This window comes from Lissotriton helveticus, chromosome 7 (assembly GCF_964261635.1).
Source record: "Lissotriton helveticus chromosome 7, aLisHel1.1, whole genome shotgun sequence".
In the NCBI taxonomy this organism is placed as follows: Eukaryota; Metazoa; Chordata; class Amphibia; order Caudata; family Salamandridae; genus Lissotriton; species Lissotriton helveticus.
The window spans coordinates 1195273606-1195417784 of record NC_136068.1 but is presented as its reverse complement, the minus strand read 5'-3'; the positions used below and the strand labels follow the sequence as shown (position 1 = coordinate 1195417784).

Below are 144179 nucleotides of genomic sequence, written 5' to 3'. Positions count from 1 at the left end.
CTTCTGACCATTTATTTTCACCTGAGCTGTGGGGGCAGTATACAAAATCTGGATTTGCTGTATAAATGAAGCACTAAAACCCATTCTAATGAATAATGCAAATAAAAACTTCCACTCGAAAGAGTCGCAGGCCTTTGTGGCATCCAACGGGGCAGCGACCGCTTGTACCCTCGGGTCCAAATAATGGAGTAATCCAAATAGAACTCTAAGGTTATGGGAGGTAGCTCGCCCAGGGACGAATCCAGATTGATCCGATATCGCTATCTGCGGCAGCATGGGCTTCAGTCTGTCTGCCAGTAGTTTTGCATATATTTTTGCATCCAAGTTAATCAACGAGAGGGGCCGATAAGATTCCGGGCTAGTCGGATCTTTATCAGGTTTTAATATGGTTATGATCGTGGCCTCTCTGAGTGTGGGCGGGAACATGCCCATTTCCATGGCTTCCAAATATACCTTATGTAGTCTAGGTGCTACTATATCAACATACTCTTTATAAAAAGCCGCCGTTAAACAGTCTGATCCCGGAGCCTTATCAGCCGGCATTCCGGCTATGACATTCTTCACATACTCCATAGTAATGGGAAGATCCATATATTGTCTTGCCCCATTATTAAACCACGCTAATGCAATGGTGTCTAGGTACTCTGTAATATCCACTTCCTCTGGGTTCGTGCGCGAAGTATAAAGTGACCTATAGAAATCTGTCATTATACGGAGTATATCTTGCGGCGACCTTACTACCTCACCATCCGCCCCTTGCAATTCAGTAATATACTCCGCTCCCCTGGGAGCGCGCAGTAGGGATGCAAGTGTTTTCCCCACTCTATCGCCCTCTCCATAACGCCTGGCCTGCGCATATTTGTTAAGGTATGCTGTTTCCCTCTCCGCCTCCTCTTGGAATGCTGTTAGCTTCGCCCTGAGCTCTGCCTGAGTGGAATTCATAGGATGCTCCCTGCTAACTCTCTACAACACAGCAATGTCTCCCTCAAGTCTTTCCAGTGTGTCTCTTATTGACTTCAACACACCTGTTTTAAGTGCCATACAGTTGCCCCTCGTAACAACCTTAAATGCCTCCCATAACGTGCCCGGAGACTCCACCGATCCCTCATTCAGCTCAAAGTATTCAGTTCGTTTCTCCCTAAGGTCCTCCCTAAACACCTGGTCCAGCAACGCCCGCGAAGGGAAGCTCCAACTGTAGGGCCTCACATATTGCAGTGGGATCAGCAATTGTATCTGCACAGGTGCATGGTCAGAAAATGTCCTCGGTAAATGATCGGCTTTTACCACTTGGGAATGTATATCTGTGGACAATAGCCAATAATCAATCCTTGACCAGGCGTTTCTATGTGTAGTCACACATGTACCCTCCCTGTCCTCCGGATGTAAGGTCCTCCATGTGTCAACCATGCAGTCTTACGTCATTATTTCTCTCAATACCGCTGCCGCTCTAGGGTGATGTTCACGAGCCGCACCTTGCCTATCAGCGGAAGGAGATAGGGCCACATTAAAGTCTTCCCCCCCATAATATCGCCATCTGTCCATACAACTGTATTTTCTGCCATACATGTTGAAAAAAGGAAGGGCTATCCACATTTGGACCATAGACATTCACAATTTACACTGGCGCATTACATAACATTCTCAATAACATTATATATCTACCCTCCGTGTCTGTGTACAAGGCACTTGTCGTCCATTGGCATCCTCTCCGAATCAATATGGCCACTCCTCTAGCATAATTTGAATACGGGGCTTCCACAATCACTCCCCATCTATTGTGTTTGAGCATGTTTGTATTAGCATCATCCCTTGGGGCGCGCAGGGTGGCCTACATCCTCCCCTGTACTTTGACAGGGTGGCCGAGCTGCTTATGGCATGCATGCAGATCTAGGGCCCACCGTCATAGAGTTCGTCTCAAGTAGTTACAGTTCACCCCTCAAGACCCCGGTCAACTTGGGCACTCCAACATAATAATGCTCAAACCATCTTACCATCTGTGAGCCGCTTACTCCCATGTAGTTTCCCGTGCAAATCACCAATGGTCTTACCATACTATACAGGTCCAACATATCATTCAATGTCACTCAGACTCTCCTCCGTCAAGGCCCTCCTCCGATATCTTCTGCTGTCGCTGCTCTTTCGCTAATTGTTTAGTATAGTTGAGCGCCGCCTTTGCATCTACAAAGAAGGTGGGTCTTCCCGGGCCCTGAACCCTCAGCTTTGCCGGGTATATCAGAGCATATTTCGTACCCGTCTGTTGGAAAATCTTCTTCGCAGGGATGAATTCCCTTCGGGCAGCCTGCACTTGCAATGTAAAGTCCGGGTATAGTGCTATATCATTGCCTCGGTATTGTATCGATCCTTTCTCCCTGGCGAGGCGCAGTATCGTATCTCGGTCCCTATAGTTGAGTACTCGGGCCAATATTGGTCTCGCTGGCGCGCCAGGTTTGGTCTGGGCCCTAATGATCTGTGAGCTCTTTCTATGAGGAACATCGGAGAGAGATCAGGTCCGAACAAATCTTTCAGCATATTTCGATATATTTTTCCATGTTCTGAATGTCTGTTGATTCCGCAATGCCTGTTATACGTATGTTGTTGCACCTCGATCTCGCTTCTAAATCCTCATTCTTCTGCTGAATCAATGCCAACACTTTGTCCATCCCTATAACTTTCTTCTCAATGTCAGTTTGGCTTTCCTCCGTTTCAGTCACTCTTGTTTCTAGCACACTGACCCTTCCTTCTTGCTTATCCATCCTTTGCGTGATTCTGTCCATGCGGTCCGCCAAGGTGTCCATTTTGGAGTCGATGCCCTGCAAGCTCGTTTTCAGTTCCTGAAACATGGACCTTATGTCTTCCGCCGGCAGTTGTCCCTGTGCACCATCATTCATCAGTTCACGTTCTGTCGCCTCTGTGTCAGGCACTTTATTTGTTTTCTTTTCGAATGTGATTTTCGGCTGCCGCGTTTCCGGCTTACCCATCATGGCTCAGCGTCTTTTCCTCCCAACCACAGATAGCCCGTGTGGTTCTCCGCAGGACTCTCTCCCGCCGTCTTCCTAGCGCTGTCTTCAATGTTCCGGTGCTGCCACCCACCAGTCCACCAAGCACCTTATGTCGCCGGTAGCCGGATCCTCTCAAGATGCGCCGTTCGCAGTGCAGTCCACAGGATTATTCGCCCTTCAGTGTGCGTCTTTTGCCATCATGTCCCTCGAATCGCCGCTGCTCTATAAATTCTCTAGTTCTCCAAGTCAAGGGGTCAGAGTCTGTATGTCGCCTGGCTGTGCCTTGTCCACTCGCACCCTCGGCCAGCGTCCCCGTGCTTTCCCATGCACGGGGAATCCACCACCTCCAGGCCGGCCTCTCTCCGTGCTGCCAGTTCAAGAAGATCCCCCCATGACCAGCGCAGCACTACTGCTACGAAGGCCGTGTAGGTATGCTCCCCTCTGTCAAGGAGGAGCTAAGTTATCAAATACATCGTGTCTCCGCTCAGGTTCTGCACGTATTACCAGTTTGCTCTATCTCAAGCGATTTCTCAGCCTGTCGGACTTCTGATCTGAATCTCCGCGCTATATTAAAACTCCCTTGACCCGCAGTCGCAGGAGCAGCAATGTCACAGCCCTTCAGTAATCCAGCCCACCGGCCGTATACAGTCTCACCGGGGGATTATGTGTTGGCATCCCGTCGACCACCTACAGCTCTGTCAGCTCAGTACTGCTACGCCACCATCTACGTTATGCCGCCTTAAAGTTCCGCCTGCAGCACCAGTACCATCGTCTGCTTGCTTACCACTGCCACCAGCTTCTATCGAGTTGCCTTGGGTATCCAGTACAGGCGTCTCTCAGCAACACAAAATGGCGGCCTCAAGTTTCAGGCTTGTTGTTTCAGCGTGGTATTTATTCCACTCAGTTGTAGTCTCCCGTGCCCTCCTGCAGGCAAGGCCCCATAGGTACCTCGATCCTACCCGCAGCGCTGCCTTCTGAGCTCGCCTAGTAAGCAGGCAGTGAATATAGATCTCCTGCAGCCACCTGCAGTTCAGTCGGTTAGCTCCCGCACCTCTCAGCCGGCGTCTCGCTATTTCCACCGCCTCAGGTGCTGGCTCGGCCTGATCACCCCCCGCTCTGCAGCCAGGGTAATGTTAAATAGCCCACAAGCCATGCAGCGAATCTCCCGCTGCCGTCTTCGTTCTCGGCAGGCGCGGCGCCGTCTTTGTCCGGGCACTCCTCTCTCCGACCTTCGGCCAGTTCTCCACGCAAGTCCCCGGTCTTAGCTATGCTCGCAGGCCCCACTGCAGTGTCGGGACAGCCCCGATCTCCACTCCTTCCGCTTGTGCACCTCAGCGCCGTGCGTTCTACCAGACAGTACCGGAGTGCCCCCGCATCTCTTTTCGACAGGTGAGCCCGATCTGCAGCACGGCTGAAACAGATTTATTTTGGATTTCTGTGCTCAGCCGGCAGAGCTGCGATTTCAAGCAGCCATTCCGCTATGCGACCAAGCCACGCCCCCCGGGGTGCAGACATTTGTAAGAGAGGTGCAGAAAGAAGGAACAGAGGTGTACAAAGAAGCAAGAGGGGTACAGAAGGAGGGAAGAGAGGTGTAGAAAGAGGCAAGAGAGTTGCACAAAGGGAAGAACGGTGCAGAAAGACGCTAGAGAGTTGCAGAAAGAAGCAACAGAGGTGGAGAAAGAAGCAAATGAAGAGCAGAAAGAAGCAACAGAGGTGCAGAAAGAGGCAAGAGAGGTGCAGAAAGAGGCAAATGAAGTGAAGAAAGAAGCAACAGAGGTGCAGAAGGAGGCAAGAGAACTGCAGAAAGAGGCAAGAGAGGTACAGAAAGAAGCAAGATATGTGCAGAAAGAAGCAAGATAGGTGCAGAAAGAGGGAGGACGAGTGCAGACAGAGACAACAGGGGTGCAGAAAGAAGCAAAAGAGGTCTAAAAAGAGGCAAAAGAAGTACAGAAAGAAGCAACAGAGGTGCAGAAGGAGGCAAGAGAACTACAGAAAGAGGCAAGAAAGTTGCAGAAACAGGCAAAAGAGGTGCAGAGAGAGAGAACAGGGGTGTAGAAAGAAGCAAGAGAAGTCCAGAAAGAGGCAAAAGACGTGCAGAAAGAAGCAACAGAGGTGCGGAAGGATGCAAGAGAACTGCAAAAAGAGGCAAGAATGTTGCAGAAACAGGCAATAGAGGTGCAGAAAGAGAGAACGGGTACAGACAGAGGCAAGAGAGGTACAGGAAGTAGGAAGAGGGGTGCAGAAAGAGGCAAAGAGGGGTGCAGACATTTGTAAGAGAGGTGCAGAAAGAAGGAACAGAGGTGTACAAAGAAGCAAGAGGGGTACAGAAGGAGGGAAGAGAGGTGTAGAAAGAGGCAAGAGAGTTGCACAAAGAGGGAAGAACGGTGCAGAAAGAGGCAAGAGAGGTGCAGAAAGAAGCAACAGAGGTGGAGAAAGAAGCAAGTGAAGTGCAGAAAGAAGCAACAGGAGTGCAGAAAGAGGCAAAAGAGGTGCAGAAAGAGGCAAAAGAAGTGCAGAAATAAGCAACAGAGGTGCAGAAGGAGGCAAGAGAACTGTAGAAAGAGGCAAGAAAGATGCAGAAACAGGGGCAAAAGAGGTGCTGAAAGAGAGAACAGGGGTGCAGACAGAAGCAAGAGCAGTGCAAAAGATGCAATAGAGGTGCACAAAGAGGCAAGACAGGTGCAGAAAGAGGGAAGAGAGGTGTAGAAAGAGGCATGAGAGGTGTGCAAATAGGGAAGAAGGGAGCAGAAAGAAGCAACAGAGGTGGAGAAAGAAACAACAGAAGTGCAGAAAGAAGCAACAGAGGTGCAGAAAGAGGCAAGAGGGGTGCAGAAAGAGGCAACAAGTGCAGAAAGAAGCAACAGAGGTGCGGAAAGAGGCAAGAGAAGTGCAGAAAGAGGCAAGAGAGGTGTAGAAACAGGCAGGAGAGGTGCAGAACGAGTTAACAGGGGCACATAAAGAGGCAAAAGAAGTGCAGAAAAAGGCAAGAGAGGTGCAGAAAGAGGGAAGATGAGTGCAGAAAGAGACAACAGGCGTGCAGAAAGAAGCAAGAGAAGTCCAGAAAGAGGCAAAAGAAGTAGGGAAAGAAGCAAAAGAGGTGCAGAAGGAGGCAAGAGAACTGCAAAAAGAGGCAAGAAAGTTGCAGAAACAGGCAAAAGAGGTGCTGAAAGAGAGAACAGGGGTGCAGACAGAGGCAAGAGAGGTACAGGAAATAGGAAGAGGGGTGCAGAAAGAGGCAAGAGGGGTGCAGACATTTGTAAGAGAGGTGCAGAAAGAAGGAACACGAGGTGTACAAAGAAGCAAGAGTGGAACGGAAAGAGGGGAAAAGGGTGCAGAAAGAGGCAAGAGGGGAGCAGAAAGAAGCAACAGAGGCGGAGAAAGAAGCAAGTAAAGTGCAGAAAGAAGCAACAGAGGTGCAGAAAGAGGCAAGAGAGGTACAGAAAGAAGCAAGAGCCGTGCAGAAAGAAGCAAAATAGGTGCAGAAAGAGGGAAGACGAGTGCAGAAAGAGACAACAGGGGTGCAGAAAGAAGCAGAGAGGTCTAAAAAGAGACAAAAGAAGTACAGAAAGAAGCAACCGAGGTGCAGAAGGAGGCAAGAGAACTTCCGAAAGAGGCAAGGAAGTTGCAGAAACAGGCAAAAGAGGTGCAGAGAGAGAGAACAGGGGTGCAGACAGAAGCAAGAGCAGTGCAAAAGATGCAACAGAGGTGCACAAAGAGGCAAAAGGGGTACAGAAAGAGGGAAGAGAGATGTAGAAAGAGGCAAGAGAGTTGTGCAAATAGGAAAGAAGGGTGCAGAAAGAAGCAACGGAGGTGGAGAAAGAAGCAAGAGAAGTGCGGAAAGAAGCAACAGAGGTGTAAAAGGAGACAAGAGAAGTACAGAAAGAGGCAAGAGAGGTGTAGAAAGAGGCAGGAGAGGTGCAGAAAGAGATAACAGAGGCACAGAAAGAAGCAAGTGATATGCAGAAAGAAACAACAGAGGTGTAGAAAGAAGCAAGAGAAGTGCAGAAAAAGGTAAGTGAGGTGCAGAAAGAGGCAAGAGAGGTACAGAAAATGGCAAGAGAACTGCAGAAAGAGGCAGGATAGATGCATAAAAGGGAAGAAGGGTACAGAAAAATGTGAGAGTGTTGCAGAAAGAAGCAAGAGAAGTACAGGAAGAAGCAAGAGAGGTGTAGAAAGAGGGAAGACGAGTGCAGAAAGAGACAACAGGGTGCAGAAAGAAGCAAGAGAAGTCCAGAAAGAGGCAAAAGACCTGCAGAAAGAAGCAACAGAGGTGCAGAAGGAGGCAAGAGAACTGCAAAAAGAGGCAAGAAAGTTGCAGAAACAGGCAAAAGAGGTGCAGAAAGAGAGAACGGTGCAGACAGAGGCAAGAGAGGTATAGGAAGAAGGGTGCAGAAAGAGGCAAGAGGGGTGCAGACCTGTATTCCTTGTCACACAGAATACACAGCTGTGAGCCTACTACCCGGAGGCCGGCAGCGCTTAATATCCATGTTGCAGATTCATTAACACAGCCTGTTAGCCGACATCCCATAGGACCCGGCGGCGTTTTTGGTAGTATCACAATGATAATCCTTACTTGTGTGAGTCATAACCAACCACAATATGAAGCTCTTCATATATGGTCTTGAAACCTTCTTAACAACCCCCTATCCCAACCCCCTGCCATAGCCCCAACCTGTATTATAAACTAGAATGTCTTCTTGTATTGCCTAATCCAACTGATACATGGCCCATATATTCCGCTTAGCCCCTGAAAAGCCACTATGCACATCCCACCACCACCAGAGCCACCCTCCAGCCCCTTCACTTCCCCATGCACCTCTACAACACTTAGATTACCTCCGCCCTCTGTACATTAAATCAGTGCGCGCACAAATCAGAGCCAGCCTGTCCCAGCCATAATACAAATGGTTCCCAAATATCAGCTGGCCTAGACCTACTTGGCAAAAGGTCCCAGTAATTCGACAGTTGGTCTTTACAGTACACAGCCGATCGTATCCATCCCGCCACCGTGGGCGGGGCTGCCTTCTTCCAGTGCATCGCTATCTAGCGCTTGGCCAACAATAGCAACAGAGCAGCCAGCTTACGTGAAACACTAGGCACCTCCATGACAAACCCCAGCAGTGCCAGGAGTGGATCAACTCTCAAATCCACGGCAATTATTTGCCCTATATGTCCCAGCACTTCTACCCAATATTGCACCACCTGCCCACACTCCCAGGTCAAATGGAAAAAAGTTGCTTCCAGCGCCCCACATCTCCAACAGTTGGCATCTGACTGACGACCCATACGACATAGCTGCTTAGGCGTGCGATAAGTTCTGTGCAAATAGTTAAAGTGTATGAGCCTCAATCTATAGTTAGGTGACACATTTTCAAGCTGTGTCCAGCAAAATATCCATTGCTTGTCAGTTATTGTTATGCCTGCTTCCTGTTCCCACTCAATTTTGGACTTGCACGTTATTACCGTTGATGTGTCCTGTGTTATGCTATAAATACGTGTAATCAATTTACGGGGGGATTATTAGACAGCAAATCCTCCAGCGCTTTCAGCGTGGGTGGTGCTTCTGGAAATTGCGGATAACGTGCTTTACATGCTGCTCTCAATTGATAAAATAATAGCGTGTCAGAATCAGATGGCGCATCTGGCTCGCACATCTGTTGTGGTGTTAGAAATTCATCATCTGGGTAAAGATCTCTAGCCACTTTCAACCCACGTTTACTCGCTCGTTCCGTCACTGCTCTATCTGTTAGTGGTCCCAACAATGGGTTACCACCCAGCTGCATCGATGGTGCATATATCTCCGTGATTCCAGCCCTTTTGGCTAGTTGCGACCAAGCCCATCTTGTAGTTTCGACTGTGTTAATATCCGATGGCGAACGTCTGTATGGAGGGGTATACAGTAACATTCAGCGGGGTTGGCGCAGCTACGTCTATTTCAATGGCCACATGTGGTTGAAATGGAATCGGATGCCGCCAATAATGTAGATATTGCGCTTGAGCGCTATACGCATAGAGCTCAAAGTTTGGCGCTGCTAGTCCACCCTGAGTGAAAGGAAGCGTCAATAATTTCCATGACAGCCTACGCTGGCGTCCCGCCCAAACTAGTTCCAGGATCCCAGTCCGGAGTCTTTTAAAAAAATTACTGTTTAGGGGAAGGGGGATATTCACAAATAAATAAAGCATTTTAGGCAAAATCATCATTTGGTGAGGGCTACACGCCCGTCAGGGAAAGTGGTAGTGTTTTCCATCTCTGTGTCTTAACTTCCATCCATTCCATCACCCTACCATAGTTAGCGAGCCATATTTCCTGTATGGATCTACTAAATCAAATACCTAAATATTTAACCTCGCCGTCCGTCCACTCTATAGGAAACTCCGTATCGCACTGTTTAGTATCATCTGTTAGCGGAAACATCACTGATTATGCCCAGTTTATCTGTATGCCTGTGAGACCTCCATATCGTATAAATTCTCTCATAACCGGGTCGAAGTTTTCTTCAGGCTTCACCACATAAATAGTCATGTCGTCTGCGTACATGGAGACAAGCAGCCCTCTGGATGTGAACCCAATGCTACGATGCGTGTGGTGCTGTCTGAGGCGGGCCGCCAGCGGCTCAGTTGCTATAGCAAATAATAGCGGGTATAGCGGGCAGCCTTGTCTTGTTCCTCTCGTGATAGTGATCGGTTCTGACTTATGAACAATTATTTTCACCTGAGCTGTGGGGGCAGTATACAAAATCTGGATTTGCTGTATAAATGAAGCACTAAAACCCATTCTAATGAATAATGCAAATAAAAACTTCCACTCGAAAGAGTCGCAGGCCTTTGTGGCATCCAACGGGGCAGCGACCGCTTGTACCCTCGGGTCCAAATAATGGAGTAATCCAAATAGAACTCTAAGGTTATGGGAGGTAGCTCGCCCAGGGACGAATCCAGATTGATCCGATATCGCTATCTGCGGCAGCATGGGCTTCAGTCTGTCTGCCAGTAGTTTTGCATATATTTTTGCATCCAAGTTAATCAACGAGAGGGGCCGATAAGATTCCGGGCTAGTCGGATCTTTATCAGGTTTTAATATGGTTATGATCGTGGCCTCTCTGAGTGTGGGCGGGAGCATGCCCATTTCCATGGCTTCCAAATATACCTTATGTAGTCTAGGTGCTACTATATCAACATACTCTTTATAAAAAGCCGCCGTTAAACAGTCTGATCCCGGAGCCTTATCAGCCGGCATTCCGGCTATGACATTCTTCACATACTCCATAATAATGGGAAGATCCATATATTGTCTTGCCCCATTATTAAACCACGCTAATGCAATGGTGTCTAGGTACTCTGTAATATCCACTTCCTCTGGGTTCGTGCGCGAAGTATAAAGTGACCTATAGAAATCTGTCATTATACGGAGTATATCTTGCGGCGACCTTACTACCTCACCATCCGCCCCTTGCAATTCAGTAATATACTCCGCTCCCCTGGGAGCGCGCAGTAGGGATGCAAGTGTTTTCCCCACTCTATCGCCCTCTCCATAACGCCTGGCCTGCGCATATTTGTTAAGGTATGCTGTTTCCCTCTCCGCCTCCTCTTGGAATGCTGTTAGCTTCGCCCTGAGCTCTGCCTGAGTGGAATTCATAGGATGCTCCCTGCTAACTCTCTACAACACAGCAATGTCTCCCTCAAGTCTTTCCAGTGTGTCTCTTATTGACTTCCACACACCTGTTTTAAGTGCCATACAGTTGCCCCTCGTAACAACCTTAAATGCCTCCCATAACGTGCCCGGAGACTCCACTGATCCCTCATTCAGCTCAAAGTATTCAGTTTGTTTCTCCCTAAGGTCCTCCCTAAACACCTGGTCCAGCAACGCCCGCGAAGGGAAGCTCCAACTGTAGGGCCTCACATATTGCAGTGGGATCAGCAATTGTATCTGCACAGGTGCATGGTCAGAAAATGTCCTCGGTAAATGATCGGCTTTTACCACTTGGGAATGTATATCTGTGGACAATAGCCAATAATCAATCCTTGACCAGGCGTTTCTATGTGTAGTCACACATGTACCCTCCCTGTCCTCCGGATGTAAGGTCCTCCATGTGTCAACCATGCAGTCTTACGTCATTATTTCTCTCAATACCGCTGCCGCTCTAGGGTGATGTTCACGAGCCGCACCTTGCCTATCAGCGGAAGGAGATAGGGCCACATTAAAGTCTTCCCCCCCATAATATCGCCATCTGTCCATACAACTGTATTTTCTGCCATACATGTTGAAAAAAGGAAGGGCTGTCCACATTTGGACCATAGACATTCACAATTTACACTGGCGCATTACATAACATTCTCAATAACATTATATATCTACCCTCCGTGTCTGTGTACAAGGCACTTGTCGTCCATTGGTATCCTCTCCGAATCAATATGGCCACTCCTCTAGCATAATTTGAATACGGGGCTTCCACAATCACTCCCCATCTATTGTGTTTGAGCATGTTTGTATTAGCATCATCCCTTGGGGCGCGCAGGGTGGCCTACATCCTCCCCTGTACTTTGACAGGGTGGCCGAGCTGCTTATGGCATGCATGCAGATCTAGGGCCCACCGTCATAGAGTTCGTCTCAAGTAGTTACAGTTCACCCCTCAAGACCCCGGTCAACTTGGGCACTCCAACATAATAATGCTCAAACCATCTTACCATCTGTGAGCCGCTTACTCCCATGTAGTTTCCCGTGCAAATCACCAATGGTCTTACCATACTATACAGGTCCAACATATCATTCAATGTCACTCAGACTCTCCTCCGTCAAGGCCCTCCTCCGATATCTTCTGCTGTCGCTGCTCTTTCGCTAGTTGTTTAGTATAGTTGAGCGCCGCCTTTGCATCTACAAAGAAGGTGGGTCTTCCCGGGCCCTGAACCCTCAGCTTTGCCGGGTATATCAGAGCATATTTCGTACCCGTCTGTTGGAAAATCTTCTTCGCAGGGATGAATTCCCTTCGGGCAGCCTGCACTTGCAATGTAAAGTCCGGGTATAGTGCTATATCATTGCCTCGGTATTGTATCGATCATTTCTCCCTGGCGAGGCGCAGTATCGTATCTCGGTCCCTATAGTTGAGTACTCGGGCCAATATTGGTCTCGCTGGCGCGCCAGGTTTGGTCTGGGCCCTAATGATCTGTGAGCTCTTTATATGAGGAACATCGGAGAGAGATCAGGTCCGAACAAATCTTTCAGCATATTTCGATATATTTTTCCATGTTCTGAATGTCTGTTGATTCCGCAATGCCTGTTATACGTATGTTGTTGCACCTCGATCTCGCTTCTAAATCCTCATTCTTTTGCTGAATCAATGCCAACACTTTGTCCATCCCTATAACTTTCTTCTCAATGTCAGTTTGGCTTTCCTCCGTTTCAGTCACTCTTGTTTCTAGCACACTGACCCTTCCTTCTTGCTTATCCATCCTTTGCGTGATTCTGTCCATGCGGTCCGCCAAGGTGTCCATTTTGGAGTCGATGCCCTGCAAGCTCGTTTTCAGTTCCTGAAACATGGACCTTATGTCTTCCGCCGGCAGTTGTCCCTGTGCACCGTCATTCATCAGTTCACGTTCTGTCGCCTCTGTGTCAGGCACTTTATTTGTTTTCTTTTCGAATGTGATTTTCGGCTGCCGCGTTTCCGGCTTACCCATCATGGCTCAGCGTCTTTTCCTCCCAACCACAGATAGCCCGTGTGGTTCTCCGCAGGACTCTCTCCCGCCGTCTTCCTAGCGCTGTCTTCAATGTTCCGGTGCTGCCACCCACCAGTCCACCAAGCACCTTATGTCGCCGGTAGCCGGATCCTCTCAAGATGCGCCGTTCGCAGTGCAGTCCACAGGATTATTCGCCCTTCAGTGTGCGTCTTTTGCCATCATGTCCCTCGAATCGCCGCTGCTCTATAAATTCTCTAGTTCTCCAAGTCAAGGGGTCAGAGTCTGTATGTCGCCTGGCTGTGCCTTGTCCACTCGCACCCTCGGCCAGCGTCCCCGTGCTTTCCCATGCACCGGAATCCACCACCTCCAGGCCGGCCTCTCTGTGTGCTGCCAGTTCAAGAAGATCCCCCCATGACCAGCGCAGCACTACTGCTACGAAGGCCGTGTAGGTATGCTCCCCTCTGTCAAGGAGGAGCTAAGTTATCAAATACATCGTGTCTCCGCTCCGGTTCTGCACGTATTACCAGTTCGCTCTATCTCAAGCGATTTCCCAGCCTGTCGTGCTTCTGATCTGAATCTCCGCGCTATTTTAAAACTCCCTTGACCCGCAGTCGCAGGAGCAGCAATGTCACAGCCCTTCAGTAATCCAGCCCACCGGCCGTATACAGTCTCACCGGGGGATTATGTGTTGGCATCCCGTCGACCACCTACAGCTCTGTCAGCTCAGTACTGCTACGCCACCATCTACGTTATGCCGCCTTAAAGTTCCGCCTGCAGCACCAGTACCATCGTCTGCTTGCTTACCACTGCCACCAGCTTCTATCGAGTTGCCTTGGGTATCCAGTACAGGCGTCTCTCAGCAACACAAAATGGCGGCCTCAAGTTTCAGGCTTGTTGTTTCAGCGTGGTATTTATTCCACTCAGTTGTAGTCTCCCGTGCCCTCCTGCAGGCAAGGCCCCATAGGTACCTCGATCCTACCCGCAGCGCTGCCTTCTGAGCTCGCCTAGTAAGCAGGCAGTGAATATAGATCTCCTGCAGCCACCTGCAGTTCAGTCGGTTAGCTCCCGCACCTCTCAGCCGGCGTCTCGCTATTTCCACCGCCTCAGGTGCTGGCTCGGCCTGATCACCCCCCCGCTCTGCAGCCAGGGTAATGTTAAATAGCCCACGAGCCATGCAGCGAATCTCCCGCTGCCGTCTTCGTTCTCGGCAGGCGCGGCGCCGTCTTTGTCCGGGCACTCCTCTCTCCGACCTTCGGCCAGTTCTCCACGCAAGTCCCCGGTCTTAGCTATGCTCGCAGGCCCCACTGCAGTGTCGGGACAGCCCCGATCTCCACTCCTTCCGCTTGTGCACCTCAGCGCCGTGCGTTCTACCAGACAGTACCGGAGTGCCCCCGCATCTCTTTTCGACAGGTGAGCCCGATCTGCAGCACGGCTGAAACAGATTTATTTTGGATTTCTGTGCTCGGCCGGCGGAGCTGCGATTTCAAGCAGCCATTCCGCTATGCGGCCAAGCCACGCCCCCCGGGGTGCAGACATTTGTAAGAGAGGTGCAGAAAGAAGGAACAGAGGTGTACAAAGAAGCTAGAGGGGTACAGAAGGAGGGAAGAGAGGTGTAGAAAGAGGCAAGAGAGTTGCACAAAGGGAAGAACGGTGCAGAAAGACGCTAGAGAGGTGCAGAAAGAAGCAACAGAGGTGGAGAAAGAAGCAAATGAAGAGCAGAAAGAAGCAACAGAGGTGCAGAAAGAGGCAAGAGAGGTGCAGAAAGAGGCAAATGAAGTGCAGAAAGAAGCAACAGAGGTGCAGAAGGAGGCAAGAGAACTGCAGAAAGAGGCAAGAGAGGTACAGAAAGAAGCAAGAGATGTGCAGAAAGAAGCAAGATAGGTGCAGAAAGAGGGAGGACGAGTGCAGACAGAGACAACATGGGTACAGAAAGAAGCAAAAGAGGTCTAAAAAGAGGCAAAAGAAGTACAGAAAGAAGCAACAGAGGTGCAGAAGGAGGCAAGAGAACTACAGAAAGAGGCAAGAAAGTTGCAGAAACAGGCAAAAGAGGTGCAGAGAGAGAGAACAGGGGTGTAGAAAGAAGCAAGAGAAGTCCAGAAAGAGGCAAAAGACGTGCAGAAAGAGGCAACAGAGGTGCGGAAGGAGGCAAGAGAACTGCAAAAAGAGGCAAGAATGTTGCAGAAACAGGCAATAGAGGTGCAGAAAGAGAGAACGGGTGCAGACAGAGGCAAGAGAGGTACAGGAAGTAGGAAGAGGGGTGCAGAAAGAGGCAAAGAGGGGTGCAGACATTTGTAAGAGAGGTGCAGAAAGAAGGAACAGATGTGTACAAAGAAGCAAGAGGGGTACAGAAGGAGGGAAGAGAGGTGTAGAAAGAGGCAAGAGAGTTGCACAAAGAGGGAAGAACGGTGCAGAAAGAGGCAAGAGAGGTGCAGAAAGAAGCAACAGAGGTGGAGAAAGAAGCAAGTGAAGTGCAGAAAGAAGCAACAGGAGTGCAGAAAGAGGCAAGAGAGGTGCAGAAAGAGGCAAAAGAAGTGCAGAAATAAGCAACAGAGGTGCAGAAGGAGGCAAGAGAACTCTAGAAAGAGGCGAGAAAGATGCAGAAACAGGGGCAAACGAGGTGCTGAAAGAGAGAACAGGGGTGCAGACAGAAGCAAGAGCAGTGCAAAAGATGCAATAGAGGTGCACAAAGAGGCAAGACAGGTGCAGAAAGAGGGAAGATAGGTGTAGAAAGAGGCAAGAGAGGTGTGCAAATAGGGAAGAAGGGAGCAGAAAGAAGCAACAGAGGTGGAGAAAGAAACAACAGAAGTGCAGAAAGAAGCAACAGAGGTGCAGAAAGAGGCAGGAGGGGTGCAGAAAGAGGCAACAAGTGCAGAAAGAAGCAACAGAGGTGCGGAAAGAGGCAAGAGAAGTGCAGAAAGAGGCAAGAGAGGTATAGAAACAGGCAGGAGAGGTGCAGAACGAGTTAACAGGGGCACATAAAGAGGCAAAAAGAGTGCAGAAAAAGGCAAGAGAGGTGCAGAAAGAGGGAAGATGAGTGCAGAAGGAGACAACAGGCGTGCAGAAAGAAGCAAGAGAAGTCCAGAAAGAGGCAAAAGAAGTAGGGAAAGAAGCAAAAGAGGTGCAGAAGGAGGCAAGAGAACTGCAAAAAGAGGCAAGTAAGTTGCAGAAACAGGCAAAAGAGGTGCTGAAAGAGAGAACAGGGGTACAGACAGAGGCAAGAGAGGTACAGGAAATAGGAAGAGGGGTGCAGAAAGAGGCAAGAGGGGTGCAGACATTTGTAAGAGAGGTGCAGAAAGAAGGAACACAAGGTGTACAAAGAAGCAAGAGTGGTACGGAAAGAGGGGAAAAGGGTGCAGAAAGAGGCAAGAGGGGAGCAGAAAGAAGCAACAGAGGCGGAGAAAGAAGCAAGTAAAGTCCAGAAAGAAGCAACAGAGGTGCAGAAAGAGGCAAGAGAGGTACAGAAAGAAGCAAGAGTCGTGCAGAAAGAAGCAAAATAGGTGCAGAAAGAGGGAAGACGAGTGCAGAAAGAGACAACAGGGGTGCAGAAAGAAGCAGAGAGGTCTAAAAAGAGGCAAAAGAAGTACAGAAAGAAGCAACCGAGGTGCAGAAGGAGGCAAGAGAACTTCCGAAAGAGGCAAGGAAGTTGCAGAAACAGGCAAAAGAGGTGCAGAGAGAGAGAACATGGGTGCAGACAGAAGCAAGAGCAGTGCAAAAGATGCAACAGAGGTGCACAAAGAGGCAAAAGGGGTACAGAAAGAGGGAAGAGAGATGTAGAAAGAGGCAAGAGAGTTGTGCAAATAGGAAAGAAGGGTGCAGAAAGAAGCAACGGAGGTGGAGAAAGAAGCAAGAGAAGTGCGGAAAGAAGCAACAGAGGTGTAGAAGGAGACAAGAGAAGTACAGAAAGAGGCAAGAGAGGTGTAGAAAGAGGCAGCTCCTGAAACGAGATCTATGCGACAGTCGTAGGGTCTATGAGGTGGTAACTGGGTGGCTTTTTGTTTGTCAAAGACTTCCTGATAGTTGCTATACATCTCAGGTAGTATAGTAGAACAGCAGTACCTAACTTCTCCACATCCTGTGGCTAACAGTTCAGCCTGGGTTTTGATTAAATCTTCCCGAATCAGGAACTGCCTGGTACAATGTTCTCTGCAAAAAGCGGACGTCAAGGATACGATGCGTTCCGTCCAGCGTATAACAGGACCATGCAGGGTTAACCATGGCATACCTAGGATAAGGCGGAAGTGGGGGGCATCGATGATATCAAACTGTATGGTCTCGTAATGGTCCTCACCAAATCACATGGAGAGGAACTGTATGTTATCTGATAGGTCCAGAAGTCAGAGCCTTCCCATCTACTGCCTTCACTATTTCAGGGGTCTTCTTTCTTTCATATAGAACTCCAATGTTCCAGGCATACTGCTGGTTGATGAAGTTCCCGGTGGATCCGGAGTCCAACATAGCAGAAACGCTAAGAGGATTGCAGACGGTGATCCATAAGGTGACGTTTACATTCATATGGGCCACTGATGGTTGAATGGTATTGGTGAGAATTGAAGGGACCGTAACTGATCCTGAACCCAAGGCGGAGATCCCGTCCGTTCTTGGGCTCCTTCGTTTTCCGTCCCATGTTGTATGGCTGTTTGCATTCTTGAAGCAACGCCTCTGTCTGGACCCTTAGCCCAGGCTAGGCACTCTCTGATGAAGTGCCCGCCTTTCCCGCAATACAGGCAGAGCATTTGCTGTCTCCTCTTTTCTCGCTCCTCCATGGTAAGCGGGCCACGTATTCCACTGATTTGCATGGGCTCAGACCCGTCCGGTGTCTTGGTGGGTTCTTCGTGGGTTGGTCGTGGTCTGGGGAAGAAGAGACGGGGTTCTCCTCAACTTCTGTCCCCTTTTCTTTCTTGTACTCGATGATCTAACTGTACAGTGAGTTCGATCAACTCCTCACAGGTTTGAGGCAGTTGAACCACTTGGGAAAGGACATCCTTCAATTCGCTGCGTAGCCCTTGATAGAAGAGGGTCGTCCGTTTCTCTTGTGGCCAATCCGTTTCCACCAAGAGACGGTTGAAGGTAGTGATGTAGGTGAGCAAGTCCTGTGAACCCTGTCGGAGGGTGATCAGTTCCCGGTCCAGAGACATCATGTGGGTTTTCCTATCAAATAACTTTCGCGTCTCTACACAGAAGTTCTTGAAGTCATGAAGTACTGGATCATTTTGCTCCATCAGCGGTATTGTCCAGTTAGCAGCGTTACCCCCATGTAGGACATCATGAAGGACGTTTTTGCAGCATCGTCTTGAAAGATTGCTGGTTTACACAGAAAATGGAGTCTGCTTTGATTGAGGAAGGTTTCAAACTTCTTCGTGTTCCCAAAGAAGCGTTCTGGAGGTGCTAAAGAAATACCAGGATTCTGTATAATGTGGACTGTGGGAGTGGCCCCTTGGGAAGGAGGGTGTGCGGTTGGTGTAGAAAAAAAATCTGTGCTCTGTGAACTAACCCCTGGGGATGATGCAGGGGGAGGGAGAGTCCAATCTCTAATATATGAGCCCTTTCCAGAAGAGGAGATTTTTCCACTTCTTGAAATGCCCGCTACCTCTCTGCGTAAGGTCCCCATCTCATTTCGTAATTCTTGGGTTTCCTGACGTGAGGTATGTACTTCCTGCTGTAGAGCAGAAAGGCTCTCCAACAGCGAGGCCAACACTGCGTTAGTATCCATCGCTCGGGCCGACAACAGTCGTGGGCTTGACAATCTGTCGCAGTGTAGTAGCATCTAAAATAGATGTAGTCATTAACCTCTGAAGATCGTCAGCGGGAACGATGGTAAGTAGCTGCCCCCCCCTACTCCCCTGGGCGCAACCAAACACAGAGTGAAACCTCACACTACTATGTACAAATGCGCCCCGGGGAAAAGGGAAGTGGAGAAAATAATAAACACTGTGGACCAAACGGTTCTTGCTAGTCCTGTTTCTGTAGTCTGACATGCAACCCTCAGAGAAGGAGCGTGGGGGTCCTGTGGAGGCAACTCTCTAAGGAAATGAGACAAGAAACCAAAGTTAGGGCAAGAACATGACAAGGATCAATCGTACCACACTCAGTGAGAGGATATGTACTCACTCGCTCCACAATGCAGTACTCCTCAGATATGGCATATAAGGTGGTTCAGCATAAAGGATTCATATAGCTGAGTTCGCAATCCTTTAAATGAACAAAAGGCAAGACTATCCAAACGTACAGGAAGACTAAAATCCTGTTAATATGAAACAACAAACAAGTAGTTCCTTCACTACGAGTTTGTAGAAAGTAAATCAGCAAGGATATGCAAAGTCCCAAAATTCCTTCTATTCGGGCACAGGATACGTAAAAAGCGCACCTGTGCAATTGTTCCTCAAAATAAATCTAAATACCTGAAAGCTACTTGCGCTGAGGATGATCCTCTGTATTGTTCGGTATAACGCGCTGCTCCAGTTCCTTCACTGGATCAGCGCAGAAAGAGACAGGCAAGGCGCAGGCAGCAGAAATCACGGCTCCGTCAGAGACAGCGACGCCAGCCAGTATTGAGATGAGTCTGAGTCTCGGCAATCCAGCGGGGAAGTACCTTCCGAGGCCGGAGCTCAGAACTCGATCCTTCCAAATGGTAACGGGAAGCGGGGACTCTGGAACACAGAAGCAGGCTTGGAATTACGGGAACCAAGCTAGCGCGGCACACCGGTGGAGGGCTTCATCACGGCAGGAACTCGGGAAGCCAAGAATAAGTTTGTCAAGCCCCGATCCTCGGATGAGGAGGGGCTTTGTAGCCTCGATGTGTGCCAAAGCGCCGGATCTTGCTACCGGCATTCTGAGCATAGGGTTTTGGGACTTGTAGTGCCCAGTATGTCGTCCGACCCCTAGTGGTTCTTCATGCATTGCGCTCACAGACTCACACATTCTTTTGGTGATAGAAGAGGAAGGAAGCATGCTGAATACCTTGTGCCTTCGAAAATGGCACGTGGTCGCTACAGAAAGAGAGAACAGGGGTGTAGACAGAAGCAAGAGCAGTGCAAAAGATAGAACAGAGGTGCACAAAGAGGCAAGAGGGGTACAGAAAGAGGGAAGAGAGGTGTAGAAAGAGGCAACAGAGTTGTGCAGATAGGGAAGAAGGGTGCAGAAAGAAGCAACAGAGGTGGAGAAAGAAGCAAGAGAAGTGCAGAAAGAAGCAAAAGATGTGCAGAAACAGGCAACAAGTGCAGGAAAAAGCAATAGAGGTGCAGAAAGAGGCAAGAGGAGTACAGTAAGAGGCAAGAGAGGTGTAGAAACAGGCAGGAGAGGTGCAGAAAGAGTTAACAGGGGCACATAAAGAAGCATAAAAAGTGCAGAAAAAGGCAAGAGAGGTGCAGAAAGAGGGAAGATGAGTGCAGAAGGATACAACAGGCGTGCAGAAAGAAGCAAGAGAAGTCCAGAAAGAGGCAAAAGAAGTAGGGAAAGAAGCAAAAGAGGTGCAGAAGGAGGCAAGAGAACTGCAAAAAGAGGCAAGAAAGTTGCAGAAACAGGCAAAAGAGGTGCTGAAAGAGAGAACAGGGGTGCAGACAGAGGCAAGAGAGATACAGGAAATAGGAAGAGGGGTGCAGAAAGAGGCAAGAGGGGTGCAGACATTTGTAAGAGAGGTGCAGAAAGAAGGACCACGAGGTGTACAAAGAAGCAAGAGTGGTACGGAAAGAGGGGGATAGGGTGCAGAAAGAGGCAAGAGGGGAGCAGAAAGAAGCAACAGAGGCGGAGAAAGAAGCAAGTAAAGTGCAGAAAGAAGCAACAAAGGTGCAGAAAGAGGCAAGAGAGGTACAGAAAGAAGCAAGAGTCGTGCAGAAAGAAGCAAGATAGGTGCAGAAAGAGGGAAGACGAGTGCAGAAAGAGACAACAGGGGTGCAGAAATAAGCAAAGAGGTCTAAAAAGAGGCAAAAGAAGTACAGAAAGAAGCAACCGAGGTGCAGAAGGAGGCAAGAGAACTTCCGAAAGAGGCAAGGAAGTTGCAGAAACAGGCAAAAGAGGTGCAGAGAGAGAAAACAGGGGTGCAGACAGAAGCAAGAGCAGTGCAAAAGATGCAACAGAGGTGCACAAAGAGGCAAAAGGGGTACAGAAAGAGGGAAGAGAGATGTAGAATGAGGCAAGAGAGTTGTGCAAATAGGAAAGAAGGGTGCAGAAAGAAGCAACGGAGGTGGAGAAAGAAAGAAAGAAAGAAGAGAAAGAAGCAAGAGAAGTGCGGAAAGAAGCAACAGAGGTGTAGAAGGAGACAAGAGAAGTACAGAAAGAGGCAAGAGAGGTGTAGAAAGAGGCAGGAGAGGTGCAGAAAGAGATAACAGAGGCACAGAAAGAAGCAAGTGAGATGCAGAAAGAAACAACAGAGGTGTAGAAAGAAGCAAGAGAAGTGCAGAAAAAGGTAAGTGAGGTGCAGAAAGAGGCAAGAGAGATACAGAAAATGGCAAGAGAAAGAGGCAGGATAGATGCATAAAAGGGAAGAAGGGTACAGAAAAATGTGAGAGTGTTGCAGAAAGAAGCAAGAGAAGTACAGGAAGAAGCAAGAGAGGTGTAGAAAGAGGGAAGACGAGTGCAGAAAGAGACAACAGGGGTGCAGAAAGAAGCAAGAGAAGTCCAGAAAGAGGCAAAAGACGTGCAGAAAGAAGCAACAGAGGTGCAAAAGGAGGCAAGAGAACTGCAAAAAGAGGCCTGAAAGTTGCAGAAACAGGCAACAAAGGTGCAGAAAGAGAGACCGGTGCAGACAGAGGCAAGAGAGGTATAGGAAGAAGAGTGCAGAAAGAGGCAAGAGGGGTGCAGACCTTTATTCCTTGTCACACAGAATACACAGCTGTGAGCCTACAACCCGGAGGCCGGCAGCGCTTAATATACATGTTGCAGATTCATCAACACAGCCTGTTAGCCGACATCCCATAGGGCCCGGCGGCGTTTTTGGTAGTATCACAATGATAATCCTTACTTGTGTGAGTCATAACCAACCACAATATGAAGCTCTTCATATATGGTCTTGAAACCTTGTTAACAACCCCCTATCCCAACCCCCTGCCATAGCCCCAACCTGTATTATAAACTAGAATGTCTTCTTGTATTGCCTAATCCAACTGATACATGGCCCATATATTCCGCCTAGCCCCTGAAAAGCCACTATGCACATCCCACCACCACCAGAGCCACCCTCCAGCCCCTTCACTTCCCCATGCACCTCTACAACACTTAGATTACCTCCGCCCTCTGTACATTAAATCAGTGGGCGCACAAATCAGAGCCAGCCTGTCCCAGCCATAATACAAATGGTTCCCAAATATCAGCTGGCCTAGACCTACTTGGCAAAAGGTCCCAGTAATTCGACGGTTGGTCTTTACAGTACACAGCCGATCGTATCCATCCCGCCACCGTGGGCGGGGCTGCCTTCTTCCAGTGCATCGCTATCTAGCGCTTGGCCAACAATAGCAACAGAGCAGCCAGCTTACGTGAAACACTAGGCACCTCCATGACAAACCCCAGCAGTGCCAGGAGTGGATCAACTCTCAAATCCACGGCAATTATTTGCCCTATATGTCCCAGCACTTCTACCCAATATTGCGCCACCTGCCCACACTCCCAGGTCAAATGGAAAAAAGTTGCTTCCAGCGCCCCACATCTCCAACAGTTGGCATCTGACTGACGACCCATACGACATAGCTGCTTAGGCGTGCGATAAGTTCTGTGCAAATAGTTAAAGTGTATGAGCCTCAATCTATAGTTAGGTGACACATTTTCAAGCTGTGTCCAGCAAAATATCCATTGCTTGTCAGTTATTGTTATGCCTGCTTCCTGTTCCCACTCAATTTTGGACTTGCACGTTATTACCGTTGATGTGTCCTGTGTTATGCTATAAATACGTGTAATCAATTTACGGGGGGATTATTAGACAGAAAATCCTCCAGCGCTTTCAGCGTGGGTGGTGCTTCTGGAAATTGCGGATAACGTGCTTTACATGCTGCTCTCAAATGATAATAGCGTGTCAGAATCAGATGGCGCATCTGGCTCGCACATCTGTTGTAGTGTTAGAAATTCATCCTCTGGGTAAAGATCTCTAGCCACTTTCAACCCGCGTTTACTCGCTCGTTCCGTCACTGCTCTATCTGTTAGTGGTCCCAACAATGGGTTACCACCCAGCTGCATCGATGGTGCATATATCTCCGTGATTCCAGCCCTTTTGGCTAGTTGCGACCAAGCCCATCTTGTAGTTTCGACTGTGTTAATATCCGATGGCGAACGTCTGTATGGAGGGGTATACAGTAACATTCAGCGGGGTTGGCGCAGCTACGTCTATTTCAATGGCCACATGTGGTTGAAATGGAATCGGATGCCGCCAATAATGTAGATATTGCGCTTGAGGGCTATACGCATAGAGCTCAAAGTCTGGCGCTGCTAGTCCACCCTGAGTGAAAGGAAGCGTCAATAATTTCCATGACATCCTAGGCTGGCGTCCCGCCCAAACTAGTTCCAGGATCCCAGTCCGGAGTCTTTTAAAAAAATTACTGTTTAGGGGAAGGGGGATATTCACAAATAAATAAAGCATTTTAGGCAAAATCACCATTTGGTGAGGGCTACACGCCCCGTCAGGGAAAGTGGTAGTGTTTTCCATCTCTGTGTCTTAACTTCCATCCATTCCATCACCCTACTATAGTTAGCGAGCCATATTTCCTGTATGGATCTACTAAATCAAATACCTAAATATTTAACCTCGCCGTCCGTCCACTCTATAGGAAACTCTGTATCGCACTGTTTAGTATCATCTGTTAGCGGAAACATCACTGATTTTGCCCAGTTTATCTGTATGCCTGTGAGACCTCCATATCGTATAAATTCTCTCATAACCGGGTCGAAGTTTTCTTCAGGCTTCACCACATAAATAGTCATGTCGTCTGCGTACATGGAGACAAGCAGCCCTCTGGATGTGAACCCAATGCTACGATGCGTGTGGTGCTGTCTGAGGCGGGCCGCCAGCGGCTCAGTTGCTATAGCAAATAATAGCGGGTATAGCGGGCAGCCTTGTCTTGTTCCTCTCGTGATAGTGATCGGTTCTGACTTCTGACCATTTATTTTCACCTGAGCTGTGGGGGCAGTATACAAAATCTGGATTTGCTGTATAAATGAAGCACTAAAACCCATTCTAATGAATAATGCAAATAAAAACTTCCACTCGAAAGAGTCGCAGGCCTTTGTGGCATCCAACGGGGCAGCGACCGCTTGTACCCTCGGGTCCAAATAATGGAGTAATCCAAATAGAACTCTAAGGTTATGGGAGGTAGCTCGCCCAGGGACGAATCCAGATTGATCCGATATCGCTATCTGCGGCAGCATGGGCTTCAGTCTGTCTGCCAGTAGTTTTGCATATATTTTTGCATCCAAGTTAATCAACGAGAGGGGCCGATAAGATTCCGGGCTAGTCGGATCTTTATCAGGTTTTAATATGGTTATGATCGTGGCCTCTCTGAGTGTGGGCGGGAACATGCCCATTTCCATGGCTTCCAAATATACCTTATGTAGTCTAGGTGCTACTATATCAACATACTCTTTATAAAAAGCCGCCGTTAAACAGTCTGATCCCGGAGCCTTATCAGCCGGCATTCCGGCTATGACATTCTTCACATACTCCATAGTAATGGGAAGATCCATATATTGTCTTGCCCCATTATTAAACCACGCTAATGCAATGGTGTCTAGGTACTCTGTAATATCCACTTCCTCTGGGTTCGTGCGCGAAGTATAAAGTGACCTATAGAAATCTGTCATTATACGGAGTATATCTTGCGGCGACCTTACTACCTCACCATCCGCCCCTTGCAATTCAGTAATATACTCCGCTCCCCTGGGAGCGCGCAGTAGGGATGCAAGTGTTTTCCCCACTCTATCGCCCTCTCCATAACGCCTGGCCTGCGCATATTTGTTAAGGTATGCTGTTTCCCTCTCCGCCTCCTCTTGGAATGCTGTTAGCTTCGCCCTGAGCTCTGCCTGAGTGGAATTCATAGGATGCTCCCTGCTAACTCTCTACAACACAGCAATGTCTCCCTCAAGTCTTTCCAGTGTGTCTCTTATTGACTTCAACACACCTGTTTTAAGTGCCATACAGTTGCCCCTCGTAACAACCTTAAATGCCTCCCATAACGTGCCCGGAGACTCCACCGATCCCTCATTCAGCTCAAAGTATTCAGTTCGTTTCTCCCTAAGGTCCTCCCTAAACACCTGGTCCAGCAACGCCCGCGAAGGGAAGCTCCAACTGTAGGGCCTCACATATTGCAGTGGGATCAGCAATTGTATCTGCACAGGTGCATGGTCAGAAAATGTCCTCGGTAAATGATCGGCTTTTACCACTTGGGAATGTATATCTGTGGACAATAGCCAATAATCAATCCTTGACCAGGCGTTTCTATGTGTAGTCACACATGTACCCTCCCTGTCCTCCGGATGTAAGGTCCTCCATGTGTCAACCATGCAGTCTTACGTCATTATTTCTCTCAATACCGCTGCCGCTCTAGGGTGATGTTCACGAGCCGCACCTTGCCTATCAGCGGAAGGAGATAGGGCCACATTAAAGTCTTCCCCCCCATAATATCGCCATCTGTCCATACAACTGTATTTTCTGCCATACATGTTGAAAAAAGGAAGGGCTATCCACATTTGGACCATAGACATTCACAATTTACACTGGCGCATTACATAACATTCTCAATAACATTATATATCTACCCTCCGTGTCTGTGTACAAGGCACTTGTCGTCCATTGGCATCCTCTCCGAATCAATATGGCCACTCCTCTAGCATAATTTGAATACGGGGCTTCCACAATCACTCCCCATCTATTGTGTTTGAGCATGTTTGTATTAGCATCATCCCTTGGGGCGCGCAGGGTGGCCTACATCCTCCCCTGTACTTTGACAGGGTGGCCGAGCTGCTTATGGCATGCATGCAGATCTAGGGCCCACCGTCATAGAGTTCGTCTCAAGTAGTTACAGTTCACCCCTCAAGACCCCGGTCAACTTGGGCACTCCAACATAATAATGCTCAAACCATCTTACCATCTGTGAGCCGCTTACTCCCATGTAGTTTCCCGTGCAAATCACCAATGGTCTTACCATACTATACAGGTCCAACATATCATTCAATGTCACTCAGACTCTCCTCCGTCAAGGCCCTCCTCCGATATCTTCTGCTGTCGCTGCTCTTTCGCTAATTGTTTAGTATAGTTGAGCGCCGCCTTTGCATCTACAAAGAAGGTGGGTCTTCCCGGGCCCTGAACCCTCAGCTTTGCCGGGTATATCAGAGCATATTTCGTACCCGTCTGTTGGAAAATCTTCTTCGCAGGGATGAATTCCCTTCGGGCAGCCTGCACTTGCAATGTAAAGTCCGGGTATAGTGCTATATCATTGCCTCGGTATTGTATCGATCCTTTCTCCCTGGCGAGGCGCAGTATCGTATCTCGGTCCCTATAGTTGAGTACTCGGGCCAATATTGGTCTCGCTGGCGCGCCAGGTTTGGTCTGGGCCCTAATGATCTGTGAGCTCTTTCTATGAGGAACATCGGAGAGAGATCAGGTCCGAACAAATCTTTCAGCATATTTCGATATATTTTTCCATGTTCTGAATGTCTGTTGATTCCGCAATGCCTGTTATACGTATGTTGTTGCACCTCGATCTCGCTTCTAAATCCTCATTCTTCTGCTGAATCAATGCCAACACTTTGTCCATCCCTATAACTTTCTTCTCAATGTCAGTTTGGCTTTCCTCCGTTTCAGTCACTCTTGTTTCTAGCACACTGACCCTTCCTTCTTGCTTATCCATCCTTTGCGTGATTCTGTCCATGCGGTCCGCCAAGGTGTCCATTTTGGAGTCGATGCCCTGCAAGCTCGTTTTCAGTTCCTGAAACATGGACCTTATGTCTTCCGCCGGCAGTTGTCCCTGTGCACCGTCATTCATCAGTTCACGTTCTGTCGCCTCTGTGTCAGGCACTTTATTTGTTTTCTTTTCGAATGTGATTTTCGGCTGCCGCGTTTCCGGCTTACCCATCATGGCTCAGCGTCTTTTCCTCCCAACCACAGATAGCCCGTGTGGTTCTCCGCAGGACTCTCTCCCGCCGTCTTCCTAGCGCTGTCTTCAATGTTCCAGTGCTGCCACCCACCAGTCCACCAAGCACCTTATGTCGCCGGTAGCCGGATCCTCTCAAGATGCGCCGTTCGCAGTGCAGTCCACAGGATTATTCGCCCTTCAGTGTGCGTCTTTTGCCATCATGTCCCTCGAATCGCCGCTGCTCTATAAATTCTCTAGTTCTCCAAGTCAAGGGGTCAGAGTCTGTATGTCGCCTGGCTGTGCCTTGTCCACTCGCACCCTCGGCCAGCGTCCCCGTGCTTTCCCATGCACGGGGAATCCACCACCTCCAGGCCGGCCTCTCTCCGTGCTGCCAGTTCAAGAAGATCCCCCCATGACCAGCGCAGCACTACTGCTACGAAGGCCGTGTAGGTATGCTCCCCTCTGTCAAGGAGGAGCTAAGTTATCAAATACATCGTGTCTCCGCTCAGGTTCTGCACGTATTACCAGTTTGCTCTATCTCAAGCGATTTCTCAGCCTGTCGGACTTCTGATCTGAATCTCCGCGCTATATTAAAACTCCCTTGACCCGCAGTCGCAGGAGCAGCAATGTCACAGCCCTTCAGTAATCCAGCCCACCGGCCGTATACAGTCTCACCGGGGGATTATGTGTTGGCATCCCGTCGACCACCTACAGCTCTGTCAGCTCAGTACTGCTACGCCACCATCTACGTTATGCCGCCTTAAAGTTCCGCCTGCAGCACCAGTACCATCGTCTGCTTGCTTACCACTGCCACCAGCTTCTATCGAGTTGCCTTGGGTATCCAGTACAGGCGTCTCTCAGCAACACAAAATGGCGGCCTCAAGTTTCAGGCTTGTTGTTTCAGCGTGGTATTTATTCCACTCAGTTGTAGTCTCCCGTGCCCTCCTGCAGGCAAGGCCCCATAGGTACCTCGATCCTACCCGCAGCGCTGCCTTCTGAGCTCGCCTAGTAAGCAGGCAGTGAATATAGATCTCCTGCAGCCACCTGCAGTTCAGTCGGTTAGCTCCCGCACCTCTCAGCCGGCGTCTCGCTATTTCCACCGCCTCAGGTGCTGGCTCGGCCTGATCACCCCCCGCTCTGCAGCCAGGGTAATGTTAAATAGCCCACGAGCCATGCAGCGAATCTCCCGCTGCCGTCTTCGTTCTCGGCAGGCGCGGCGCCGTCTTTGTCCGGGCACTCCTCTCTCCGACCTTCGGCCAGTTCTCCACGCAAGTCCCCGGTCTTAGCTATGCTCGCAGGCCCCACTGCAGTGTCGGGACAGCCCCGATCTCCACTCCTTCCGCTTGTGCACCTCAGCGCCGTGCGTTCTACCAGACAGTACCGGAGTGCCCCCGCATCTCTTTTCGACAGGTGAGCCCGATCTGCAGCACGGCTGAAACAGATTTATTTTGGATTTCTGTGCTCAGCCGGCAGAGCTGCGATTTCAAGCAGCCATTCCGCTATGCGACCAAGCCACGCCCCCCGGGGTGCAGACATTTGTAAGAGAGGTGCAGAAAGAAGGAACAGAGGTGTACAAAGAAGCAAGAGGGGTACAGAAGGAGGGAAGAGAGGTGTAGAAAGAGGCAAGAGAGTTGCACAAAGGGAAGAACGGTGCAGAAAGACGCTAGAGAGTTGCAGAAAGAAGCAACAGAGGTGGAGAAAGAAGCAAATGAAGAGCAGAAAGAAGCAACAGAGGTGCAGAAAGAGGCAAGAGAGGTGCAGAAAGAGGCAAATGAAGTGAAGAAAGAAGCAACAGAGGTGCAGAAGGAGGCAAGAGAACTGCAGAAAGAGGCAAGAGAGGTACAGAAAGAAGCAAGATATGTGCAGAAAGAAGCAAGATAAGTGCAGAAAGAGGGAGGACGAGTGCAGACAGAGACAACAGGGGTGCAGAAAGAAGCAAAAGAGGTCTAAAAAGAGGCAAAAGAAGTACAGAAAGAAGCAACAGAGGTGCAGAAGGAGGCAAGAGAACTACAGAAAGAGGCAAGAAAGTTGCAGAAACAGGCAAAAGAGGTGCAGAGAGAGAGAACAGGGGTGTAGAAAGAAGCAAGAGAAGTCCAGAAAGAGGCAAAAGACGTGCAGAAAGAAGCAACAGAGGTGCGGAAGGATGCAAGAGAACTGCAAAAAGAGGCAAGAATGTTGCAGAAACAGGCAATAGAGGTGCAGAAAGAGAGAACGGGTACAGACAGAGGCAAGAGAGGTACAGGAAGTAGGAAGAGGGGTGCAGAAAGAGGCAAAGAGGGGTGCAGACATTTGTAAGAGAGGTGCAGAAAGAAGGAACAGAGGTGTACAAAGAAGCAAGAGGGGTACAGAAGGAGGGAAGAGAGGTGTAGAAAGAGGCAAGAGAGTTGCACAAAGAGGGAAGAACGGTGCAGAAAGAGGCAAGAGAGGTGCAGAAAGAAGCAACAGAGGTGGAGAAAGAAGCAAGTGAAGTGCAGAAAGAAGCAACAGGAGTGCAGAAAGAGGCAAAAGAGGTGCAGAAAGAGGCAAAAGAAGTGCAGAAATAAGCAACAGAGGTGCAGAAGGAGGCAAGAGAACTGTAGAAAGAGGCAAGAAAGATGCAGAAACAGGGGCAAAAGAGGTGCTGAAAGAGAGAACAGGGGTGCAGACAGAAGCAAGAGCAGTGCAAAAGATGCAATAGAGGTGCACAAAGAGGCAAGACAGGTGCAGAAAGAGGGAAGAGAGGTGTAGAAAGAGGCATGAGAGGTGTGCAAATAGGGAAGAAGGGAGCAGAAAGAAGCAACAGAGGTGGAGAAAGAAACAACAGAAGTGCAGAAAGAAGCAACAGAGGTGCAGAAAGAGGCAAGAGGGGTGCAGAAAGAGGCAACAAGTGCAGAAAGAAGCAACAGAGGTGCGGAAAGAGGCAAGAGAAGTGCAGAAAGAGGCAAGAGAGGTGTAGAAACAGGCAGGAGAGGTGCAGAACGAGTTAACAGGGGCACATAAAGAGGCAAAAGAAGTGCAGAAAAAGGCAAGAGAGGTGCAGAAAGAGGGAAGATGAGTGCAGAAAGAGACAACAGGCGTGCAGAAAGAAGCAAGAGAAGTCCAGAAAGAGGCAAAAGAAGTAGGGAAAGAAGCAAAAGAGGTGCAGAAGGAGGCAAGAGAACTGCAAAAAGAGGCAAGAAAGTTGCAGAAACAGGCAAAAGAGGTGCTGAAAGAGAGAACAGGGGTGCAGACAGAGGCAAGAGAGGTACAGGAAATAGGAAGAGGGGTGCAGAAAGAGGCAAGAGGGGTGCAGACATTTGTAAGAGAGGTGCAGAAAGAAGGAACACGAGGTATACAAAGAAGCAAGAGTGGAACGGAAAGAGGGGAAAAGGGTGCAGAAAGAGGCAAGAGGGGAGCAGAAAGAAGCAACAGAGGCGGAGAAAGAAGCAAGTAAAGTGCAGAAAGAAGCAACAGAGGTGCAGAAAGAGGCAAGAGAGGTACAGAAAGAAGCAAGAGCCGTGCAGAAAGAAGCAAAATAGGTGCAGAAAGAGGGAAGACGAGTGCAGAAAGAGACAACAGGGGTGCAGAAAGAAGCAGAGAGGTCTAAAAAGAGACAAAAGAAGTACAGAAAGAAGCAACCGAGGTGCAGAAGGAGGCAAGAGAACTTCCGAAAGAGGCAAGGAAGTTGCAGAAACAGGCAAAAGAGGTGCAGAGAGAGAGAACAGGGGTGCAGACAGAAGCAAGAGCAGTGCAAAAGATGCAACAGAGGTGCACAAAGAGGCAAAAGGGGTACAGAAAGAGGGAAGAGAGATGTAGAAAGAGGCAAGAGAGTTGTGCAAATAGGAAAGAAGGGTGCAGAAAGAAGCAACGGAGGTGGAGAAAGAAGCAAGAGAAGTGCGGAAAGAAGCAACAGAGGTGTAAAAGGAGACAAGAGAAGTACAGAAAGAGGCAAGAGAGGTGTAGAAAGAGGCAGGAGAGGTGCAGAAAGAGATAACAGAGGCACAGAAAGAAGCAAGTGATATGCAGAAAGAAACAACAGAGGTGTAGAAAGAAGCAAGAGAAGTGCAGAAAAAGGTAAGTGAGGTGCAGAAAGAGGCAAGAGAGGTACAGAAAATGGCAAGAGAACTGCAGAAAGAGGCAGGATAGATGCATAAAAGGGAAGAAGGGTACAGAAAAATGTGAGAGTGTTGCAGAAAGAAGCAAGAGAAGTACAGGAAGAAGCAAGAGAGGTGTAGAAAGAGGGAAGACGAGTGCAGAAAGAGACAACAGGGTGCAGAAAGAAGCAAGAGAAGTCCAGAAAGAGGCAAAAGACCTGCAGAAAGAAGCAACAGAGGTGCAGAAGGAGGCAAGAGAACTGCAAAAAGAGGCAAGAAAGTTGCAGAAACAGGCAAAAGAGGTGCAGAAAGAGAGAACGGTGCAGACAGAGGCAAGAGAGGTATAGGAAGAAGGGTGCAGAAAGAGGCAAGAGGGGTGCAGACCTGTATTCCTTGTCACACAGAATACACAGCTGTGAGCCTACTACGCGGAGGCCGGCAGCGCTTAATATCCATGTTGCAGATTCATTAACACAGCCTGTTAGCCGACATCCCATAGGGCCCGGCGGCGTTTTTGGTAGTATCACAATGATAATCCTTACTTGTGTGAGTCATAACCAACCACAATATGAAGCTCTTCCTATATGGTCTTGAAACCTTGTTAACAACCCCCTATCCCAACCCCCTGCCATAGCCCCAACCCGTATTATAAACTAGAATGTCTTCTTGTATTGCCTAATCCAACTGATACATGGCCCATATATTCCGCCTAGCCCCTGAAAAGCCACTATGCACATCCCACCACCACCAGAGTCACCCTCCAGCCCCTTCACTTCCCCATGCACCTCTACAACACTTAGATTACCTCCGCCCTCTGTACATTAAATCAGTGCGCGCACAAATCAGAGCCAGCCTGTCCCAGCCATAATACAAATGGTTCCCAAATATCAGCTGGCCTAGACCTACTTGGCAAAAGGTCCCAGTAATTCGACAGTTGGTCTTTACAGTACACAGCCGATCCTATCCATCCCGCCACCGTGGGCGGGGCTGCCTTCTTCCAGTGCATCGCTATCTGGCGCTTGGCCAACAATAGCAACAGAGCAGCCAGCTTACGTGAAACACTAGGCACCTCCATGACAAACCCCAGCAGTGCCAGGAGTGGATCAACTCTCAAATCCACGCCAATTATTTGCCCTATATGTCCCAGCACTTCTACCCAATATTGCGCCACCTGCCCACACTCCCAGGTCAAATGGAAAAAAGTTGCTTCCAGCGCCCCACATCTCCAACAGTTGGCATCTGACTGAAGACCCATACGACATAGCTGCTTAGGCGTGCAATAAGTTCTGTGCAAATAGTTAAAGTGTATGAGCCTCAATCTATAGTTAGGTGACACATTTTCAAGCTGTGTCCAGCAAAATATCCATTGCTTGTCAGTTATTGTTATGCCTGCTTCCTGTTCCCACTCAATTTTGGACTTGCACGTTATTACCGTTGATGTGTCCTGTGTTATGCTATAAATACGTGTAATCAATTTACGGGGGGATTATTAGACAGCAAATCCTCCAGCGCTTTCAGCGTGGGTGGTGCTTCTGGAAATTGCGGATAACGTGCTTTACATGCTGCTCTCAATTGATAAAATAATAGCGTGTCAGAAGCAGATGGCGCATCTGGCTCGCACATCTGTTGTAGTGTTAGAAATTCATCATCTGGGTAAAGATCTCTAGCCACTTTCAACCCGCGTTTACTCGCTCGTTCCGTCACTGCTCTATCTGTTAGTGGTCCCAACAATGGGTTACCACCCAGCTGCATCGATGGTGCATATATCTCCGTGATTCCAGCCCTTTTGGCTAGTTGCGACCAAGCCCATCTTGTAGTTTCGACTGTGTTAATATCCGATGGCGAACGTCTGTATGGAGGGGTATACAGTAACATTCAGCGGGGTTGGCGCAGCTACGTCTATTTCAATGGCCATATGTGGTTGAAATGGAATCGGATGCCGCCAATAATGTAGATATTGCGCTTGAACGCTATACGCATAGAGCTCAAAGTCTGGCGCTGCTAGTCCACCCTGAGTGAAAGGAAGCGTCAATAATTTCCATGACATCCTAGGCTGGCGTCCCGCCCAAACTAGTTCCAGGATCCCAGTCCGGAGTCTTTTAAAAAAATTACTGTTTAGGGGAAGGGGGATATTCATAAATAAATAAAGCATTTTAGGCAAAATCACCATTTGGTGAGGGCTACACGCCCCGTCAGGGAAAGTGGTAGTGTTTTCCATCTCTGTGTCTTAACTTCCATCCATTCCATCACCCTACCATAGTTAGCGAGCCATATTTCCTGTATGGATCTACTAAATCAAATACCTAAATATTTAACCTCGCCATCCGTCCACTCTATAGGAAACTCCGTATCGCACTGTTTAGTATCATCTGTTAGCGGAAACATCACTGATTTTGCCCAGTTTATCTGTATGCCTGTGAGACCTCCATATCGTATAAATTCTCTCATAACCGGGTCGAAGTTTTCTTCAGGCTTCACCACATAAATAGTCATGTCGTCTGCGTACATGGAGACAAGCAGCCCTCTGGATATGAACCCAATGCTACGATGCGTGTGGTGCTGTCTGAGGCGGGTCGCCAGCGGCTCAGTTGCTATAGCAAATAATAGCGGGTATAGCGGGCAGCCTTGTCTTGTTCCTCTCGTGATAGTGATCGGTTCTGACTTCTGACCATTTATTTTCACCTGCGCTGTGGGGGCAGTATACAAAATCTGGATTTGCTGTATAAATGAAGCACTAAAACCCATTCTAATAAATAATGCAAATAAAAACTTCCACTCGAAAGAGTCGAAGGCCTTTGTGGCATCCAACGGGGCAGCGACCGCTTGTACCCTCGGGTCCAAATAATGGAGTAATCCAAATAGAACTCTAAGATTATGGGAGGTAGCTCGCCCAGGGACGAATCCAGATTGATCCGATAGCGCTATCTGCGGCAGCATGGGCTTCAGTCTGTCTGCCAGTAGTTTTGCATATATTTTTGCATCCAAGTTAATCAACGAGAGGGGCCGATAAGATTCCGGGCTAGTCGGATCTTTATCAGGTTTTAATATGGTTATGATCGTGGCCTCTCTGAGTGTGGGCGGGAGCGTGCCCATTTCCATGGCTTCCAAATATACCTTATGTAGTCTAGGTGCTACTATATCAACATACTCTTTATAAAAAGCCGCCGTTAAACAGTCTGATCCCGGAGCCTTATCAGCCGGCATTCCGGCTATGACATTCTTCACATACTCCACAGTAATGGGAAGATCCATATATTGTCTTGCCCCATTATTAAACCACTCTAATGCAATGGTGTCTAGGTACTCTGTAATATCCACTTCCTCTGGGTTCGTGCGCGAAGTATAAAGTGACCTATAGAAATCTGTCATTATACGGAGTATATCTTGCGGCGACCTAACTACCTCACCATCCGCCCCTTGCAATTCAGTAATATACTCCGCTCCCCTGAGAGCGCGCAGTAGGGATGCAAGTGTTTTCCCCACTCTATCGCCCTCTCCATAATGCCTGGCCTGCGCATATTTGTTAAGGTATGCTGTTTCCCTCTCCGCCTCCTCTTGGAATGCTGTTAGCTTCGCCCTGAGCTCTGCCTGAGTGGAATTCATAGGATGCTCCCTGCTAACTCTCTACAACACAGCAATGTCTCCCTCAAGTCTTTCCAGTGTGTCTCTTATTGACTTCAACACACCTGTTTTAAGTGCCATACAGTTGCCCCTCGTAACAACCTTAAATGCCTCCCATAACGTGCCTGGAGACTCCACCGATCCCTCATTCAGCTCAAAGTATTCAGTTAGTTTCTCCCTAAGGTCCTCCCTAAACACCTGGTCCAGCAACGCCCGCGAAGGGAACCTCCAACTGTAGGGCCTCACATATTGCAGTGGGATCAGCAATTGTATCTGGACAGGTGCATGGTCAGAAAATGTCCTCGGTAAATGATCGGCTTTTACCACTTGGGAATGTATATCTGTGGACAATAGCCAATAATCAATCCTTGACCAGGCGTTTCTATGTGTAGTCGCACATGTACCCTCCCTGTCCTCCGGATGTAAGGTCCTCCATGTGTCAACCATGCAGTCTTCCGTCACTATTTCTCTCAATACCGCTGCCGCTCTAGGGTGATGTTCACGAGCCGCACCTTGCCTATTAGCGGAAGGAGATAGGGCCACATTAAAGTCTTCCCCCATAATATCGCCATCTGTCCATACAACTGTATTTTCTGCCATACATGTTGAAAAAAGGAAGGGCTATCCACATTTGGACCATAGACATTCACAATTTACACTGGCGCATTACATAACATTATATATCTACCCTCCGTGTCTGTGTACAAGGCACTTGTCGTCCATTGCAATCCTCTCCGAATCAATATGGCCACTCCTCTAGCATAATTTGAATACGGGGCTTCCACAATCACTCCCCATCTATTGTGTTTGAGCATGTTTGTATTAGCAGCCGCCAAATGTGTTTCCTGCAGTAAGCAGATATCTACCTCGTGTCGCATTAAATAGGAATGGATCAGTCTCGCCTTTCTGCGGTCATTCAAACCTCGTATATTCCAAGAGATACAGTTAATGCCCTTCACAACCACTCCTGCCTACTCATATATATGTCAGCCAACAGCCCTCCTCCCAAGTGCAATGGCCCCCAAGGACGCACAGGTATACCAGCAAGATCCAACACATATGTCATTTTTCGCCAACCAATATATCCAGGCCTCATTAACCCAATCAGGCAATTAGGGTACACCAATTTAGTTTGATGACATGGCAGGTAAACAAACATTAATGACTCCATGTACCTCCCCCCGCCCACTCCAACCCCCAATCAGGTTGTGCATATCCCACCCTGTTCCCTATCCCCCCCGAAATTCCCACATCTACCCCATATCCCCCTCAACCCACACCAACCCCCCAAACAGGTTGTGTTATCCTCCCCCCCTCTACCCCAATCAACACACACAACAATAACAATGTCCAACGTGTGGGACTCATCCCTTGGGGCGCGCAGGGTGGCCTACATCCTCCCCTGTACTTTTGACAGGGTGGCCGAGCTGCTTATGCCATGCATGCAGATCTAGGGCCCACCATCATAGAGTTCGTCTCAAGTAGTTACAGTTCACCCCTCAAGACCCCGATCAACTTGGGCACTCCAACATAATAATGCTCAAACCATCTTACCATCTGTGAGCCGCTTACTCCCATGTAGTTTCCCGTGCAAATCACCAATGGTCTTACCATACTATACAGGTCCAACATATCATTCAATGTCACTCAGACTCTCCTCCGTCAAGGCCCTCCTCCGATATCTTCTGCTGTCGCTGCTCTTTCGCTAATTGTTTAGTATAGTTGAGCGCCGCCTTTGCATCTACAAAGAAGGTGGGTCTTCCCGGGCCCTGAACCCTCAGCTTTGCCGGGTATATCAGAGCATATTTCGTACCCGTCTGTTGGAAAATCTTCTTCGCAGGGATGAATTCCCTTCGGGCAGCCTGCACTTGCAATGTAAAGTCCGGGTATAGTGCTATATCATTGCCTCGGTATTGTATCGATCCTTTCTCCCTGGCGAGGCGCAGTATCGTATCTCGGTCCCTATAGTTATGGTATGTTATGTTACATTGGCTCTTCTATAGCGCACGGCTACTCCAAGGAGTGTCCCGGCGCTTTGGCAAAGAGAGAAACAAGGAAAAGTGTACAACATGGCAGTGCTCAAAGAGAAGGCAAAATTTACAGGGAGAAAAGCCAGGTCTTTAGCTCCTTTCTGAAGGCTAGCAGATTAGTAGCCGTTCTTAAAGATCGGGGGAGATCGTTCCAGCAACGCGGTGCAAGGTACCGAAAGGAACGACCGCCAATGCGAGTGCGCTTGATAGAGGGAACCACAGCCTTGGCCTCACAAGCAGACCTGAGAGTTCTACTGGGGACATAGAAGGCAATCCGCTTTCCAAGATAGCTTGGGCCAATCCGATGAAGCGCCTTGAAAGCCAGCGTCAAGATCTTAAAGGTGACTCTCTTGGCGATCGGAAGCCAGTGAAGTTGCTCTAGAAGCTCCGAAGCTCGTGCCCTTCGTGGGAGTCCAAAAATGGCTCTGGCCGCCGAATTCTGCACAACCTGCAGACGGGCCATCAGATATTTAGGAAGGCCCACATAGAGAGCGTTCACGTAGTCAAGACGTGACCCTATCAGGGCCTGCACAGTGATTTGTTTGTGCTGAAGGGACAGTAAAGGGAGGAACTTCCGTAACATTTTTAGGATGCCGAAACACTCCCCCGTAAGCCCGATGATCTGGGGTCTAAAGGAGAGGTCGACATCGCACAGGAAGCCCAGATTTTTCGCCTTTACTGATGCAGTGACAGGTGGAGACATATCACAAGGCCACCATGACTTCCATCCCGGATCAGGCGAGCAGCCAAAGAAGAGCAACTCAGACTTGTCTGAGTTGCACTTCAAACTGTGTTCCTGAAACCACTTGAAAACGGCTTCTAGGCATTCCCGAATCCGACCGCTGTCGAAATTTTCACCCTTGCCACACGAAAAAAGAAGCTGGGTGTCATCCGCGTAGGATATGATCTGGGCACCAAAAGACTCCGCCACCGCCGCCAGAGGGGCCATATAGATATTGAAAAGGGTGGGGCTCAGGATAGACCCCTGAGGAACCCCCACCTCTAGCGGCGGCATTTCGGCGGAAAACGGAGGTGCCCAGACCACTTGCCGGCGGTTGGTCAGAAATGACTTAAACCAATTCCACACCGTCCCACGAAAGCCTATCTCCCAGAGTCTTAAAAGGAGACCGGCATGGGGAACGGTGTCGAACGCCGCCGACAAGCCCAGCATGACCAAGATGGCTTTCCCCCCCCATCCAATATCTCTCGGATGGCATCAGTGATTTCGAGAAGGGCCGTCTCCGTGCTAAAGTTAGCACGGAAACCAGACTGAGAATCGTGCAGAATATTATTACTCTCTATGAAAGTGGAAATAGAGAGATGCACGTGCTTCTCGATCACCTTAGCCAGCGCAGGGAGGAGGGAGATTGGTCTATAATTCGCGTGTACAAGGGGATCTAAAGATGGTTTCTTCAACAGCGGGAGGATAAGGGCGTGCTTCCAGGCGTTGGGCACCTCTCCTGAGAACAGGGAGGCGTTGAGCAAGGGATTGAGCAGAGTATTAACTGCCGGTGCAAGTCTCCCCAGAAACTTGGCAGGGCAGGGGTCAAGCGGCGAGCCTGATTTAAGCCGAGACAGCAGATTAGAAGAGGAAGCAAGAGAAATGGAAGGAAAAGCCAAAAGCAGAGGGCCTTCGTCCCTACCAGATGGAGACATAGATGCCGGATGATCAGCAGCAGGACTAAGCCCCGAGCCCGGAAAAGAACCTTGAATGAGTTTAATTTTATTAGTGAAAAATTCACCAAGTTGCCTGATCCAGGCTTCAGTGTGAGCATGAGTGGGTGTGCTGGATACAGGTGAAACAAATTCCCGTACAACTTTAAAAATCTCTTTGCTCACACATTCAGCAGCATCAATTCTGCGCTCTAAGTACACCTTTTTTGCCTCAAAAATGTGCTTATGATAGAGACAGATAAGCTCCTTATATTTGTTCTTGTCTTCCGAGTCATATCAACGTCTCCAGGCCCTTTCTGCTCTCTTGAGTACTCGGGCCAATATTGGTCTCGCTGGCGCGCCAGGTTTGGGTCTGGGCCCTAATGATCTGTGAGCTCTTTCTATGAGGAACATCGGAGAGAGATCAGGTCCGAACAAATCTTTCAGCATATTTCGATATATTTTTCCATGTTCTGAATGTCTGTCGATTCCGCAATGCCTGTTATACGTATGTTGTTGCGCCTCGATCTCGCTTCTAAATCCTCATTCTTCTGCTAAATCAATGCCAACACTTTGTCCATCCCTATAACTTTCTTCTCAATGTCAGTTTGGCTTTCCTCCGTTTCAGTCACTCTTGTTTCTAGCACACTGACCCTTCCTTCTTGCTTATCCATCCTTTGCGTGATTCTGTCAATGCGGTCCGCCAAGGTGTCCATTTTGGAGTCGATGCCCTGCAAGCTCGTTTTCAGTTCCTGAAACATGGACCTTATGTCTTCCGCCGGCAGTTGTCCCTGTGCACCGTCATTCATCAGTTCACGTTCTGTCGCCTCTGTGTCAGGCACTTTATTTGTTTTCTTTTCGAATGTGATTTTCGGCTGCCGCGTTTCCGGCTTACCCATCATGGCTCAGCGTCTTTTCCTCCCAACCACAGATAGCCCGTGTGGTTCTCCGCAGGACTCTCTCCCGCCGTCTTCCTAGCGCTGTCTTCAATGCTCCGGTGCTGCCACCCACCAGTCCACCAAGCACCTTATGTCGCCGGTAGCCGGATCCTCTCAAGATGCGCCGTTCGCAGCGCAGTCCACAGGATTATTCGCCCTTCAGTGTGCGTCTTTTGCCATCATGTCCCTCGAATCGCCGCTGCTCTATAAATTCTCTAGTTCTCCAAGCCACGTCTCAAGGGGTCAGAGTCTGTATGTCGCCTGGCTGTGCCTTGTCCACTCGCACCCTCGGCCAGCGTCCCCGTGCTTTCCCATGCACCGGAATCCACCACCTCCAGGCCGGCCTCTCTCCGTGCTGCCAGTTCAAGAAGATCCCCCCATGACCAGCGCAGCACTACTGCTACGAAGGCCGTGTAGGTATACTCCCCTCTGTCAAGGAGGAGCTAAGTTATCAAATACATCGTGTCTCCGCTCAGGTTCTGTACGTATTACCAGTTCGCTCTATCTCAAGCGATTTCCCAGCCTGTCGGACTTCTGATCTGAATCTCCGCGGTATATTAAAACTCCCTTGACCCGCAGTCGCAGGAGCAGCAATGTCACAGCCCTTCAGTAATCCAGCCCACCGGCCGTATACAGTCTCACCGGGGGATTATGTGTTGGCATCCCGTCGACCACCTACAGCTCTGTCAGCTCAGTACTGCTACGCCACCATCTACGTTATGCCGCCTTAAAGTTCCGCCTGCAGCACCAGTACCATTGTCTGCTTGCTTACCACTGCCACCAGCTTCTATCGAGTTGCCTTGGGTATCCAGTACAGGCGTTTCTCAGCAACACAAAATGGCGGCCTCAAGTTTCAGGCTTGTTGTTTCAGCGTGGTATTTATTCCACTCAGTTGTAGTCTCCCGTGCCCTCCTGCAGGCAAGGCCCCATAGGTACCTCGATCCTACCCGCAGCGCTGCCTTCTGAGCTCGCCTAGTAAGCAGGCAGTGAATATAGATCTCCTGCAGCCACCTGCAGTTCAGTCGGTTAGCTCCCGCACCTCTCAGCCGGCGTCTCGCTATTTCCACCGCCTCAGGTGCTGGCTCGGCCTGATCACCCCCCGCTCTGCAGCCAGGGTAATGTTAAATAGCCCACGAGCCATGCAGCGAATCTCCCGCTGCCGTCTTCGTTCTCGGCAGGCGCGGCGCCGTCTTTGTCCGGGCACTCCTCTCTCCGACCTTCGGCCAGTTCTCCACGCAAGTCCCCGGTCTTAGCTATGCTCGCAGGCCCCACTGCAGTGTCGGGACAGCCACGATCTCCACTCCTTCCGCTTGTGCACCTCAGCGCCGTGCGTTCTACCAGACAGTACCGGAGTGCCCCCGCATCTCTTTTCGACAGGTGAGCCCGATCTGCAGCACGGCTGAAACAGATTTATTTTGGATTTCTGTGCTCGGCCGGCGGAGCTGCGATTTCAAGCAGCCATTCCGCTATGCGGCCAAGCCCGCCCCCCGGGGTGCAGACATTTGTAAGAGAGGTGCAGAAAGAAGGAACAGAGGTGTACAAAGAAGCAAGAGGGGTACAGAAGGAGGGAAGAGAGGTGTAGAAAGAGGCAAGAGAGTTGCACAAAGGGAAGAACGGTGCAGAAAGACGCTAGAGAGGTGCAGAAAGAAGCAACAGAGGTGGAGAAAGAAGCAAGTGAAGAGCAGAAAGAAGCAACAGAGGTGCAGAAAGAGGCAAGAGAGGTGCAGAAAGAGGCAAATGAAGTGCAGAAAGAAGCAACAGAGGTGCAGAAGGAGGCAAGAGAACTGCAGAAAGAGGCAAGAGAGGTACAGAAAGAAGCAAGAGATGTGCAGAAAGAAGCAAGATAGGTGCAGAAAGAGGGAGGACGAGTGCAGACAGAGACAACAGGGGTGCAGAAAGAAGCAAAAGAGTTCTAAAAAGTGGCAAAAGAAGTACAGAAAGAAGCAACAGAGGTGCAGAAGGAGGAAAGAGAACTACAGAAAGAGGCAAGAAAGTTGCAGAAACAGGCAAAAGAGGTGCAGAGAGAGAGAACAGGGATGTAGAAAGAAGCAAGAGAAGTCCAGAAAGAGGCAAAAGACGTGCAGAAAGAAGCAACAGAGGTGCGGAAGGAGGCAAGAGAACTGCAAAAAGAGGCAAGAATGTTGCAGAAACAGGCAATAGAGGTGCAGAAAGAGAGAGCGGATGCAGACAGAGGCAAGAGAGGTACAGGAAGTAGGAAGAGGGGTGCAGAAAGAGGCAAAGAGGGGTGCAGACATTTGTAAGAGAGGTGCAGAAAGAAGGGACAGAGGTGTACAAAGAAGCAAGAGGGGTACAGAAGGAGGGAAGAGAGGTGTAGAAAGAGGCAAGAGAGTTGCACAAAGAGGGAAGAACGGTGCAGAAAGAGGCAAGAGAGGTGCAGAAAGAAGCAACAGAGGTGGAGAAAGAAGCAAGTGAAGTGCAGAAAGAAGCAACAGGAGTGCAGAAAGAGGCAAGAGAGGTGCAGAAAGAGGCAAAAGAAGTGCAGAAATAAGCAACAGATGTGCAGAAGGAGGCAAGAGAACTGTAGAAAGAGGCAAGAAAGATGCAGAAACAGGGACAAAAGAGGTGCTGAAAGAGAGAACAGGGGTGCAGACAGAAGCAAGAGCAGTGCAAAAGATGCAACAGAGGTGCACAAAGAGGCAAGACAGGTGCAGAAAGAGGGAAGAGAGGTGTAGAAAGAAGCAAGAGAGGTGTGCAAATAGGGAAGAAGGGAGCAGAAAGAAGCAACAGAGGTGGAGAAAGAAACAACAGAAGTGCAGAAAGAAGCAACAGAGGTGCAGAAAGAGGCAAGAGGGGTGCAGAAAGAGGCAACAAGTGCAGAAAGAAGCAACAGAGGTGCGGAAAGAGGCAAGAGAAGTGCAGAAAGAGGCAAGAGAGGTGTAGAAACAGGCAGGAGAGGTGCAGAAAGAGTTAACAGGGGCACAGAAAGAGGCAAAAGAGGTGCATAAAAAGGCAAGGGGGTATAGAAAGAAGCAAGTGAGGTACAGAAAGAAGCAAGAGAAGTGCAGAAAGAAGCAACAGAGGTGCAGAAGGAGGCAAGAGAAGTTCAGAAAGAAGCAACAGAGATGCAGAAGGAGGTATGAGAACTGCAGAAAGAGGCAAAGTTGCAGAAACAGGCAAAAGAGGCGCAGAAAGCGAGAACAGGGGTACAGACAGAAGCAAGAGCGGTGTAAAAGATGCAACAGAGGTGCACAAAGAGGCAAGACGGGTGCAGAAAGAGGGAAGAGAGGTGTAGAAAGAGGCAAGAGAGTTGTGCAAATAGGGAAGAAGGGAGCAGAAAGAGGCAAGAGGGGTGCAGAAAGAGGCAACAAGTGCCGAAAGAAGCAACAGAGGTGCAGAAAGAGGCAAGAGAAGTGCAGAAAGAGGCAAGAGTGGTGTAGAAACAGGCAGGAGGGTGCAGAAAGAGTTAACAGGGGCACAAAAAGAGGCAAAAGAGGTAGAGAAAAAGGCAAGGGGGTACAGAAAGAAGCAAGTGAGGTACAGAAAGAGGCAACAGAGATGCAGAAAGAGAGGTGCAGAAAGTGGAAGAGATGAGCAGAACTAGGCGAAAGAAGTGCAGAACAAGAAAGAAAGGTGCAGAAAGAGGCAAGTGAGGCACAGAAAGAAGCAAGGATGGTTTGCACACCATTAGTACCAATTTAATACCCACATTTAGCAATAAGTAACAGGTGACCATTCTAGATTTGCAAAGGGTCTTCCACCACGCTGGAACACTTGTTTGCCCACCATATTATGATGCATGTTGCCTGAACCGCTGACCACTGTCAACGTAGTGTATCCCGCCTGGGCTGCGGCGGACTGCAATGTTGACGACGCGTACTCCATCTACGTCAGGCCAATGGCTTCCCGCCAACCAAATTACGATAACTCAGTTGTACTGGTGGTCCCCTAGCGGCGGTCCCCCGACAGCTGTGGGCACTGCGGTACGCTCTTAGCAGAGTGCCAGAACAGTGCCCACAGCCCGGATACAAAAACAACACGGCTGATATACATTGACCAATTGGACACTTCTGCAAATCACACTATAAAAAACACCCCATCCCAGACCATGATCCTTTGCATCTCCACTACTGCACAGCAAGACAGAGACCACACTTTTGAGTGAGATAAGGCAGCCCTTTTTTCCTTATCCCATTTAACACTCTCCACAAATTTTATTTTGCATTTTTTACAAAAATTCCTTGGTGTTTTTTGTTAGTTATTGTCACCCACTTCAATTTAGAGTTATGTTACATAAAAAGAAATTCATGTTTTTCAGAGGTTGAGTTGTCAGTCACTGTGGATGAAATCATAAGAGTAGAGTCACAATAGTTTGAAGCCCAAGTCCAACAAACTCCTCTAGGAAAAGGGAAATGTGGGACAGGATAGTTGACAAAGTGACTGCTGTAAGTACGACCCTGCTCACAAACTAGGAAAATAGGAAGAGGTGGCACGACTTGAGGGGGAAGGTGCTTTCCCTGGCCTCCAAGCAACACCTGGAGGCCCAAAAAACTGGCAGTGGTCCTCCCAGTGCCCCCATTACAACTCTTTCCCTGGCAGCAGAAGGTCTTGGAAATCCTGCATTCTGAGGGTTTTACAAGAATAGAATCTGTCTATTGAGAGCAAGTGTTCTGTACTCTGCTCAGTCCTCCAATCGAGGGATGGAATGATCTTTAGGGCAATCTGGCGGTGCCAGCACGGCTTGTCACACAAAGTCAATGTGGATTCAAGATTCAAGAATAGATCCAAGATTCAAGAATAGGTGTGGAAGTGGATTCTGGGACGGTGCTCTCAATTTGCTATATGCAACTCAGAGTCTGTAAGTAAAAAGAAAATAAACCTTGCAAAAGTGTTTTTTTTGTCTTTTTAGAGCATGGGGAGGGAATGCTGAACCAACACAGGGAAGGGCGGGGGAAAACCAAAGCAACACAGAGGAAGACATGAGGGGGAACTAAAGAAACATGAGGGGTGACAGGACAAAGGAGCTAAGCCTAAGGTGACCGCTCAGCCCTCCACAGGGCTTGGTCACCCCACTCACTGCTGCCGCTCCTGCCTGCCTTTGCCGCCTCCTGCCTGCACTGCAGATTCCTTCGCTCGCTGCCCGCTGCTCCTGGGAATTTCCCGCTGCTCCTGGGAATTTCCCGCTGCCCGCTGCTTCTTAGAATTTCCCGCCGCTGCCTCCCTGCGGCCCCGCCCCCCTGTGATTCCATTCGCCGCCCCGCTCCCGCCAACCAGCTGCTCCTCCCTCCCGGCTCCTTACTTATGACGCCCCCAGAGCGACCGCGCAGCGGACGCGCGCAGCGGGAGCACCGATTGAGCGCCGAAGGTGCGCCAAAGGTAAGCCCGTCTGCGCCCGTCCGCGCCTGGCCCGCGCCCAGTGCCAGGACCCCTGGCCCTCCCCGCCGAGGCAAGACGACCCGACTGACCTACAACGCCGCCACTCTCAACGCACTCAATGCCGGCCGGACCCACGCCTGCTGCCGAGCCACCCCGAGACGCACCCACGGACCCTTCACCTGCTGCACCTGCAAGTTCACCTGCCTCCGAATCTGCCCCGCACCCGCCAAGACAAACACCAGCAGCAATCACCTCAAGTGCATCCTGATCAACACCCGCTCCGTCCACAGACACGCCGTGGAACTCTGGAACCTCCTTGACGCTACATCACCGGACGTCGCCTTCCTCACGGAAACCTGGATAAACGCCTCCTCTGCACCCGACATCGCCATCGCCATCCCGGACGGGTACAAGATCATCAGGAAGGACCGCATCAACCAGACCGGAGGTGGCATCGCCATCGTCCACAGGAACACCATCCGCATCACGACCGACGCCAACGACTCCTTCGCCGCAGCCGAACATCTCCACTTCCAGATTCACACCGACCCTAAGACGACCCTCAGAGGCACCCTCGTCTACAGACCCCCAGGACCACGCACACAATTCAGCGAAGACATCACAGACTTCATCAGCCCGCACGCCCTCCCCTCCACTGACTACATCCTCCTCGGGGACCTCAACTTCCACCTGGAGAACAACAAGGACCGCAACACCACCGCCCTGCTGGAAAACCTAGCCAACCTCGGACTCAAGCAACTGGTCAACACCCCCACCCACTACGCCGGCCACACGCTTGATCCCGTCTTCTCTTCCAGCAAGTACATCACCTTCAGCCACGCTACCGGACTCCACTGGACCGACCACAGCTGCGTCCACTTCAGCTTCAAAAGATCCACGACCCACCACCACCCGCAACAGGTACCTCACAGGAATTGGAGCAAGATCACCGCAGACCAGCTCACCACCTCCCTCAGCCAGAGCCCACCCGCCAACTCAACAGACCCCAACGAAGCAGCCCGCAACTTCACACAGTGGCTGACCGCCTGCGCCGACGACCTCGCGCCACTAAAGAACCCTCCCAGCAGACCCAGAAGCAAGAAGGCATCCTGGTTCACCGACGACCTCAAGGACTCCAAGAAGACCTGCCGCACCCTCGAGAAAGACGGTCTCCTCGACCGGACCACCGACAACATGACCGCCCTCAAACACGCTACCCGCAAGCACCACCAGCTCATCCGCACCACCAAGAAGAAATCCCTGAAGGAACGACTGGACAACAACGCCCACGACAGCAAAGAGCTCTTCACTATCGTCAAGGAGTTCTCCAACCCCAGCACCGGCACCAACATCACTCCATCACAAGACCTCTGCGACTCCCTCGCCTCGTTCTTCCACCGCAAGATCGCCGACATCCACAACAGCTTCGGCGCCCCACCCACGCACCCAACCGTCGAACCAATGCCCCCCACCGCCACCCTTCGCACCTGGACCACGGTGACCACCGAAGACACAGCCCGCACGATGAACACCATCCACTCCGGATCACCGACCGACCCCTGCCCACACCACGTCTTCAACAAGGCCGACTCCACCATCGCACCCCAACTCCGGAACATCATCAACGCCTCCTTCAACACCGCCACCTTCCCGGAGAGCTGGAAGCACGCTGAGATCAGCGCCCTCCTGAAGAAACCTACAGCGGACCCCACCGATCTCAAAAACTTCCGCCCCATCTCGCTCCTCCCGTTTCCTGCTAAAGTCATCGAGAAGATCGTCAACAGACAGCTGACCGCCTTCCTCGAGACGAACGGATCCCTCGACCCCTCGCAGTCCGGCTTCAGAGCCAACCACAGCACCGAGACCGCCCTCATCGTTGCCACCGACGACATCCGGACCCTGCTCGACAAGGGGGAAACAGTGGCCCGCATCCTCCTGGACCTCGCCGCTGCGTTCGACACGGTCTGCCACCGCACCCTAGTCCAGCGCCTCAGCAACATCGGTATCCAAGAGAAGGCACTGGAGTGGATCATCTCGTTCCTCGCCGGAAGAACACAAAGAGTCCGCCTCCCCCCGTTTCGCTCCGAGGCCACCGAAGTCATCTGCGGCGTCCCGCAAGGATCTTCACTCAGCCCCACCCTCTTCAACATCTACATGAAACCTCTCGCAGCCATCGCACGCCAGCACAACCTCAACATCATCTCTTACGCCGACGACACCCAGCTGATCCTCTCCCTCACCAGAGACCCCGACACCGCCAGAACCTGCCTACATGAAGGGATGAAAGACGTCGCCGAGTGGATGAAGGACAGCCGCCTGAAACTGAACTCGGACAAGACGGAAGTCCTCATCCTGGGATCTTCGCCCTCCGCCTGGGACGACTCCTGGTGGCCCCCAGCCCTGGGCACCGCACCCAAGCCAACCGACCACGCACGCAACCTGGGCTTCATCCTGGACCCCTCCCTCTCGATGACCAGACAAGTCAACGCCGTCTCCTCATCATGCTTCAACACCCTGCGTATGCTTCGCAAGATCTTCCGCTGGATCCCGACCGAGACCAGGAAGACTGTCACCCAGGCACTCGTCACCAGCCGACTGGACTACGGAAACGCCCTCTGCGCCGGAACCACAGCCAAGCTACAGAATAGACTCCAGCGCATCCAGAACGCCTCCGCCGGACTCATCCTGGATGTCCCCCGATGCAGCCACATCTCCAGCCACCTGAGGAACCTGCACTGGCTCCCCGTCGACAAGAGGATCACGTACCGGCTCCTCACCCACACACACAAGTCTCTCCACGACCTGGGCCCCAAGTACCTCAACGACCGCCTGACCTTCTACACGCCCACCCGCCAGCTACGGTCCACCAGCCTCGCCCTCGCAGCCGTACCACGCATCCGAAGAGCCACCGCCGAAGGAAGATCCTTCTCTTACCTGGCTGCCAAGACTTGGAACTCCCTCCCCATCCACCTTCGGCTGACCCCGGACCATCTCGCCTTCAGGAAACAACTCAAGACCTGGCTGTTCGAGCAGTAGCATACCCCTCCCCCCAAGCGCCTTGAGACCCTCCCGGGTGAGTAGTGCGCTATACAAATGCCATGATTGATTGATTGATTGATTGGAAAGAGCTAGAGGGGAAGCCAGAGCAAGAAGTTGAGGGTGGGAGGGGGCGAAAGCCAAAGCAACATGGGGAGGGCGAGAGGGACGGTAAAGCAACATATAAGGGTGCGGGGAAAGCAATATGGAGGGTGCGGGAAGGCAAAAGTGAGAAACTCATGGGCGAGTGCAAAAGGGAAGTGAGTGGAAGAAGCATTTGGGCTACAGAGAGCAACATAGAGTGCAGGGAGAGATAAGTACACGACAGTGACCACTCAAAAACACATGTGCTCTCCTTGGGTGCTTAGCTGAAAAAATCAGTGGCACCCATTAGCAAACTATGTAGCTAAAAAAGTGGTCCACATTCCACATTTGCAGTGGCGTAGCTAATCAATGGACCGCCCGGGGGGTCCCTGCGTTTGCCTGCCACGCGGCTGAAGTGTTGAAGAGCAGGGGGATGCTTGACGATTCCCACCCCGAGATGGCAGGTAAGAGCTGGGGGGAGGCCGCCGCCCCCAAAACTCGTACCCCCCGGGCGCACTGCATCCCCCTGTTCCCTCCTTGCTAAGCGGCTGCACATTTGAAAATCAGGGCACTCTTAAACTTGTAAAGACAAGCTGTATATGTGTTTTGCAAGTAATGGGAGACGATGTGCATTTGTGTTTGATGCAGGCAATTTTGTACTAAAAGGGAAAGAAATACCCCAGGCAGTCTGCAAAATGGACTAACAAAGAGCCAAAAACACGGGTCCACATTGACCTTGTGTGACAGACCATGCTGGCCCTGCCACATTGCCCTAAGACCATTCCATCCCTGGATTGGAGGATTGAGCACAGCACAGAACACTTGCTCTCCATAGCTATATGCAGTTCAGAGTCTGTAACTAAAAAGAAAATAAAACTTGCAAAAGTATTCTTTTTTTCTTTTTAGAGAATGGCGGGGGAACGCTGAAGCAACACAGGGGAGGGCGGGGTAAAGCCAAAGCAACACAGGGGAAGGCAGGAGAGGGAACTAAAGAAACATGAGGGGTGACAGGAGAAAGGGTGGGAAGCCTAAGAAACACTAGAGCCGGCTAGAGGGGAAGCCAGAGCAAGAAGTTGAGAGTGGAAGGGGAGAAAGCCAAAGCAACATGGGGGAAGGTGAGAAGGACGGTAAAGCAACACAGAGGGTGCAGGTGGGGGAAAAGCAATATGGAGAATGCGGAAAGGCAAGAGTGAGAAACATACGGGCAAGTACAAAAGGGAGGAGTGCAGGAGAAGCATTTGAGCTACAGAGAGCAACACAGAGTGCAGGGAGAGATAAGTGCACGAGGGCGACTGCTCAAAAACACATATGCTCTCCTTGAGTGCTTAGCAGAAAAAAAGTAGTGCTTGGAAAGAAAGCAGTGGAAGCAGAGATGCTAGGCAATCAAAGTAACGGTAAAGAGGCAATGATCCATGGCAGGGACAACCACAAGATTAAGCTGAGACACAAATAAAATGCAGGCAAATGAAAGTGACAGGAAAGCCAACCAATGGTAAGCAATGGGCTGCTCAAAGCCCTTCTACATTCCTAGTAAGCCACAATATGCCCTGCAAAAAGTAGTGCACTCATGACATTTCAATCCTCAACACCATTCACAACTCCGTCCACCACTGGCTGTCAACTCATCAACTAATTCTGAATCCTTCCAAAACAGAATTCCTTCTCCTCTCGACCTCACTATCTCCTCCTACTATCCAATCTTGGCTGAACAATCTGAACATTCTCAACAACAAACATATCATTGTTGACAGTGCCAAATCTCTAGGCGTCATCCTAGACAAAAGGCTCAACTTACAGTCCCATATCAATACCAGCTCAACTTTAGTCTCATATCAATACCATCGCCAAGAATGCACGCTACCAACTGCAACTTCTCGGGCGGTTCGGCGCTTTATTCCTGAGCAATACCTAAAAACCTTGATCCAACCTTTGGTACTTTCCAGATTGGACTATTGCAACTCTCTCCTTGCTGGCCTCCCCAAACCTCACCTTTCCCCTCTAAAATGCATCCTCCACTCAGCAGCTTGCTCGTATATGGGGCTAAAAGAAATGATCACATCACACCCTTACTGTTATCTCTTCGCTGTTTTCCTATCGAAGCAAGGTCAATTTACAAGTCTGCCTGTATCATCCAAAAAGTCTTGCACACCTCTGACCCACGCTATCTGGCTAATAAACTCAAAATCTCTGGCGGCTCAAGACATTAACGCAATGCAGAACACTTACTGCTCGAACCTCCTACCTTCAAAAGGGAAAGATTTATGGCTCAATCTTTCTCTGGTAATGCGACCAGAATCTGGATCTCACTTCCTCCATCCCTCAGACTCACCGCTTCTTTCTGGACCTTCGAAACTGATCTTAAAACTCTCCTCCTCCGAAGGCACTTCCTGGAATAATTCAACACATTTCTTGACCCTTACGGTCATCTAGCACTCTCATGAGGTCAACTTGTAAATATGTATTTTACTCCTCCTTTTAACCTAACACTGACACCTTTTTATTTTTTACAATATAACTATGTAAATAGTGTTGGAACTGCATATATGTAACTGATTAGTGTGTTCGGTCTTTCTTCTGTACCTTTGTAATAGTATATATGTAACTTGTTAGCGTGTTTAGTGTATTTTGTGTAACCTTGTGTAACTTACCTGGTTCTTTTGTAAACCTCTCTGACACCTCTGGGTAAAGTTCGCGCTTTCTAAAACAGCATTAAGTAACTAAAATAAAATAAAATGGGATACTTAGTATAATGTTGTGGCCAGCTTTAATTGCCTGTTGTTTAAAACGTAATTAAAGTAATAGAAGCACAATCCTCAACACCTGCACTTAATGTAATTGCAAATTCTTGACGGGAATTCTAAAATAATATGTTAACACCACTTTAAAACAAAAGCCCTGTTTGTAGGGGAAAGGGCAACAATTGACATCTGCGGCCACTGTTGTTTCGAGTTAAAACATTAAACCGCTTCTGCCTTTTTTACGTTTGGTTTAAGACTTTCACACCCCCATGCGTGCAGTGCTAGCTGGAATATGCATCCCTTTACTTTTAATACTTACGTGATTGTTTTGATCTAATTTCCACTTCCACCACAAAAGTAGTACGCGCGCTCTAGTCGTTCAGAATAGTCCACAATGAATGGAATGTACGTCACAGCCTTCAGTTTTTTTCTCACTTTGGACGTCTCCGCCCTTCCTTTGATCGCGGTGCAGTCTGGGAGTGTGAGCTTACGTGCGGCCATTTTGTGGCTCCTTGCTGGCGGCTGCGTCTTGTCTGCTCTGTGTTTGCCCCTTCTCTGCAGTACTCGGCCCTCGGCGCGTGGACGACATGGGGCGGAAGAAGAAGAAGCAGCTCAAGCCTTGGTGCTGGTATCCTTTGTTCGGTGCACGCGGCAGTAGGGGATCACGCGGGGTTTGTCGCGTTGGGGGACGCAGAGTGGGCAGGGACTTTACTTGTGTGTGGGGGTAGCGGTGCAGAATGGAGACACTGTGTTTGATGAGGGACAGCCTCTTTGTTTTAAGGATAAGAAGGATCGCCGCGTTTAGCATACTGCTAAGTGTAAGCTTGGTGTACTTACTGGTAGCAGCGAGTAGGGATCTTGGAGTATGGCTGTTTAGGGTCTTCGTGGTTGCAGGAACATTGTGGGTCTTAAGGAGGCGAGCGCTTAAGGTGTGACCTGGTGAAAGGAGCAGAAACTGTAAAAATGCTGCGGGGTGTTGTAAGTTGTGGTCTCGGGGATGCTTTGGAGATTGGGAACCTTGTGTATGTTGGGATTGGGTTGCTATGTGGAAGGTGTTGGTCTCGAGATTGGTCGTTTTACCATATGTTCTCCTAACTCCCTTTCTTTTGCGGTTCTCAGCCGACTTAAGGGTTCTGGAGCAAGCTGTGGGCTTTGTGTGTTTTATGTGATTCTTTGATGTAAGGCATGAGGAGAAGTCTCGCTGGGTGCAAGAAGTAGGATCAGATTCAGGTGATGGGCAAAGGAAAGTTATTTTCTGTGCGAGTGGTGCATGTGGCGCATAGTAGTGCACGTAGTTTAGTGATTATTCAGACTTGGGCCTGCTGTAGTGTGTGACCCTTAGTTTGTTCATGCGATAATGTATTTACTTAAGTATGGCAGTGCACGTCACGTAGTTACCATTACATTTGGGGCGGTTAAGGCTCCCCATTAATCCTATAGTGATGCTGGAGCAATATGGTATCTGCAAGACCACTCGAATTATGCAACAGGAAAGGAGGCAATTATGTTGCAGGATTGACTAAATTATGGAGCACTACAAGGCACGTTATGCATCATAATGCGGTGCATTTTGTGATGGTATTGCTTCATTAGTTTGTCATTTTTACATGTTAATACTGCATGGACAAAGGTTTTACACCATTAGTACCAGTTTAACACGTGAGTACAGCCATAAGCAACAAAGAGCCCAGTTAACATTTGAAAAGAGCCTTCTAATTCGCAGCAACAGTTGCTGCAGCGTTTTTTTCTTTTAGTAACTTTTGACCTGTTTCAGCTAGAACCTACACTTCTGCATATTGTGCAGCAGATGATGCGTTATGTGGCAAATGAGGCAAACCCATAATTGTGCAGGAAACTGCACTGCCTCAGAATCTTATTATTAGAGTGGCCCTGGGTACCAGCCCTTTCCACCGATATTTGAATTGACATTGTGGTGCAAACATAGATGGGATGCATCTTTTGATTTTTGCCCCGTGTATGACTTGCAGGTATAATTCGGGTTCCCAGTTATGGTATTTTGATTTTGCCATTTCTATTTGTACGTATTTGATTTTGCTAATGCTATATATATTTATCCATATTTAATTTGGGTTTTGCGAAGAAATGAATTTGAAACTAGTGTATTTCCACATTTATGTAACCAATAAATGTGCCTTCATGCTTTGATATGACCACCCACAGATGATAAATCAATGCACGTATATGAAAACATGAACATTTTAGTATCAAGGTTGTGCATATCTACTGAAAATTCATTTTTTAACCCCTTGCCTGTCAATCTGCACAGCTATTGGCCAAGCAGTCATGATGGGCAGTATTTAGAATCACTCCAAAGAATCCAGAATCTGTTTTTATCCACATTTCTATTTTTAAGTCTGCAAAAATTCGAAATTAGGGTGTCTTTGGTATAAAGTAACGGTAGACCAGGAACACCTTTTCCTGAGGTTGGATACACAGTTAATAGAGCATTGGAGGCAGGGGTTAAAGTAACCTTTGCTCAAAAATATTTGTTTCTGTTTTGTAACTTGGAGTCTTTGTAATTTGGGGGTCTTGTCTAGTGTACCAGAGAATTTATTTTTTTCCATAAAAAAATCACTTTTGCCTAATCTGCATGTCCTATAGTATAGGAAATAGTCGGGTGTAATATGTATACTGGTGACGTTTCTGTAGCCTTTCTGGGGGTTTTGTCTTGCGTAAGGTGTCCGATTATAAGTCAATTGTTAAAATGCATGCACGTTGGGTATATAGTGTGTGTTGACTGACTAATATCCACCACTGAGATTACTTTCATATTTCACCACAAATCCTTTATGGGCTTCCGGAGTAGCGTGCTTCAACGCCCCATCAGGGGTAACAAGCGCTATATAAATACAAACCTTTTTCCTCTTCTATCCTTCTGCTATCATTTCAAATCCAAATAACTGACTAACCTATCCACCGCTTAAAATGTACTTGCATGTTTCACTATACTAATTAAACACTAATCCTCTATGGGTCCCAGAGCAGCGCGCTACTCGCCGAAAAAGCACTTTGACGCATCGTCAGGGGTAGTAAGCGCTATATAAATGCAATTGCAATTACCTCAGCTATTGCCTAAAAAGTGATCCCTAGTGTCCCTTCTGCCTCCACGCCTTGCGCCTTCACTCCTTAAACTCAGCTATGCTGATGGCTGAGTACTGCATCAGCAAGGCCTACAATTCTACTTCACTCGTGGGTCTTGGCATATCTGCGTTTGCTTGATTAGGTAGAGATTGTTTGGTTTCTGAGGGCTACCCATAGTGTCCTGCCTCCCTCTGGTTTGTGAAGGCCAACGAGGCAGATAAGATGGCAGAACATCCGGTACCCTTCGATTGCTTTGCTCTGGGTTTTTCAAGATCTCAGTGACGCATGAGGGAACTTCGAAAGCAAGATGTAACAGTAGTGGACAAATGGTTGACGTTGACCTGTGACTAAGTGGGGGTACATGTTTTCACTTGATCTGTTAACTGTTTCTTCACCATGTTAGACAAAGGCTGTGTTGGGTATTTGAACAGTTGGCATGTGAGTGTGTGGAACCAGAGGGTGAGGAAAGAATTTATAATGGGTCGGTGTCCAGTTCCACCAACTATTCGTAACCCAGCTTGTATTGTCCTGCAAGCAGGTTGCTTCATCTGTGACTGTGATTGAATTGCTCCCCACTTCATACCACGCCGTCTTTCCCACTCAGCCTAGTCACCAACTGAACTAAGGTAAGCAAGTCGATTTAGGATCATATCAGTAGTATTTTAACTGCTTGAGCTGAGGTCAAATAGACTATCTGCTTTAACAGACGCCTCTTCAGTTCCCAGTGGACACTGGTTGTTTCAGTCTTGGATTGCCCTTTTAGGTCTCGCTGAGTCAGCGTGCATGCGCTGCTCAGAGACCTTTAGAAGCTGCTTTGGGAAGTGCTCCCAAAGCGGCGACCAGCTTGCTAGAACGCGCAACAGGTGCGCTGTGCGCGCATCCCTTGCGTGTTCTGGTGTCATCGCGATCACTTTCGCAGCGATCGCGGTCACTTTTGTGGCCAGTGCTTGTTGATCTGACCCTGAATGAGGCACTCTGAGACAACTGATTCTATTCATGCCCAGGCTATAATCCTGTCCGGCTGTACTGCTTCAGCGTCATCAGTCCATGCATCTGCAAAACTGATAATTAGTATCAGGCAAGCGAGTCACCACTTATGCAATAACACATAAAAAAGACATCTCTTCACCCACATTTTCAGACTGACTGACGAACTAGGAGTTGTACTTTTTGGGCGCGTTAGATTAAATATCCCTGCACAGAGCGAGAGCAGAAATCAAGGAATTGTATGCAAGTTTACTTCTATTCTGTTCATGCACTGCCTGCTCCGTCAGCTTTGTGCTAAAACGCATCTGTTGTGCAGGCTGTACGCCAAACCCGATTTGCTAACAAGCAATAGAGCGAAAATGCTTACCGTAGCAGATCACGACCTGCCTTTGTTTCGGCATTCGCACATTTTAACGTGATATTAAATTTAGAGGCAGATAGCTCCTTCCTTTCAACATACTGCTGCGTGATGCTGCTGGGTGCTAGGAGACGGCAGACGGGCGGTTCATATGTAATTGCTGCTTAGCTCTAATTACTGTTAGGATGGTGTTTGCAACTTGATTCTAGAGAGAGGATAGTCTGCAATTCCTAATGACATCACAGCACTGTACACCTCCTAAGACGCACTAACAAAACACTGTAGCTGGGTATCTTTGCGTGCCGTTCTCATGCGAGATACATTTTCCATTTTTGTCCCGTGTGGGGGGAGTTCGTGGTAGGTTGGCCAAAGCGGGAATTTTTTAATGCATCCCCATTATAAGAGCATTACGATAAGAAAATATATTTCCGTACTTGTTGTCGCCATTTCACCAAGAAAACAAGCTGGTCGGGTTGACGGTTTCTCGGAGCTAGTCATGCTCAAAGATTATTTTGACAACAGTAATGCACAACACCTGCGCGCTGCTTTCATAAAAACCGTGGCTCCCTTTGCCTGGAAAGATAATAGTGAACATTTGGCGGCATAGCTTGAGTAAATTTAACCATCAGTAGATTGTTTTCTCTCCTGTCTTTTCCCCCGTAACGCTCTTTCTGCATTTATCGTGTTTAAACTGAAAATAATGTGAAATAGTTTAAACAGGACATTGTGAAGAGCAGATTCCCCCATCTATATCCTGCCAAACGCTGCTGCCAGTGCCTATTTGTAAAAAAAAAAAAAAAAGCATTGGCATAGCCAATAGGTCTCGCTTTTGGGGTCTTATAAGTATTTAGTTATGCAGCACAATACCCTTGGTGCAACAATATCAACTCTTGCATGGCTATACATTTATAAGGTCCTAAAGGCGAGACCTATTGGCTATGCCAATGCTTGTTAACATGAAGCAGGCCCTCCAGGATATTGCAACATAGACAAGGAAGTTTTGCAGAACAATAGTGAGCTCTAAGCAGCGTTTTTGTACCACTTTAATTCTCTTTTGTTAGTTTTGCATAATTTTGGTTTGGGTTTTAACTTTAAAGTACGAGTCACCTAGATCTATAAATTCTCCCCATTCATGTTTAGTCCTGTGGGAATATGCTTTCCACATATTTATATATTTACACATACATGTACATCTATTCTCTCAGCGTCCTTTACATTGAAGAACAGTGTGCACCCTCACTTGCCAACTAGTATTATGTATTACTACGCATCTTGAATGTGCACTTTGTAATAGCTGCTCCTACACATTGAAATCAATTTTTATCTGTCTGGAAGTGTGCACTGTTTTTTGTTGCAAAGGATGCAGTGTGGATATTGAAATAGCTAGCTGTCCAGCACCAGCTCTGATGTGGCAGACATACTGGACAGAAACTTTGGAGGGCAGATTGTATGTGTATACGGATGCGTAATGGGGGGAGGGGGCAAAAGAGAGCACCATAACTTACGGTTGGAATATCTATACGTATCAACCGAGATATGGCTAGTGGTTACATCCATGGAATCCCGTTTTCTGCTAGAAACCCGGCTGACTGCTCCAAAGCGGCTTTAAATTGACTTGGTATTCATGAGAGCGCTCCCTTCTGTTCACACCAGAGAACCAGACATACAGTAATATTATTTGCCTTGGGGCCTTATTACTATTGTGGCAGTCCACGGGGCCGCCATAGTCAAAGATCTTTATTCAGTTTCAAAATATAAAAATCAACAATAAAACAAATGTAAAAAGAAAAAAAGCTGTTGTTGGATTTTCTAATACATCTGTGGTCATATGGCAATTTTTATCATACTATGGTGTATACATTTTTCCTTTATCTTTACACCACCTAAAATGCAGCGATAAAATGAATAAAAAGGCAATTTTCAGGTACATTATTCATATTTGGATACCAATTTGTCATACAGATATAGTTTCCGTTTTTCTTACGGCACTACTCAAATAAGGTCAGACCCAAGGCTTAATAAAAACATAAAGGCTTCATGATGTACTAACATTTTTTTAGATTGGAGTACCGGGCGCAGTAAGAGTTTCCAAAGAACATGATAAAATATACAAAACAAGATAAAGTGCATTGTTGTCTGGGAAGAGACACCGTCACATGGCCATCTACGGAGTTGGTTTGACCATGCATCTCCTTTTGGGAAAGCTATGTTGCGATGTGCTATGCCTAATCGAAACCTTGTTAAATAACATCTTTTTGAGACATCAGAGACCAGTACGAGATAGCCCCGAGCCCAGGTTACAAGGGTCCCTCAGAGTGTGTCACAATTGAGGCATTCTGCCTTTCGTTGGTTTCTCTCATGTCAGTTAACGTGTTCATGAAAATGGCTATAATTTATTTTTTTCCGTTCTTTAAGGTGTTGGCTGGTTTTTTTAATTTTATAATCCACATCTATTTTCTGCATTAAACTATCCACCTGAGCTAACCAAGAAATGTTCTTAACATTATTGAGCCTGAGACAGTCTGTAATGACTGCTCTGGAAAACGTTGTACCTACTTTACTCCAGATGTTATACCAACCAGTTATCCCACTCAAATCTGTCTTCCATAAACTTTATATCTAGTTCCCTATGGGTAATTATAGTCGGTGTTGTGCGTGGGAAAGCAAGTAGCCTAGCCAAAACTAGATTTCCTTAAGTTTGTATCGTAGTATTTCCCCTTGATCCCCACAGTGTTAATCCATAAGTAGCTACTGGAAGGCATTTGCTCTTATTAAGTTGGAGAATTTCTCGGATAGTCTCATTTCCTACTTTTCTTGCAACCCTAGACAGGCCTCAATAGATCTTACAAATTTCAATTTGGCTAATTCGAAATGTGTTTTAGATGAGCCTTTATTTGAAAATAGAATGCCCAAATAGGAAAATTTGACTTCGAGTAGTTTGTGGCCCCATACAAAATGTATATTCGTTTTAGGCCTACCCCCACCACATACCATAGTGTACAGCTTTGATAATTTAGTTTTAGATCTTTCCTTTACATATATTCCACAACTCCATCGATCAGTTTTTGTAGACCGTTTGTGGTTCTGCACATTAATACCGCATCATCTGCATAGAGAAGCACTGGAGTGGTATGGGGTCCAGTTTTATGAGCATGTGCATCTATAAAACTGGATCTCTAACAATTTCATTACTATATAAAGAAAGTGGGGGCCATCACGCATTCCTGTCTGATCCCTCTTTTAATGCTGCGCCTCTTGGTGCATCTCCCCAACCTCCCTTTGCCAAAATCTGACACATTAGTTTATTGATGAATACATTTGGGATAGGTGGGCCACTATTTCTATTGGTGCTCTCATGTCGATCAAAGTTTTCCATAAAATAGTGTGGTTCACCAGGTCAAAAGCAATAGAGGTCGGCAAAGCAGAGACAAATAAATCCCTTTTTGCTAATGTGAGTTTACTACTAATGATGCACAAATTTAAACATTGCTCGCTTTCCCAATATCTTTTCTGAAACCATATTGTACGTCTGTTAAAATACAGTTCTCCGTCCTCCACTCAGTCTGCTCAAAATTACCCTCCTAAAAATCTTAGCAGAATAGTCCAAGAGGTATATTGGGCAATAGCACTGTGGGTCCCCCGTCATAAAAATTGGAACAATAATGGGATCAGTCCAAGTTTTTGGAATAAACCCCCCCTTCTCACTGCATTTAAAACATTTGGCAGGACCGGTGCCCATAATTCAATTAAATTCTTGAATACATCGCCTGGGACCTCATCAGTGCTCGGTGCTTTCAGGGCAGAGATGGTTTGTAAAGGAGTTGATATCGTGCAGGTTATATTACTCTGAGATACTGCTGCGCACAAATCCTTCTACCCAAGTGAGCGAGGCAACAAGGGCTTCAAAGTTTGGTTTAGCTCCATCTGATAGGAAAGGGGAATTTATAATTTTCCAGAAGGGCTTGCTGTCTTTTGTTTTAGCTGCTTGTTCTAAGTCTGCCCATGTTTGTTCCCTCAAATCTTTTTTGTTGGGCTATAGCATGTTTGTATTCTACCCGTAAAGACGTAACTTCCATTCTGTCTCTTGGTACTTTTTGCAGGGCCCTTTTTAAAAAATGTATTTTCTTGGGTACAAAAGTGATTGAACCACCTGTACTGCACTGTTGCTTGCTGGGATTTGCTTTCTTCAAATGTTCAGCTATGGTTGTGGTGATACATACAACTAAAGGCTAAAATCAATTTATCTGGTTCACGTTCTATTTCAATGCAGACATGAAAATCATCTAAATTGCTTTTAACCAACTAATCCAGAAATGCTTGGGCATTAACTTCCGACCATTTCAAGCTAATACCATTCTTTTTTTGCGATCTCAACTGTGGTAGGCATCTGGTGCTACTACCGATGCTGAGTTTGCAGGTCTATTGGAAGAATTAGTGAGAAGTGGTCACTATACTAAACGGTACCAATAGTTAATGCACTAATAAAGACTCATTATTGCAATACATAAGAATATGATAAATATTCGAAAACCCTCTGGTCCCGCAAAAAGTTGGTAGCGAAATACCTCCATTCTGATTCATGATCTCCGTATTGTATTTATATATCATCGTATTTAAACTATCCCCATATTTATTATGAGGAAAGTGTCCCATACTATTGCTAGGTGTTGATACATTCCCACAAATATCACTAAGTGAAGGTGCACAATGGTCAGTATTAAAGTCACCTACGCAGATACAGGTCCACTCTCCCTCGATGTTCTTTGTGAATTTATCTAATTCTTCAAGTGACATTACCACCTCGCAGCTTTTATTAAACTCATTATTGTAAAAGTTGATTAAAACAAGGGAATATCTTACATTTTCCTTACGTAAAATCAATTGAAAGAAGGGAGAGTTAACAAAGGTCTTTTTAACTGATACCAGAGCCACTGTTGAGACCAGGACGGACAAGCCCCTTTTAGCCTGTCCATATATTGATGGAATGGCTGGAGTTATGGTGATATAGCGATTAATTGAGTAATTCTCAATGTGACAAGTCTCTTGAAAGCATAATAAATCTGTGTACATATGTAATTACACCACTCAGTATTTGCTTCTAATACTCACTGTATTTCATGATTTGAGAGGTGCTTTTTGGCAGTGTTTTCCTGAGTGTGCATCTTCCTATTTACTTCAGCGTCGCAGGGGGAACCTACCCTGTTTCATGCATAATAGTTCTATTTAGATTGTCTGCCTCCAAAAAGACCACCGTTTTGTCGTGTATCGTGCAGGGAAATTCTTCTATTCAATGTATCTGTCTCCAGAGTTACACAACCAACCCCTTTATCAATGTTACCCCGGTGCATTTTGTTGCATCAGTCCTGATCGAGAGACAGAGGTGCAAATCTAGTTGGAGATGTAAACGGAACAGTTGGTCTTAGATTATTTTGGACGACCACATGTTTCTGTACCTATGGCTTGTAGAAATAAGCAAGGGGGGAGCAGCTGTCATGGTTCCACTATTGTGGTTAAGAGTCTACCGTCGTTTCTGCAGATAAGGTTTGATTGTACCAGAACATGGTTTTGGAAATTACAGTTGCCGCTTTCTTGTTTCCGGCTAGAGACCACCAAGTTTATTCTCCTTAACCATGATGATCTCGGCCTGTAATAAGTTACATCAAATTTGTGGAATGATAGCCAATGCACCACTTTTATTTTTTGAGCTATCCCAGCTTTTTTTTAGATCTCAGTTCAGACGTAGGAACACTTTTCTTCACTATGACATAGGGTGCTGCATTAGGGGGGTTTGTGAAGTGTATGTTGATCATCCTGGGCTGCCACGGCATTCCACAAGCATATTTTGAGTTGCCTCACTTTCACCCTACAGGGCCCGCTTGTCCCTATGCGGGGGGGGGGCACACATCACACATCTTCTGCCCCTATAATTTTGCACGTCCAGTTCTTACACTGGAGGGAATCCAAAACATGGGACATTCCTTTACGTGCAGTACACTGTTGGCTCCGCTGCTGTGCTGTTTAAGGCTCACGATGAGCCTTTAAACAGCACTGCCGCAGAACTGCCACACTACCTACCCACCAGACCACAAAGTGACTTGTAAGTAATCGGGTGGTGGCGAGTTTGGTTCTGGAGCAGTGACGTCCCGCCTGCTCCAGGACTGCTTAAACACGTAATAAGGTCCCTTGTACAGTGATTACTACTTGTTGCCGTACACAGTACACTTTGATCCTACAGGACCAGATCACATTTTGCTTCTCAAATAGGCCTAATCTCTGATATAAATGCACAAGCAAAGACATTTGTCCTCAAAGTGAGTGTGTAAGTATGTATAATATAAATTATAAACACTAACTGGTTTTGCGTTTCTTGGACCAGGCTCTGGTGAAGCAGAAAAGCAGTTTTAAAGGATCTCTACAGGATCAGATCACTTTTTGCTTCTCAAATAGGCCTCATCTCTGATATAAATGCACATACAATGACATTTGTCATCCAAGTGAGTGAGTTTGTGTGTGTGTATATACATGTGTGTATGTATAATATATATATTGAATAGTTTTTTTTTTTGTTGATTTTGGGACCGGGCTCTGGGAAGGCAGAAAAGCATTTTTAAAGGATCTCTTGCCAGTTCACATGTGCCCCATGTATATAAATTCAACTTTATTACAGAAAAGGGGCGTAACGCCAGAAATGATTGCACTCTTTTTATTCACTTGTTAAACCATATTGCTTCACTATTTAGTACATCGTTTTAACTTTTCGTAACGGTGTGAAGTAATATTCGTGTTGGGTGCATTCCTTCGCTGAGCAGTGTCAATTTGAGAAAGGCTTAACTTTATCACCCTGCTGTTTTGTGCCCACAAGTGCTTAAGGATTTTTGCTGACAGCAGACTCTACTATCTTGGAGAGAGGGATCAAGTAGAAGTTCAGAAAAAAACACTGAAATTAATTAAGAAATACTGCTATTGTTGTGACTGCCCTGAAGAAGACCTTCTGGGTCGAAACGCTTGCTGGCTACGGTAGTTTTTATGACCACGCCCGTGATCGGAATGTGCCGCACAGGCGCCGAATTCCGGCCGCATCAAGGGGGTTAAGGGGTATTGGGCCTCTGATTCTTTGCACCTGTAAATACTGTAAACCTTTGACACAAAGATAGGTGCATTAATAATTACCCCATACCCCTTGCTTGTCTGTTTTACATTTACATTCACACCACATAATTCAACAAGAAACCACATAAAATAAATCCGCAACAGATATATAATACACCACATACATACAATCCACACCACAAAATTCAGCAGCACACAAGATAATTAAACTCCACTGCATAACGCACCACAACACAAAATAACATACCATTTAATTACTCTCCATAACTCAATCCCACTCCACATAATTCAGTACACTAAATACCACATAATTGCTATACACAATTCCACTGCACACCACATAAATCCACTCCACAACATATAAGTAAAACATATTTACATTCTCACTGCAGACAAACAAAAGAAAAAACAGTCCTTTACACCACCAATAACTCCAACTTTCACAAATGCGAGACAAATTGCATTGCACATGCTTGTTTTATTGCAGGCATATGGTACAAAATAAGTATACGAAAAGCATTCTGCTGGTGCCATACGTTTGTAGTTAAAACAAAATAAAAATAACAATTACACATGGTTTTTATTAGAACGTTTAGTGATTCCTAGCAGGTAGAACTGGTATAGAAACCCTTTTTAGTTTTAATGCAGGTTTTCTTATTGTCACAAAGAAAAAGTGCTGGTGTCTTAAATTACAGTAATCTGAAGATACAGTTCAAACACTGAACAGAAGGCAAAAAAAATGGTAAAATATTGACCCACAGTCCTAGCACTGTAGTGTTTTTTAATTTTTTTTTTATTCCGGCAGACGAACATGTGATGAGACAGAAAACCAAACTCACTCTGTATAAGAGCAATGGCTGAAGTCTGCTGCAGTGAGTGGAAGCGGAATGCAAAACGTTTTGAACAGACCATTGAATGAAGAGGGCTAATCCAGTATATAAAACACATAGTATATTAGTTCTGTTCGGGTATAGAAACTGCCCTGTCATTCATTGGTCTGTTCGTATTGTGCTTCCTCACACCTTTACATTCAACATGGGTTACATACAAAAAGCTTATGCTCTGGGGAAAAAGCCAGGTTTTTATTTTCCTTCGGAACATCAGCAGATACTGCATTTGTCATAGATCAGTAAGAAGACCATTCCTATTTATGGCCCTCTTACACTGATTGTGCCTGCATTTGTGTGTGTGTGTATAAATCTAGTTCAGTACTTCAGTGCCAGGTGCTGGTGGGCCAGTCTTCTTTAATTTCTTTTCCACATGCTTGCTAACGCCAGTCCCTTTTACTTTGGCAATGCCTATTTATTTTGTAATTGCATAAGGCTGGAGAAATGGAGAGAACCCTAGTCTGTAGACAGCCTTTAACTAGCATTTGCAATGCAATAGGTCTCACATTTGCAAGAGTTTAAGTTATTGGCATTGTAAATGACAATGCGATTTTGTTTGTTTTGCAAACCAACACATAGCATATTTTCAATTCTAATTCCAATAGCTCAAACTCTCACGAATGCCGTACCATATTAATGATGGCCACCCCCTTTCTTTAGACACTGCTTGCCATATTCAGGTTACAGCGAGCCGTGCTAAAAAGGGCACGGCCACCATTAACGGGAGCGCCATTTGTTTGGTGGAGCGCCCCATTTTGTGCTTCCAATTTAACCCCCTGCATGCGGCGCGAATTTTCGCGCTGTGCGGCAGATTTGAAGAGTGGGCGGGATCATGACGGCTGAGGGCCGTCATCAGCATGCAAGGGGTTAATGGGTGCAGTGTCCCTTTAAGACGCGTTTTGCTGTAACCTGATTAGGGTGAATAGCATCTGAAGACACGGGCATGGCCACTATTAAAGTGAAAGCATGATAAGTGGCCCTTTAGCTAGGGGAAAAAAAGTTTCATAGTTCGTGCGGCCGCTAAAGGTAACTGACAACTACAATAAAGAAGCGCGTCCGCTATGGTCAAAGCGGACTGCGCTGCCAAAGTAAAGAAAGAAGCTTGGCCGCTTTAGTTAAAGCAGACCGCCGTTACTAATTTAAATATAAAAGTCGGCGGTGTGTTGCATTGTGGGAAAGCAAGCGTGAATGAATGAATGAATGAACCGATTCTTATCATGCGCAAACTTAGCCCCATGGGCGTCAAGGCGCCTATGTCAAATATAGCAGCAAAATCCCCCATTCTACAGCCGTCTCTCATTGGTATGCCCTCTTGAAAAGGCAGGTTTTAAGAGCCTTTTTAAATGTCTCAATTGAGGGAAGGGTTTTTATTAGGATAGGGATAGAATTCCAGAGCTTCGGGGCAACCACGGAGAAAGCTCTGGCTCCCCATCTAGCTAATTTAACACGAGGAACGACCAGTTGACAGAGTCCCGAAGAGCGAAGATCTCGTGTGGGGACATAGCGCATGAGAAGGGAGCCAATGGCGCTCGAGGGGCCTTCTGTCAGAGCTCTGTAGACCAAGCACAGAATTTTGAAATAAATTCTTTGGTGAACAGGGAGCCAATGAAGTTCTTTCCTGGCTGTGGTAGCGGAGGAAGATTTAGGGAGGGCCAGGACAAACCGAGCTGCAGCATTCTGCACTATCTGCAGTCGGTGAACAAGACTTTTATTGGCTTCCATGTACAGAGAATTACAATAATCTAATCTTGATCCTACCAAGGCAACTGCAACCTGTTTACGAGCCTGGGGGGAAAGATACCCACGGATTTTATTGAGTATCCTAATCACACCCCAGCAGGTGGCCACGGTCCTGTTGGCTTGAAGGGTCATAGAGAGCGAGGTATCGAATATTACGCCCAGATTGGGAGGGAGTGGGGCAGATGCCAAGAGAAGGTGGCCACCACTCATCAGACCAGGCATCTTGGTCCTTCCCAAAAATCAGCACCTCCGTCTTTTCGCCGTTCAGTTTCAGGGAGTTTATAGTCATCCAGTCTGCCACATACTGCATGCATACCCTGAAACTGGCAGCCGATGACCTGACGGAGGAGTGAGCCAGTGACACCATTATCTGGGTGTCGTCTGCATAGGACACCACCTCCATCCCCTGCGATCTTACTAGTCTTGCAAGGGGAGCCACATAGATGTTAAACAGGGTCGGACTCAAAGGCGACCCTTGTGGCACCCCACACTGCAAAGACTTGGCAGGGGAGAGGTGGTTCCCAAGCATCACTCTCTGCTCTCTTTTCAACAGGAAGGAGTTGAGGAGACTCAAGGCCGACCCCGCGACACCAGCTTCCCTAAGCCGAGATGTAAGAATGGCTGGGGATAAGGTGTCGAACGCGGCCGTGAGGTCCAACAACACCAAGACCGTGGTAAGACCAGAGTCCACTTTGCGTCGGATATTATCGACTACATAGATGAGGGCGGACTCGGTGCTATGGTGTTTTCTAAAACCATGTTGCGTGTTGTCAAGGTATCCGGATGACTCAAGGAAAGAGGACAGATGAAAATTAAGATGCGCCTCAAGCATCTTGGCGGGGGCAGGAAGCAGGGAGATCGGCCTAAAGTTTTTCAAAAGGGCCGGATCGAGGGATGGCTTCTTGAGAAGAGGCTTCACAATAGCCTTCTTCCATACCGATGGAAAAGAGCCCTGGATAATAGCCTTATTCATTATCTCAAGCATAGGGGGAAGAAGGCAGTTTCTACACTCTTTAAGTTTTTTCAGAGGTAGAGTATCCGTGTGTGGAATGGGGGAAAATCATTAAAGAAAATACTGCTCACAGACTAGATAATTGAAAAACAATGGGGTAGACCCAACAAGTCAACAGGACCTGGGTAATTGTATGTATATAGAAAAAGTGGTCCTAGACACAATTTTATAAGACAAAAACAATTAATGTAAGTGTTAACTATTCACACTGGACAAATGGTCAGATGTAATCTGAACGACAACAAAAGGAGATGTATTATTAGCTAATACTGCTATTAATGCAATGAACCCAACACAACAGTACCAAGACAAATTTATACTGCAGTTTATTTACATATTTATAAAATTGGACAAGAGGAAAATTAGAAAAGATTGGTGCTCAAGTGAGGAAAAAGGGAAAGCTCGAAGCACAGGATATAGAATAATTCAGTGCAGGAAGAAATAAATTTACATTGCACATATATAAAGCCTACCCATACAAAGTATATACACACTATTATACAGGGGGACAGGGGAAATGGTATAGGCTTTAAGAATTTAAAAGGGGCATAATCGTCGACGTTTCGACCCTGGCGCAATACGGGGAAATTGCGACCTCTGCTGCGGGTCTTCTTCAGGACGGTTGTGGGGCAGGGGAAAGGGGAGCACCTGTAAGGTAAGTATAAATATTTTAACTACTAGAAAAATTTCCGAAATTAATAAGGGAGGGGGGCGTGTTGGGTACTTTACCACGGAAAAGACTGTGGCGGTGTCGCAAGACCAGGTCAGTTGGGCAGTACACCTGCAGAAAAATAAACACAAGGTGGGGGAGACTGTTAGCCCATCTCCAAAGGCGCAGTCATCCCACTGTAAACACGCCAACCACGGGGTGTATTAAACCAATTCAGACCCACCTCTGACTAATGTATTTGGTTGAAAGTCAATTGGTGAATTGATAGTGGAACAAGCAGGCGATATCAATCGTACTAGAATGGGGGAAAGAAGAACTAATCAGTCCCCGAGCATAATGCGAAAGCGAGCAGTCAGGTCTAATGGATAAAACTAAGGTTAACTCACCCTAGTCGGTTCAAACAATAGAAGTATGACCGGTTGGCTGAAGACACGGAAAAAACGTAGCTCTGGAGGACCTGTGTTGGGATAAACACCGGAGTGTAAGTCCAACGAAGCACAAAAGCCGCTACTATTCAAATCTAGGCGTCGTTGTGGTTACAGGCACGGGCAGTAATTGACGCCACTAAAGTTAATTTAATTTAAAAACGTGCAAGACCGGACCTGAGGGAAAGAATTATTAAATGTACCTTCTATTCCTTAGTGGTTCCCTGTGTACAAAAATCCAATTCAGTAGTTTTTAGAGGTAGTGGCTCGTAGCTGCAGCCTAAGTCCGACAGCGTCCCGATTCTCACATCCGGGATGCGACCACGTGATGAGGCGCCGCCAATCACAGGTATTAATGTGTGTAAAGGCGTGTAAAGCTCAACAAAGGACTAATGGTTACACGCATGCAACTAGAGCTAAAGGAGGGACTACCTGAACAACAAGGCACATAAGGTTTCGAATCCTATCGTCATTATAACCACGTAATGGCACAAAGAACGTATGCGCTACTAGGGGTAGGGGTGGATATAGGAGGCACAACACTTTCTCCAACTCCTCTGTTAGTAGTGGATCGGATTCTGAGCAACCAACTACCAGTGCATCTGCACAACAAGATCCCCAATCTGATTTTTTAGAGCAGGACCCATGGCAAGAGCAGCGTGGCAGAGGCCGCCCCTGGGGCCGCCCCAGGGGACGGGGTCAGACCAACTGGAATCAGGGCAGAGGCCAAACGAATTGGAACCAGGGTCGATCACGATCAGGGAAACAGGTCCAGTTCCGACAGGAATCGCACGGCGAGATAACAAACTCGCAAACAACACTACAGGTGGTAGAGCCCCTTGTCTTGGCTAATCAGACCAGCCCCTTGATTAACCTTTCCAATCATGTCTTGACTAATGATGAACAAAAAATCCTTGAGAAAGGTTTATCTTTTGTCCCGACAAATTTGCCGAATAGTTTCAATTTAAAATTGGAGCTTTACCAGTTCTTCCGTAAAGTACGTTTGAAACATTTCTTTAATAAAATACCCCACCAGCCGGTATTCAACAATACTGGTCTGAGGCCACCTTCGACTTTTACACCTACATCTCAGATGATGCCACACAAAGTGTTAGCTTATGAACAAATTGTGATGGGTGACATTAACAAACTACTGATGGATAAGAAATATGTTAAATATAATGTTTCTAAACAGGAACGGACTGCCCTCCAAAATTTGAAGCAAAATCAAGACATAGTGATCAAGCCCGCCGACAAAGGCGGGGCAATTGTGATTCAGAATAGGGAGGACTATACAAAAGAAATTCGAAATCAATTATCAGTGGCTGATAATTATATGAAATTACCAACCAATCCTACTAAGGACATTGCCTCTGCTATTAAAGTGGTGACGGATAATGCCCTCTCTGAGGGTTTTATCACTAAACATGAATATGAGTACCTGAATAATACTCACCCTCGTCTACCAACGATCTACACCTTACCGAAGGTACATAAAAGGCTCCACAATCCACCTGGGAGACCCATTATTTCTGGGTGCGGCTCAATTCTTGAACCGCTTTGTAAATTTATTGACATTTTCATCAAGCCTATTGCTGAGAACACAGCCTGTTACCTCAGGGACACCATGCAGGTGATTAAGCTGGTGGATGAGAAAGTATTTGATCCCACCCAAGAGCTGCTGGTTACAATGGATATCACCTCCTTGTACACCAACATTCCGCAACATGCGGCCTTGGAAGTGATAAGAACTGTTTTGGATGACAGAGTTAGACCACATCAAGTCCCCACCGAGTTCATAATAGATCTCCTGGATATCGCCATGAAACGCAATTATTTCATTTTCGATGGAGAGTACTTTATGCAGATAAATGGCGTAGCCATGGGGGCGAGCTTTGCCCCAAATTTGGCAATTATCTATATGGATTATTTCGAAAGCAACCTAGTTCTCTGTGAGAACAACCCATACAGAGAGAATATTACTCTATGGCGTCGATATATCGACGACGTTCTGCTTATGTGGAAAGGCTCAAAGGATGATCTACTCACCTTCCAAAACTGGCTTAATGGAAAAGATGATAACATCCAGTTCACTATGGAATGCAGTAATCAAGCTATAAATTTCTTAGACATCACAATTAGGGAGGATGAGGGGGTTTTACATACTACCCTGTTTAGAAAACCGACAGAAAAGAATACTCTGTTGAGATATTCTAGCCACCACCCCCGCAACCTCAGGGACAATCTCCCTTATGGTCAGTTCCTGAGGTTGCGGAGAAATTGTAGCTGTAAAGTGGACTATTTTACCGAATCATCCATCTTGATGACTAGGTTGGTGGATAGGGGATATCCTAAGTTTGGTAAAGAAAGCCCGTAAAAGAGCTTGGTTTTGCCATAGAGAGGTATTGTTAGACCCTAAAATAAGGAAAGAGAATGAGGATGGGAGACTGATATGTGTCATTACGTTTAATACTAGGAGTACTGAGATCAAAAGGATCATCAATAACCATTGGCATTTGGTGGCAGAGGAAACAGGTCTACCGGATCCCCCAATGCATGCCTTCCGTAAGGGAAGGAGTGTGAGAGACTATGTTGTGCATTCAATGCTACACAAGAAAAGTGCGGAGAATCAGAGTACCTTATGGAACCTCCCCACTGTATTAGGCCATTTCAAATATGGTTCTTGTAAGGCCTGTACTATGGCTATGGAAATTAAGGTATGCACATATAATGATTACACTCACACCTTACAAAGCCATACCAATTGTAATACCATGGGGGTGATATATGCCATCTTTTGCCCCTGTGGGTTCATGTACATAGGGCAGACTACCCAGAAGGTAAAAACCCGCATCCTGCAGCACTGCAGCAGGGTACGGTGTAAGGTGCAGGGAGCCCCCCTTGTTGAACACTTTGTCAAATTCAATCATACCCCGGAAAGCCTTAGATGGTGTGTAATTGAGAAAGTAAGCATAAATCCTAGGGGAGGAAATTTTGCACAGTCCCTCAGCATCCGGGAATGCAGATGGATGCATTTCTTTAATACTGTTAACAAGGGTCTGAATGAGCAGGAGGAAGTGATGAGGCAAATGGCATTATTGCCAAATGGCTGATATACATTTCTCTCCACCTGTGCCACTCTCATCCCCTGTGAATGACTTTTCATTGGTATGTACCATATTCTCAACATGGTTCTGTTAATAGCTGTAGCGTTCCCCATGTAACTGTTCAGATTACATGCTGCTGCTTTTGACAATACAACTTCACTGTTATGGATTTATGATATTGTTGTGTGTATAATGTAAATTTTTGTATTGTCATGTATATTATGTGCGACTGCCGTTTTTTGATCTGATGACAATTTTGAAAATGAATTAATGTTATGAAGTAATTGATGATTTATTCTTTTTGACCACTGCTGTATGTTTTTCCATACGTTCTTTGTGCCATTACGTGGTTATAATGACGATAGGATTCGAAACCTTATGTGCCTTGTTGTTCAGGTAGTCCCTCCTTTAGCTCTAGTTGCATGCGTGTAACCATTAGTCCTTTGTTGAGCTTTACACGCCTTTACACACATTAATACCTGTGATTGGCGGCGCCTCATCACGTGGTCGCATCCCGGATGTGAGAATCGGGACGCTGTCGGACTTAGGCTGCAGCTACGAGCCACTACCTCTAAAAACTACTGAATTGGATTTTTGTACACAGGGAACCACTAAGGAATAGAAGGTACATTTAATAATTCTTTCCCTCAGGTCCGGTCTTGCACGTTTTTAAATTAAATTAACTTTAGTGGCGTCAATTACTGCCCGTGCCTGTAACCACAACGACGCCTAGATTTGAATAGTAGTGGCTTTTGTGCTTCGTTGGACTTACACTCCGGTGTTTATCCCAACACAGGTCCTCCAGAGCTACGTTTTTTCCGTGTCTTCAGCCAACCGGTCATACTTCTATTGTTTGAACCGACTAGGGTGAGTTAACCTTAGTTTTATCTATTAGACCTGACTGCTCGCTTTCGCATTATGCTCGGGGACTGATTAGTTCTTCTTTCCCCCATTCTAGTACGATTGATATCGCCTGCTTGTTCCACTATCAATTCACCAATTGACTTTCAACCAAATACATTAGTCAGAGGTGAGTCTGAATTGGTTTAATACACCCCGTGGTTGGCGTGTTTACAGTGGGATGACTGCGCCTTTGGAGATGGGCTAACAGTCTCCCCCACCTTGTGTTTATTTTTCTGCAGGTGTACTGCCCAACTGACCTGGTCTTGCGACACCGCCACAGTCTTTTCCGTGGTAAAGTACCCAACACACCCCCCTCCCTTATTAATTTCGGAAATTTTTCTAGTAGTTAAAATATTTATACTTACCTTACAGGTGCTCCCCTTTCCCCTGCCCCACAACCGTCCTGAAGACCCGCAGCAGAGGTCGCAATTTCCCCGTATTGCGCCAGGGTCGAAACGTCGACGATTATGCCCCTTTTAAATTCTTAAAGCCTATACCATTTCCCCTGTCCCCCTGTATAATAGTGTGTATATACTTTGTATGGGTAGGCTTTATATATGTGCAATGTAAATTTATTTCTTCCTGCACTGAATTATTCTATATCCTGTGCTTCGAGCTTTCCCTTTTTCCTCACTTGAGCACCAATCTTTTCTAATTTTCCTCTTGTCCAATTTTATAAATATGTAAATAAACTGCAGTATAAATTTGTCTTGGTACTGTTGTGTTGGGTTCATTGCATTAATAGCAGTATTAGCTAATAATACATCTCCTTTTGTTGTCGTTCAGATTACATCTGACCATTTGTCCAGTGTGAATAGTTAACACTTACATTAATTGTTTTTGTCTTATAAAATTGTGTCTAGGACCACTTTTTCTATATACACACAGACTAGATAAAGCAGGACATGTAACATAAGTTAAGTTCAGTCCTAGTGGGAGGTTACAAATGCAAACATGGCAGTACCAAGGAGGGACTAAGCATATTCCGGAATCAAATGCAGTGATTTAGAAAGGACCGTAACAGGAGCCCATTAAAAAGATGGGCGGAGCTGCACGTCCCAACCTGAAAACAGCGTGCCTTGCAGAGCAACGTATACGCTGCCCAGGCTTGACCTACAATGAACCCATAGCTACACAACAGTTTGCATTCATTAACTGGAATTGGTTTATGGTGAATATACTAGTATCACTTTGGGGATATGTGGAAAGTTCCTGTGCCCAACTTTTCATAGCACTGTAGATTTGTACTTGGAGGGAGCGAAGATGATCAACTTAGAGCTGCATTTTTTTAAACAAAAGCTAAAAAGTAAAGTTACTGTATTAAGTAAAAGTGGAAAAGAACAGGCGAGAATGTGAAGAGGAATATGTGCAGTATTGTTGAAGTTTATTGATGTGTGAGGCAATGTTACTGAGAACAGAGAATAGGATCAAATAAATAGTCAAAAGGAGGCGTTTGCCAAGTAGGTTCATCTGCGTATCTGATGGCTCAAATGTTGCGGCGCTCAAAGAACATGGGTAACCAATTTTTTTCCAGGAGTGTTTTGGAGGTTTGTAGTGAATGAGCATTTCTCATGTGCTGAGAGAGCATTCAATATTTTGAATGAATTGCCTGGGTGGAATGTTCTTCAACTGTTTTTCTCAGTGATGGAGACTTTTTTCCCCTCTCTGGTTACATTGTCGGGTTGAGTTTGCTTTTGTATAAAATAAAGTGCTGAAATCTGTGGCTGTGTAGTTCTGAGAGTTCTCATGAACCGGTTGGTGTTAGTCAGACGTTCAAAGGTGATGGCAATCTCCTTTTTAGCGTTGGCAGACACGGTTCTCTAAAAATAAGGTTTCTGGGCTTAAATCATTGTAATACGTGCGTTTACCACCCTGGTGAATGTGAACTTTTACTCTTTCAGAAAAGGTCGGTAAATAGGTCATCGCAGTCTCTTATATTGGTCAAGGATGTGTTTGCTACGCTGTCTTGGTGTATTCATACTATTGTATTTCTCGCTAGTTTAGCTTGTCTTACTTGGACTGTAAGCGTAAGCTTTTGTTGACTGTTGGAAACTTTTTAGGTCTTGCCTAGGTTGCAAATGACCTATTGTGAACTTGCAGTGGACTTATGTCTTGGCCATTGCTTACGATTGATTAACTTTGCAACTCTCCCCCTCGAGAATAAAATGAATTAACTTTGGGGAAAACAAATTAAGACTTGGCTAACAATTGCCCATACATTTCGACTCTTCCTTATTCTTTTTTTAATTCCGTTAAGTTTAATCATGCTATTAAGATAGAAATTATTAATTGCCACATGTTTGGTTTTTCTCCTGTTTCAATTTTTTTTTTTTTTTTACTCCTATAAACAAAATTTTCAGGCAACAAATGGCAAAGCCATCAGCTCGATCCTCGCATTATAAAGGTGAGACCTGTAGACTTTGCCAAAGCTAGTTGCATCTGTAATATCCCTCGTTTGCTACGCTGGTTCCCCCTCTTCCCCCCCCCCCCCCCCAATCAGTATTTTCAACATTGTAATTCACTTGCTATCCTTAACGATCACAAATTAGGTATTGCAATCGAGATTTCGATGACGAGAAAATTCTTATACAGCATCAAAAGGCAAAGCACTTCAAATGCCACATATGTCATAAAAAACTGTATACCGGTCCTGGTTTAGCGATCCATTGTATGCAGGTAAGTGCTAATGAAATTGATGTAATGTAAAGGTGGTTCAGCAATGCCTTTGGAATCATACATTCTAACTAAGAAACCGTAAATTGGTGCAATTTGATGGCACCTTTTATTTAACTTTGTTTGTATTTCCTTCTCTGACTGTTCAGGACAGAGGTGATTGATGTAGGTCTTGAGTGGTCCGATCCTGCCACATTTTCAGGGCATGCACATAAAAATTACTTGCATTGAATCTGGATGGCGCTCCTTTTTATTCCGTAGGTATTCTGAAGTCTGGCATGGGTGTGGCTTTACTTGACCTATATTGTCCACCCATGGTTTAGCATCTACATGGTGTACAAATAACTCACAACAGCATGTTGTCGTGGCACATACACATTTACAAATCTGTTGTGTAAAACTAGCTGTTTGCTCACACTAGGTCATAAACAAATGCGTGCTTTTGATAAAAAATGAAACTCTTATTTACTTTTTACAGCATGCCTTGTTTATGTAACTTATAATGTTTAGGCATTCAGTTCTCCTGCACAGCTAGCTGTCTTTTCTATAACTACATTGTTCAAAATACCAAAATATGAATCCTAAATATAGCTCCTGTAATTCAAATAGGCCCGTAGCATGGCTGTCTTCGTAAATGATGTGCATTAGAATGCTCAGATTTCAATATTTTTATTAACCCACTGTGTAGATGACCTACTGGAGGATTTGCAAACAAATATATTTTATTGGGTAATGCATTTTTTCCTAATACTTGTTTGTGTACAAGAACACTTGCAGGCATTGTGTGTTCCCCGAGATAACAGCTTAATGTCAAATTTGGTAATGTATGTACATGCGGTTTTTTATCTCACTGTGAAACAATATGGGTTGTGCTGTGGAATTTATCTTTGAGAAAGAGGACACTAGTAAACTGTGTACAACGCATCTCGGTAGCAAGCCTAGTTAGTAACCTTTGTTTCAGATCTCCCGTTTTCAGGTTCAGAAGTGGCTTCACCTGTTTCAGTTTGCCGGAGGAAGTCCAGTGTTACTGTCCATTTTCAGAGCTACACAAATCTGCCATGTGTTTTTGAAAGTTAGTCACCTTTTTTCTGCAAAAGACAAGGTTTTTTCAAAATGGGAAGAATTATGGCCCAGCTATAACTTGAAGAATAACCTGTGTTACACTCCACCGGCTTGGTGCTGCCTTTTTAGAATTCATTAGACTGAGACGGATCTATTTAGATGTGTTCCCGCCTAATCAGTGGGAAGTTCTATTTCCGTAGCGAGCAGGTGGGTGATATCCACTCTCAGACTGCATTGTTATCTTAAAAATAAAAATAAAATAAAAAAATTGGTCCGGCTGAATCTGATTAAACCACAAGATACCGGCTGTTCATTTTAAATTAATGACTACATTGTCAAGAAAATTGTCACACAATTTTGAATTTAAATACTGGTATAGATTCAGTCCACACAAAATTCTGTTTTTAAAATATTTTATTTAAATAAGTTCCATTTGAATACTTGTTCAAAGGTCACTTGATAACTTTGTTCACATGGACATTAGGGTCACTTGTTTTCGTTTATCTTAATGCCAGTCAACAGCACTATAACGTTATGTGCGACTGCATCACTAGCATATCGAACATCCTATTTGGAAAAAAAAGCAATGCAGTATTTTCCAATGGTGCAGACGTTACATCCTTCACCCCCCCCCCAGGCCTCTATTCACCAGATGCCATTTTTCATTCAAAACACTGCTTGCACCCTCCGTTCACTAGCTAGCCCCTGGCCCGCCCTTTGTCCCCATCCCAAGGGTATATGTGCACTGGACATACCACCAACAACAAAATGCTACCCATTTGTCAGGTAGAGAGGAAATAATGAATAAATGGGAAGACGTCCACATTGCCTAATCTCCGCGCACTTAAAGAAATTAACCTGACCTTGTGTAATGTAACTGGCGCTTTTGTAGTGTTAGAAATAGGGCTTCTGGTTGGCTGGGGGTATTCACTTAGGCCATACAGAACCCTCCACTCTAGTCAGGGCAAGTAGGTTAAAATCAAATGATAACCTGTGCTCACCCTCTGGTAGCTTAGCACAGAACAGGCAGGCTTATTGTGGGAGGCAATGTGTACAGTATTTGTGCAACACACTCACAGCAACTCAGTGAAACACCACAAAGACTCCATTCAGGGATAAGAAAATAGTACTTTATGTAAAGAAAAAGTTAAGACCAAAACGATAATCCATAATTAGATCATCCTTGTGCAACTTCATAAATAACTTGGGTCAAAGCAGTAGTAAGTCAGATGGATCCGCAAGGACCCTTTTAGAATAATCCAATATAGAGGCAGTGTTGCTTACAGTCATAGTTACATTTTTATTTGAGCATTTCAAGCACGCAAGCCTGTCGCAGAGGCGAGTGCGCTTAGAATTGATGAAATATGACCATTTGCAACTTTACATGGAAAATGAGTGAGGATGCAATGCGTGTCAATTGGCCTTACTGTAGTTTCAGAGAGCTAGGGATTGTGCTGCTGCAGTCTCTAGCTCTTGCCAACGAGAAACTGTTCGGGGAGATTGAACCCTCTTTAACTCAGTCCAGCTGGTTAACCAATGGTAGCATCGGAGCCACAAGTGAGGGGCAGTGAAATTCAGCTGCGAGGAGAGCAGTAAACTGATATCTGGACCACCTGGTTTCTGGCTGGGTTGAGAGTTAACACAACACAGTAGGCATGTTTTGCCATGAAAATGGATTGTAGTGAAGCACAGGTGCAGGCGAAAATCCTTGTTACTGCCTGGTCCGCATATCGCTCCTTTTTAGGGTAATTAAGTTCACACCCCGAAAGTCTGTGGGAGCAGGGCTGATGTACTGCTAGTGGGAACGATACAGGGACAGCTCTGTCTGACTGGACAAATGCATAGTACATAAACACGCTACTGGTTGGAAAATGCAGATACCGCCCAAAACATTTCTGGGTACTTGCTCTTATTAATTTCCTGAAACCACAGACTAAGACGCGAAGATCATCTACTCTCCAGTGCTGAATAGTGTTACACTGAACTTCGACTAATCACGTCAAAAAATGCTTTGGGGTAAAAATTTGCAAATGGGTTATGAAGGTTGTATTACAGTATTTGTTTAGGAAAATTGGGGCTGTACCATACAAGTTCCATTTTTGAGTAGCTAGTTCTTTTCCTACAGAATATTCTTGATAAATATTTTTAAAGTGTAATGTGATGAGTGGCTGTTTCATGCAAGTACAACGAAGATGTTAGATTAAAGGAATGCTTTTGTAAATAGTGGGGTTGCTGAATTGTGACTACTTATTTCTGTGTGGGAGAAGTAGTGTTGCAGATAACTTTTCATTTTGTTGAATATGGTGTTTGGTGCGGTTATGTAAATCTGCAGCATTTATTGCCAGAGTACACTTTTAACGAGTGCATTTGTTTAGAGTTGTACAACTGCGGTTGTCCCAAATACAAATATTGGTTCGATATATCTTTCTATTTAGGTTCACAAAGAAACTATAGACGCTGTACCAAATGCAATTCCTGGGAGGACAGATATTGAACTGGAAATCTATGGAATGGAAGGCATTCCTGAAAAGGATATGGATGAAAGGAGGCGGTTACTTGATCAGAAGACACAAGGTAATTACTTTTCTATGCTTTTGCTTACCCCTTCCTTTCCGGATCCTGTTTAGAAGATACAATCAAATTAGTACATGTTGAGATTTTGAGTTTGCGGAGATTGATTATTTGGGGGGATACTGTATTAACTCTAATACATGTTTTAATAGAGGCCTCAATGTTTCCTGTTGGTCACTTGTGAATTCTTGCAGAATCTCTGAAAACTAAAATCTTCAAAGCAGTATGTTTTTGTGTTTCTAACAGATAACCAGAAAAAGAAACAAGATGACTCGGATGAATATGATGATGATGAATCGCCTGCTTCAACGTCGTATCAGCAACCATTGCAAGCACAACAGTCTTACATACCACCAATGGCACAGCCGGGATTGCCGCCTGGAGGAACCCCAGGAATGCCTCCAGGTTCAATTTCAACCTTTTTGAAATTAGTTTACTAAATTAGGGCATTCAGTTCAGTATTCTTAACTGTACATGCATGTGGCAACATTTTGACTTATTTTTTGTAGAGTATTGCAGCTTCTAGTTCACTGACGAATGCAAAGCAAATTCTTGCTAACTTTCCGATTTATAGTAATTTGCTGATCAAGGTAACTTCATTACATATGTTTCTTCAATTTTAAGGTCTGCCACCTTTGATGGGGGGTGTTCCACCGTTGATGTCTGGAATGCCACCAGTGATGCAGGGCATGCATCATCCTGGGTAGGTAAAACACAAACGCTCTGTGTAGCTTTCAGAGTGCAGGCCTCTGACACTAAATGTTTTCTTGTTAAACTATTTTGTGACTTTGTTGTAGAAAATTACTGACCGCCCAAAAAGTGGTAGAACATTTAAAGGTCTTTTCAGATGTTCTGAATGCTGTTATTTTATCTTGGGTTCATGCTTCCGAAGTTGAACTTGGTTTCTTTTGGCATTATTGTCCATTTCATGAACATTTGTCTTGATAGGATGATGCAGATGGGTGGGATGATGCACCACAGACCAGGAATTCCACCTATGATGCCTGGCTTGCCACCAGGTAAGTTTATCTAGAAGCTGAAGTTGCATACAGTTACTAAACTTGGCAAATAGCATTGTCCTTTTCAGCAAACAAGCAGTGGTTGTGTATATGGGCCACTAAGGACATTTCTGCTTTCCAAGTAGTCATTCATTAGGTAGCCTGCCATGGCTAACTTTACCTGTGAATGTCTTGTACAAAGCCTCAGTGGCAACAAATAATCATGGATGATTTTACCCATTTGTACATTGAAGTGAGTTTTCTCTTGCTGCACTATAGTTGACATGACTACTTGTGTGTGTTGCTTATAAACTGTGATGTTGTTTTCCTAGATGGCTTAGTGACTGCTTGCTATCAGGCTTGCATGCTTTCCTGCAGTTTTTGCAAAGTACCTGCCAAACATTAGGAAATAATGATTTAGTCAGAGTAGGTATTGTAAAATGTAGACTACTTATGTGGTCTGAATTTTTTCCCACTGAATATTAATCTAATTGGTGCGCAGTGAAGTGTATATGAAGAGGGTGGAATAGTTTATGGGTGGCATATCTGTTAAAATATGGATCAGTAAATTTACCGCTGTGCTTAAATATCACACTGTAGAGGTCTTAAAGAATATTATGCTCACCTAGTGAGTGCATTATGAATTTGCAATTTAGGAGATTGTGGCTAGAACACAAGAGCTCAACACTATTTTAGCAATTCTCATGAAACCTCCTTTAGAGGCTTCATGAGGTGTTTATTACGGGAAGATTTATCAGTAGCTTTATCAAAATGGTATGGGCAAATGCAGAACTTTTTCTATCCACGAGCCATACATCCACTTTGATTTGTTCCTCTTTTTCTGAACACTGGCCCTTCTTTAGGTCTCTGTTACAAACTGCTTTAGCTTGGCATTTGATATACTTGGAGTGGGTTTCACAAGTCCAAAAATTGGTCTGACAATGGAACGGTTATTTCTGGGTGCTATTGTGCATTCAAGTTGACACTAGTTCTCACACAGATGTTTAAAATTGTGAATAACAGAAGAATAGGGAATGCACTTTAGTGACAAAGTTTAAAAAGCCCGCCCATGTTTTACAACTCGCTCCCTACGCCACACCCATGTGGTTTGTTTGGGATAACCGTACCGTGGTGCTTTTTGTTTTGAAGTATACATGTAGGTAAAAGTAAGTGCTTAAGTTTCACTTGAAAGTATCTGAACACTGAAGACTAGCTGCATTCTTATTACAATGCAAAGGTATACAAAAGATAAATGTGACAATATTTGGAACTGAGAGGTTTTTAACTGTGGAATGTACCCTTCTGTGTCTAAAATGGAGTTATTTTCTTTTGTTAGGCATTCCACCACCTGTTGGCCCTCGACCTGGATCCAGCATGCCTCCAATGACACAGGCACAACAGATGAGTGCTCACAGTGTTAGCAGACTTCAAGCTCCTGGTGTTGCTGTACCAAACCCTCAGCCTCCAGTTACTAAGCCACTCTTCCCCAGTGCAGGGCAGGTAAGCTGACAATAGCATAATTACATCTTTTAGTTTGAAAATACTACTTAGGTTGTAAAGTCATGGCATTTTCGATGTCGTTTATTTGCATCCATTAAATAAATCCATTCTCCAATGGGTAAAATTCAGACATTCTTCCTTTTTATTAACTTAATCTTGACCGAAGCTTGGTGAAAGATTTTTTTGTCCTTTTATCTATGTGCCTTTTCTGGACTTGGTGGCCATTTTCTGTGCCCTTTATACTTCAAGATGCTCTCTGCTTATCGTCCACTGTTTCCCCACAATTTATTGAAATTTTAAGAATTTGCATTTTTGTGGTCTACTTTTTGATCCAGAAGTTGTGTGACCAAAGCTTGGACTCTTTCTTTTTGCTTTCAAATAACATTGGTTTAGGTTCTGTTATTGAATAGTTTAAAACTCCTGTTTCCCAATGAAATCAGTCAAACTCCTTCCTGCCCCATGAGCATAGTTGCCACCATTGTCACTCCTTGCTTCTGGCCAAAAAACACTGATACTGGAACATGATTTGCAGAGTTCTTTCAGAAAAACTATGGATTACTTGGCAGGCGTGGAGGTACATTTGAAGAGGGTCTTGAGGGCCTTCCTGAACTGGTCTTTAGGTATATGAATCAGTCCGTAAGAACAATATACAAGGTTTTGTTACTAGACAATTCTTTTAAATCTAGGAGGACTTCCAAAAACGGTCCAAAAAAGCAGTGCTGTAGGTTCCAAAAGCCCCGTCGAAGGAACCTCTAAATGGCAAGAAATTGCCATGGTTAGGCCCGTCCAGACATCTGACATCCTTTGAGACTGGGGACACGGACTGTCATCCCATTTTCACCTCTGTGTCTAATGCTGAGGTCTCAGATACCAAAAACCTACAGAAAATAGTAAATAAAGGGGTTATTTCTAGGTCCAGCCTAACCGATAGCACATCTGATTGTGGAGTTGCCAAGATCATACTGGCTTGCAGCCTGCCTATTGCTTACCATTGGTTGGATTTAATATTGCTCTTAATCTCTCTGCTTCTTCGATGGCTTTCCTTTTTCCATCTTGTCTGTCTCTCCCCTGGAGCATTTCCAGTTTACATGTCTTTCCACTTATCACTTTTAGGGAGCTACTTTCTTTTGTGATCAGAATGCCCCATGGTCTGTGGCGCTTTCTTACTCATGTGCTGCTTCTGCACCTCCCTCTGATGCACTCACCTTCATGAACTTCTCCCTTCACATTGCTTACTCGCCTGTTTGCTTCCCTCCTGCTCTCCATGTTGCTCTTGCCCATTTCCATGTGAGTGGGGCCTCCCTACCCCTCGAGTTGCCTTTTCCACCCGCTTAAAGGAAAACATTAGCATTTTTTAATTTCCAGGTCCTCCTGATCATTTTTTTTTTTTTTTTTTTTATATTGTAGGTCAGCAGTGTCTATGCTTGTTGATTTAGCTGGCATGACTAATAGTGTAAATCTTTTCGAATGCTCCCCCAACGCAAATAGCCCCAAAAACCCTGAATAGTAAACGTTTTAACTTGTGATGTGAGGTGGTTCTGGTAGCACAACCATGGCCAGCATTCAATTTTCACCTTTTTAGGTATTGCATAAGATCTCAGATGCTGTCTTGACAGTGATCCCTTGTAAGCTTAGTCTACCTATTGTTTACCATTGGTTTCCCTCGTTGTCACTCCTATTTGCTTGAATATTTGACTGTTTTTCGGGGCCTTTCATTTCCGTCATGAGTTTGTCCCTCGCCATGCACAAGGACGCCTTCCTGTGGGCTTGCAATGCTTTTTTCCCCCCCATGTGCTACTTTTTTTTTTTAGATCACTCTTAATCCAATTTCTATAGCTGTCTCGCATGTGTGCTTCTCATGACACCCCCCACCCCTGGTCCACGTTGCACTTTCGCTGCGTGCTTCTGTTTTGCCGTATGCCCCCTCTTGTTGCTTCCCCCATGTCTCATGTTTTGCTTTCTTCTGTGTCACTCCTGTCGCAGTTTTTCCTATTTAATTAACAGTCAAACCTGGGTTGGAAACTGAAAATGAAGCGCCTGCATAATTTTTTATGCCAACAAAATGACACTAACTCCTATTTTTATTTTTCTTAATAGTAATGCTGCATCAGGGATGCTATGCAGTAGGACTAAACCCTATTTGGCAGCTCTGAGGCCTTTTTTGGCTATTTGTGAAAGTTTGCGCTCAGGGCTCCATAACTTTATCCACATATGGTATCTGTCAAATTTTTGCCGCCCAACCCCCCCTTCCTCCTCCCGTCACACATCATGGAGTCCAAAGGTACCCCGGGTTTGTGGATTCCCCGGGAGGGAGGGGACTGAGCAATTAGCCAAAATATAGCTACATTTTGGGTTTTTTGAGGGGGGGGGGGGCTGCAGAAGAAAGCGGGACCTTAACAAAAAGTTTGCAGTGCTAAATTCACTATCTTCCCAGTTTTCAGGAATAAGCCGACATGAATCAAACATATATTATTAACAGTTTTCGCATTGTACAGGCAAAGACAATTTTTATACTTTCAACCAACTTCCAGTTTGTGGTGGAAACTGATGTGAAACTCATGATGGATCGGGGAAAGCTATAAATTTCTGGAAACTAAACAAAAAAATTGAATTCAGAAAGTGGTCATTTGTGTAGATCCTTCAAGGCTTTCGTATGAAAAGTAACAGTTGAAGTGAAAAATATTGTCTCCAGATAAAATAGTACCAAACTTGTGTGGTTAGGCCTTGCACCTGCGACACAACACCCCAAACTGTGACCTAAGACATTCTGTTTTACCTAGCAGAATGCAGGTTGTTTTCCCCCAAAGAGGTTAGCTGTGGATTTTAGGCCCCAGCTCAGTCTGCACCAAGGAAAACCTACCAAACCAGCACATTTTTGGAAACTAGACCTGTGGAGTCCAGGGTGGGGTGACTTGCGTGGCTCTCAACCTTTTTTGGTCCCAGACTCTGCAGCCATCTAGGGAACCCTACCAAACCGACATTACTGAAAACTAGACACCAGGGAAGTCCAGGGAGGTATGGCTTGCATGGCTCCCAAAACTGGTTCTTATCCAGAATCTCCTGCAAACCTCAAATGTAGCTAAAGTCAAATTTCCCTCACATTTCTATGTGGAGAAGTTGTGGCAGCACCGGGCCGGCACAAATTTCCTACCACACAGCATTCCTGATACAAATGCAAAGTGCCCGGAACAGGAAAGTGTCCCCAGGGTGGGGGACGCCCCAGCACCATAAGGGCTGACCCCCAGATAAACTCTCTGGTGTCTAGGGCAGTTTCCTGGCTGTGGCTCGTTGTGCCTCGATCTACAGCCAGTAACCCATGCTGTGAAAGGATTGTTGAAAAGGGGAGACTCTTCCCCATTCCCATTATGAATCGCTGGCATCTCGGGAGTAATTGCAGCTTGCCGACGATGGAGCAAGCTCCTACCTGGAGTCTACTCAGTCTCCAGTGGGTAAACTGATGTCAGCACCTGTAACTGATGAGGTGGGCAGGGATAGACGCGGAAGCAATTCTGCATCTACCCCCAACGTTTTTTTTGTTGGTTTTTTTTAATCCTCTGGTGCTTGCTCCGGAGGATCCCTTTGTAGCCTCCCCGGGGTCAGCCAGTGAGCGACTGACTCACTGGGGAGGGGGGGGGGGATTTGTGTCGCCCATTGGCCGACACACTTAAGGGTAAATAATCGAACCATCTAGTACTTTGACTAAAATTCTACTTGCATTCCATGTAACATTCTGTACCTTTCACAATTCACTGGACTATAAACCTATTTAAATGAAGAGTTAAGCAAATGAATGGGGTTGGGGCGGTTACACATTTTCATTCATGCAGTTGCTCCTTTTAAAGCGAACCCACGTTGTACCAGATATTGTGAGGTAACTGACAGAACAGCATCTGGCATTCAAATGGTTTCAAAAATTGAACTCTTGGCCATTTCCTCAGATTTATTTGGAGAATTTCATTGTTAACTTTCTCTTATGCTACAGATGGGACCAACTGTCACAAGCTCGAGTACAACTGCATCCAATTCAGAAAACCCAGCTGTACCTTCCAAAGCTCTGTTTCCTAGTGCAACACAAGTATGCAGGAAGTTGCAGTTATTGCTATAAATTAACCCATTTGGACTCGCAATATAGATAATGTTGTCCAACAATATTGTTTTGAAGTTAAGTGGTGTCCTGCTCTGCCTTCTTACAGACCGGTTGGTAATTGCCTGTGCTGGACAGGACTCGAAAAATGCTTGTGCAGACTAACCTAGTCACTTTTAATTGTTTCTGTAAGAACCACAAAATCTGAGAACCCCAACATTATACCACCTCCATCGCTGTGCACAAGAATCCAATCTTTGAATCACTCACCACTGCTTCCCAGTTTTTGCTGCCCAAAGCGAGGAAAATGTTAGGGGTTGTGTCTGCATTTTTGAAGTTGGTCTGGTGTTGGCCAAGACCTTTTGTGTTTGGTATATTTTTTTATTTAACAAAAATAGGCAAGGTTTTCAGCCAGCCCTCTTGCATTGGTTAGTTCAATTCATATTCACTTTTTGCTTCTGTCCTCAACAGCTTACAACATGGCCAATGGGTCATACGACCTTAGCCATTGGTTTCTTTTTCTTGGTTGACTGCGTTCTACTTAAGCAAAATATTGCCACCTACAGACAAAGTAGTCCCCTTTAGTGCCAGACTACTTTCAGTGCATGACATCCTGTGCAATCTCATTGTGTGTGCCAGGTTTCTAAATCCAATTTCCATCCAAATTGGCCACCATTGTGTGCGCACACAAAGTAGGCCATCTTTGTATGGGCTTTCAAGCTGTTTTGAACTGACGCCTTTGTATGGGCCCGCAAGGGCGGCCATCTAGACTGTTTGTTAAGCTTCTACAAACAGTTAAAGATAACGGCATATGTGCTTACTTGTACGTTTGCGCGCTCTAAAAAAAATACTTTAATTGTCTGCCAGCCTCTTGGCTTTGCATCACCACACCTATTGACTTTCTAAGCCAACCATTTAAAACGAGGTTCCTCTGGGCTCTCATTTGTATGTACTTATTCTTTCATCCTCACCTGAACTTGGAAAGGCATTTAGAGTTGGAATGCAACACAGAGGCATGTTTCTGCCTCTTAGCTTACTGGTGCCAGTTGGATACCAAAGGCTGATTTTAGAGGTTGAACATTTGTTGCCTTGCTTTGGAACTCCGTTTCTTGTACATCTGATCCTTCGTTGATAAGTTTGCGTGTCTCATCTTGAACACCTTGTGCCTAGCTTTACTTCTCTTTCAGAAACTAACATTTCAGAGGATTTAAATCTGTAGTTTCTATACTAATGCAACCACTCCTCATGGTTCATAATCGCCCTTATTGGTTTAGGCTTCTCACCATTCTTCTGTTTTTCATGAGACTATTGGTTTGACTACTGTTTTAGTACGGAGACCTGAAGCTTTTGTCTGACAGATCCAATCGGATTTCCCTTGTCTTCATTTCCTATTGCTCATATGAAAGACTTTTCAATCCGGAATAGTCTTCACATCTAGAACAGCCGTTAACAGGTTTTGTGGACCAAAGTTGTTTACTTATCCGGCTTGTCGTCATTTTCAGAAATCTAAGATTTACTTTATTCTCTACTAAAACTTTAGCCAACGTTGGCTTCTTGAGAGATCTGGGGGTTGAATCTTTCCAAGTTAAGATTCTGATCATCTGGCCTGCTGAGACATTGAACCAGCTGAGCCTTTACATTCTATCGCTGTTCTGTCACAAATAAGTCTGTAGACATTAAGGTGTCTTTTTAAGCTAGCCTCCTGGTATTAATTTTTTCAAATACTGATTTCCAGCTCTGGTGAATCACTTTTCAACATGATGCGGTTAGTTGTCGCTTATTTAACTTTGTCAATGGTTTAAAATACCATCTGCAACCTTGTGGTATGATCACATTAGACAAGGCCACATTTCTGCACTTATTCCAGCCTCCTGTTTTGGTTACCTGCACCTTTACCGGCAGATCAGCTCTACAGCATGTGTTTTGTAATTTTCAAATTTAGAAATATCTGGACAGATTTACTAACTTAGTCCAGCAGCTGAAGGATTAAATGTTCTTTATTTCTTAGTTTTCTTATGAGGTTAGTTATTAAGGAGGATTATTTGCAGCAGCTGCAAATTAATATAAATCCAGCTCTGAAATCCGCCTGAGCAGTGACTAGCTCTTCGTGCACAGTTTACATGTTTGTACACTTCAGAAAATGTGCACTGTGATCCCTCTTGCCTAGATTCATTTATGCTTCCCAGGAGAGGTCTATGTGCTGCTAGCTTTTTTCAAGGACTGGGGCTTTCCTTGCTTTTTTCCATGAATGTCTGTCTGTAATCTGGGATGGCAAATTTCGCAACTAAAGTTTCTTGGTGTTCAGAAAATCCATTTATCTCCAAACCTATCCCACCATCGCATTATAACCTGATATTTTATCAGATTGTTGGTTGACCAATAGGAGAGACTTTTTTTCATACCTCCTCTTCCTGTGCTCATAATGGAGAGCCTTTTTCCACAAAAAAACTGCTGAGCACTCAAAAGAAAAACTAAACGGCGGGGACATGTTCTGTGTGTAGAAGAATGCAGGGGATCCCATCAAAATATGTAAAGTGACAGCCTTGTTTTTTAGATGCATTTTTTTCAGTCCTGCCTGTGGCACAGGTAGTTCTCAACCATTTGGGATGGTGGGAGAGCAAGGACTAGGTGTACGGAAATCACCATGAAGGTAATTTTTCTTGGTTTCATCTTCTTGGTTGTCCTGCAAGCCATTCATATTTTAAAAGATTTACCTTTTTTATAAAATATCTTGGCGTACTCCAAAGGGTTATGTGCATGCATGCAGATTGTATTTTAGTGGGAATTGCTTGGCTTGATGCATGATGTTCTGTCCTGATTGTTTAAACTCTGTGCAAATTAAGTAGTTTTGTGAAAATGCACTGCATTGTAAACCACCTAACATTAAAAATAAATCTAAGTACTCAAAGCATTGTGAAATAATTTGTGACCGTATCAAACCATTTGAAAGCCCTTCGATTTGATTGAAAGAAATTTCACAACCATGATTAATTTTGATCAAACTTGTTTTGCGACCTCCATTACAAAGCTTGTTTGTGAAGTTTGTAGTTGGGTTTTCAGTTCCTGATATTTAATCTGGACTATAATACAATATTTGAAAAACTGAAGCAGTTTTGTTTAGCATGCTTTCACTTTTTTATCTATTTACTGATTTAGAATAAGCTACTAACATTTCACAATGTTTGACGTTTTAATGCTTTTGAATCTTGGTGACTAGCATTAGTATGCGTGCAGGTTTGGTTAATCTTTCATTTGTGGCTTTCTTGCATAATTAGAAGTACTTAACTTGCGTTAGTTGACTTGCTTCAAAGTTGTTTTGTAAATCGATTTGTATTATTTTTGTAGGCGCAGCAATCTGTTGCAGGACCTGTTGGCACGGACTTCAAACCTTTGCATAGTGTTCAGTCAGCGCCTACGGAACCTCCCAAACCCACATTCCCTGCTTATACACAACCAGCTGTTTCAACCACTAGCACTACAAATAGCACTGCAGTCAAACCTGTGGCTTCCATAACAAGTAAGCCTGCTACACTTACAACAATCGGTGCAACTAGTAAGTTGATCCACCCTGATGAGGATATATCACTGGTAAGTTTTTCCAGTTGCATGTTTACATCCTGACAAGAACAGGATTTATTGTCTTTGACAAACCCTTCTCAGTTAAAACTGCTTTAATGTGTGATCAAGGTAGTTACCATGTGTTTCACAAATTATTGCACCTTGTTTAGGCTCATTGTGATGGCATTTTTTTTATTGGTAAACCTTGTTGCACCTCAGTTGCTGTCAACACCGGGTGTGAAACTCTTTTCTAAATGGGCTGATTTAGGTGCATTTAAAATTGGAGCTCTAAATTAAAATCAATGTTGAAGAAAAAAAAACCTTTGTACGCCTAATGTGCTTACAAATACTTTCTTAAGTGCCTTTGAGGGTGCAGTCTGCTATGTTCTTTTGACTTCTTTAAAAGGTGGTAGTATCTCCCTTGTCCTTATGGTTATTTTCCGTATAGTTGAGATTGATTAGCATTTTTGTAATGGAAATGTTAAATCAGCGGAATGTGATTTTGGTCTGTGTGGGCTGTCATAAAAGGGATACGTTAGCTCTGTCATCCAATACCTGCTTACTACTGCCCCCTTCCCTTTGTGGTTCCAAGCCCATCATCTAACTCCGATCAACCCCTCACTTAAATTCTCTTTGCTGTTTATATTTTGTTTATTCAGTGCTTCCATTACATGATGGAGAAATACTATATAAACTGCTCATAAATGGCATGACTAAAATAACCGAGTGGCAACTGTCTAGTCACAGTTGCAATGTCAGTTCTATTATCTCAATGCATAATTCCCGTTTTTTGATAAATTGGTGATGGCGTGGCTGGTGTACATGGCCCTGTACGTAGGGCTATATGACTAAATACATTTTGGGGTGAGATATTTTTAGTTAGCTCAGTAGTCGGTCGCATAAGAAACTTTAACTGCTGTAGTCTGATAAATGCTAAAAAAAAAAGCATGCAAAGTAATAATTCATAGGAAATTGTGTAAATTGATTGCTGTAAATCATAACCACTAAATAGGTCTTTAAAGCAACATAAACTATAGTGTCATGCTGGTCATGTCACTTCCTAGCATCTGTTTGAATAAGCTGTTGCTGTTTTTCTGCGCCCCAGTAATTACATGTTTTTAATGATCGTAAACTGTTTAAGGCATTCACCTCACATGAGTAGTTGAAACTGAGTCTGCTAATGTTACTTTTGAGGCTTTTCATTACATTCAGTTATCGTCTTCTGCCTTCTGTGAAAACTATGAAACTAGAACAGAGCACTTGCCTTCATTAAATGTATCTGTGCTACTGAATATAAACATATGCAACTCTGCTACTATATTTGTAGGCCTTGAAGACTTAATTTAAAACTCCTTAATGAAACTTGTGCATTGCTATTACAGGAAGAAAGAAGGGCACAGTTACCTAAATATCAACGGAATCTTCCTCGGCCTGCTCCCGCACCCTTGGGTAACATGGGTAGTCAACCAGTTGGACCAATGGGGGGGATGATGCCACCACAGCAACAAGGAATGTCTTCCCAGCAAGGGATGAGGCATCCAATTCCACCACAACATGGTAAGCTGTCTGCTTATATGGTGTTTGTGTCCAGAGGTTCCTTTAGTTTGACTCCTGATATCCAAATCTATGCCAGTCCTGAAGCGGGTACCTGCCACTAAAAGCAGCCTGTTGAACTTATAAGAGGTAAGCATCACCACTACTCTGCTGTGCCACACCCATCCCATCATACTTGTCTTATCAATATGATTTGTTTTCCCTGACCGAAGGGACTTGAACAGCTTTCGCTTCTTTTGAAAAGGTAAGCAATGGGATGCTTCTATATTTCTGCTGCCTCTGTTATGGTCCTGTTCTTTCTAAAGCAAAAAAGCCTAACCATTAGCATTTGTAATCATTCTCTCCCCTCTTTGGGCAAGTCTACTTTTATGTCTGCTTTGGCTAGTTTCTACTTTTCAACCTAAAAGATTTCTACCCTCTACAGTGAATGCTGAAAAATTATCATTATCTATGGTGAGACATGGCTCTGAAATACAGAGATTGCCGACTACACAGTCTAGGGCTAACTAGGATCAGTTATTAAAGAAGCTCATGGAATCCTTAATGAGGCAACTTTTTTTTTTTTTTTGGTAGGGAAAAGGGCTTTTGCTGCCACACATGACTGTAATCCGTTATCCCTTTTGAAATTGTTCATAGTCTGGTTTCTTTCGATCATTATCTAGAACTGCTTATTCAAAAAGAGGGATTCTACCGAAAAAACTAAATATCAAGATCCTGCCTGTCCTAACATTTTTTGTGTCACAATTTAAAAAAATGGCAGTCTTCCTTCGGAAGGCTCAGGTTCTCATAGCTGCTCCATCTACAACAGTGAGGACGGTGTCTTCTCTACTGGGGTCGATGGCCTCTTGCATCTTCCTCACTCCACTTGCGGGCCTCCACATGAGACCGCTGCAGGAATGCTTGTAGGATCAGTGGGACCAGAGGAAAGGGTGCTGGGACGACAGGATCCAGTTGTCTTGTCACGCCCAACAGTCCCTGAGATGGTGGTGCTCAGCAGAGAATCTCCTCAGTGGGGTTCCTTTCCACAAGGACATCCCCACTCAGACTAAAGTGACGGATGCGTCTCTCCAGGGCTGGGGAGCGCATTCAGACCACCTACAGATCCAGGGAACGCGGTCTCCGGTGGAGTCCACGTATCACATCAATTTCCTGGAACTCAGAGCTGTTCACTTGGCACTGAAGGCCTTTCATCCGTCCTTTCAGACCAACTCCTTGCTTGTGCAGATGGACAATACGACCACAATGTGTTATCTCAACAAGCAGGGGGGCTCAAGATCGCGCACACTGTCACAGGAAGCGCAGGCGATCTTGCACTGGCTGCTAGCCAGAGGATTGACTATAACGGCGACTCATCTGCCAGGTGTGCAGAATGTTCAAGCGGACGCCCTCAGCTGGTTGATCCAAGAGTGGGTCATAAATGACGAGGTGCTCGACGACCTCTTCGCCATGTGGGGCACTCCAGACGTAGATCTGTTCGCCACCGCTGAAAACAGAAAATGCCGCGACTTCGACTCGAGGTATTACCAGCCGGGGACTCTAGGGAACGCGTTATGGATCAGCAGGTCGAACAGCTTTCTGTACGCTTTTCCACCAATTCCGGCGGTGCTCATCAAGCTGTCCCAGTCCAGGGCGCGAATGATCCTCATCGCCCAGGAATGGCCCAGACAGTGGTGGTTCACGGACCTGCTTCACCGGTCGCTCCTATCTCACCGACGGCTGCCGTGTCGGCTGGACCTTCTCACAAAGTTCGGGGGGCAGATGGTGCACCCCAACCTCATCGTTGAGTTTGGCGGCATGGCTCCTGAGAGAGTGCAGCATGGCCACTTGAATCTTCCTGAGGATTGCATGGACATATTGAAGGAGGCTAAGAGGCCTTCCACTAGGACTTCTTACGCTTACAAGTGGAAGAGATTCTGCATCTGGTGCACGTCTAAGAACTATGATCCGACGACCTGTAAAGATGTCATGCTTCCATACCTTCTGCAATTATCTCAGTCTGGACTTAATTTCCCTTCCATCAAGGTTCACCTCGCATCATTGACTGCATACAGGAAATGTCCTTCGCAGACGTCCTCCTTCCAGATTCCTGTGATGAAGGATTTTTTGGAAGCATTAAAGGTGTTCCCTCCTGTTCGGCTTCCTTCATCTTCGTGGGAGCTAAACGTGGTGGTGTCCCGGTTGATGAAGGAACCTTTCGAGCCTATTCACAAGGCTTCACTGCAGCACCTGTCGTGGAAGGCGGTGTTCCTCGTGGCCATTGCATCGGCCCGCAGGGTGACTGAAATGCAGGCATTGTGTTGCCAGAAACCTTATACTGTATTTCATGCTGCTAAGGTTGTTATGCGTACTCACCCTAAGTTCATTCCTAAGGTGATTTCTGTTTCCATGTCAATCAGACCATAACTACCTACGTTTTTCCAGAATCCTTCCACTCCAGCGGAAAGGTCTCTCCATTCCCTGGATTTATTTATTTATTTATTTTGAAAGTTTTATATAGCGCGGACAAGATCCTTGCAGATATCAGAGTGCTTTACAGAGAGAAGTACATGAGGAAGCATAGTCAGACAGATAAATCAATAGGTCAAACAGTACAAATAGGTGGCTAAAAAGCCAAACTTGTGAGTAATAAAACAATTAATACAAATAATCAAAAGTGTCAAACATGTAGCACATATTGGTGCAGAGTACTAACAGTGTTCGAGATAGTAGTTCAGGTGTATTTAGCCATGAGGATAGCTTTTACTTCCTTTTTAAAGAGTGTAGTGGAAGAGATAAGCCTGGTTTCGGGCGGGAGTGAGTTCCAGATCCTAGGCGCCATTCCTGAGAAGGAGCGCTTATAAGTTTTTTTCCTTCCGGAATCTTCGAGGTTTCAACAGAAGATTGTTTGTGCCTCTAGTGTTTCTAGCTCCTCCAGAGATTGTCAGTTTCTGAGCGAGGTATCCGGGTGAGTTTAGATGTACCGCCTTGTGTGTCATGCAGGTGATTTTCAGATGTATTCTGGCTTCAAAAGGCAGCCAGTTCAGGGATTTCAAGTCGGGGGTAATATGGGAGTGCTTTTTTGACCCAGTGATGAGTCTCGCTGCAGCGTTTAGAGAAGCTCTTAGGGGTGCAGTTGTAGTTAGGGGGAGTCCGCAGAGGGCGGTGCTGCCGTATTCAATTCGAGGGAGGACTAGTGCCTGTACTGCGGTTTGGAAGTCTTTGGCTGGGAGGAAGGGTTTAAGTTTCCTCAGGGTGTTGATCTGGAAGTTCGTTCCCTTTGTTGCCTTGCTGATATGTTGCTGCATGTTCAGATTGGTGTCGAGTGTTATGCCTAGAGATTTTGCTGAGTCCACGATCATGGGTTGGACATTGAGTGCGGTTAGGTTTTTAAGCCACATTTGATTGGTGGAGATCTTCGCTGGAGGTGAGATCAGAAGGAACTCTGTTTTCAGGGCATTGAGTTTGAGATGATTATCGGCAAGCCAGGATTGGGTGCATCTGATCGTTGAGTTCAGGAGCAAGATGTCTTTGGGGGACTGTAATTTGAGATAAAGTTGGGTGTCATCTGCGTACATGTGAAAGTGTACATTGGATGCTTGTAGCAAGGTGGTGAGAGGTTCCATGACTAGGTTGAACAGAGTTGGGGATAGAGAGGATCCTTGGGGGACACCTAGCGTTACGGGTATTGGTGAGGACATCAGGTTGTTGCTCTTGAATTTCTGCGACCTGTTGTGAAGAAAGGAGGTGAACCACTTGAGAACAGTTCCAGATAAACCCATTCTTGTGTTTAGTAGCTCTAGTAAATTCTCATGTTTAACGGTGTCAAATGCTGAAGAGAGATCAAGGAGGATGAGGAGGCAGGTGTCATTTTGGTCTAGCATTTGAAGTGCGTCGTCAATTATGTGAGTCATAGCAGTTTCTGTACTGTGTCCTGCTCGGAAGCCCGACTGGTGAGGGTTGAGGAGATCAAATTGCTCAATGTGTTTAGTCAATTGTAGTTGTGCGCATTTTTCCAGCAGTTTGGCGAGAGTGGGAATATTGGTAATGGGACGGTAGTTGTTGAGATCAGCGGGGTCGGCTGTAGGTTTCTTTAGTAGAGGTGTGACCTGACCAACTTTGAGGGAGTCAGGAATGCTTCCTTGTTGGAGAGAGCTGTTGATAATTTTAGTCCAGAGAGGGATAAGCCAAGGGGTAAAGTCTTTTACTGCGGTAGCAGGAAGGGGGTCCGTGAGGTGATTGGATGGTTTCAGGGTGCTGAGCAGTTTGCCAATTTCTTCTTCCGAGTATGTACCAAAGGTTGACCATGTAGCATTGTTTTTTGGTTCAGTGAGTGCTAGGCACTGAGGTTTGGAGACGAGGCTTGCGTCAATGAGGAGATCGCTCTTTATGTTGTCAGTTTTTTGGATAAAGAAAGCAGCGAAGTCTTCACAGGAGGGTGCCTCACGCCCAGAGAGTGGTTGGGGTTGATCCTTGGATTGTGATCTGATCAGCTCAAACAGTTTTCTCGGGCGGTTTTTTGCTTGGTCGAGCTGGAGGCTGAAGAAGTCTGATTTTGAGCGTTTTTATTTTCCTGAAGTAGGCGTTTCTCTTTTTCTTCAGTTCTTTTAGGTGCATTGCCGAGGGAGCTGATCTCCATGCACGCTCTGCCATTCTCATGTTTCGTCTATCTTCATTGAGTCTCCCGTCGTACCATGGATTGGAGATTTTAGTAGAGACTCTTTTTAGCTGCATAGGTGCAGCCTCATTAATTATAGAGGTCATAGTGTTGAGATAGTGGTCAGTCAGTGTTTGAACGTCCATATCGCCTGTCGGTGGCAGTAGGAGATTGCACCTGTTAGGGGGCAAAGAGCCTGGGTTGAGTGTTTTCATGTCTCTTTTCCAAAGTTTGGGCTTGGAGAATTGAGTCGGGTTAACTTTAACTTTTTCATTGATAAAGAATGTGACAATATGATGATCTGACCAGTCACAGGGTTGGATGGACTCGAGTTGGATAGACTCCTCTTTGGAGATGATCAGCTCGAGGATAGATCCTTTCTCGTGGGTCTGGCGGTTGCATATTTGGGTGAGGTTGAGGGCATCGAAGTTTTTGAGACTATTTACCACCGCGTCATTGCGATCGTTCCAGTGGAGGTTGAAGTCACCAAGGTATATTTGGGTGAGCTGCCGTCCGGAATTGGTTGAGATCATATCCATGATTTGTTGGGAAAAGGTGAAGTTGTCCCTGGGTGGGTGGTAAATGCTGTGAAGAGAGCATATCGGTTTGCCCTCACTAAAAATGTCGAGGCAGATGTATTCCCAGGATGTTGAGGATGGTAGGGAGGTGGAGTTGACTTTCTGAACAGAGAGGTTGTTCCTGTAGATGCATGAAATTCCACCACCTACTTTGCCTGCTCTGTCGAGCCTGATAATGTGGTAGTTGGGAGGAACCAGAATGTCCATTATAGGTGTCGAAGATTCAGTTAGCCAGGTCTCAGTCAGGATGATTAGGTCAAGGTCCAGCGATAAGAGGAGATCAGCAATGGCGGCAGAATGTTTTGAGGCCGATCTGCAGTTGAGGAGAGTGCATTTGAGACGGGGTGTGTTGAGGGTGGTAGACGGTTCTAGAGAGAGAGGGACTTTTCTAAGGTTATTGGGGATGGAGAATCTGCTGTTTAGTGTGGGGGGTCTAAGGGGATTTGAGTGTATCGTGGGAATGTTGAGGTGTGGGGTGGTTGTGTGATTTTGGGGGGCTGGGTCATAGGAACGGAGAAGGGTGAGTGTGTCGAGGTCAGAAGTAGAGTTGTTTGTGCGACGAGGGCGGTTGTTGCGATTGTTAGCTGGGATTGAGGTCAGGTTGGGGGAGAGTTGAGTGAGAGAGTTAGTCGGTAGGGTGGGGGACCAGTTGTGCGGGGAGGTGTAGTTGTTTGAGGGGTTGCAGGGGCGACGGGGGGGACGAGGGCAGTTGCTGCGCCTATGAGCAGGGATTGACGCCCGGATTGGGGCGTGTTGCGTGAGTGAGTCAGCCGGAGGGGTAGGGGACAAGTTAGGAGGGGAGGTGGGTGAGGGGTGTATGGGGTGTGTGGAGAGTAGTTCTTTGATGTGTATGTCTTCTTTGATCTGATTGAGGGTGGCCATGATGTTGTCCATCGTGGGGTAGGTGGTGGAGGTGGGGGCGGCAGTCAGAGGTGAGTGGCTGACCAGGGAATTCGTGTGCAGGTGGGAGTGGGGGCTGGTGTTCGAGGAGGTAAGCGTTGTGTTGGTGTATGGGAAGGTGTTAGGGGGGAGAGGTTTTGGGCGGGAGGGGTGTGTGAGAGGTAAGGAGGAGATTGGTGGTATGAGTGAGGGCATTTATGGTAGGCGGGGGGGTCACGGTGTCAGCTGGGAGACTGATAGTCGTGATGGGGGTGCTGGAGGGGTAATGGGGGCTGAGAGTAGGAGGGGAAATGGGATTGGGGATGGCCCTGTTATGGGGAGGGGGAGTTAAATTAAGAGAGGTGTGTTCTGCGTGGTTGGTTAGAGGGTAATGGGGACTGAGAATGGGGGGGGTGAAGGGGGGGGGATTTGTCGAAGTGCGTGTTGTTCTAGTGTTCTAGTGCTGGACTAGGTTAGGTGTGTGGGTGGGAGCTGTGCTGTCAGGGGTGAGCGGAGTGTTGATGCCCGCTGTAGGTGTGAGGAGTGTTGATGGTATGTGTGGTGTTCTGAGGGTTGGTAGAAGGGGTGGGGGTGTGAGTGGTGTATGAGGGGAGCGATCTGTGTCTGTGTTTGAGGCGTGTGTTTCAACTGCCTGGTGCTGTATTGGGATAGAGGGGTTGTGGGTGGTAGGTGGGCGGTCAGGGGTGGTAGGTGTGTCCCTGATTGTGGAGTATGTAGCTGTGAGGTCATGGTTGGTGGGACTGGAGGGGATATGAGTGTTGGTCCGCGAATGGGAGAGGTGCTCTTTGAAGGTGGGGAACAAGTTGTCTAGCAGTTCCAGGTTCCTGTCTGTGGATTGAGATAGGACAATCCCGTTATTGTAAATGGTGATGGTGGCTCTGCCTGGGAAGAAATGAGATGGTGTGATGGAGAGAGTTAGGCTGTGAGCGGATTTCTTGGTGGAGGAGACGGAGAGTAGGGTGAGGAACACTTTTCTCCATTGAGCTCGGCGTTTGGTGCGGAATATGATATCAGTGTTCAGGGATCCATTGACCGGTGAGAAGTAGGGGTCAGCAAAGGGGGTTTCAGGGTGTGACCTAAGGAAGTTATGTTTAAAGCGTTTAGCGGCTTTTTTGGTGAGTGACGGTGGGTAGTTGATTTTATATGTGTGACTGCCGATAGGATCCATGTTGCGATGATGGATTAGGTGAGTATGGTAGAATGCACTATAGTGGTACACATGTGCAGAAAAACAAATACGTACAGTAGGTTACACAGTGCAAGAGTAGTACTAGTGATCAATCCGCATAGTCCAAATGTAAGAGTGTGCCGAGATAATAAGTTATAGAGTACAGAATTGGCACTAGTGATCAATCGGCATAACCAGGATAAAACGAGTGTGCAGTAGAGCAAATATATACGGTATTACAAAGTAGAACAAATACATACGGTATTACAAGGTACAGAAGTGAAGTCTAATGCTGGGACAGGATACAGAAGCAAATATCAAGTTATATGGATCAAAAGTGACCCTAAGTGGCAGAAGTGACACTACAGATCAACCAGAGATATATGGATCAGGAGTGACCCTAGGGGGCAGAAGTGACACTCGTGAGCCACCAGCGATATATGCGGTAGTAATCGGTGCCTTAGAGAGAAGAGTGAAATGGATGCAGGTTGTAGAACTGTGCATAATAGTGCAGAATACAGTAGAAGTATATGATGTATGAGGTAGCAGTCTGTGCATAACAGGAGAGAAAAAGTGGGGATGGGAGCAGGTTGCGGAAATGTGCAGAGTAGTGCAGAATACAAGTGCCAGTGTAATACTGATGAAATATAAGGACAGGATACAAATACAACAATTTACGTGAATCAAAAATCAAGAATCAAGTGACATTAGTTTGCAAACCAAAAAATATGAGGTAGCAATCTGTGCATTACAAATGTTCAAAATACAGGAGAAGCGACACTAGTGAGCAACCAGAAATATATGAGGTAGCACTCGGTGCGTTACAGGAGAAAAGAGTGAGCATGGGTGCAGGTTGCAGAAGTGTGCAGAGTAGTGCAGAATACAGAAGAAGTATGCGATATATAAGGTAGCATAACAGGAGAGAAAAGTGCAGGTTGTGGAAATGTGCAGAATACATGAGTAAATATACTGCTGATCGTCTGTAAGAACAAAGTACAGATGCAGACAATAGTGTACATGCGTCAAAAATCATAAGAATCAGAAATGACATTAGTTAGCAACCAAGGTGAATGAGGTAGTATTGCATTACAAATGTTCACAATACAGGTAGAAGAATAATACTGCAGTAATAGGTGTATGAGGTAGCAGTCTGTGCATTACAAATGTTCAAAATACAGGTATAGGTATAATACTGCAATAATAGGCAGACGTTCTTTCATATGAGGTAGCAATCTGTGCATTACAAGTGTCAGAAGGGTGTTGAAATTCTACTTGGATAAGACCAAGGACATTCGTAGGTCAGACCACTTGTTTGTCAATTATGGGTCGGTCAGGACTGGTCTTGCCACCTCAAAACAGTCTATTTCTAGGTGGATTGTGTCCTGTATTCAGTTATGTTACCAGAAGGCTAACAAGACCTTAGGGGGTAAGCCTAAAGCTCATTCTACCAGAGGCAACGCAGCTACAACAGCTTTGCTTTGTAATGTTCCCATTGCAGAGATCTGCAGGGCTGCCACTTGGAAGTCGGTCCATACCTTTGCTAAGCATTACAGTCTGGACTCTGATGCCAGAGCGGATGCTCAGGTTGGGCAGGCTTCATTGAGAAATCTGTTTGCACAGTAGTGGTGTTGTGTCGTTTTTTTACTCCACCGCCGGATTGGTTGTTGGGATGAGCTTGCCATTCTATTCACTAGATTATGACTATACACAGATTCCCTACTACAGAAGGAGTAGTTTCTTACCTGTAACTCCAGTTCTGTAGTAGGGGTATCCCTGTTCTAGTCATAAGCGCCCGCCCTCCTCCCCGGTGGAGAAAATGGTACTGTAATGTATGCTACAGGCCTTGCTTTATGCACCTTCAAAAAGAACTGAAAGTAAAAGGACTTGGATGTGCATGCTGGGATACCGAGGGTCTCTGGAGAGTTCCTTAAAGGCACGGTATCCTTTTTTCAGACACATAATGGCAGCCTATGGAGGCTTGTCTGTCCATCCCTTCCTCTCTATCATTCCAAGGTTTTTGTGATGCGGAAGTTTCTCTATGGATGGAACTTGACACATTATGGTAAATGTGATGTTGATAAAATATCCTTGATGAAAAACCACCACTGGGTCTGGGCTCCCAACAGCAAGAGCCACTTACTAGTATTAAACAAAAAGAATGCCAGTACTGTTCCTTTTACTTTTGTTTGAATAAGATCAAAACATACAAATTAAACAATATGCTTCGTTACCACTTTTTCTCTAAGAGAAAAAGTGATAACTAAGCATATTGTTTAATTCGTATGTTTTGATCTTATCAAACAAAAGTGAAAGGAACAGTACTGGCATTTTTTCTTTTTTTTTTTTTAATACGGTAAAATATCCATGGCATTTCTAGTTGAAGTATTGGACAGTGTAGCCTTGTAGGTATAGGCTGCATTATTGTCTTTAATTTTCTCTTAAGTGTCTATGCAGGACTGCAAGGAAGACGACTTAAGAGATTATTTTTGATTGCTCCGGGGTCCACGCACATGGGCGGGACTAATCACTAGATTATGACTATAACAGATACCCCTACTACAGAACTGGAGTTACAGTTAAGAAACTACTCCTCGCGCCACTGGCCCTAACAAAATCTGAAAAATCGAAGGAACCTCTGCACTATTAACTCCATCATCCCCATCAATAAAACCCGTATCTTTTACAAAAGTGCATAAAAATAAAAAACGGGATGGATAGACCCCCGCGTTCAATTGGCAGCATCATAAATCTGGTGGCTCGTCTGGGTTTGCCAGGTGCCCAAAGAAATTTAGTGCACATAGATTGCAGATGTTGAAGTTGGGCCGCTGACACTTCCTATGGTAGTGACCTAAATAAGTATAAAACCTTCGGCAGCACATTCATTTTAATGATATTGCTTCTGCCTACTAGAGTAAGATGTAGTGAGCCCACCTGTTTAGTGATTCCTTGATATTACATAACGCAGTCCAGTTAGCATCAACCACTTCAAGCATCGATGACCTTATTTTAATACCCAAGTATGTCACTTCTTTTAAAACTCTAACATCCAAGATAAGATTCAGTGCATAACATTTGAGTTTTAGTGACCTTCAATTTATAACCTGATGCCTGACCAAAAATTGTTGCTAACAACTCAATCTCTTGAAGTGCAGAATGTGGATCAACCGACGTTACCGCAATATCAGCGTAGGCAAACACTGAATATGTAATATTTTGTGCAACAAAGGGCTTAATCAAGGAGCTGTTACCGAACTGTTCAATGAACAGATTCATATATAAAGCAAAAAGCAATGGTGAGCAAGGGTACCCTTGCCTGGTACCCCTTGTAATAGCAACTGCATCAGATAATAGGCCCATTGACGCAATCTTAGCTACCGGTGAAGTGTACAATACCTAGAGGGCAGTCCTAAACCTGTTCCCAAAGCCCAATCAGCGCATCAATTCCCACAGGTACTCCCACTCCCAACGGTCGAAGGCCTTTTCCGCATCCAATAAAATTAGCCCTAATTCCCGTTTCTCCATCTGGGCAACATCAAAGAGCATCACCACCATATTCACATGAGTGACTGTCCCTCGTAATGGTATAAACCGTGCTGATTTTGTGAGACTAACTATTTAATAATCTTTGAAAGACGGGAGGCCAAAATCTTTGAATATATTTTACCGTCACAATTTAATAATTAAATCGGATGGTATGACTCAACCAATTCCGGGTCTTTGCCCTTTTTGCTAAAAACCACTTTGGTGGCTTCTACCCAAGATTTAGGGGCATGTCCCTCCTGTGCAGTGTTATATGTACTCAGCATATCGTCTTTTATTAAGTTGAAAAATAGCTTATAAATCTCCGCCGGGACCTTATCCGGTCCAGCGGCCTTCCCATAGGCTATACTAAATGCCAGTTCTAACTCTTCCATCGTAATTGGACAGTCGTTGTGCTGCCTCAGCAGGGTCTAGATATGAAATAACCCTTCCCATACACCTATCAATACCCTTCTACCTGTTGCATGTACAATTCAATATAAAACTGATATAAAATTGATCAGATCCCTGTGGGGTCCTGGCAAACTATCCCTGCTTTATCCTTCAACGCCTTAATACAACGAGCAGATTCTTTCATGCGCAGCCGTAGCGCCAAACACTTGCAACCTGCTTCCCCAAACTTGTGATTGTTTTTTATAAGCCAGATATTTTCTGGCATTCTCCATATTCCACACTACCTGAATTTTAGCCCGAGATCTAGCGACAGCCTCTTCTAGGGCCAGAATATTATTGCCCTGCAGTGTTATACCCAGAGTTAATTCGCCCTCCGCTTTTCTCTGAGAAGAATATAGTGCCTGCATCTCTAATTTCCTCTTTCTTTGCTGATGAAGCATGTTTTAAACGTGTTGATTGTTCAATGCACGGAGTGTCTATTCTCAAAAAATTCATTAATCCAACAGGACATATAGTCTCTAAAATCATAATTTAGACAAAATGTCCGATCAAATGAGAACCCTTTAGGAGGTGATTGACAACCAGCAGCGGCAATTTCTAACACAATTGGAGAATGATCCGAAGCTATCCTAGGAAAGATTTGGACCGAGGCGCCTACCAGAGAAGTGACAGATGTAAAAAAAAAAATAGTCCAACCGCACCATCTTTTTATGAGTAAAAGGTATACCCTGGTTCCAACGGGTGTAAATTACCCCAAACATCCATGACTCCATTATCGTTCACAACAGTGGTTCCCAAACGGCCATCGAGCGAGCAGCAGGGGACGGTCCTCCACCCCAACCTGTCCAGTCTTCACCTTCTTGCTTGGAGATTGAGCGGTGACAGTTGAGGTCATTCTGGCAGCCAGGCGTCCCTCCACAAAGTCGGTATACGCCTGCAGGTGGAACAGATTTGTGGCATGGTGCACAGCAAAGGCTGTGGATCCACTTTCTGCCCCCCTTTCTGAGGTTCTCCTCTTCCTTCTTTCTCTTGCCCAGCAGGTCTCTGCTCTGGGCACTATCAAGGGCTACCTTTCTGCCCTTTCCGCCTTCTTAAGGCTACCTAATCAGCCATCTTTGTTCAAGTCCCCAATTGTAAATAGGTTTTTGAAGGGCATATCACACATGTTCCCTCCTGTTCCATTTGTGATGCCCCAGTGGGACTTGAACCTTGTACTTATCTGATGTGCGCTCCCTTTGAGCCACTTCATAACTGTCCTCTCCGCCTTCTTACTTTTCCTGGTTGCCATCACCTCTGCCAGGAGAGTGAGTGAGCTCCAGGCTCTTTCTTCCAAACCTCCATTCCTTTCTGTCCATCCGGACAAGGTTGTGTTGCGGATAAGACCCTCTTTCCTGCCCAAGGTAGTCACTGCCTTCCACATCGGGCAGTCCATCACCTTGCCCACCTTCTTTCCGCCTCCACATCCCTCGAAAGAGGAAGAGAGGCTCCACCGTCTGGACCCAAACCGTGCGCTCTCATTCTATCTGGATCGCACACGCCAGTTCCGGGTGGATGACCAACTCTTTGTTGGTTACATGGGTGCTAAGAAGGGACGGACGGCGCACAAACGGACCATCTCTCGGTGGATCGTGTTGTGCATCCAGGCATGCTACTCCTTGGCTAAAAAGGAACCTCATGTTGGGCTGAGGGCCCATTCCACTCGGGCCACGGCGACTACTACTGCCCTGGGCCGGGGAGTCCCCTTGCAGGACATTTGTCAGCCAGCTACGTGGGCCTCGCTGCACGCGTTTGCAAGACACTACTGCCTGGACAGCCAAATCCGGGGGGGATGGCTTCTTTCGCTGTTCCTTTCTGGTGTGATTATTGGTTCACAGACCCACCACCGGGGTTGGTATTGCTGGGGTATCTTTCCTAAGGTAAGGAATCTATCACTAACGTGTCTCTTTCAGAGACACAAGTTACTACTTGTGTAACTATATATCTGTAAGAGACATTAGTTAGTGATAGATTCCTTACCGACCCACCCATCTTCCCTGTTCTGCGTACCGATATCTAGGGTTACGGTCATCCCCTTTCAGGGCCCAAGTTTCATGGCACCAGTGTTGGTTTTTATCATGGCACTGCGTTTCTGGCGTGGAAAAGCTGTGTATAAGAACTGACGTCCGCACGCGGAGGCGGCGTCTAAGTACTCCGTCATCACGGCGCCGCCGACTGACGCGGAGCCGCGGCCTACCGACACGCATGGGTGCTGCTCTGCAAAAAAACTCCGGATCCAGTCTGACATCTGGGGATATTCTAAGGTAAGGAATCTATCACTAACTAATGTCTCTTACAGATATATCGTTACACAAGTAGTAACTTGTGCATCTTGTCTGTCAGTTGTTTGAATTAGGATTTCTGGGTTCTTGGTTAGCTGAGCCTGGTGGTGGATGTAGGCTAGTTTAACATTAAGCAGTCACAGGATGGTTTAACCTCCAACTGACATTTTGCAGTGTTGCTTTTCTGTCCCTTGGCTGTTTTTTGGTGATCCACTTCAGCAAAATTACTGTTGGCTTCTCTGTAGTGTTTTGCTCTACGACAGGCCCATCACTCCAGTTGCATTGTTTTAACACAGTTTCAGGGGTGTGGAAATCTTTAAAAATTCTACTTGGCCAAGGGACAAAATGTTACAGAAATCTACTTGCCCTCTGTAAATTCTGCTTGCTCTACCTACTCCACAAATCACTAAGATCTGCACAGAGAGCACCTGCACTGCAATCAGTGCAACATACCATGCAATATATTTTTCTAATTCCAGTACAATTATGTAGTGAATGGTGCACCCTTACATGCAAATGTTTGCCTGGCTAGTTGGACAGCATGTGTTAAGATGTCATTGTGCACTGCATCCACTTATCAGTCAGTCTGCCTGTGACAGATTTTCATTCGTAGAAAAAAAAGGCAGAGTGCAGACTGGTAATTGACTACATTTCTTGCTGTGTCTTTGGGGCAGACTGAGTCAGAATATGAACCTATTGGACCGAAGGGTTGTCTCCTTCATAAATCCAACTCGTAGCTCTCCAGCTTGAAAAATAAGCAAGAGATGTTCTGATAAATCTGTGTGGGTGGGAATAACTGCACTTCTTGGTGGAGCTTATCAACTCTTCATGGGGCAGCAAAATCACGTAGCAGAGGTACTGTGGTTCACTGAGACAGTATCCACAATTCTTGTCAGAGTTTCTATATTTTTAATGGGGAAGTTAAATCAATTTCTCCTTTTACGCTCCTGGGCTGCAGTAACAAGCATCATATAGAAAGCTGGCAGTATCAGTACAAGTTTCTCCTGCACAGTACAGGAGCATAATGGCAGCAGCAGCACAAGGTTCACTGACATGAAGAGATGCAACTCTTCGGTAGATGTGGAAGTTTCTCACTCAAATATAAAAGATATGTAGTATATGTAGGCTACCACTCACACACACTCATACAGCAGCAAATCAAACTTCATTCTATTTTCACAGCAAAGGGAAGGAGAACCAAGTTGAAAAAACTGTCAATCTAGATGTGAAGGGATCAGGATCATTGAGATGGAGGGGTAGTGAGTAATTGGAAGGACTCAGCATTCCATGTCACACCTAGCAAGGACACCTGGGCTCAATCATAGAGTTGGAAACACTTTATCATGATGGATAGTCAGAGGCTATCTGACAAATTACGTTTATTTATGTTTCAGCTACCAGGTGTCTAAATCAAATATTAGCTATTCAGCTGAATAAACGTCCGAACGTGCCACTACTCATGTTCATGTTCTCTCTTAGTCATTGAGCTCAGTGACCATCACCTAACCTATTCTGCAGCCTCATGTCTAGTATTTATCTGAAGGACCAGAAAAGGTTGTTGGAGGAAGGGAGCAGGAAGTACACCAAAACCATAAGCAGAGCACGGACCTTCACACTGCACAAATGCCAACATGTCAAAAGCCCATCTCTCCCTGTACACCATAAGCAGAGCACGGACCTTCACACTGCACAAATGCCAACATGTCAAAAGCCCATCTCTCCCTGCTTCCTAGCCCTAGCCACACAAGGTGTAAAGGCTTTCAAATGCACAAAACCCTCCATGTATAGTGCATTTGATACCTTAGCAATTAAGGAAAATCTACAACTCCTCAACATGAACCTCCCCACCACTTCAGACAAATTCAATAGAAACGCACACCTTGCACTGACAACAAATAAAGTACACACCCCTATTAATAACAATAAAATGTAGCAATGTATACAGCACCTACTCTGATGGTTGCAGGCACAAAGACCCTCCAGTATTCGTCCCCACCCTACATTCCAGTTCAAATGTAAATACAATGAGACACAAATGTATGCTACTGTTTCTTCACACGTTTATCTAGAAGCGGTTTAGGGGTGGGTTGCTAAAATATAGATCTGTAGCAATTATGGAACCAGTTAGATCTTAATAACTGCCAGGCGCACTCTGAGAGTGAGCCTTTAGCCTGAATGCTACTGCAACCAGAACTCCTCGTCCCACATTTCCGGGCGAGGCAAAGAAAGAAGACATTAGGAATGTTGGAGCCCCATGCTACAGTACGGGTGAACTAAGCAATTACAGTTATGGTGGCAGTAGGTATGTGAACTCACTGAGCTATTTTTCTTGCTCGTGCACCCTGTATTGCCATTCCTGTAGGTGCTCTGTTCTGCATCCTGAAGGATAAGTGATGGGGTGTCCCAGGTACTTCAACCTACACTTAAGAGATGCATAGCACAAGATTTATGCAGCAGGTGCGCTCACAGGCTGTGCTATCTCACAAGTATGTGGTGTTCTCCCTCACACCATAGAATGACCCTTTCTATCCCACCACAAGTCCAGCTCTTAATCTGCCTCCTACATTCTAATGTCGAAAGGATCCAGGGCCAGAGCATAGGATTTTTCTTTTCAGTTGAGAGGAACTGGCAGAAAGATCCTTGCACATGTGCGCATCAACTGCATATTTGTTTTAATTGGCCCAGAAGCATTGGGGTTGATGGGCCAGTACTCTGCTGCAGCACTAAATAAATACAGTGGCCCTGCCTCTGCATGCCGGATACCTGTCAGTTTCTGATAAAGTAGTTTATCGGAGGCAGGCAGTTTAAGTGAAACTGCAATGCATGGCCAGCTTCAGCCTCAGTGTCAGAGGGACAGATTGGAAGTGTAGCCCCTGTGAAAACTGACTTTTGTGCTGGCAGCACACCATGGAGCTTGTCGTATATCCTTTATGACCATTCAGCGCTGTAGAGGGTGCTCAGGGGGCCAGATCTCTGAGCACAGGGCCACACAGAGTGAAATAAGCGGCTGACCAGACAAGAAAAGACAGGGAATGAAAATCCCCCTCCTGCCCCACTCCCTCGTCAGCCTCTTACAAGTGAATGCTGGAAGTGCGTTGCTTTGAAGCAAGGTTTTCCTGCACTTTTATGTGCAGCTTTCCCGGGTCATTGAGATTCCCTGTATTTCATAACCTTGGGAAATGCATGGGCATTTTTTTTCCTGCGCAGTGCCCCTAAGCCCACCACTAGGCTGAGTTTACCGAGTCTTAAATCAATATAACCTACAGCCCCGTTTCCAAAAAAAACCTGTTTAATCGTGGTTTCCCTTATTGATGATTTGTGACCCTGAGAAGACGAGTTGACCTCCCAGTGTCCCATGAAAACCACGAGCGCTTAGAAACATGCCGAATGCATCTGTCGCGCTCTATAAATACCGGACATTTGGAGTCACAGTTCATAAACAAACAAGTGACACACAGTGTCCCACACTGACGGGTTGCACACATACGCCTACGGCAGAACAGACCCATGTAACACACCCAAGCACGCTCACACTAGACCACTCCCATGCCTCGGGTGCATGCAGCTTCACAATTAACCTCGTCACAGTCCCAGGCCTCCCCACTGGCCTCCGATTCTCACCGCTTTCCTCCGACAGCCCTCAGTCAGCTCTGTACCCTGCCATGTGTCTTGCACGCCTCCTTCCTGGTGTTCTCTACAAAACACAGATTAGTAAATGTGACGGCGAGAGGACGCCCCCTGCAGCAGCTGGTTCCTCAGGCCCCTCGGCCCCTTCCGGCATGACAGGCACTTACGCCATTCCTCGGTGGTGGTGGGTAGAGAGGTGCAGCCATAGGCCAATGTTAACTCGCGTATTTCCATGCTGAGCTGCTGTCAGTGCTTGGATCCATGTTTTAAGGGGGCGGCGCATAGATTTTTCCTGTGCCTGGTAATTTTATGGTGTTGCAGCCGGGTGGGGGGAGCGCGGTCCGGTGCTCACGTGGATTAGAGGCCTCCAAAGGTTCTCTGACTTTCTCTTACCCATTTCTGATTGATTGTGAGCCTCAAGGTGCCCACAGCTCCGATATTATTTACGTGATTTAATGTCTACTTGACCGTCGGATAAAATAGACATTAAATCTTCTTGCCCATCATAAAAATCAACATGGTTCGGGCGTCGGGCAATACGATTCCCTCACCCCTGCAGTTTAGTTTGTAGAGCTGTGTATAGACATGAACACATTAGGTACATTGTTGTATTAGAAGGCATTTTTTTCATACATTCATAGGTACCAATACTTTACAGCTGGTAATCTATACTGAGCTTGTACAGTTTTAGCTATGTATTCACGCTTCAGATACCATCTTTTAATACAGGCATTAAAATAACTATGAAGTTGGCCTGGTATATGATGTCCACTATTCTAGTGGGGCACCTTGGCCCAGTCCAAACGACCCTTATTGATGGTAGGTTATAAAGTCAACCTTTTAGGAAGCTATCCTAGTGGTAGCTGTGGAGAGCAGCCTTCAGGGTAAGACTTGGAGACGAGTTAAGCAAGTTGTTTTACCAATTATAATCTCTTGAATGATCAAATGAAAGCACACCACACAAGGTATATATAAATATACATGTATTTATTCTAAACACAACCCCTCTGGACTCTTTATGGGGTCGGAGGTAAAAGTACAATACAAGGAACTTAATTAGCATATGATAAGTTGCACAGTATACTTTATGCCCTAGGGGCCTTTCAAACCATATACTAAAATAGTGGTATAAGAACCACGTGAGGGTTAGAAAGCGGGCCTGTGGAATCGCTGTCGCTGCCTAGAACCACCAAAGGTTAGAATGTAGGAGGCCCACGGGAGACGTGTGCAGTGTCTAAACACAGCCGCTGGTTACCATTGACTTTCTATGGAGAATGAACTAGTTAGTTAAAGGGCACTTCTAAGCGAACTGCGATGGAACCCTTTTAGACTAGGACAGTTCGAGAGTCAAGACCCACGGGAGCACCGGAGTACTCTCTACCTCACCCAGAGAAGCAGGGTGCATAGGTGTCTTTTGGTGTTGGGTTTCGTTGTCGATTCCAAGGGAGAGCTGCGAAGAAGTGCTGCAGGCGACCAGAGAAAAAGTGTCCGGGTGGATTGGAGATGTGAAGAACCTGAAAGCAGAGGAGACAGTCTGGGTCACTAGTCGGGACCAGGATGGCGATGGGAAGATGCCAGCCGATTTCTGGTGATTTCAGGTGAAAAGGTGAAGCTTATCTCTTCAGCCACAAGGACGAGGAGGCGTCGACGAGGACCAGGAGCTGGATTTGAGCTGTCCCACAAAGGATCTAGTTGACTGCAGTGTCGGTATCCGGATTGGACCCAACAAGACTTGGCAAACGCAATCCACGCAAGATGTCGAGATGGGCTTCGGTGCAGACCACCACCTTTGGAGAGGAGTTGGAGCAAGCCTGGAGCAACCAGGAAAGCTAAGTGAAGAATGGTCTTCGTGGAGGCTCACTAGCCAACAGACTAGGAACCGGGAAGACGTGTCGAGCTGAAATGCACAAAGCGGGCCCACGGGTCACTCGTGGAGTGTGGGCCTATGTGGTGCATAAGGTGCTGGGGCAGGGGCTTCAAATACCCCAATGCACAACTTCAGGAAATAGGTGCAGTAGTAGAAATGCAGGATGTCCAGGAGTTCCAGCCCCACATCTCTCGTGTCCGCCACAGGTCTCCGCTTTGCTGGGAGCGCAGGTCAGCGTCAGATGTCTGGAAGTCCGTGTCCTGTGTCGCAGGTTCTTCGGGATCTGGCAGGAGCCTCGAAAATGCAGACTGCCAAAGATGCTGTTGGTGCCTGTTTGGACAGGTTGGTCACTCCTTGACCACAAGGGAGATTCTTCCGTCTTCCAGTCGAAATGGAATGTCGAAGGTCCAGTAATTATGTATCAGAGTTTCGTCCAGGGTAATCTAAAGTCCTAGCGACTGGCGTTCTATACTTGGTTAGTTCAACCCCTAAACTTGCTATAAGGTCCCTCCTATGGGTGGACCTGGGAGGGGGTGGTTACACCCCATCCCCTTTGTCCAGTTTCACGCCAGAGCTGGGGCTGAGTGCCCCAGCAACCGGTTTGAACTGGGAAATGCATGGAGCACCTTGTGTCCCCCAGGCAGTTTCGTAAAAGCATTCACTGAATGCACCCACCATGCCCCAATACACTAAAGTCTGTCTGGGGAGGTGGTTGCACCTCCCTGTGACAGGAAACCTATTGTCCGGGCCTCCCCTGCCGGAGTTTCGTCCAGCAACCGGAGGGCAGACTTGTGTCTGTGGCAGCAGCTTCCATTTTGTGATGCTAGGGCTTTGTTTAACTTTAACCTGGTTTAACAGTAACTACATGTCTTCTCCCTCTAGAAGGGTGGAATGCTACCCCCGCAGCCAGAACTGGCGGGTGGGGGGCGGTAGTATTCCAAAGTGTTTGACACCTTACAAACATGTTTTGATAAAGCCAAACCAAAGTTAGCATTAACTGCAAGCATTATAATGCACTTAAGAGTATATGGTATGGCTATGTTCGAGGCATGTGGGCTGCTAAATTCATATCTATTGCATAGATCGCCGCCTAGTGTTGGGTCCGGATGATTGCACATTGTTGTCCTGGAAGAGTCTTCGAAGTATCACGAGATAGGTGGCTCCTCCCCTGGACTACAGTGCGCATGGGCATCGACTCCATCCCCAGATTGGTTTTTTCCGCCATTGGGTTCGGATGTGATTTCGACGTCTCCTGTTCGGAATCGGAAAAAAAACTAATTCTTTAAGGCCAAAAGTCCTTCGTTACCTCGTCGGTATTGTTCGCGTTCGGTCTCGTGTTTCTCCCGACTCTACGAGTCGGTCTTCTGCGGAGTCAGTAACTCTTCGGACATCGAGGCCCTGTCGTCGCAGCAAGACCCCGACGATACTACGATGGAACGGAGCCCGTTCAAATTCTGCCCTGTGTGTGGTTCCAAGTACCCACACATCGACGTGCATCCAGTTTGTAACAAATGCCTCTCGCCGGACCACAACGAGGCCAACTGTATGGCCTGTTCGAAGTTCAGGTCGAAGAAGACGCTCAAGCTTCGGTGCGCCTTGAGGCCCAGCGAGCGGCTCCGGCACCGGTCGACATCTTCGACAACCCAGGAGCAGAAGGCCCAAGCCATCATCTGCAGATTTCACCACCATCGACGGCGGTCGAGGCCGACTCCGGAGAACCCGTCGTAGGCCAGGACCTAGAGGAAAACGTCGAGGAGGTAGGGGACGTCGAAGAAGTTTATGGGGCCGCGGAAGATAGCTCGGAGGAAGAGCTATCCCCCGAAAGTAACATGACTCAGGCTCGGGTCACTGGATCGCCACTCGGCCTTACCCATGACCCTACACGGCAATCCCCGGCCCCGCCTTCTGGCCCGGCTACGGACACACCAGCGGAGCCGCCATTGAGCATATCGAAACCCAAACCTTCGGAATCGACAACAACAAAGATGGCCGACGTACCATCGAAACTGAAGACGCCTGCTACGTCATTAACGCCGTCGACTTCAGTGGCTCCGAAGCCAAAGAAGGCTGTCGAGCCAGATCCGCTACATACGGTGGCCAAGGAGCCAAGCTCGAAGAAGGTCGTCGAGCAGGTGTCGAGCACAGTGGCTCTATCAAAGTCCAGGAAGACTGTCGACCCACCATCGGACACGACTACGGCGCCAACAGGCAAACGCCCGGTTGAAGCGCCAAAGTCCGAAGGCCCTACGCAAAAGCACAAAACTGCCGGTCCAAAGCCAACGGCCTCGGCGCCTAAGGCTGGGAAGGAGGCCCGGACCATTGGGGTCGAGGATGCGTCTAAGTCTCCGACACACACGGACACCTCGTTGACGCTGGAGTCCTCCCATGGTGACGGACAGATCTGCGGTCGGGCCGACTAAACCCTCCGCTTCCTTCACTAAACAAGTCACCGACTCCCTCAAGAGAATTCGGGAGAAGAGTTTGCCATCGATGACTCACAAGCCGTCGGTTACAAAATTAGTGGAGGCACCGAGGAAGACTTCAACGCCGATCCTCTACACTCTGCCGCCCAAGGTGGCACCGAAGGCCTTTACGCCCCGGTCGGTGCCAAAGGACTCTGAAGCTTCAGAACACTCGATGCTAAGTGGCGGTTTGGGTCGACATCAAGCGTCAGAAGAGGAATCTGAGCAGTATATCGACGCCGACACGGGAAAATTGACGCTCTATAAGCGAAAAATTACTTCCCAGCCATTAGAATCGTATGTGATACCACTAAAGAAGAAAAAGCCAGCACAGGACTTTCCTGCCCTTGTTGAACCTCTTCATCCACAACCAAGGAGGAGCCCAACACCTTCACCCAATGCTTCAGGGGGAGATGAAGGTGACCATGATGAACAGTACAACTTCCCAGATAACAATGACCCTGATGAGCAGCAGGACTCATGGGTGGACACTGGTGACCAGGGGGACCAACACGTGGTACAGGACCCACAGGTTTATGGTGTAAAGACATCCCCAACTGAAGACTCAGCGGCATTTAATGCCTTAATTGAACGGGCGGCTGCTAATCATAAGGTGGACATGCATGCCGACCCTGTGGAAGAAGACTTTTTGTTTGACACTTTCTCTGCCGCAGAAAAGACTGTAAAAACACTTCCAATGCTAAAAGGGGTCCTAAAGCATGCCACCGACATCTTCAAGGACCCCACAAGGGCAAGGGTGGTCAACCCACGAATAGAAAAAAAATACAGACCGGCACCTGGGGACCCAGCATATATACGGGGCCAGCTGCCTCTGGACTCTTTGGTGGTCGCCAATGCCCGCAAGAGGGCGAACTCGCAGACAACGGGTGAAGCTCCTCCCCCAGACAAAGAGTCTAAAGTGCTGGAGGCATCGGGGAAATGGGTGGCTGCACAGGCAGCCAATATCTGGCGCATATCGAACACACAGGCCCTGTTGGCACGATACGATAGGGCGCATTACGACACCCTAGAGCAGCTCCTACAACACCTTCCAGATGAGTTTAAGGAGCCAGCTGAGATGCTAATACAGGAGGGCAAGCTTATTTCAAACGCTGCAATCAAGTGTGCGCTTGACGTTGCAGATACAGCGGCTAGAGCGATTAACACTAGCGTGATGTTGAGGCGTCAAGCATGGCTTCGCATCTCAGGGTTCAAGCCTGACATACAAACAACTATACTCAACCAGCCCGTTAATCCCGACAGACTGTTTGGCCCAGACGTTGACACCACCCTCGAGGATCAAAAAAGACAATGAGACGGCTAAATCTATGGGGGCGCTTCAGTCTCAGCAATTCAGAGGGAGCACTTTTCGTCGCTCAGGTGCACGTGGTGTTAACAGAGGACACTTGCCACAGCAGACGCAATTCACTAGAGGTGGCGCACAATCCTCGTACCCCAAGCAGGGTAGAGGGGGTTACAGAGGAAACAGTGCCAAGGGCAGAGGCAACAACAGCTCCCGTACCTCTGCCGCAAACAAACAGTGACTCTCTGTCACTGCCCCCAGACCATCCAACACCTGTCGGGGGGGGGGGGGAGACTCCAGCAGTTCCTGCCAGTCTGGACGTCCATCACCACAGACAGGTGGGTGAGGAAACTTATCCAGTACGGTTATTGTTTGGAGTTGACGTCCACTCCACCCAACATACCCCCAAGACAAAGTCCTATGTCAGCAGAGCACTTGCACTTATTGCAGCAAGAGGTTCTTGTGATGCTGCAAAAAGGTGCAATAGAGCTCGTACCAGTGGGGGAGGAAGGAACAGGGGTTTATTCCCTATACTTCCTCATCCCAAAAAAGGACGAATCCCTCAGACCCATTCTGGATCTACGCCCCCTCAACCTGTACATCCTCTCAGAACATTTTCATATGCGAACACTGCAGCAAATTCTCCCACTGTTAAACCAAGGGGACTTCCTAGCAACCTTGGACCTCAAGGATGCTTATTTTCACATACCACTCCACCCCTCCCACACAAAGTACCTCAGGTTCACAATACAAAACAGGCATTATCAGTTCAAAGTCCTACCCTTCGGAGTGACCACTGCCCCCAGAGTGTTCAAGTGTCTAGCGACAGTAGCGGCGCACCTCAAGAGACAGAACATACATGTCTACCCTTACCTAGACGACTGGCTCGCTCAAGCAAAGTCAGAAAGGCAGTGCGCCGCAGACATGTCCCACACCATTCACCTCCTTCACAGTCTGGGGTTCTCACTCAACTACCCCAAGTCGCACCTTCAGCCGGCTCATGTGCGGCAATATCTGGGCGCGATGATCAATACCCTAACTGCCATGGCGCAGCCAAAATCGGTGAGGATCAACAACATTCAGTCGCTCATCCAACGGTTCAGACCGCAACACTCACTACCAGCGAGAGTGTTCATGCAGTTGATAGGCATGATGGCCTCCTGCATCTCCATAGTCCCGCACGCAAGGTTGCATATGCGTCCGCTCCAAGAATGCTTGGCGACTCAGTGGAAACTGGCTCAAGGACAACTAACAGACCTAGTGTTGGTGACCGGTCGGGCATACAACTCTCTGCATTGGTGGACTCCACACAACCTTTGCAAGGGCCGACCGTTCCAAGAGCCTGTGCCGCAAGTCATCATGACGACGGACGCCTCTCTCCAGGGATGGGGAGCTCATGTGCTCCACTACACGGTGCAGGGCCTGTGGTCAACGCAACAACAGAAGATGCACATCAACTACCTAGCGTTGCTGGCGATATTCATGGCGCTCAAATCCTTCAAAGTACATCTGTGCAACAAAGTCGTGTTGATCCGGACGGACAACATGACAGCCATGTACTACATCCAGAAACAGGGAGGTACGCACTCTCCACAGCTGTCTCATCTGGCTCAGAGCATGTGGAAGTGGGCCATTCAGAGGAACATCTTCCTCATGGCGGAACACCTCCCGGGCAAGGACAATCAGATGGCGGATCTGCTCAGCAGGTACAGCCATCTGCACGAGTGGGAGATACATCCATCAGTACTCCGCCCGTACTTCCAGCAATGGGGTCATCCAGAGATCGACCTGTTTGCCACAAGGGAAAACGCAAAATGCCAAAACTTTGCCGCCAGGTTCCCTCACCCACAGTCGCAGGGCAATGCGATATGGATGAACTGGTCAGGCAGATTTGCGTACGCTTTTCCCCCAGCACCTCTCATACCGCTGGTGGCAAAAAAGCTAAAACAACACTCGATGACGCTCATCCTGGTTGCTCCAACGTGGGCACGCCAACCATGGTACACCACGTTTCTAGACCTTTCCGTGGTACCGCATCAAAGGCTGCATCTCACACCCAAGCTCTTGACGCAGAACCATGGAGACATTCAGCATCCAGATCCGCAACAGCTCAATCTGGCGATCTGGCTCCTGAGGTCTTGGAGTTTGGCTACCTCAACCTGCCTCCTGAATGCATGGACATTATCAGGGAGGCCAGGAAGCCCACTACAAGAGCTTGCTATGCTGCAAAGTGGAAGCGGTTTGTCATTTACTGTACAGAACATCACATTAACCCGCTAGATGCATCCATTCCTAACATCATCTGCTATTTGTTACATCTTTACAAATGCAATCTAGCTTACGCTTCCATTCGGATACACTTATCCGCCATAGCCGCTTATCTCCAGAACAGGCAGCATCTCTCTGTTTTCAGGGTGCCTGCCATTAAAGCCTTCCTTGAGGGACTGAAGCGAGTCATTCCTCCCAGAACACCACCAGCTCCTGTGCGGAACCTCAATGTGGTTCTCACTAGACTGATGGGCCCACCTTTTGAGCCTCTACATTCATGTGAGATTCAGTTCTTAACATGGAAAGTGGCTTTTCTCATTGCTATTACATCTCTCAGGTGTGTTAGTGAGCTGCAGGCGCTCACAATACAAGAGCCATTTATACAAATTCATTCAAACAGGGTAGTGCTCCGCACTAACCCTAAGTTCCTTCCAAAGGTGGTGTCAGTTTCATGTCAATCAAACTATTCAACTGCCCGCATTCTTTCAAAACCCACAGACTGTAGCAGAGAGAATGCTCCATACATTGGACGTAAAAAGGGCATTGATGTACTACATTGACAGAACACAACAATTTAGAAAGACACAGCAACTTTTCGTTGCCTTCTCAGCCCAGCACAAAGGCAACCCGATTTCCAAAGCAGGAATAGCCAGGTGGATCGTTAAATGTATTCAGATCTGTTATCACAAAGCTAAACGTACCTTAACGATCCCCCCAAGAGCACACTCCACACGCAAGTTGGGAGCCTCCATGGCTTTCCTAGGGAACATTCCTTTGGAAGACATTTGTAGAGCAGCCACATGGTCTACACCACACACGTTTACCAAGCATTACTGTGTAGATGTGCACTCCAAACAGCAGGCAGCTGTTGGACAGGCTGTTCTCAAAACTCTTTTTCAGACTTCTGCAGCTGGCACGGGCGGACGCCGTTAATGGAGGGACTGCTATGTATTCTATGCAATAGATATGAATTTAGCAGCCCACATGCCTCAAACTGAATATGCTACTTACCAGTATGCATCTGTTCTTGGCATGTAGGGCTGCTAACATTCATATCGCCCGCCCTCCTCCCCGGTGCCTGTAGCGGCTGCAGATATTTTCTTGCATTCAATCATTAGCATGGACATCATTTACACTATTTCACTCCATCTCTGCCACAATGGCTAAAAACAATCTGGGGATGGAGTCGATGCACTGTAGTCCAGGGGAGGAGCCACCTATCTCGTGATACTTCGAAGACTCTTCCAGGACAACAATGTGCAATCATCCGGACCCAACACTAGGCGGCGATCTATGCAATAGATATGAATGCTAGCAGCCCTACATGCCAAGAACAGATGCATACTGGTAAGTAGCATATTCAATCATAGAACAGCTATAAGGAGATGGTTCCAAAAGCTGCAGAGGGGCTCTGCTCATGCTAGGGCACCCTCTCACCCAAAACCAAGCACTCTGCCTCCAGGATTGTGAAGGCCTGCCATAGGAGTGACTTATAGGTTACTATGTGTCTATATATAAGGTAGATATAGATATACACCACCTTACCCAGGCTGTAAGCACATGCCTGTGGTGTCAGTGTGGAAGGCTAACCAGGGGTGGCACAATACATGCTGCAGCCCCTTGTAGGCCCAGGGTGCACCTATGCCCTGGGAACCTAAGTTATCATATACAGGGGCTCGCAAGGGTGACCCAGTAACCAATCTGGTATGTACCTAAAGTAAACAATTTAGAGAGTACAGCTAGGCTGTGGGCCTGATTAGCAGGGCCACAGCCATACTAAAGTCGAAAAACCAGTGAAACACAGGAAAAAGTGTGGGTAACCATAGGAAGCAGACCCTACTCTCCTACAATAACGAGATGTAATTACAAGTGTGTTAACTTAACAACCTGCCCCTCCCCCACCCTCTTAACCTGGCACTTCCCGGATTGTTACTGCTGTGTAGCATTGCCTCCGTTACCTTGGTGTTGCATGTGGGGGGAGTATATTGCATTTGCCATGGCGCTGTGTGTGACCTGTTCCTGGGTTTTTTGTTTTTTTTGCAGTTTTATATAGCGCAAACTAGAACCGAACCGAATCAGTTATCAGAGCGCTTTACATAGCACCAGTTACGTTACATGAGGACACACTTTCATTTTTTTAGGCACGGGGAGATTAAGTGATTTGCCCAGAATCACAGGGGTTTTTTATTTTTTGGCGTTGTTACCGAGACTCGAACCCAGATTCCGAGGTCGAGCGCCTTAGCCGTTAGGCCAACCCCTCTCCAGCTGTGCGTTGTCCGTTTGATAGGCATCTCCTATGTGTGTTTTGTGTTACAGGAAAGGGTGCGGTTTGGAGGGCTTTGAATTCCACTAGTATTGAGTTTAGGCCTCAGTTATTTTGTAGACCTTTGACATCTGCTCATGGCCAAAATTGAGATTCCAGTTTAATGCTTCCACTGCATCAGCTTGATCTGTCGTCCAATACTATAAATTGTAAGTAAATTAGTGGATCAATGGTTGCTAGATTGGTGGCAAGTGTTGCTGCCACAGTTTAGAAGTTGTTTGCCTTCAAAGATTGTGCAAAGCTATCTGCAAATGTTTATTTTTCTCGTGCATTCCTCAGTTGCATTGTGTTGAGGATGGAGCACCTGATACAAATATAAGACATCCTCTGCAAGAGACCGGAGTCACAACCGCATTCTAATTTGGCACCAACAAACCACAACTGTGTGAGTGGGACTGGGCATGCTGCTTAGCACTTCTCATGGTCCACAGCAGGTCACAAGCAAAGACAGGCAGCATGCTCCATCTAACACACAGGAGTAAGTGGTCTTACTTTAACCACATACACCAGATCATGAAAGGAGGCAGGCCAGCTCTAAAATTAGGGTGATTAAGGAGAACACTAAACCACAGCAATAACATGTAAATTGTGTCTGAGGCCGTTAAGGTTTAGCACAAGCCCATGGCTCCCAAAATTTCAACCTGGTCTAGTTTCCCCACATGTCCGCTCCCATGGCTGAAAGCCAGTAGTCTTTTCAGGGTGGCCCATGGCAGTGTGAGGAAGGCACTGCCATACATATCTGTTGAGTAGCTCCCACAGCTAAAAATGCCTTGGTTAAAGGATCCACCTAGCCTGCTAGTAAGAAATTAGTTTGCCAGTTGTTGTAAGTTCATGTAATGACATGAGGCAGCAGTTGATGGGACACCCAGGCGTGGTAGTAAGCACCTTTTACAACGGTCCCTATACTGAATCTTAAGTGGTTGCAGACGAGAGCCTGAAAGCACCACCTCACGCCTGAATTTACTTCCAGATTCCATTGAGGGTTCACAATTTGATTTGCAGGCTAGTGAAAGTGCCAAAGGGTTTGTTATTTTTAGTCTCTATTGCAGATCAGGCATGGATCTCATTGAAGTCCTATTAAGCCAGTAAATTGTTAGATCTAAAATGCAAGTATGTTGGTGAAACTTCTCTCTAGACAAGGAGAGTGATTGGTGCAGTTTCTTCTGGAAACTCCAATTCACAAGTGAGGCTCTATAGATTCACATACAATGGACACTCTCCCATCTAGTCACTTGGTCAGTAAACTGGTGTAGCAGTCAGCATGTATTCTGCCTGTCTGTTAGGACTAACCTTCTGTAACTGAACGCTCCTAGCACTTTGCGACCAACCACCACAGTGGAAAAACGAAAGTAATAAACTATATCCGTTCCAGCCTTGGTCACCATCACAGAGGAGCCTGTGTGCTCGCTGCCCCTGCTACAGCGCTCGCCATCACGGCTGGGAGACAGGAGACTACACCTCCAAGCGTGCCTTGCGGCAGGGACGCTGCGCCAGGAGGTGCTTTAAAGACGCTCAGGGCTCCCACAGCGCGGGACGCGTGCGGGAGCCCTGGACAAGGGTGGGACTGGAGGAGGCTGGACTGGGCCTAATCTCTTGGTTTTGGGCTGTGGACATTTCAGTCATGAACCCTGTGTTGAAATCTAAGGAGTAGCCTGTAAAGTGTTCACTCGCATACGTAAGTTTGAAATGTTTAACTTTCTCTTCCCACATTGAAATGATGGCATCAATCAATCAGGGGTTTATATAGCGTACTACTTGCTCGTGAGGGTATCCAGGTGCTGGGGTGGGGTGGGTGCAGTTCCGGATCAGTCGAAGAGCCAGGTCTTGAGGTCCTTCCTGAACATGTGCAGGGTCAGGCGTGTGTGATGTTCACAGGGAGATCGTTCCAGGTCTTGGCCGCGATGTAGGAGGATGGCTTGGTGGCGTAAAGGGGGGAGTGGGGGTGGTGTCCGGTGTCTGTTAGCTGAAGTTGTCGTAGAGGACCTTGATCTTCAGATGGAAGTAGGAGCTGAGCTTGTTGCAGAGTTCCTGGGAAGGCATGACGTCGGTTGCTTCGCTGGGGAGGGGAGTTCCGTGAACTGCTGTATATCGTGGAACAGTTCCTTGGTGTTGGTCTGGACTGTCTTATTAAGGTCCGTTTGGTGTCTCTTATGCGCGGATTGTATTCCTTCAGGGCTCTACTGTGGCTGTTCCATGCTGCAGGAGCGTCTGCCTTCTTGTAGTTCTGTAGTGAACCAGGCGCGCTCGGAGGGTGTTTGGCTGGGTGGCGGAGGGGTGCGAGCTAGTCGGCGCAGCAGGCGAGCCAGCGGTGAAATTCCATGGCTGTGGAGTTTGCGTAAGCCGTGGCGCTGGGGGAGTCTTGGAGGAGGGTGGTTTTGAGGTGTTCCTCTGTTACCTTGCTCCAGTTCCTTCGTGGCAGGCGCAGTGGGTGTTTGGGTGTGGTGTAGAAGGTGAAGTGAACGCAGTGGTGGTCCGTCCAGAGGGGCTGGGTGGTGTGGCTGAAGCAGAGGTTATTTCCTCCCGCGAAGATTGGGTCGAGGGTGTGTCCAGCTTTGAGAGTGGGTGTGTTGACCAGCTCCATCAGTCAGTTTGTCGAGAGTGGTGGAGTCTAGGTTGTCGCAGTTGTCTAGGTGGAAGTTCAGGTACCAGAGTAGAATGTAGTCCGTGGAGGTGATGGTGTGGGGTGCAGGGAGCTCTGCGATGGTGGTTGCGGACTGGGTGCGAGGTCCGGTGGTCTGTAGATGAGGGTGCCGTGTAGCATGGTCCTGGGGCTGGTCTGGATCTGGAAGTGGAGGTGTTCTGTTATGGAGTGGGGGGTCACTCGTGCTGGTTGTGGAGAGTCAGAGGGGGGTCTTGTGTGCGATGGCGGAGTCCTCCTGGGTGGTAGGGGCGGGTCTTTCTCTGGATCTTGTAGCCATTGGTGATGGCAGTGTCTGTCGGGCCGGAGGTGGCATTGGTCCAGGTTTCCGTGAAGAAGGCGACGTAGGGCGAGAGGGTGTCTATCAGGTCCCAGATCTTTATATCGTGTCGGTGCTGAGAGTGCACGTTGAGAACAAATGCATGTCGGCAGTGCATGCGTCAGGCGGGCCTTCTGCGTTTGTGGTGGTTTTGTCGATGGTGAAGGATCTGCGGCAGCCTCTGCACGAGAACTGTCCATGGGTGGTCTAAGGCGAGGATCTTTGTCAGTCTGTGTCTTCTGGGGTTGAGTGCGTGGAGTGCGGTAGAGTTTAAACCAGGGGGGGGGGGTACTAATGTGGCTACTCAATTCTCGGCAAAACTCTACACTTGATTTGTTTTTTACTACTGGCTGTAAAAGCCGTAGACCAGTAGATTCTGTTGGCTGAGTGCCGTTTGTCTGTAGATGGTGAGTTGGCTGCCCCTCTTATTGGTCTCACTAATGAGGATAATCCACATACTGTACCTTCAAGTGATCCTAGTCAGAACACTCACATATATGTCCATCTGCTTTACCCCCGTTCAGCACAATCATCACAATCCGCATTAACTCTGATGTATGAAACCCAAATCATAAAGAAGAAAAAGGTGAAATACTTTGAACATTTACGGGTGGTAAGGATTAGATCCTGTAACCTGTTCCAGAAGTTAGTGATTCAAGGCAAAGAACTACTCCTCTGATTGACTTAGACTCTGTTTCGCATCTCCACTCTGAAGGCTTGTCCCCGCTCATTGTAGAAGCACTAATTTCAAGTATAGAAAAATGTATTTGCAAAAATGTTCTGCCTATCCTGCCCAGACGTGATAAATTGGAGACCAGTGTGGATCCAAAAATCGCTTGCTGATATAATAACTGGGGCAGGGGTAAGATCTAAAGTATGCGAAGGAGGGGTTCATTCAAATGGTGGTTTAAACTGTGTGGTGGGACATACCAGCAGAAATGTGGATTTACCATTGTGTAGCGCGAATACAGTGCAAAAAAAGGGAATCTTAAGAAGGCAGTACCCCAAAAATCAACAGGATCGACACCTTTTAATTACCAGTTAAGTGAAAGGTTACCTCCTAGTAACATCGGGCCTCCTGCTCCTAATACTACCACCACAGGGAATATTACTGACTGCAGCAAACAGATTTACCCTGCACTGCTGGATCAAAACGGTACAAATGATCTAGACAAAAAGGTGACACTACATATTCCACCACAGGATAATCAAAAGGAATCATTTGACCAGTTGAAAACCAAAGCCTGCCACTGGCTTGGCCAGAACACAAACTTTTCTAATACTAATTATAATGATATTCTGTTTTTACGTCGGGTGAGCGGAGTTGGCCTCCTATGTAAGTGTGTAGTGTATTATAAACTGTAGATCTCCAATGCTCGCAGGGCAGCTGCTTAGCTGGGGTAAAAATTTACCAAATCAAAGGTGCAGACGAGGGATTGACAAATTGCCACTTGGGTTCTTTTATAGGCATCTCAAATGCAATAGCCTAAATATCCCAGTCATTAAGCCTTCTACAGAGAAATGTAGTTCTAGACGGGTGTTCTCCCTTTGTGGAACTGAGAAATAAAATCCAACTCCTGATCGACCTGGATTCTCCGGATTGACGAACTAGTGTAATCATTAATCCACAAATGACTGAGTACGCACCTCCTGGGACTCAGTACGATCATCTCATTATAAATGACACCACTAGTGAAACTGTACTCTGTGGCCCTGTAATTGAGCCATTCCCATCAGCTCTTACAGTTGGATCAAGATAGAGTAAAATGTATACTTAAATATTGATTCACCTGCACCAAGGCATTTGCGCTAAAGTGAGGTGGATCCTAGATGGCAGCCTGTCAAATTATATTTCTGTCTGTAAGGGAGTACGGCAGGGCTGTGTTCTCGCACTATTCACCTTGTTCATAAACCGGTTAATAGAGTTGTATGACTGGTGGGAATTTCCCAAAACTAGCAGGAAGCCCTGTGCCTTCGCTGCTTTTTGCAGACGATGCACTGCTTTTAGCTGGGATGCCAAAGGGGATTCAGAACATCCTAAACAAGTTTGCAAAAGCCTGCAAGGACAGGGATTTGGAAATCAATTGTTTAAAGATAAAATACATGCCGTTTAACCCCTATAAATCAAATAAGGGTAAACTAAGGTTGGGCTCCCTTACTTTGGAGCAGGTTAAGGTATTTGGTTCCTAGGAGTCTAAATCAGTGACAGGCTAGTCTGGACACCCCAAATCAAAGTATATTAACTCTCCAGCATGTCGATTATGCAATAGTAGGGAAGGCCAGGGAGCCTGGTTTTCGACAGTCTTTGCCAATTTTAGAACTACATAGGGTCTAGGGGCGGCACTGTATTGGGCTGAGCTATGGGGGCTGGAGAACCTGACGCAGCTAGTTTCTGCAGAGAATACATTTATAAGGGCTATCCTCAATTTACCGGTGACTACCCCTCTTCTGCCGTTAAGACTTTACCTTGGTCTTAGATCCATTAACAACTTTGCCATTCTCTAGTCACTCCTGTTCTGGGTTAGGCTATGGACCAGTAGCACACAGGTCCCAGTGAAGGAAGCAGAGGAAGAGCTATTAACCCTACAGAAACAAACAGGTCGTCTTGCCTGGTTCAGTAGTGTTAAGGAATGGCTCTTTAAACTGGGGTTGGGAGGATCTTGGGTCCATTGAGAGAGAAATTATTCACCTCCTCCAAAATAATTCTGGGAGTACGTGGACAATCAATCTATTAATATAAATGCACATGGCACTTTAACTTCTAGCCTTACAACCCTAAAGGTTGGTTTGGTTTTTGAATATTTATGGATGATATTGAAGCCCCGCAGGCAAGAGCACTTTACATTCGATTCAGGGCTCTCCCCTTAAACTCAAGGAGAAGTACCTGGGTCAATGCATCCGTAAAGTCCCTGTGCCTGACCTGTTCTCTTCCTGAGACCATGGAACATTTTCTTTTTTCCAGTCTCCTTATGTAAACCATCGGAAAAACTGGTTAATCTCGGTCTACCGTCTGCTCTTTTTTTTTTTTTAACGTTTTTCTGATGCTTTACGGGTCCTCTGGACGGATACAACAAGATGGTTAGTATTCGCAATTTCGAGATACTTGCTCTATGCTTGGTGGGCGAGGTTTAAAAGTAATAAATTATGACTCTGGGAAAGCAAATTGAATATGTAAATTACCCGGTCATGAAGCTAGACTAGGATGACAGGGGGCTTTGATCCTAGGTTTCTTTATAATAGATATTTGTAAAGTGGAATCCCCCCTTTTAAGTGCACCCATTATATTTGGCACTATAGGATGCATCTCATGTTGGTTTAGTTGCAAGTCAAGCCTCCAGTATGAATAGAATGACTATGGTTTAGTTATTGCAGATATTTGCCATTTGTCGCTTTTTCTCTTGAAATGCTCTACATACTGTTTATCTAACTACTTAAAATGACATGCCCAATGAAAAATAAACTACAATGGCTGAAGTGATCAGACCGCCTAGGTGAAATATTAAATTGAGACCACTCGTTTCTTTTCCTGTTCAAAACTCCACTAGCTGTTTTGTGTTGCAAATATTAATGTAACATTCCCTTTATGCTAGCTTCTCCATCCCTTATTAAAAAAAAGTAGCCAGAGTATAGACTTTCATTTTAATTAACTGCTAACTGATATTTGATTTTACCTTTGTAGGTCAGTATGGTGGCCCTCACCAGGGCATACAGGGGTATCATCATGGTGGTATGCCTCCATATGGACAAGGACATCCAATGGTGCCCCAGTACCAAGGTGGACCTCCCCGACCTCCGATGGGCATGCGACCGCCTGTAATGTCGCAAGGTGGCAGATACTGAGGCCGCTACACTATCTGAATAGGTTTGGAGATTAAACCTTTTATCTTGTGATGTTAATATACCCAAGCTACCGTCAATTTAAGCTCCATTGTGACATTAAACAGTATCTTCCCAAGTTACCTGGAACTATTGGACATTCATATTTTACTGGGAGGGGGGAAATATTTTTATTTTGAACAGGAACTTTTCCTGGTATTGCAATTTATACTGTATGGCTTCTTTTTCATGTTTCATCTAGGTTTTTAGACGTGAAGTATAGTAAATATGGTTCGTTAAATTGTGAAGGCGCAGAGTTACATGAACATACCATCTTGAAGGCAAGTTCTGTAATGTTATGTTGCTATTTGTAAAATGATGCCCTCACAGCACACCAGGTGCTGTTGGACTTCATGTCCCCAACGGAGCTTGGTGAGGGCTTTAGCTGTTTGCAACTACTTGTACATTAAGTCTAAACGTGTACCAATATTTAATGTATTTAGATTTCTCCTGTTGCAGTTTAAATACTGACCTACGGTCATGTGACTTTTCTGTACTGTACCGAATATCATTGTAATAAAATGAGCGAAAACATGATGCCTTTTTATTTATAACTAGATGTAGCTCCAGTACCTAAAAGGTTTGTACAAATGCATGCCACCATAGAGATTTAATGATACATTGATAACTGTTCTGTGCATTGTCTGATCAACGATTATCATTCTTTAGTTGCATGATTGTGTGTATTTGAACAAGTGGATCTAGATCTGTATATTAAATCCCAAATAACATTTTTTCTGACCAAAGTACACTCCATATTGGACCTTTTCTGTTATCCTTTCTATTCAAGCCACTTTGTAAAAGGAATCCCTCATTGGTGCTCATGACTACTCAGAACATTATTTTGACTGGTAAACTACTTGTTTAAATACGATGCTAAAAATTTAGCTTTATGCTTATATTCTTATGGCATTTTTCATGTTTAATCTACGGAAAGTAGTAGTAATCCAAATCAAGCTGAAAGCAAATGAATGTTGCTCTACTTGGGTGAGGTTTCACCAACAATTGTTGGGACAGGGAGTAGGGCAGATCATCTGCAATTCTCTTATGTACAGTGCACAATTTCAGCTTTCTTTTCAGGTTCCTTGGAAAATAGAGCAAAAGTGATGCCAAGTCAATAAATGTTCAGATGTGCAAAGAAAGTGGGATCTATTGACATCCTGCTGCAGATAATGGAAATTTGATAACTAAATCAAACCATGTTGCTAATCTTACATTATAAACATGTTAAAGCCCCGTAAATAACATTTTGTAAATTGCCATTTAGATGTTTTAAGGCAATTGTCTGAAATGGCACTATCCACAGGTTGATTTCTGCTGGGTTTGGATCTCTTGGTGTTGCACATGGGAACAGTTTGGCAGCCAAATGCGATTGAGCTGCATTTTTTCCTGTGCGCATAGGTGACTGTTGATTAGTTAGATGGTGATGGTGTAATTAAATAGTTCTGTTTGCTTCATCGGTGGGGAATGTGTTCTTTTGAAATGTATATCATTCAGTTGAGAGCAATCTAGAGATCTAAAATAAACATTTTTCTTCTTCCTATAGCACTGCCCTAGGACAGGCTGAGGCTGAGTCTCAGTGTTGCCCTGTTCAGTCTGAGGCAAGTGGGATTTATTTTATTCATTCTGGAGGCTTTCACAGCTTTATGGCTGTTGGATATTTATGTCCCCAAACTTGCAGCAAGTTTGGTGAAAGCCTCCCACTTTAATTTAAAGTAGGATTTATTTTTTTAATCTTTTGTAGATTTGGCTCTACATTAATGTTCATCTGTGTCATTTAATTGATTATGGGAGGTGCCTGAACGACAGTTTAACTATGCAACATGAGTGCTTTCAATTGCTGCATAGGTCTTTAAGTTCCCTTAGGGTCTACTTCATTGTGTCAATGTAGGCATACTATAATCTGCATATTGACCTAATTTTGCATGCCAGAAAATGTAATTTGAACAGTGCAAATCTATTGAATTTTAAAATCTTTGCAGGTATACTTTTAGGAACCATTGTGGCTAGCTTACTCAGTTTAGTATTTTATTTCTATGTACATTTAAAGATTCAGTATTTGCATCCTTGGGTCCGTTATTTTGAGAACATGGTATCTTACTCCTTTACTTGGGGGTATTTAATCTTAAAATATTGCTGAAGATGTTACCTTGTTTTATGCAGCATTTTGTCACATCTGAACAAATTAATGTAGAGCCAACAAAACCAGTAAAACGTACAGGTTTTTGAGTGAAATTTAGCAGGTGTTGGTTGAACAATGCATTTGCTTGACCTGGATTTAAATGCCCTTCCTGAATGTGCTGAGAGATTAGTTATAACATCACCATTTCACCGTCTACACAGTCACTTATCTGTTATTTCAATATATGCTTTATTCTGAATATATTGTATATTTAGATGTGTTGACTCTCTAAAGGCCTCTAGACATTCTAGTACAAGTAGAAACTTGAGTTGTGAAAGTTGTTTTTTTATTTACTGCTGACATATACATTTGATCTACAGTGCTAATGTTTAGGTAGCATGATGTTGTGTCCCTCAATGAATGAAGTCTTGGCACTCTGAAATGTTCAACAGTAGTTTTTCCGCCTCTTCTTCACCACCTCCCAAAGTATTGTCCTCTATTGTCTCTTACCCGGAGGTATTGCAGAAATTGTCATATTTTTGGAGTCCCATTTTAATTGCTGCAACTTTTCAACTTGTTAATTGCACAGTCCTGGAAGCATTTGCATTCTAAAATTCTGATCATTGCCTGCTAAATACTAATCTTTAGGCATGCTCTTTTTGTTTTTTAAATTGCCTCACCACAGACCGTGCTCCTTTTCTAATGACTGCATTTGTAAATTCTGACGACTCATGAAATTATTCCAGCAAATATGACTTTGACAACTTGGTAGCAATTAACTTATGTTTTTGAAAGTATTGCAATTTTTTTTCCTTTTTCTAAAATTGTCATTTTAATGATTCTTTAGATTCCTGTCACATTGACCAGGATGCTATGTTCTATTAAACATTTTCCCATTCTCCAGTGAACTGAATCTTGTCATTTATGGCCGTTATCTCCTAAGCTTGCAATAAATTATGAGTTGGTGCTTGAATTGCTAAAGTTTGCAGTGTGTGTGTTTATCGTCTTACGGTATCATTACCGAAAAATGTATTAATGAGACTATCCAGGTAAACATCAGTATACAGCTCTTAAGAATGCTGTAGATTGACAATAATATGCTGAAGATATTCTGGTACACAGTCTAGAGCGTTCTGCAATCGTGGCTCCTTGGTTTTTATGTTTCTCTGATCTCTATATGTTGTACTTAGAGTAATTTTACTGCGGCGTGAATATTGATGAAAATACTTCATAATACTGCCAAAGTGACATTTCAGGTTCTAAAAAAATGCTGCCTAATCGACTCGATATGATCAGTCTTTTACAGGGCCATGTGCATATTCTTTCGTTTTTTTTATGTGATGTTCAGCCATCCGAGTTCGTGGAGTTAAGCTGCAGATTTGCCCATGTAAGAAGAGCAATTTTGACCTGAAAATCTTTCGATTACCAAATCGATACTGGCAGAAATAAAGAATTTCTAAAGTTGTCATTTTTTATACATTGGATACAAACTGTTGAAGCTGCTGAGATCCATGTCTACTATGGAGTAGGCTTGACCAGGGAAAAAATGGCCAGAAAACATAGCTTCCACAACATTCAATCTTTTAAAGATTCAGTGCCTAAGGAGAAATGGATTAAAACAGGTTATTCCATTAGTCAAACGTCTTTCAGATGTCTATTTCTACCCAGACCTTGCTGAACTGCTGGGATTCTTCCTTCTAACGCTTGCCTTTATCAGACTGACTGTACATCAGCTCTCCAAGTCTCTTAGAAGTGGGTTAATGTCTGGGGATTCTCCAGTGCTTTTGTAGTAGGAGGGCTGGCTCTAAAGCAGTTCACACGCCACTTGTGTATCTTGTGTCCTGATAATGCATATAGTAATGTAGCATTTATATTGCTCGTCATGCTCCATACAAACTCGCCAATTTATCAGAATTGCTTGAGGTTCCTGGCACCCGGATGGAGTGAATGGGTGCTAGGGTGTTCGATTTAGTTTAGCCTATATGGTGATTGTGAGAGTGGGGTGTATGATGATTGAACATTGTGTAAGAATTTTGATGCACATTAGCATTTTATTTTACTGTTGCAGAGTGAAATAGTCATGCATACTTACCTGCTTGTCTCATGTAGTCCTATAGTTTGGACAGTTGAACCTGTCCTGTAAGTGCATAGAGGTGCCAACCACCTGCAGCACCGAAATAACTCATGAAGACCTGGAACTTAGTGTTGCTTACAGAATGACCAACATCACTGCCAAGTTTGTGGCAGAGACATGCAATGCTTGCAGGTCTTGGCAAGGTCAAAACTGCAGTACATATCCATAAGAATGAGAGGTGGCTGGAATAAGACTGCTTTTAAGTAGCGATTAGGCTGGGAAAGTCAGCTGCGGAATGCCTGCTTAGGCCATGAAGCCTGGGACTAAAGCTACGTGTAGACAACACACCGAACAGGGGCTCGGTGTCAAGTATGTGATAAACCATTGCTTGATCACAAAACCCAGATTTGATGTGGGGATGTTGGCGATGAAGGTGCTATCAAGTATAATGTATAATTACATTATAGACGACCATGTGGAGCCCCTCAAAGTTATTGTAGTGATGCACATTAAATATTTATGCTCTTCGGTTTGACTTCAAAAACAGAAAATGAACAATTCCATGAGTGAATAGCCCATCTGTGGTACAGGTGCACATTAAATATTTAAACCGTGCACTGCAATCAGATTGAATCCAAGACTAGATAACATTCCCAGCAGTCCCACGGTTTCATTTAAGTATTTCCATAGGCAGGCCTTGTAAAAGTGGCAACTGAGAAGAAAATGTTTTTATCCTAGTCTGCCATTGGATGACCAAAATGATGTACAGTCTAATAATTGCCTATTCAGGAGTATTACTTGCTATAGTGACGCAGGCCAATAGGATGAAATGCAATCCACTCTTATAAACCTAGGAAGAAGGCATACTTTTTTGGGATTTATTCAAAACATTTTTTTAATGCTTACGAGAAAGCAAATGGCATCTTAAGGCGCACACTTAGTACTCTAACCTTTAACTAAATATGATAGGTTTATATTCAGAAATCTATTTCTTAATGCAGAATTAGCGTATTTGTCGCAGGACACTTGGAAATTAAGTGAATAACCCTTAAGACCGAATTAAGACTGGTGGAATAAGGGTAATACACTGTGTCCTCCTAAACTAATTACACATACAAGAAAACCCTCTGGACGACTACTTGCACCCACCCCTTCTTGAGCAGATACTGTAGCTGGTACTACAGTCAGCAAAGTGAAAGGTGGCTTAAATCTGTATAACACAACCACCACAACTACAGCATGTCAAAGTATATCGGGCCTTATGCAATCCTGTGTAATTGTGGCTGGGATCTTGCAGGAAAGTTCAGGTGGTGCACAGAAGGAAGGCAGCCCTAGGCTCCTGGATCCATTGTCTGCGATCCATTGTCTGCATGGGATGGCCATACTTTGGGAATAACACTGTTCCGCTGGACCTTTCAGTCACATTACCCACGGTTTACAAGCTAAAGTGACGGGACTAACCGTAGGCTAGGAGGGACAGACATTCTTATTAAAGAATCTTATACAAGTTATATAGAATATGCTGTTCCACTAGATGACTGAGATACTTGCTTTCCAGGTCTCCATCAAAGAGCAGAGAATGTTTGGTGATTTGCAAACTTCCAGGTTATCCTCCCCAATTCAGCGCCAGACTACTCTCTCAGCTCTTTTCCCTATGCTTAATACACAATTATTTCCAGGTCATTAGTGGTTTTAATGTTCACTTTGAAAATACAGACCCTGTGCAAATGACTAGAAAAAGATCTGCAGATATTGCAACTCAATCAATGGATCCCAAATAAAAAAGTCCTATGAGCAAAATTAAACTCCCAAGATTGCACGGGTATACCCGACCCAAAGGAGGATACAGGCTATCAAACAGCAGACTCCCCTTTGCCAGAAGTGACAGTCTCTGACAGTTAAGATAGTCATGAAACTCATGGGCATGATAGCATCATGCATTCCCCTCATTACCTATGCACCTCTACTCATGCACCCTCTACAGGAATGGCTGAAACAGTTTGTCACAAACCACAGAGTTGGGAGGATCTATTGGTTGTAACAAAAGTTTGAGACTGAGAAACACTGGTGGCATCCAAGAACAACACGAGGCAGACCTTTCAAATCGCCAACTCCCTCTGTGACCATCACAACAGATATGTCCCACAATGGTTCGGGGGCACATTCAGGAAACCTGAGGGTATGCGGTCAGTGGAACTATACAGACTTCATAAAACATATCAACTTCCAAGAGATGAAGACTGTTCCTGGAACTAAAGACATTTGAAGCCCACATAAGAGTGAAGACCGTCTTGATCCAGAAGGGCAATACCATGACAATGTTTTACCTCAACAAACCGGGAGAAACAAAATCATTTACCCTAAGCAAGCTAGCTCAGGAAATATGGAAATAGGCCAATTTGAGGAAAATCAACCTGCAGACAATTCACCTGCCAGGAAAGGACAACACAGAAGCGAATCAGCGCAGCAGGCAGAAAAGCTGCTCACACGTATGGGAGATGAAGCAAAGGAGCCTGCAAAGGGTCTTCAGCCTCTGGGGGACACCAAAAATAGACCTATTCGCAACAAAGGAGAACAAGAAATGCCAATTTATTTGCCTCCAGGTTTCAACACCACCTATCAATAGGGAATGCTTTTCTTCCAATTCCTCTACTACAAAAGGTTCTGGGGAAAGCCCGGCAAACTGGAATAAACCTAATACTCGTAGCACCCATCAATGGGCAAGATAAACCTGGTACTCAAGCTTACTCGAACTTTCCAGGGGACAGATGATCAAATTCAAGGCAGACCAGGACCTTCTCACAATGCAAAGGGGTCACATTTTTTGGTCTCGCTACGAATGCAGCGCAGCTGCTTTGCTAGCGAAGACTCTATTTCTGTGGCTTTGGTGCGCGAAGGGAGACGGGAGGTGGCACGCGCGGACAGGAGATGTGCACGCGTACGAGTGCACATCACCTGTCGGCGCATGCACATCGCCTGTCCCCGGAGGCTGGCAGCGCGCACCTTCATTTTCCCTCTGCCATCGGCTCAACGGAACCAGCTTGTTCTGAAATAAGCCTTCAAAAGTCACATTTCTTTGTGCTCCCGTTTGTGAATGCCTGTCTTGTCACGCACACTCGCTTAGAGTCACAGTGGTACGCATATCAGTCGCAGTTTTCCTTCCATAAATGTTAGAGGATCATTTTGGGATTTGCTGAGATTCCACCATGTACAAACTCGCTGATTATGTCAGAAGTCAGACATTTCTCCTCCGCTCCCCCTGCCTTAGCTAAATCACACTTGAGAGGCCTCTGCAAATTAGCTTGTTCATTCCAAAGTAAATAAATGTAATGTTCCCAAAATTACACTGAATGGTTAATTTCCGTAGAATTCAGGGAGATTAGAGGGGGATTAAAAGATGTAGACATAATAAGGCAGGGATGGCTGCCTCCGTTAGTAAAGGCAGGATTCGAAAATGCGGAGGCTTATTTGTTGTTGCAGTTTTACGCAGCGTGAACTCTGCGCAAGGACATTGGAACGCTTTACATAAACACCAGATTACATCACTCATCGCCAGGTTAGTGGTTTGTTTTTTTAGGCCTGTGGAGATTTACATATTTTGTCCAGAAGCACAGGACTTTAAGCTAGCGTCGCATATCCAGCCTGGTTCCCCAGTCGGCAGCTCTGGTCATTAGGCCACATCTCCTTTTTCGATAGGACTCTGCTCCTGAAGCTAATTCGCCTTGCCTCACTCCTCTAATTCGGATGTGCCGTGTAGCACAGCTAATCTCCTTCTGTCCGGTGGGGGTACAGATGTTCACACAGCTGCAAGAGCATTACCTCATCCGCTTGTTGCGAAGGGAGGCCTGGCGGGGTTGTGGGGCAGGGGGGCCACACCGGAGCAGCACCTGTCGCTACCGCGGCATAGATACGGCGGGGAGGTTTCCAGGCAGCCCTCCATTCTGCCTCCTCGTGGAGGGTGTTTGGACTGCTTGGCATGGTCTGCCATCGGTGATAGAAGGGCATGTGACTCACTGCTCTGGGAAGGAGGCTTTCCAGCTGCCACGACTGCCTTGTCAGAGGGAAAAGGGGGGGTTAGGGGGGGAGGGGCGTAGAGTGGACAGAGCTGGAAAAAGCCGGGCTGCTGAACACTTTGCTCCCTGATGCCCATTGATTGAGCACTCTGGCCCGCCTGAGCCGTACAGTGGCAGCTTACTGGAAAATACCGGAAGGATAGTGGCAGAACACTTCAGATACTTGCAGATACTCCACGCACTACTGGCAGCTAATCCCAAGGGGAGAATCTCTTGCACTTGTCCCCAACGTCTTACAGGCAAAGCTGTACAGCCAGTGCGTACGATCGAGCTACATTACAGGCCAAGGTTCGTAAAACATGTTGGTGGAGGGTGGAAAAGGTGGGACGGGGGCCCATTAAAGTATCACCCGGGAGGGATAAGCTCAAGTAAACTCAGGAGGTGTTGAATATCATCCAAGGTCAAAGGCCTGTATAAATAGTTGGATCGTGTAGTATTTAGTGAGTTTAAAAAAAAAAAAAAAAAAGGATTTATTTTTCTTTAAAGGCATACATTGAGTTAGAAATGGAAGTTACAGATGTTGAGCCTAAACACAGTTCTAACATAGCTAATGACCGAACCGTTCAAACCCATGCACAAAGAACTCCAATAAATCACGGTAAAGACTTTCTTCTTAATAGCTCTAACATCTCTACAGAGACTAAGTGAACTACTGGCTTTATTGAGGAACCATACATGCAAATCCACAAGGACATGGTTATCTTAAGGACCAACCCTCAATTCCTTCCTAAGGTAGTAAGCAAATTCTACACGAGTCATTCACCTAGCAGTTTTCTTCAAAAATCCACGAACATGACTAGAAAGAAGCCTTCATACCCAAGACGTAAGGAAGGCTTTACTATCTACAGTAGACAAGACCATTCCGTAAGGGGAATCAATTGTTTGTCACGCACTCAATGTTCATCAAAGGAACATCTTTAACAAAGGGGACAATTGCACGTTGGATTGTAGAAGCAATTCAGGTAGAGGGTTATAGGGAACACCGACTGTTCAGCTCGCCGAGCCCCAGAGGTGCCTTTAGACTTTGGATTCTTCTTACTGGAGCCGGTCAGTCAGGGGAAGACACTGGAATCTGCTGCAGGTGTCACCGTAGAGTCCATGAAGAGTCCGGCAATGCTTGACTCTAGGTCAGGCTCACTGGGGAAACTGCTCTGGATCTAGACCTGGGCTGGAGGAGTCTGGTGTAGAGCGGGCAGGATATGTGGTTCCGGAGGGCACCAGAGTACTTAGTGTAGGTTTCTTGGGACAGATCCGCTGTCTTCGGGAGTTGTGGTTCTTTACCAAAGTGCAGGTAGTCTTTCTCTGGTTCTGGAAGTCGCTTGCTGCAGGACAGGTGTCGTCTCTTGCAGGGAGTTTAAGCTGGAGACTGGTCAGTAGGGCTGGGGGCCAAGGCAGTTGTTGTCTTCAGTCTTGTCTGCAGGGATGTCTTCTTGCTCCTTATGTCATCGCAGATCTGATTTTCAGCTCTGGGGGAGCCACCTAAATATTAGATATATGGGTGTAGCAGGTAGGGCCAATGGGCACCTTCCGTGGAGTGACTACACCCTCAATAATGCCCTCTTCAATGGAAGGAGGCATAGACCTATCCCTGATTGGACGGGGTCTCCCCTTCTTCCAGATGGCAGGGCTGAAAGATGTGCTTGACCTAGTCCTCCACCTTAGTGGTGGTGGCAAAGGTGGGCAGACCTCCTATTCTCTTGGAATTTTCCTGCCCAAAGTGGGGGTGTAAACCGGGGGCTGCCCTCTGCTGCTAGAGGCGCGGGCGGGTGGGGGGGTGGTTGCATTTCAGAGGCAGCAGGCCTTTGAAGCTTCCCTCCCGTGCACTGTGCCCATCCTGGGGGAGGTGTGATCTCTGTCCAAGATCTGCATTATTTCTGGTCCCAGTGAACAGAGGTTATGTAGTAGGGGATCTCTGTGTATAGTCATAATCTAGTGAATAGTCCCGCCCATGTGCGTGGACCCCGGAGCAATCAAAAATAATCTGTCAAAAAATGCTGAAATGCATAGACACTTAAGAGAGAATTTAAAGACCGATAATGCAGCCAAAAAGGCTACACTGTCCAGTACTTCAACTAGAAATTCCACCACAAAATCCACAAAACAGCAAAGCCTGTACAGATTTCCCCTGCTTAACAGCAAAATCCCTCAGGAATGATAGAGAAGAACCTGGACAGACAAGCCCCATAGGCTGCCATTATGTGGCTTAAATAGGATACTGTGCCTTTAAGGAACCTTCCAGAACCTTCCCCCAGTATCCCAGAATGCATAGCAGGTCCAACTTAGTTTCAGTTCTTTTTTCCGGCTCCTGCAAGCAGGACCCTGGAGCATTGAGCTCTCCCTTTTCAAGGGTTTTGTTGGTGTTTTTACACTAAATTCGATTCTTGGTGCTTTTAAAGTACTTTAGTGACTTTCTTCTTGGGTTCCTGCACTTCTTTATTGTCCATAATGCCAGCATTATTTGACAAATGCCCGGAGTGCTCCAGGAAGAAGGCCAAGTCAGACCCCCATGAGGTCTGTATCCTCTGCCTTCCCTCTTCCCACATCCCGGAGGACTGTGTGATCTGTAGAGGCTTCTCTGGAAGGACCCTGAAGGACAGGAGAAAAATCAGACTTCAGGGACTTGAAAAAAGAAGATTAAAGGCACGAGGTGGGTCAGGAGGGGCTCCTTCTGCCCATGCTGAGGCCTCTGGGGGGCTCCCCAGGGGCAGGAAGTCCAGCCCGCGCCCAAGATCTCCGTCTGGGTCAGTTGCGATGACCACGACGTTGAGAGGGAGGTCCACGGCCAGTTCCCGGTCTCCCCAGGGCTCTGGGTTGAGAAAACGTCGCCCGTTGAGGGACGTGTTCCGGCCGCCGTCGAAGCCGGTGTCTATCTCCTCGTCGTCGGCGTCGAGTGGTCGACATCGGAGGACCCGGCGTCGGCGCTCGCCGTCGAGGCGACACCGCCGTTCGCCGTCAAGGACATTGTCGTCGAGGGGATCCTCGTCGTCGAGACCGCCGTCGAGACGGGAGAAGTCTCCGGCGCTGAAGACGTCGACGTCGAGACATTCAACGTCTAGACGTTCCAAGAGGTCGACGTCGAGACGTACGAGGAGGTCGAGGTCGCCGTCGAGGCACCATCGCCCGTCGTCGAGATTCCGTGGCTCGTCCATCTGGTCGGGGTCGACGTCGAGACGTCGACACCGTTCGACGTCGAGGAGTGAGAAACGGTCGACGCCGAAGGGCCGCTCGACGTCTAGGGACCCAGGCTCGCCGTCTGGGCACCGATCTTCGGCGTCTGGAGGTCGAAAAGACAGGCCCAGGACTGTGGGGGGCTCCCCACAATCCGGACAGGATGATGGCTCGCCGGGAACGGCGTATTCCGAGGTATATACCCCGAAGAAGCCTTCAGCACCTCCTTCTCTACCTCCTTTACCAAGGGGTCCGCCTCCGAAGGCTCCGACCCCCCCCTCCATTGCCTGCTCCGCAGGCCCTGTGACTCCCCCACCCCCGGTTCCACCGCGGGCGGTGTCGATGCCCAAGTTTCCGACGCCGCCGAAGAAAGAAGACTCCTAAATCGAAGCCGAAGCCTCGGACTCCGGAACCGGGGAGGCCGGCGGACCGTCCCAGGCCCAAGAGATCGAGGTCTCGCTCGGGGAGACGGGACAAGTCTAGGAGTGGACGCGGATCTTCATCGAGATCCAGGCATCGCCATAGGAGGCGTCGGTCCAGGTCTCGCTCATCTGGGACCCGTTCCTACTCGCCCACGCTGTCCGATTCGCCGGAGACTAGGGTGTCTCCGATAGACGATATAAGCACATTTCAGGAGGTTCTCCTGCGTGGAGCGGCGAAGTTGGGCATTGAGGTTGAAGCACCTACGGCTTCTACCTCGGTGATATTTGAGACATTACACAAAAGGCACTTGTCTCGCCCCCTGTTACCTCTGGTGCCGGGGCTCCTTGAGCCCGCCGAACAGCTATTCCTGACGCCGGCAACGATGAAGTCTGTACCTTCCAGGATCCTAAAAAAGTACAGGGCTCCGGACTCAGACCCAGCCTTCTTGAGGAAGGACCCGGTACCGGATTCGGTCATCGTGACTGCTGCACGGAAGCTTCATGCCACCTCCCCTGCGTCCACGGTGCCTCCGGACAAGGAGAGCCGTTGGATCGATTCTGCTGGTCGCAAGGCGTGTGGGACATCCGCCTCGTCCATGAAGGCCGCCAGTGACTCGGCTTTGCTGGGACGTTACGACCGGTCCCTGTGGGACTCGATGGAGCAGTTGTCCCTCGAGACCGCAAGGAGGACTTTGTGGAGATCGTCAAGGAGGGGATGCTGGTCTCTAATCAGGCCATCGGCACCGCAGCGGACATATCATTGCTGTCCGCGCACGGATATTGCCACGGGATTCACCAGAGACGCCACGCTTGGCTCAGGTTGACGTCATTGAAACCGGAAGCACAGCAACGCGTGGCGAATCTCCCGTTTTCCGGAGATACCCTCTTCGGGAAACACGCGGATGATGAGATGGCCAGGATGAAGGCCGAAGCGGAGACCCTGACGGCAGTGGGCTTGGAGAAGCCCAAGGAAAAGAAACCCTTCCGACAGTACCAACGTCGGTTTGGGTCGCAGGGTCGTGGAAGGGGGCAGTCTGCTGGACAACATCAACAGCAGCAGCAGCAGCAGCAGCAGTACAGGCGGCCCTTCCAGAAGCGACAGGGTGGTAGAGGTCGTCAACAGTCCTCTACCGCGACCAAGGGCCCGGCCGGGTCCCGTCCCTGAGCTGTTACCTCCCCCTCGTCCGTTACCCGCTCCGGTGGGGGGAAGCGTTCAATTTTTTCTGGCAGAGTGGAGAAAAATTACTCAGGACAAGTGGGTGCTGAATATTGTTTGCAATGGATACAGTCTACGTTTCACCAGCCCTCCTCCATCGATTCCTCCCGTCAGCTCGCAGTATCAACTGCGCGAGCTTCAGACGGAGGCGGACGTTCTGCTAAGGAAAAGGGCGATCGAAGACGTACCTCTGTCTCAAAGAGGAAGAGGTCTGTACTCTCGGTTCTTTCTTGTCCGCAAGAAGGACAAGAACGAGTTCAGGCCCATTCTGGACTTGCGACAGGCAAACAAGTGGATTCGCAGAGAAAAGTTTCGCATGCTGTCGTTGCATCAGATTTATCCTCCGTTGCAACGGGGAGACTGGCTATGTGCAATAGACCTACAGGATGCGTACTTCCATGTGCCCATTGCACACAAACACAGGAAGTTCCTGCGATTTCAAGTCTGCACCAAGTCTGCACCAATCACTATCAATACTCTACTTCCATTCGGGCTGAAATCTGCGCCCAGGACTTTCTCGAAGTGCATGGCAGTGGTAGCTGCACACCTGCGGAAGAACAACAAGAATAACTTTGCCTACGTTTTTTCAGAATCCTTCATCTCCAGCGGAAAGGTCTTTACATTCCCTGGATGTTCGGAGGGTGTTGAAATTTTATCTGGATAAAACCAAAGATATTCGTAGGTCGGACCAATTGTTTATCAATTATGGATCAGTCAGGACAGGTCTTGCTACCTCTAAGCAGTCCATTTCGAGGTGGATTGTGTCCTGCATACAATTGTTACCAAAAGGCTAATAAGACCTTAGGGGGCAAACATAAGGCTCATTCCACCAGGGTAAAAGCTGCCACGACTGCTTTGCTTCGTAATGTTCCCATTGCAGAAATCTGCAAGGCGGCCACTTGGAAGTCGGTCCATACCTTTGCTAAGCATTACTGCCTGGACACTGATGCCAGGACAGACGCTCAGGTTGGGCAGGCTTCGCTGCGAAATCTGTTCGCACAATAGTGGTGTTATTTCTCTTTTCTCCACCGCCGCTTTGGTGTGGGGATGGGCTTGCCATTCTATTCACTAGATTATGACTATACACAGAGATCCACTACTGCAGAAGGAGTAGTTTCTGTCCTGTAACTCCAGTTCTGTAGTAGGGGTATCTCTGTTATAGTCATAAGCGCCCGCCCTCCGCGGTGGCGAGAGATATTCATGTAAGGAATGCTACATGTCTGGCGTGTTACGCCTTCAAAAAGAACTGAAAGTAACTGGGACCTGCAGTGCATTATGGGATAATGTGAAGTTCTGGAAGGTTCTCTTAAAGGCACAGTATCCTATTCTGAGCCACATAATGGCAGCCTATGGGGCTTGTCTGTCCAGGTTCTCCTCTCTATCATTCCAGAGGGTGTTTGCTGTTTAAGCAAGGGAAATCTGTACAGGCGTTTGCTGTTTTGTGGATTTTGTGGTGGAATTTCTAGTTGAAGTACTGGACAGTAGCTTTTAAAGGCTGCATTATCTGTCTTTAAATTCTCTCAAGTGTCTGTGCAGTTCTGCATTTTTTCGACACTAAGATTATTTTTGATTGCTCCGGGGTCCACGCACATGGGCGGGACTATTCACTAGATTATGACTATAACAGAGATACCCCTACTACAGAACTGGAGTTGCAGCACAGAAACTACTCCTTTCTAGCCAATGAGCAACTTACCCCTGGGGTAACAACTCCTACATGATCACTTCTGTGGGGAGTGGGCATAACCCTGTTCCACCAAAAGCAAAATGGTGAAATCTTCCTTTCATGGAGCACATCAGGTAGCCCACCTTAAGGATGTAACTAGCCTGGTGGTGCAACACGCCTGCTTGCATACCTAATTTCCTGCTTGTCCTGGTGCCAAATGGGACTCTGGGCAGGGAGCGTGAGCCCTGAACTGCAGGAGGTAAAACACGTATGTGGTGGCAGGCTGGTTGAAACTAGTCAGCCATCACATTAGATAGTGGTAGTTTTTTTCAGGTGGCTCTTTTAATGTGCTCTCTGGTTGCATGTCATAATAAATCCTGTACTGGCAACGGTGCATTTTTATTAAGACTAGGTGTTTGATGCCAAATGAGTAAATCCATCATGTAGCTGGGGAACTCATAATGACCAGTACCCACTATATATACTTAAGATGGTTTCCCTGTTCCCTCGTACCATCTAGTAATTGAACAAGACACCACAGGGACATATCTACTCATTTTTTTTTTAAACAAACTTTGAGTTTTCAAAATCAACTCAAGCGTGTCATACATATCAACTTAGCGACATCATTATCACAGCAGAATTGAATAGACATCATGTGACCCCCCATACGGCAAGGACTCGCAACCCGCTAGTTTGTCTGAAACACCTTATCCTCCGTTGCCAGGAGATTAGCCACTCTTAATGTACAGATCACATTCCTACCTGCAAGCAACATGGTCCCAAAAAGCTGAGTCTTGAGCCCCATACATATGCGGTCCTTGCCCACACCCACGCAACAATGCATATAACCAGGAACGCTACCCCCTCAACCATCCCCCCTACCCGATACCTCCCAAAATCCCCCCACCCTCCTCCCCTCAGACATGTCGCTTCCCGAACAACACCTCTGTTGCACAGTATGCACATCGCACTCTCCGACAGATTCTCTGTCAGTTTTCTAAGTCTCACCCGGGACTATGCACCCATGGCAGCAGTCCCCCCCCCCCCCCCCCCCCCCCTCCCTAACCCCCCACTCATCCTGCGCTCTGCTGTTGTTGTCTCATAGCGCAAAGAGGTCATACAGGGCCTAAAGGATCAGTCTCCACCGTCAGCTGTATTTTTAAGCTGGCCCACCATCGCCACCCAAGCTCTCGCCGTGTCCCACATTTTGTCACTATCAGTTCTCTGAGCTAGCTGAAGTCGGAGGGCCCCCTCACAGTCTGCCCATTTTATAAAGTCCCGTAACCAGCGTGCAACACTGGGTGCTGTGAGGGACATATCTACTCCTGCAGATATGGCCTCATATGTATTATATAATGCACCCTGCCTTAGGGTTGCAAGACAATGCAATGTTCAATGAAGGGGCTCCCTTAGGATGGCATATGACTAAGTCTTTTGTACCAGGCCCTAGGTACCAGGGTTACCATTTACAATGGACTTACAGGGGTGCTAATGTTTATGCCAGTTGGGTTACAGTTAGACCATTCTACCCTGTTTTTAGGCAGAGCGCAGTACACATCAAGCAAATCATCAGTACTAGTATCAAAGTAGGGGTGACGATGACAACAAGCATTTGCAAAATAGGTCTCGCATTTATGCGAGTTTGAGCTATTGACAATGCCTTTTTATTTTTGTTTTCATTGTTAAAACATAAATAAAAGGCATTGACAATGCCAACACCTTAAACTCGCATAAATGCGAGATCTATTGCAAGGAGAAGGAAAGAGCGGTACAAAGGGAGCGAAAAAGAGGGTCGGATGTTGTAAAAAAATAATGAATGCGTTATGACTAAAGAGCTGCCATATTGTGAATCATTTGGGGGGATATTGGTGTGCCAGTTTTAGTTCCAAACCTCCATTACTATAAAAGTCCTAAAAACGGTAAGTAGCAAAGAACTTTGGGATTCCCACAACTTAGTACCTACCGCCTTGCAGCCCCCACACTTTGATCCTCGCATCGAGCAAATCATCCCAGAATCCTTGGGAAACATCCGTGAGAGGGCAATGCATTTGAGCCAAATGTTACACACAGTGATTTAAATAGATGTATAAACGTATCTGAAAGACTACTAGCCGCAGATTCCTTCATGTAGAATTATCCCCATGCGTGCTGTTATAGGCTCGACCTTAAAAGGGGTACCTTCCTACACACCAGTTTCATTGGTCATCTACATCAGCTTTATCTTAAATCATAACGGACTTTTTCAGCACTGACCTCACTCAGCGTGGCATAGCTGACACATCGATCCAGCTTTCTTCAGCCCGCTGTTCTTTTTAACCGTGCTGGGTTGGCCTGTGAATAAAAAATGTATTTGGGACACAACCTGGTCACTTTTAACTCACTTCACTTGTCACACACACTAAAATTAACCAGCTCCGCAGTAATTCTGGCGTCTAAGCACACTGGGTTGGTTTTAGACCTTCCTGGTGGGGCCCGATGATGAAGCAAGTCACCAACTAGGTTGGTGAGTGAGGGCTTTCTAAAGATGATGATTCTTTTTGCACTCCTCTCGCTTGAGAGGGACACTCTTTCGTGTTTTTGATTGTTCAGCACTGATACACACATCGTGTCCTGCAGCTTTTTTTTTTTTTTTACATTGTCCTGACTGCCTGGTGGTGTTTATGGAGATCTTGTTCCTGTTTGGGCTTGTGGTCCGTACTGATGGGTCTATCTGGGCTCCAGTTGTACTTGTGCCACTTGGGTCCATACGTGGTGTGGACTGTTTTCGTGTGACCTCAGTGCAGTCTGCCAGTCCTGCGCCATTCCCCTACCCTTTTGCTGTAGGATCTGCAAATTTGTTTCTATATCGGTGCTGGCCTCTACTGCTGGGGTGCTGTTCCAAATCTCTACTCTTACTCTGATTGTGAATCGAGAGTTTACTTCTGTTAGGGCGTCAATATGAATACTTTTACCACTTGATGGAATTTAAGAAAATAGGCACTGGGAGCAAGTCTTTGGACATATGTGAATGGCATTTTGCCCATACAGTTCAGGAAGATCAGAACATGCCAAAGTATATGTCCGAGGCATATGAGCTGTAGATTCTACACTTTGCAGTAGATCGCCACCTGGTTTTGGGCTCGGATGATTGCATGTTGCTGTTGTCTTGAAAGAAGTCTTTGTAGTCACGAGATAGGTGACTCCTCCCTTGGACGATAGTGCGCATGGGCATCGGCTCCATCCTTAGGTTGTTTTTTTCCGCCACTAAGGTTCTGATGCAACTTTTCCGCTCCGGTTCGAAAATCTACTTTTCAAAGACTTCGACGCGCAAAACTTTCTAAAAACAAACTTCAACATCAATATACATAGACTCGACTTCATCAGTTCGATTCCGGTCGTCGACGCGGGCCGTTGGGCCTACCCACGTGGTGAGGCCTACAACTCATGGAAAGGACACCATTCAAAAATGCCCTGTGTATGGAGCAAATTTCCACGCAGCGACCATCACGAGGTGTAACCTTTGTACGATCTGCAGCTCATATGCCTCGAACACACTTTTGCAATAGAACGCCACCTGATGTTGGGCTCGGATGATTGCAGGTTGTCGTCTTCTTGGAAGAAGTCTTTGTAGTCCTGAGATAGGTGACTCCTCCCTTGGACAATACTGCGCATGGTCATAGACTCCATCCTCAGATTGTTTTTTACCGCCACTGGGTTCGGATGAAAGTTTTCCTCTCTGGCTAGAAAAGACTTTTCAGCAACTTCGAAGTGCAAAAACTTTATACAAACATCGACATCGAATAATCTACTTTTGACATCCGCTACATTCCGGTGCGTCGACGCGGGCCGTTGGGCCTATCCGTGCCGTACGACCTACGCCTCATGGACAGAACTCCATTCAAGAGATGCCCGGTATGTCGAGCAAAGTTCCCTCATAGCGACCATCTCGAGGTCTGCAACCTCTGTCTATCACCGGAACACGACGAGTCGACCTGCACAGCTTGTGCATCCTTCCGATCGAAGAAGACCATTCGGGATCGGAGGGCACGTTGACACGAGATGAGATCAGCGCCAGCACCGGAGGCCATCTTTGAGGAGGAGATCGTCAAAGAAGACGTCTCCGAGGATCCACTCAAAGACAACTCCGAGGACGAGGCTCCACCCGTCGCCGAGGAAGACTCTCCTGATCTCCAGATCATATCGGGGGCAGAGGACTCAGATGACTCGATTCCATCTCGACAACCCATGAGTACCCTCGCCCCTGCACAACAGACACTACCCAAACCAAAGGCAACGGTCCGCACTCCACCCGTGGGGCCCAGTCGAGAATGAAATATCCCCTCAGACGCCCTGCCCTCGGGCTCGGCTCCGAGGAAAACGTCTACGCCTTCCGGTGCCTCGGCACGGACAAAACCACATGTGCCAATTCCAACTCCTCCATTGGCACCGAAGCACACGCATCCTTTGACACCTAAGCCAAAACGCCCTTCGGTGCCCAAAGACAAAGATCCTTCGGCACCCAAACCAAAATATGCATCGTGCCGAAGCCAAAGACTGTACCGGATCCGAAAAGAGCTCCGACTCCAAAGCATTCCGGTTCCAAAAATAAAGATGGAAAGCCAGAGTCCGACGCCGCACGGCCAACAAGACCTGTCTCCACTCCAAAATCTCCAACCTCGGTACCAAAGACTCCTACCAAACCGAAACCACCTTCGGCACCGTAAACTTTGCCATGGGACTCGAACGCTTCCTACAGCAAAACACACGAAACAACCCCTATCGGCACTGAAAAAATCGACGCTGAAGAAGGTTGTAGAGGAGGAACAACTGTTTAGACCAGATCCTAAACAAAGAAAAGTCCATATCAATCCAAAGACTGGACATGTGGAAGCTATTCCTTACAAGAAGAGACCAGCAGACACACCACTTCTACCTGTGGTTCCTGCCAAAAAGGACTGTGCAACTTCTCCAATGCACCCTTCCTCTCCTTCACCTTCTTCCTCTCCTATCCCTCCTTACATTGAACCTACAGTTTCTCCTGTTCAATCTCCTGCATCATCACACCACACTGACGAAAAGTATGATATAGGTGAGGGGAATGACATACCAGAGCCACAATAATACCCTTTAGATGAAGATGTCAATCCAGAATATCCTAAAGAGGACGACATATATGGCTTCACACCACACAATGTGCCAGACATTCCTGATCCTCAGTCCTACCCAACAAAACCTTCCCCTTCAGAGGATAGTATTGGGTTTAATCATCTATTAAATAGAGCAGCCCTTTACCACAGGGTTTCAATGCACTCTGATGCCAATGATGAGGATTTTTTACTGGATACATTTGAGCAGTCACAAAGGTCTACGCAAATACTACCCATGATCAAAGGAGTCATTAAACATGCTCCAGAAATATTCAAAGACACAGTACGGTGTAGGGTGTTAAATCCAAGGATCGAAAAAGAAATATAGACCAGCACCATCTGATCCAGTCTATATTGGGGGACACCTGCCACTAGACTCTTTAGTAGTGTCTAATGCATGGAAAAGAGCCTATTCACAGACTTCTGGCGACACGCCCCCGCCTGACAAAGAATCTAAAGTTATTGATGCGTCAGGGAAACGGATTGCTGCACAGGCAACAAACATATGGCGCATAGCAAATACACTAGCCCTGCTTTCATGCTATGACAGGGCTCACTACAACCAATTAGAAAAATTTATGGAGCACCTCCCAGATCAATACAAAGATCAGGCAACCGAGCTCATACAAGAAGGCAAATTAAGATCCAATGCCTCAATTAAATGTGCACTAGATGTAGCTGACACAGCATCCAGAGCAGTCAATACTAGTGTAATACTCAGACGACATGCGTGGTTAAGCATTTCAGGTTTTAAAATAGAGGTACAAACTACCATCTTGAACCAGCCCTTCAATCAGAACCAATTGTTCGGGCCGGAAGTAGACCACACACTAGAAAAGATGAAAAAAGACACACAGCTAAGTCTATGGGGGCATTACAATCCACACAGACTAGAAGTTCTTTTCGCCGCTCCTTTTATAGAGGAGGCTCTAAGCAAATCGGCGCAGACACATCTTTTAAAACACACACAGACCTCCTCTAACAAAGGCTACTTTAGAGGAGGATACAGAGGCAATAATAACAAGGGAAGAGGTAGAGGTAATAACAACCACCACTCCTCTTCCACTCCCAAACAGTGACTTCCCTCTGCTTTCCCTACAGCATTCCACTCCTGTTGGGGGCAGATTATCACAGTTCCTACCTGTCTGGAATTCCATCACAACAGACAGGTGGGTGAGACAAATTATCCAACATGGCTACTGCCTAGAACTCACAGCAACCCCTCCAAACATACCACCCAGGCAGCGTCCAATGTCTACAGACCATATAACTCTGTTTAACAGGAAGTTCTAGCACTTCTACACAAGGATGCTATTCAAGTAGTTCCTCTAGAGGAACAGGAGTTTACTCCCTGTACATCCTAATTCCCAAGAAGGACGGGACACTACGACCGATTCTCGACCTCAGACCCCTAAACCATTACATACAATCAGATCATTTTCACATGATCACTCTGCAACAAGTACTCCCACTACTACAACAAGGCGATTTCCTTTCAACACTAGACCTAAAGGACGCCTACTTTCACATTCCTATACATCCTGCTCACAGGAAGTATCTAAGGTTTGTCATACAAGGACAGCACTATCAATT

At 46.5% G+C, this 144179-nt stretch overlaps 1 protein-coding gene across 2 annotated transcripts; it reads left to right on the top strand.

Moving 5' to 3' along the window:
- The first annotated feature begins 50656 nt into the window (after positions 1-50656).
- On the top strand, positions 50657-123253 carry ZNF207 (zinc finger protein 207). 2 transcript variants are annotated; one of them, XM_078654360.1, is made up of 11 exons: positions 50676-50830; positions 73053-73179; positions 76674-76812; positions 77056-77214; positions 77434-77512; positions 77758-77828; positions 79144-79307; positions 83290-83382; positions 86737-86979; positions 88332-88506; positions 122520-123253. In XM_078654360.1, the coding sequence occupies exons 1-11, from the start codon at positions 50790-50792 to the stop codon at positions 122678-122680; spliced, it is 1452 nt and encodes a 483-aa protein (XP_078510486.1). In that variant the 5' UTR covers positions 50676-50789; the 3' UTR covers positions 122681-123253. The 2 variants fall into 2 exon arrangements, with proteins under 2 accessions (XP_078510487.1, XP_078510486.1); XM_078654361.1 differs by lacking the exon at positions 83290-83382 and having other exon boundaries at positions 50657-50830.
- The last annotated feature ends 20926 nt before the right edge of the window (positions 123254-144179 follow it).

Bases quoted from the DNA above. Each gene is read 5' to 3' on its own strand.
- ZNF207 (XM_078654360.1), top strand. From the start codon at position 50,790: ATGGGGCGGAAGAAGAAGAAGCAGCTCAAGCCTTGGTGCTG. The intron at 77,513-77,757 runs GTAGGTAAAACA...TTGTCTTGATAG, and splicing joins CAGGGCATGCATCATCCTGG to GATGATGCAGATGGGTGGGA. The intron at 86,980-88,331 runs GTAAGTTTTTCC...TTGCTATTACAG, and splicing joins CTGATGAGGATATATCACTG to GAAGAAAGAAGGGCACAGTT.